Source organism: Chionomys nivalis, chromosome 22 (genome assembly GCF_950005125.1).
Source record: "Chionomys nivalis chromosome 22, mChiNiv1.1, whole genome shotgun sequence".
NCBI lineage: Eukaryota > Metazoa > Chordata > Mammalia > Rodentia > Cricetidae > Chionomys > Chionomys nivalis.
Window position 1 is genome coordinate 4,440,521 of NC_080107.1, and position 135,242 is coordinate 4,575,762.

Genomic DNA, 135,242 nt, shown 5'->3' on the forward strand with positions numbered 1-135,242 from the left:
AAAAAACAAACAGCAAAACACTGTGTTCAGGTGTCTTCCATATTGGAAGACCCAGACTTAAGATTCGGGCTCCGGAACTAAAGGCCCTTTAAGCTCCCTGCTTTCTCAAGATCAGGTCATGTCTGTGAGCATAGTTCATTGGACAGCACGCACATAACATGCTTGAGGTCTGGGGTTCAATCCCCAGCATCGATTCCCAGCTGCCTCAAATTAAGCCCCGAAGAAACGGCTGAGCTGGGCATGCTCTCTGATTGCTTCAGCTGTTGAGAAGCCTACACTGCGTGGATCACTTTGAAGATAAATGCTCCCATTGCAGAAGGCTGATAGACTCATATCTGCTCTCCATTGCAGAAGACTGATAGACTCGTATCTGCTCTCCACTGCAGAAGGCTGATTGATAGACTCATATCTCCTCTCCATTTGAAAAGCTTCCCATTTCTTAGGTTTTTATATCTTAATTTTGGTGGATATTTTGTTTCTTCCCAGTTTCAGATTCTTTCCCATTCTGTTAATAAATTAAAATCTCCCTACTGTTTCTCTTTCTCTTTTTAAGGTGTTTATTCTCTCTCTCTCTCTCTCTCTCTCTCTCTCTCTCTCTCTCTCTCTCTCTCTCTGTGTGTGTGTGTGTGTGTGTGTGTGTATACATATATGTGTGCACACATGTTTTGTTCATGGAGGCCTGAAGCTAGCATTGGCCCCACCAGTCTTAAAGCTATATATGCACTTTTGGGAATTTTTTGGTAAAAGCTGAGATTGAAACTCTGATACACTGAACCCCTCATTCCTTTTCATAAAAAGTTTCTACATCAGAAGTCAGCCAGTTTTTTTTATAAGTAGAGTAAATATTCTAGGCTTTGTAGCTCTAATACCATCACACAACCTCATCCCATTTCTCTTCCCTCTCTCCCCTTCCTCCTGCCTCATCCCTATCTTTTTCCTCACTTCATATTCTTCCCTTCTTTTTTTTTTATTAAAGTCAATTACAAAGCTAATCCCATTCTTATCTTGGTGGGGTATGTGTCTAGAAAGTCTGGTTATGTGACATATTGGATCAAGGAGCATATCGGGCTACATCAAGACAAAAACCCGGTGCCCTGTGAGACAGGCAAGGAGAGAGGACTTGCTTAGCTCCCAGGATCCGCTTGGCTTGAGTTACACATGGACCTATTTCCTAACAAAGCTCTTAGCAACTTTGGACCCCAACCTGCACATCCTTCTCCAAAGCCATCCATCCCAGATGGGGATAACCTAACCTGCGTCACAGACCACACACTGAGCACCCCTGACCGACCCTCATCACATGCACTGCTGGATTTGATGGTTACAAAGGGCTGAACATGGTTGGTCTTTTGTGAATATTATTAGATAGATAACATTCACAAAAACGTTTGCAGGCGTTCATTCTTATTTCCTGATTGATATCTGATTAATTCCCAGATTACCTTGCTAGTTGATTCAGTTGAAATGAAGGCTGTTGTAGAAGTCTACAGAGCTACAGATTCCCTAAATATTCTTGTCTTTCTCAGAGCAGACAAATGGGGAGGGCATTAATTCTTAATTCGTACTAAAAGCGAGCATGAATTATAGAGGAGAAGCATTATGGTTTTATGGTGCCTATGGCCCTGTCTACCCTGGGGACACGTGGCTGCTCTGCACTTGTGTAGTGGTCACAGCAGATCCTGTAACACCATTCAGGAGCCAAGCGCACATGTCTTAGGTGATGTCTTGTAGCAGAAAGACTTTAATTCTCAGTCACTGGCAGCTGCTAGCAATTAACACTGACATGCCCTCACCTCTAGTCATAAAGATACTGATGAAATGGTAAAATAATAATGAAGAACATTTTAAGAGTCTAAAGAGTGCTTGAAACACTGCTGGCCCACAGTGAACAGAAATTAATATTAATTGGTATTTTTTCAGACACTTCTATTTTGTTGTTTTGAATGGAAGACCCAAGCAATAAATTCTTTATCTACTCCTGACATATGGTCCCACACTCAGTTTTGGGCTTGTCATTTATCTGCTTTGTGATCTTGTCCAAGCTTTTTCTTCTCATTTAAAAATGGAGATAGTAAGAATATTTCTCTTTTAGGGTTACTGGAACAATTAAATGTAAGGTGCTGAGAATGTTATGTGACATGAAGGGAAACATTGAAACAACAGGATTTGTGAAAGAACGAACATTCCAGAGGCTTCCACTTCCCATAGCGTCAGATGATGTTTGTGATTTCAAGAATATAGCCAGGATTTAACTTAATAACAATATTCTAAAAGCCACATGATGTGGAGGGGGATTGTTCCCTGAAAAGTAAGTGTAAGACAGTCATTCTAAACTCAAGATTGGATTATCAATATCTCAAAGCATACCAAAAGCATATGTGATATAGATGAAAATGATATGGATGGGTTGGGAGTAAGATACAGGTTGATGCACATGTGCAAATAGATGAGTAGAGATGGAAATGTTGATTGATTACCAGTTGGTGTATCATGCAGACAATCTAATTATACATTTAAAAATGTAATGCACAATTGAAGAGATAGATAGTAACATGAAACAAAAATAGCAGAGGTCTTTATAATTCCTTAATGGCTTGTTAAATAATATATGTTATTGGTGATCCAAGTGCCCAAGAAGCAACAAAAATTGCAATTTTCCAAACTATAACAACAAAAGCAAAAGCAAGGCAGCTGAATTGGTGGGTACAGTGGTACATGCCTGTAATCCCAGATTTGGGATGCAGACACAGAGGAACATTACATGTTAAAGCTTAGCCTGATCTACATAGCTGTTACCAGGCCAGACCCTACCTCAGAAGACAAACAAAGAAACAACTACAGCAGTGGTTCTCAACCTTCCTAATGCTGCGACCCTTTAATACAGCTCCTCATGGTGTGACCCCAAATTATATAATTATTTCATTGTTACTTCATAACTGTAATTTTGCTGCTGTTATGAATCATAATTTAAATATCTGATATGCAGGATATCTGATATGTGACCCCCCAAAGAGTTCACAACCCACAGATTAAGAATGGATGAACTACAAGTATACAAACATGTGCATGCACACACACACACACAACCCACACACTTATACCAGTTGACTCTCATTTCCCATGTTCTCCATTAGCCAACAAGGAAGCAGAAGGTCCTTTATGATGGGGAAGGCGCCATGTAAAAGAAGCATATACATTGTGAATATTAAGAAGACAGTCTAGAAGCCAAATGAGTCAATGCTGTAATCAGAATCTTCAAACCCAGCAGAGATAATGTGTTGTCACAAACATCCATAGAGCACCAGACACCCTCACGTGGGGTAGTCTGGGGCAGTGGGCAGAACACTGCCAGAGGCAGCATGTGTCAGGGGCCAGCAGAGGGAAACGTGAGCCTTGCCTCCCTCAGTTGATTCATGCCATTCTTCTCTGGGCAACTTCAACCCAGAAGATTGAAAATAATTGGAAAGTATTTATTAACAAATAAGTACCTCTGTTCCTTACTTAATGGAGAACAGGTTGTTTCTTTTCTTTCTTTAAAAACATTTTATTTTTATTTCACCATTGCGAACCATTTCACTTACCCATTGGACTTAAACATATATGTACATAAATATAATACAGGGACACATTCTGTTTGCCAGTAGAGCGCATATAAAGTTAACATCATAGAAACAAAGAAGTTGACTTTGTTCACTGTGTTTTCTGTCAAATACTATGATAAATTACTTATGCATATATAGTTTGGGGTAATTTAATGGCAATGCCTAATTTTTAAAATTTCTCCTGTGTATTCAATAAAATATTAAAGATTCATTTATTTATTATCTATTTCCAAAGTGAACTCCAATTTTAACAAGCAGTCTTAAGCTGACATACAAAAGCAATATTTAGTGGAACAATTCCTATTTTAATCTCATCGACCTTCATGCCTTCATGTCTCATGTTTTTGACCATATTTGATTCTCAAAATCAAATAAGGAGCCTTATAAGTGTTTCAAACACTTGACAAACGCAATAACCAAGTAGCAAATTTAAACTAAGAAATCTATGACCCATTAGGGCCAAAGAAGAAAGCAGATGGCAACATATGGTAACATAATCAGTAAGATTAGGGAATCCCATCCACGGAAACCAGACTGCAGGCCCACTGAAATGAGAAACCTGAGTGTCTGTGTGATGTCCTAGAAAATGTTTTTCGAAACAATAAGGAAGGAAGAAAAGACGACCATTTCGAACAACCGAATTCTTCAGCCATTCTCCAGCTCCGGTTGTTTGGAGTTCCCACGGTCTTGTTGGTGTCGTCCATGTACAGAAAGCCATACCTTTGTGCTTTTTGAGCAATATGGCATCTTGAAATACAAACTGTTAGAGAATTAAGTGAAAATTATTATGTCTTAAGACCTGGGCAGAGTAGGACTAAAAGAGATGTTGTTTGAAACAATCTTCATGTTTATTTTGTAATTTATAATATATTATCTTTATTACATATCGGCACAAAGTCACAATATTCTACTTTTGAGATAGTGGGTTTTTTTAAGTAATTTTATTTTATGTGCATTGGTGTGAGGGTGTCAGATCCTCTGGAACTAGAGTTACAGAGAGTTAGTTGTGAGCTGTCCTCTGGGTGCTGAGAATTGAAACTGGGTTCTCTGGAAGAGCAGTCAGTGTTCTTAACCAATGAGCCATCTCTCCAGCTCTAGAGAGAGTGGCTTATTTTCAAGAATAAATTTTGAAATGTGTGTGGGTGTTAGTGTATTACTCTGTGTGTGTGTGTGTGTGTGTGTGTGTGTGGCGGGGGGGGGGGGGGTGATACCCATGGATACACGTGCAGAAGCCAGAAGATCATCTCAGGTGTTTTCCTCTGTGGCATCAATTTTACTGCTTTGAGACTGGGATTTTCACTGAACTAGAAGCCCACCACTTACTCTAGGTTAGATGGCCATCCACTTTTGAGAATCACTTGCCTCTGTTCCCCAGTGCTGAAATTTCAGATATATACAGCATGCTTGACTTTTATCTTGCAGGGTGGGGTTTGAACTCAGGTGCCCATGATTGCAGAGCAAGGACTATTGCCCACTGACCCATCTCTCCAGCCTTCTGAAAATAGAAAATACTTTAAAAATGAAACGCTAAGCAAAACATGGTGTGGTACCCACATTTAATATCAGCACTACACGGAGGCAGGAGGATCTCAATGAATTCGAAACCAGCTTGGTCTATGCAATGAGTTCCAGGCCAACTGAGGCTATGTAGTAAGACCCTGTGTCAAAAGCAAAAAGGAGATAAAGAGGAAGAAGAGGAGGAAGGAGAACAGGAGAAAAAAAAGAGAGTTAAAGGAGAAAGATGAAGAGGAGAACAAGGAGGAGACCGGGGAAGAAGGACCTGCCCAGCTAATTGAAGGACCTGCCCAGCTAATTGAAGGTTGCTTTACAGGTCTGGTTTTGCACAGATCACCTTAGTTTAACTCAATGCTGAATAATTCAAGAACTAAGAATCTTTTCCCCACCCTAGCCACATGAGGAAAATCATCTTGTGTTTTATCCTTGGGACGGGAGAGCTTTAGTTGAGTCAGTGTAGAGGCCCCGTTGTGGGTCCTAAGGAAGCAGGCTTTTCTGTCCTTACATCTCTGACAGTCTCACACGTGGATCATAGCTTATGGGAAGACTTGTGGAACTGAGTTCACTTGAGGTCACTCCTTATCTCTGGAGTTGAGTCTGTATCTACAAAGCGAGTCTTACCTTTTATACACATGTAATGGGCTTACTAACTGAGAAACGTTAAGCCACCTTACTAATTGTAAACGGAACCAATATTAACTAGCATAGTTCACTGGCTATATTTACAATAAAGGCAATAGTATCCCTTTTCACTGTTACAGCCCCAAGCGCTTAATCATGTAAACTTCCAAGAGATCTGTGGAACTGAACTGAATCAAGGCCAGTGGAATTTGAAAAAGCAACAAGGGGATAAATAAACACAGAGGAATTTGAAACAGAAACAAAGGGATTGTCTTTGAAAGCCTTCCCCGTTATAAGAGAAGTCTCAGTTTTCACAAGTAGAATTAAAATAATTCAGTTAAAATGTATCCAAATTCTCACTTCTAGTTTTTGAGGGAAGTCAGGGAGAAGAGCTGGACAAATAATTCAGCACAATATAAACTATTTCTGAAAAACATGTCCACACTATATATAAAATATCAAAAGCTCCAGAAGGCCATCCCGTTTGTTGTTGACGTGGGGAGGGGCTGAGGTGCTGGCCCTGTGGTTTTGTGTTGTACTTTTCCAAGCTCAGGCAGGAGCAGAGCTTTGACAAGCTTCTGGTTGTTATCAACTTGCTTTTTGCACCTGGAGGAGGAAAAGAAAATACCCCAGAACACAGTGGAAGCATTCCAGAGAACTTAATACCACACTGCATAAATCTTTGTAAAAGAAAAAACCTGGTACGCGACCCTTTACAGCAACAGTTCACACGCTAGGCAGAGTAAATTGTCGAGGCCGGGTTTGCAGCTGAGTCGTTTTCCTGGAGAAAGTTCCGGATGAGAAAACAGAAACAAACAAAAGCAAGCAAACAAACAAAAAACAGAAACAGATTGCAGTCTTGTAGGTCTTTTCCTAGGACAAATTTTCAAAGACAGAATACAAGGTGACAGCATTTATGTCATTACAGATCTAGTTCCAGGACAGGCAGAGCTATTACACAGAGAAACCATGTCTCAAAATACCAAAATAAATAAATGAATAAATAAATTTTAAAAAGGGAAAAGAAAAAAGAAGAAATCCAATTAAAAACAATTCCTTTCTGAAACAGCTTCCTACCAAGGTCTGTCTCGTGTGGACACTGTTCTGGCACCCAGCTGAGGGTTCCCCCCTCTTCGTGGTCCCACTGCACTCTTTACTTGAACCTGATGCTAAGGAAGCCCCCAATGCTACCGTCGCCATCCTGGGCATTCCACTGCTTCGCAGAAACCAGCCTGGGTACCGTCTGTGCTGATTTGCCCCCAAGTGCTTTCTTTTCTGACATTTTTTAAAAAAATATATTTGATAGAAAGTTCTATGCTCAGCTTTTCCCATCTTTTACACGAAGATGCAAACCAGAACTCAGTAATGTTTTCTAATTCTAAACTTCCCAGGGCCTTGAAACTGGCCTTCTCCAGTAATCAGACTGAAGACCACCTAATTTGTCATCTTAGAAGCTTCACCCAGCCACTGATGGAAGCAGAAACCATAGGTCGAGCTACTGGAGACCAGCGAGAGAGAGAGAGAGAGAGAGAGAGGGAGAGAGAGAGAGAGAGAGAGAGAGAGAGAGAGAGAGAGAGAGAGAGAGAGAGAGAGACAACCGACCTGAGCTAGTGGTCCCTCGCTGACTCTGACCTGACCGCACAGGCCCAAGCCCTCTGGGTGTGGGTACAGTTGTGAGACTCAGAGAGCCTGGGGGCCGCGGGCAGTGGGACCAGGATCTATTCCCAGTGCTTGAACTGGCATCTAAGGGCATGTTCTTTTTGGAGGGATACCTTGCTCAGCCTAGGTGTGGGAGCTGGCCTTGGTCTTGCCTGGAAGTGAGGAGTCATGGGAAGCCTTACTGTTTCTGAGGAGTGGATGGGAGGGGGGTGAGGGGAAGTGGAGTGGGAGAAGGAAAGGGAGTAGGAATGGGGATAGCTATAAAAATGAGAAAAGATTGTATTTAAAAAGTTCTCAATAAAAAGGAAAAATAATTAAATATTAAAATTAATAAGAAAGAAAAAACTTCCCAGTGGTGTTACCTCTGGAATACAAAGGCAAATTCATGTGTCCAAGCATTCTGAAGTTTCTTTCTTTCCCCCCTCCCTCCCTCTCTCCCTCCCTCCCTCTCCCCCCTCCTTCCCTCCCTCTCTCCCTCCCTCTCCCCCTTCCTCCTTCCTTCCCTCCCCCTTCCTTCCTTCTTCTGATCTTTCTGTCTTTGTAAGTTAACACCTGTTCCCAAAAGCCATGTGCTGAATGCCCCTACTGCTCTGATATTTGTGAGGATTCTGATATCACAGTAGAACTCACCATGTTCATCCCTCAGATTAGTTCTCAACATTAAACGTCAGAGAAAGGAAGAAAATGTGGTCTTATTTGAAGAGTACGACTTAAAGATAAAGATGAATCCAATATCATTTAAATTATCTTACGATTTGTTCTTCAGGCTTCAAGAATCCGCCTTCAGACACTTTCCTTTCTTTAATGTACTTGTGCAATCTCTAGATCGAATCTCTGTCGTCCATGTAAAACCAGACAGCTAAATGCAGCGGGGAAGTGGCCAAGTCCACGTTTGCACGACAAAGCAAATGTCAGAAAGAAGATACAGGGGCAAATGGCAGCCTCTTTCTGAATGTGTTTATTCACTGATGTAGATTATTTCACTGCGGTCGCTTCCTGTTAGAGGGTTGAAAGCTCTATCCCCATAGCTCTCCAGTTATGAGGACATTTGCAGAATTCAGTCCCTTCATTATTTATGGTGCCATTTCCATCTAAGCAGAGAGGGAGTGGGAAGATTGTAAGAGCAGGAGGGAGGGTGGGCAGGGAGCTGCTGTAAGCAAAGTAGCCTCAGAAAATAAAAGGAGCTGAGGGAGTGGACCTGGAGGAAACAGAGAAGGAGAGGATGAACATAGTCAAGAAGTGTCGTTTGAAATTCCCCGAGTTAATAAAATATAGTAAAGGAAATTTTCCCTTAGCCTTTTTTTTCCCTTTTTTCGTTTTATTGAAAATAGACTCTCTTCTCATACAATACATCCTGATTAGGCTTTCCCCTTCTTTCTCTCCTCCCAGTTCTTCCCCTCCCCCCCTCCCCTCCCCTCCTCTCCCCTCTGACCTACTCCCTTTCTTTCTCTCATTAGAATAGAACAGGCCTCTAAGAGATGACAACCAAACATGACAACATAAAATATAGTAAGATGAAGCAAAAACAATCATATCAAAGTTGGACAAGGCAACCAAACAGGAGGAAAAGAGTCCAGCGAGCAGACACAGGAATCAGAGACCCACCCTTTCTCACATAGCAAGCAAAAAGCTCTCACAGATACAAAGAGAACCTGACGCAGAATCATGTAGGTGCTCTGCTGGCTGTCCCAGCTTCTGAGTTCATAAGAGACTTTCTTAGCTGATGCAGAGGGCTGTGTTCTCCTGGGGTCCTCCATCCCCTTTGGCTCTTACAGTTCTTTTGCCTCCTCTTCCTTGGGGCTCCCTGAGTTCTGAGGGAAAGGATTTAGTAGAGACATCCCATCTGAACTCTCTTTTGTTTATATTTAGTTATTCAGGCTGCATACCATTCTGAAACATAATCATATAATTTCTTTAAGATATTTTCCATTTCAGCAAAATATTTATTAATGAATAAACATGATGACTTTGAAAAATTTTTCTTTGGGGATCGGTGACTTATAAAAATGAAAAAGACGATTTCTTCTTGTATCCACTTTACTCCACATTGTATAATGGCATAAACACTTCCATAGAAGCAGACCTGCCTTTCCTAGTATTCATTTTGTATAACGGCATAAACACTTCCATAGAAGCAGACCTGCCTTTCCTAGTATTCATTTCACACTTCAACTTTGCTTTTACATGCAGACGAGAAGTGCATAAGGTATGTGGCTTTTTTATGACTTAATAAATCTATATTGCAATTCGATAGACTCTGAGATACTTACACTTAAGTTGCTTGTTACGACAATATCCAAAGCAAATGCTTATTAAAGTTACTCAGTTATATGCTATGTCTTATGTTTGTGATTTGGAGTCATACTACAAACATTGAATGTATTTTTAAGAGGACTTGAAATATATATTTCACTTTAAATTTCTCCATCCTAAACAATATCCACTTAAAAATAATAGATGTGAATATTTTCTACATATTTTGATCCTATGCATAAAACAAACATAATTTGATCATGGCTAGCCTAAAGCCATTTACTCCATAATGTAGAAAACATGGGAAATTCAAAGTGAAATTATGAAAATTTGTTTAGGAATACAAATTAGTTTAGAATTCTGTTTTGGAGTACAATTCCTTAACTCAAACCACAAATTTATGATCCATTACTGAGGTCTGTGACTTAGATGTTTGATATATGACATTCTTTGCCCATTTAGATACTTTCTGGATCCTTTGTAACTGGTAACAGCACCCACTTGGCTAATCTAGGCATTCCATAGATCTTCCATCACTCAAGTCTCAAGAACAATGTACGTTCAAAATGATTGTACTTATTTTGCAAATGGAGATTGAATCAGAATCTAAGTCAGCATGACTCAAAACCTACCTACTAACCATAATATCATCTTATGAATGAGGTTGGGCATAAGGGAGTACTAGGCAGAAACTTTCTTTGCCTATTCAACCAAACTAAAGCCACACGATCTCCTTGAGGATACCAAAAACAACAGTAAGAAAAATAGCTTTCATTGTAGACTACAATTGTTTGAAAAGGAAATAGAAAACGCATTATCTTGTCTCTGGTTTCCTTCAAATCTCTGAGAATGCCACTTGTTTCCCAAGGAAACCTTAAGTTTAAGCTGCTATTGATTTGTTTTAAAGTGGACAGAAAAACAGAAGGAGACAGCATTCCCAAGGAGAACTGCCTTACCTGCTCTAAGAAGGGAGAGTGAAAGGAAGTGATTCAGACCTCATGCTGCTTGGCTCCAAAGCTGAGGATGCAGAATCAGCTGGAGCTTTGGATCCTTCTTGTTTGTCTTTGAGAGTGTGTGTGAGTGTGTGTGTGTGTGTGTGTGTGTGTGTGGTGCTTTTATAAAAGTCTCTAGTCAACTAAAAAGAAAGGGTGGTTTTTGTTAGTACAGCAAGGAGTCTCAAACCCTCTCAATGGGTGTCACTGATGTTTTGAAACATAAATAGCTCAAAAGCATTTACAAGAAATATGAACCTTAATGATGTTTTCAGTAGAGAGAAACTTAGGAAGACAAATAGTCATGGAAGGTGTTAAAAAAAACTCTAAAGGTCTGGGAAAAAATTGATTTAGTGACAGTAGAGAGAAGAGAAGGAGGAGGCAGAAAGGAAGGGAAAGAGAATGGGGAAGGGAAGGGGAGGGAAGGGGAGGGGAGGGAGGTGAAAGGGAGGAAAGGGGTAAGGAAGCAAAAGGAGGGGAGGGAAGTGAAGGGAAGAGAAGGGTAGGAAAGGGGAGGGAAAGGTTAACTAGGGAAAAGGAGCAGAGGGGAGGGGAGGGAAGGGAAAGGAAAGGAAGGGACGGGAAAGGAAGGGGAGGGGAAGGGAGGGGAGGGGAGGGGAGAGGAGGGAAGGGAAACAGGACAGAGGACAGAATGGAAGTAGAATAGTACTCATAGTCTTCGGATGTCTCTCACTGAGTGAAACTGTTATTTTCACTGCATTTATTAATACTTTCACATAGCTCTCTTAATTACTAGATTATAAAATTTATATTCAAACGAAAACTCATTTTATCCCTTTGGATTTGTATTTAAGATTTTTAGTAAACTGTGCATTTTATTTTTCTATTTTTCTTAATTTTCCCTTAATAATATTTTATGGTTATTTAGGGTGCGTGTGTGTGTGTGTGTCCCCATCCATCCCACACACCAAGGTGTGTGTGTTTGTGAAAGGACAATACGTCTCACAAAGTGAGAGACAGTTGGTTCTCTCCTCCTGCCACGTAGATTTCAGGGCTCTGCCACCGAGGCTGGCAGCTGGCAGCAGGTGATCTTACCCCTGCCCTAGGCCACCAGTGCTCCTTTCAATGGTTTTCAAGACATCGTCTGTACATTCATGAAACATTTGAACCTCATTAAAACCAACAGTGTAGAAACAAAACTATCTATCCTCACTAAATTGTGCGTTCATATATCATAAATAATTAAAATTGGGCGAAGGTCAGAACTCTGAGTGAAAGCCACGCTTACAGATGCCCATGGTCTTCCAAAAGCCCGCAGTATTCCAGCTCCAGAGAAGAAACGAGTTTTCCTCTACCTTCATAACTTCCAAAAGAGTAATATCCTAGAAAAGAACTCAGTTAAAAATAGCTGTTAGCAATCATGTGACAACAACCAATGAAAAGGGGCCACAAATCTGACAGGGAGGGAGGACTGGTGTATGGGAGGCTCAGAGAGAGGAGAGGGGAGGGGGAGATGGTGTAACAATCATCTAGAAAGTAACAGAAGAAAGCTAAAACTCCACAAAAAGCAGTTGTCGAATTAATGGGCGAGTCCTCGGCTGAATTGATGAGACTTTCTTTTTATTCTGTCATAGAGGGGAATAATAAAACACTGAGGATTTATTAAAATGCAATATGACTGAGGGCATAGCCTAGTGGGGGAATATTTGCATATACAAAGCCCTGGCTCCATTCTCAGCACCGAGGAAAGTAAAAGAGACAAGCAAATCCCCCAGACAAACAAAACCCAATGCATAACAGATGCCTTAACTTCACATTGTTAAAAAGGAGAGCACAGAAGAGATCAGCCATATTTTATTAGAAATTTAGCATTTCCTTCCCCATGATTAGATGATGCAGAGAAGCCAACATTGCACAGCTTAGAGAATGAAGAGACATTTGTTTCTTTAAGTAACCATTAATGCACTGCGGGAGGAGGAACGTTTCATATCTGGTGTGCTGTTCTGAATCAAGATAACTGGCATCTACCTATCTTTGTCTTCTGATCTATACACACAAGCATGCTAAAGGCAGGTATTAACTCAGAAGCTTCCACAGACATTCCTCTTCCATTAAGCCCCACTCACATTCATTCCAAGTGCATTTGATATTTATTTTGTACTCTTTGAGTAAAACTCTCTACATTGACTTTTGAAAGTAAATCATATTAGCAGGCCAGTAGGAGTTCAGCTTTGGTAGTAACAAAGTGAGAACACACACACGGTAGTAGATTCCCAGGTATTGTTAGTTTAAAAGAAAAATTGTTGTACAATAAGTGCCTGTTCTTTGCTGCACGTGGTACACAACAATCCGTACTAGGTTTCTCAGTTCAGTCAAGGAGTCTTCTGGGGGATCGTAACTGCTGTGGGTGTGGAGATGAGGCAGAAGAACCTGCGGGAGGCGGGGCTTGGGAGTACCATAGGCTATTCAGAAGAACTTTCAGTCCAGCTAACCCCAAGGAGTCCTCTTGCTTCCGGGGAGGGGGGGTAATTAGTGGTCCCACTTATCTTCTCTTTCGCTTGCACTTTCTTCTTCTTCAGGGAATGCTGATCCATTCTGGCCTTTCAGATGCTTAACCCCTGAAATTATATAAATTGTGCAAAATTCAAGTGAATTTTATTTCTGGTAGATCCACTGCTGAAAGAGTTAATGAAAATGTGAATGGAAAACTTTTCATTGTGTGTGTTTTTTTCTCCGAGAATCTCAACCACGTGGCCTATATAAATCTTTTCATTCACTGAGCAGTAAAAATACACCCAGACGAATTTCCATTAGAGACAGGGTATCTTTAATAATTACATCTTCTCCATTAAGGATTGCATCACAGACTATTAAAACCCTGTTGACCAAAGATCTGCTCAGAGGCCCTTATTATAATTCTGATGCATCATTTAGTGAAAATATTGCTTTTGGCATCACCAAACTCAATTACAAGGAAGGCCTTTCAAAGTCATAATACCAAAAGGGATGTGAGCCATTTCTGTAATGTATAAACAGAAAAGTAACAGTCACGACATTGTTACCCATATGCTTGGGCCCACAATGTACCCACTGGCTTGTGGAATTCTCTTATTCAAAATTTTTCAATGAGAATGCCTTCAGAGCAGAGGAACGTATAGGTATACCTTTGCCTATAGCTGCAATGAGAATGCCTTCAGAGCAGAGGAACGTATAGGTGTACCTTTGCCTATAGCTGCAATGAGAATGCCTTCAGAGCAGAGGAACGTATAGGTATACCTTTGCCTATAGCTGCAACTCAGATGGCCTGGCTTTTCTTTGCCTGATGGGCTTCAATTTTCACAGGGTTTTATTTCCATTTTCCACAGTAATTCTGCTGTAAGTGTGCTCTACCACCCCCCCCCCCAGGCTAATTTAAGCCTCTAAGCTTTTCTTGTTCTGTAGCCAACGCCAACAATCTTTCTCCTCCTCACACATCTGGTCATCTTCTTCTCACCCTTCAGGTATCAGCTTGTCTCTCCTGAAGGATAGCACAACCCCATGTGGAGTTAGAAAATGGCTTCTCATATCGACCTGCTGCTCTTGATCCCTCTGTGTCTGTTCCTTATAGAGCTTTGCCTCATCGTTCTCAATAGACAGAACTTGCTGATGTCAGAGAATGTCATTTCATTTTGGAATCCCAGTTAGAATGTCTACCCAGTAGTAAGAGTTCATTAATAAATAGTCTAATCCAATTGATTGAACTAATGCAAAAACAGTTTAGCATGTATCCTGCCAATTTCACAATAATTTAACTTCAGATTTCTTCTGTTATCCCAAATCTTAAGTACAATATTAGAAGATTACCACTATATCCACATTTAACCTGCAGGTTTATCTTCAAGATAACTTGCATGCATTTTTATATTTTAGAAAACTGTTTTATGAGATTTTCCTAAGAATTATGAAAAGCGTTCAAGTTAGAATTGAAAAATAAAAGTAAGGCTTGGCTCATGTTTTCAGTAAAACCAAGACTCAAGAAATAAGTGAGTTTGTATGCCTTACTACCCCCCAGGCTTAGTGTACAATTTGGCAAGAAATGATATCTGGACTTGGTGCATTATCTTGCAACAATATTTGAGCAGGTTTACTAATATTTAAATATTTCAATATGCCTTTGCAGATCACTCACAACTTCGGTTGACACAAGTCTGTAGGGAGAAACTTATTATTAGAAACTGAAAATCACCTCATGTTGCAATAAGCTACATAGAAAGGAGGGCTAATTGCTGAGGGGAAGAAAGGGAGCACACTGAATCCAAGCAGACTTTCTGTGGGAGTTTCTCACACAGAGCTTACAAAGCCTCAGAAGTCCGTGATGTAAACACCTGGTTGGGGGTGTTGAGATTCTGAGAACACAAGTGTTTGGCTGTCCACTTTAAGGTGCTAAGGTGACTTCTAGCACATCCTAGTGTGTGCATTGGGTGTGTAAAACACAGGGTGCCACTGTCAAGGCATCTCAGTCGTATTTCAACATTAACTTTTAAGACTCCAGTCCACACTCTCTGGCCATTCTCTAAGACAGGTCTTACGTTTACAGTACCAATACTGCCCTGTGCAGAAGGCTCTTCGTGTCCTTTTGACATTGTTTGGTTCATGCTGCCACCCAGCACTCATTTTCCTGAGCAGAGGTTGACGGTCCCTCCCCAAGTGTGCTGAAGTCCCATTGTCTCCAGCATGCTTTCCATTCAACTACAAGGTAATGAAATTGTGTTTGAAAATTTAAATGAGGAATGTCAATGCTAATTTGGGTAAATGTAGGAACAATAGAAAGAAAAATGCCAACATACTTATACATTAGCCAATCTATCCCCACATTTGAGTACATACCCGTTTCTATCCTGATTTCAATTCTATTTCTTTTTATAATAAAAGTCACCATAAATTTATATGAAATACACATTTTTTTAAAAAATAAAACCACTCTGAAATGAAATATTTTCAAGGGAAAAGCTTTGATGAGGCAGAGCTGGTAACACATTACCACAGGTTTGTCCTGTAGAACACCACAAATTCTCTAGTTTCTAAAGCAGTTTTCCCTAAAGCCTTCTTTCAGTTGAAGAATGTATAGTTGATTAATTTCTGTCATGAAACCCTTTTGAGCCACTATTTTTCCTTTTCCCATCAGCAATATTTATTTGGTTATAGGTCCAATGATATTGAAATACAGTCTATTGATATATATTTTATATCTTTCTCTACACAGTTTTAATTCATGCTTCATATCATAATTTTCTTTAAATACGTATTCAATACTTGAGCAACCCCATAGATAGAGAATAAGCTATTCTGGAGGTGTTGTTGCAATTCCAAGACTCCATCCTGACAGATGAATGAGGAAAGCATGTCCCTGTACAGTCTATGATGACTCACATCTCCATCAGAACCCAGTACAGATGTGGACTCGGCCATTACTGCACACAGGCAGGAGACAAAGGAACCCCAGAAAGCACAATGGAGAAGCCTTTTCCACAACAACGTGAACACACAGAAAAGGGGTCATACAGAAGGCCAGGCTGTATAGCATGCATCTGTAAAATTATGAAGAAAATGGAGTTGAAGGTAGACAAAGTCAACTGAGTCAAATAAGAAAACAGAAGGAAAGAAAGGAAGAGAGGAAGAGAGAGAGAGAGAGAGAGAGAGAGAGAGAGAGAGAGAGAGAGAGAGAGAGAGAGAGAGACAACACCCACAGGCAGAGCACTGTGTGTGTGCTCCCTCTTTACTCTGTAAAGCAGGTGGTTTGGCAGGCAGAGACAGGAACTGCCGGTTTATCCTCAGTATGGTCTACATAATGAGTTCCAGGCTAGCTAAGGACACATAGCAAGATGACCTCTCTCTCTCTCTCTCTCTTTCTCTCTCTCTCTCTCTCTCTCTCTCTCTCTCTCACACACACACACACACACACAATTATGAAGCCACTTTAGTTGTTTGTAACTAAGTGACAAGTTTCCACGTGACACTATGGGAGCTTCTGTGGCCAGGGGCTGGGCGTGTGGTTTTATGTGTCATGGCTCCAATGAGAGTCAGCAGCAGCTTAGGAAAGAGACTTTGCCTCTCACTTGAAGGCTGTATGCATCAGAAGAACAATTCTATAGGAACTGTACATGAAAACAGAAAGTTTGGGATACAGAAAATTAAGAAAAGATGACAGAGACTCCGACGTCATGAAAATGTGGAGGAAAGATGGAAGTGGACCTGTGTGGCTCCTGTGAGCATAAATAGCGCCTGGGACCGACAAGGAGGGAAGGAAGGAGTGGGTTGTGTTTGACACCAGAATGGTAGTTCCCAAATCTCCTGCTTGTGCAGCAAGAAATATGCATGATTTTTGTCTATTTACTTGTTTTGTTTTTTGAGCCAGAGCATCACATTATGTGTAGTCCAAGCTGGTCTGGAACTTATTGTGTAGCCCAAGACGACTTCGAGCTCATGGAATTTTTCTACCTTGATCTCCTGAAGAATGCTGAGCTTGCAGACTTGAGCTACCATGCTTGGCTCAAATACATGTTTTTAAAACAAAATCACAAATTCACTGGGCAAATGTAAAATTAGATTCTCTTTTTTAGGTAAAAGCACATTCTTTAGTTCTTAGCAATCACTCTGAAGTCCTAAGGGAATCTGTGGGTGTATTGTGGAACACCCATCGCCCCCATAGAAGTCTATTTTTTTAAAAAATCGTATTTGTGCCTTTTCTAGGAAAAATCCCCCACAATATATATTCAGCAGATCTTGGCCAGGTCTCTTATCTCTAAATAATTATAAATATGAATATTAACCAATAAAATCCCTCCAGCTTAAAAAAGAAAGTGAAGTTTCCTTTTGTGTTCACTGAGACACTGTTGAACGACCATGGCACAAACTTTAGGCCTTTGCTCTTGCTGGGAGCTTTTTGCCTGGGTAACTAGACTGTTTTCCTCCACTGCCAATGATTTTTATAAAGTGAGAACCATAAAGAACATACGATGACTCAACATCATGGGTTCCTTTTCCCCATCAAACTGGGTTTGAATGTAACCTATCCCATTCTGTTGGTTTTAGTGGAATCAAGAAGATGTTGAGTTTACGCTAACATGTAGACACTCTTTAAACATAACCCTAGGTCACAAATAGTGATGAAGTAAAAGGAAAGAGGAAGCTTTCTGTCTGTTGTATACAAAACTTTGGACTGGTCTCTAGACATGAAAAATGTGGTCATTTAATCTTCATAGGCAGAACCAAGCGGCTTGATTTAAATATAATAAGCCTCATCTGGGAAAGAGACAAAACTAGAGATCAGACAGGAAGGGGGATTAGAAGTGATGATGTGCACATGATTTAATTAAGTGGAAAAGTATTACAGATGAGTATAACAAGCCATGCTGATTAGTATAACAGTGCTCCAACCTGAGGAATAGCAATTTAGACAGCCATTTATAGAGCAATAAGCTTGATGTCGGTGCTAACACTACTTGCAAAATATGTTGAACAATCCTTAGTTTTCTGAAAGCCTGCTGTGTACAAATGAATGATTTCTGTGGTCTTAGCAAGACCACCTACTAATGGTTCATCTTATTTAAAATGTATTGTTAGATAAAGTCCATTTAATCTCTAATGTGGCACTCAGAATGGCCTCTCAATAAAAACCATTTTTTAGATTAGAAATGTGTTTTGCATTTTCTAATATGCTTTCATATATTCAATATTATGTAATACTTTACCATTCACTTACAATAGGCATATATTAATATACTAAATCACAGCGATCAAGTGATATATTGATATTCCCCCAAAAGGAATATGCATCATGCCTTAGACAAACCACAAATCTGTACTTTCCTACTTTATTTGAAGTAAACTTGGTGTAGGTGACACAGTCCACCACTGCTTTAGTACAGTGAAAGTGACATAGTCAACCTCCGCTCTAATACAATGAACACTCCACAGCATGAACTCCTGGTCAGTGCATGACCATGTTTCTTAATTCTCCATCACTTACGAACACACTTCTCTGCATAATAAATGTGGAAAATGGTTCTCCATGCCACATGGGGTCAGGGACACAGTTATATATTTGTGCATACTTTTATGACCCTCTTAGAATCATATATATGTATATATATATATAGTGAGGATTCTGCTATCCAATCTAGAGAGAAAACCACTTGATAGGCCAAAAGTATTTTGTGCCTTCCATAGTTTAATTCTCATCTGATACCCTTTTTCCTCTGAAGCTAATGGATTACCCCATAAATTTTATTTTATTTTATTTTATTTATTTATTTATTTATTTATTTATTTATTTATTTATTTTGGTTTTTTGAGACAGGGTTTCTCTGTGGCTTTGGAGCCTGTCCTGGAACTAGCTCTGTAGACCAGGCTGGTCTCGAACTCACAGAGATCCGCCTGCCTCTGCTTCCCGAGTGCTGGGATTAAAGGCGTGCGCCACCATCGCCCGGCTCACCCCATGAATTTTAAAGTAGACATAATTTTTAAGCTTACATATAATGGTGCTGAAAAGTATCAGGCAATTTTACTTGAGAAAGAGACAAAATAGCTTTGATTGACCGCAATAAGATGCCTACAATTAAAGCAGAATGAATCGCTGAGCAGTGGCAGTTAGCCTCCAAAGCCTTCTAAACAAAACAGAAAAACAACTTCATTAGAGCCACAAATGCAATGGTGTTCAGGGGAGGACTTCTAGTGCTGGCAGTGTAGAGGTTTTATCTTCCAGGCAAGGCGCTTTCTACTGGGGCGATGTTTACCACAGCTTCCTATCAATGGGTCCTCCAGCTGAGTCAGATAACCAATCTCTGAATGAAGCTTGCTCAGAGAGTCCTTTGGTAACCTCAACTCAAGGAGGGAAGGCACTGAGTAGTTTAGATGTCTTCATTTGATTTAATTCATTTTCCAATTTTGAATTAATAATTTTTCATTCTGGTGTTAAAAACCAGCCATTGGTGTACTTTTTACTGAATATTAATATTCCAAGTTCAGCTGACTCAGACACCATGGAGAAGGAACATTTTGAGAACCTGTCTATTTGAGAGGGTTTTCTTTTTTAAATCTGGAATTTGTCAATGTGGTGAGATCTCTAGAATGAGAAAGTAAATATGATCTGACTCAATGCTTACTGTAAATCTATAGAAACCAAGATTTATGACATTGTTGAAAACTAGCACATCCAAATGTGGAACAGAAAAGAGTCTATGTACGTAGAATCAACTACCTTTGACAAAGGGAGAAAAGGCAAAAAATGCAGCAAAGATAGTTTCTCCATCAGATCACCCAGAAAAATTCAACATTCATATGCAAAATATCCCAAACTTAATATGAAATACAAATTTTAAAAGTTCTAGAAAATCACACAGGAACAAATATTCAGTCTGGCAATGACTTTAGACACAACAGCAGAGACATGGTCTCAGAGGAAATCTGGATAATCTGGTCTTTTTTACAATTAGGAAATTCTGCTTTGTAAATCCAAAGTCCAGGAAAACAAGACAAGCTACAGACTGTGCAAAAAGGAACTCTGAAGATGACACACGCCCAAGGCGTCCTTGCTGATAAAATGAGTAGCTTTCGTTTTACTTTCATTGAAACCCTTTCCTATTTGGGGTATGGACAGATTTAAATGAAGTTTTTGTTTTGTTTTGTTTTGTTTTTTTAATGAGTAAGCTTGTTTCCAATTAATTTAATTTTGCTCAACTAATTATCTACATATAGAACACGATAGATTATCTGGTCTGTATGTAGTTTATTCATCTTGGGCTACCACCTAATCTCAGTTCACCAATCCAGACCTTCTCTGCACTTCTATTTGGTGGCAAGGAACCTTCAAAAAGCAAGAAAAAGAAGGAAAGAGAGAGAGACTCATAAAGCTGTAACAAGAAATAATACATTCTCTATTTTTATTATTGCCTTGATCACTAAGCACAATTAATCTCATTGTATATATGGCTTTTTCCAGAGAAGCGACGTAAATGAATCTAAGCGTTTTGGTCACCTCCGCAATTCTTCCATTACTTAGAACTCTTTCATTGGAAAGCTAATGCTGATGGAGTGACTCAGTGTCTTCCCAGTTCTCTCCATATCCCGAGGCTGTTTTCCTCCTCCTCCTCCTCCTCCTCCTCCTCCTCCTCCTCCTCCTCCTCCTCCTCCTTCTCTCTCTCTCTCTCTCTCTCTCTCTCTCTCTCTCTCTCTCCCTCTCTCCCCCCCCCCCCTCTCTCTCTCTCTCTCTCTCTCACTCTCTGGCTGCTTCAGCTCAATTGATCTCTCATTCTCCAGGCTGCTGACCCCCAGGAAACTTCTGAATGAGCAGATTGTTGTGTTTTTGGCTTCTGTTTGACCAATGGATCCACAGGTCAGGCAGCTGCTTGGCTGACCTGTCTCTCCTGCCAGATTTACAGCTGTTCCCAGGCAGGCTTGCTCCCTGACTGCCCTCTCAATAACAGGAATTCACTGTTCTTACCACAGGGCTCCCTGACCCACTTGCCCCTCTGGTTTGCTGCCCATCGTTGGCCTGGTTTCTCACTGACCTCCATCCAGAAAAGCACAGCCCTCCTTCCTTTCAGAAAGATCTTAAACTAGCTCCCATGAGCTAGTGCCTTTATTTTATTTTTTGTAAGATTTAAGCATATTTGATACAGAGGAACATTCATTACTCAAGTTTTCTGAAGAACAGTAGGTTTACACTGACTATATGATGACAAAAATTAACACAGTCTTTGCTTAAAAGATAGTTTCCCATTTTTCAATGGTAGTAACTAGAAAAGACAGTGTTCACTCAACTCATTTACTTGTACTTCCAAAACTATTATCTTTTATTTGGGATTGATTTTTCAATCATTTATTCATCCATTTAGATCTTTTGACAGTCTTATATAGGCTGGCCTCCAACTTACTATGTAGGTTAGGATGACCGTGGCCTCTTGACCCTTACTCTACCTCTTAAGTGCTGGGATGATAGGTATGGACCAATATACCCAGCAGGTTTTTTTTTTTTTTTTTTTTTTTTTTTTGTAATAGCAAAATTGGAACCATTCCCCACCTCACAAGCATTATCCTAATAAATTTGTAGTTTTAAAATAAATATCTTTGAATTCCAAACTACTTATGGAAAAGAAGACTGTGTTCCTTTCAGTGTAGATGTGCTACTCTGCTGGGAAAAGTTTAGCATCACCCATAGGTGGTTTGGAAAATCTCAGATGATATCAAGAATACTGGCGTCTTTTCAAAGCACAGGCAGCATTTCACTCAAACTCCAGCTGGAAGAAGAGGTCTCCTCTAGCAAGTTTGTCAGTTGTTGCTCCCTAGGTGACCCAGGTCATTACACTTCACTCCTCACACTTACTGTGCGCCTAATCCATTGGCCTCAGTTTGGAAATTTAGTCTTAGTTTGCTATGCGTGGAGGATGACCTTGAACTCTGTTCTTCCTCCTCCTGAGCCTACCTGCCAAGGGCTGCAGGGAGAGGCTGTCGCTGCCATGAGGAGCTGTGAGATACTGGGGACATATCCAAGTTGGTAGAGCGCTTGCTGAACATGCACAAAGTCAAAGCCTATGACTCACCAACATCCACTGCCTGGCTCTTCTGCTGTCTTGCTCTGACCACTGGGTGTGTCCTTGTCTTTCCCAGTAACCTTGCTGAAGCACTTCACCATGACAGAATACTGAATTATAGGGATAAGATGTCACTTGTTTTTGATTTAAGGAGAGAGCCAAGGACTAGTGACGAGGTTAAATTGGCAAACAAAGACGAGAGAGAGGTGGGGGGGGCAGGGGCAGGCTTTGAGACTTTCTCCTGAGGCTCAGCTTTTTTTCTCTAGCGGTTTTATTTCCTTTAATAACACAAAAAAGTGTGTAATTTTTAATACATTTCACTTTGGCCTAAGCTACTTTTGTTAGGTTGTTGACATGTGAAACCCAAAGCATCTAATACTTTCCCGTTAGTTTCTATATTCATTGGAGTCTCCTTTTGAGGTGGAAAGGGAAAAGGAAAGGCAAAGTTTGTTTGTGTGTGTGTGTGTTTGTGTGTGTATGTGTGTTTGTATGTGTGTATTTGTGTGTCTACAAAGATGGAGGCCACAGGACAACTTCTACCTAATGAGGCATTGACCTTGATTTTGAGACAAGGTCTCTTGCTTGGCCTGGAAATCCTCTATTTGATTTCGCTGTCTTGCCTCACCAAGCCTCAGAGAGTCACCCGTCTGCACCTCTCCAGCACTGGGATACGACTGTGTGACATCATACCAAACTTTTTGCATAAGTTCAGGTCCTCATTCTTATGTAGCAAACTTTTACCAACTAAGAGGTCTCTCCAGCCCATGAAATATTTTGTTTTCTTCTTTATATCCAGCTTTGAATAAAACTTTATTTTGAGATAGAAAGCAAAGATATAAATGGCTGTATAATAAATCAAAATATCTGCCAACTCACATTGAAACTTTTAACTTGTGACCAAAAGTAAAGTATCAGTTTGGTGTAAAAGTAATCATGTGTTTGCTATTGTTGAAATTTGTTTGATAGTTGAAGGAATTCTTAATAAATGAGTACGTTATGCATCATTTATTGTGGATGTCTCACTTTATTTCTTGCTAATGATTTGTTGGGGTTTATTTTCTACTATGGAAATTGTGTTAGACAAGAAGCAAATTTGAGCAATTTTATTATTTGAGTATATAAGGGGTCATAAAGCAGGAAAGATAGCTCCCTTAGTTGATAACTCATTTGACCCCCAAACTGATGAACAGCATACAGTGTGGTGGCAGGTCAGTAGGTATTGCCAAGGGGATGAGAACTTGGAGAATGAGGATTGTGATGGCTAGCTACTATAAGTTGACAATGACCAGTTGAGAGCAATTGTCAAAGCTGATCCTCTTACAGCTAGCTACCTGAGAAGTTTGCAAAGGATGCACTACAGAACTTTAAATGGTCAGAGGACGTTTGAAGCAACCTGAAAAGGTGGAAAAGCTCAAAAAAAGAGCATCCATTCACAGGTTGACTAATTTTTTTTTAAAAAAAGTATTGTTTTGGATTGTTATCCTCTCTCAGTCAATGGAACAAACCATTTCCTGATAAGACTGTGCCATGCCACGAGTTGACTGTATATGACAACAAGTGAGGACTCACTCAGTGGCTGAATGAAGAAGTTACACAGCCACACCTACAACAGCGTGTTTGTGGGGAGGGGGGTCTAGAGGGTTGTGAGTCATTTTGTGGACTCAGGACCTCTGGAAGAGCAGTCAGTGCTCTTAACCACTGATCCACCTCTCCAGGCTTTCCAAATGTCACTGGCTACAGGGATGGAGCTCCCACCACAGATCAGTGATGGTTCTTACAGAAAATCCCCGTGGCAGATAACAAACATCTGCGACTTCAGTTTTAGGGGATCTAACACTGTCATCTGGCCTCCATGGGCACTGCACACGCACAGAAGAACACGCTTACATGAACACAAAACCCTCATATGCATAAAAGTAAACAAATCTTTACAAAACAAACCATAACCAACTTGATGTAAAAGTGAGGCTTAGCCTTAAGCCAGGCTTACTTCAATCTGCCCCTGGGTAGCCAATTTTCATGGAAAAATAAGGGCTGATTTGGAAATTTCATTTTTTTCCTTTTTTAATTTTATTTTTATTTTGTTTATTTTTTGAGACAGTGCCTCACGTGTCCCAGGCTAGCATCAAATTAGGTATATAGCTGAGGATGATCTTGAACTTCTGATCCTCTTGCGTCTCCCCCTAGTAATGATATTATAGGCATATGCCACCATGCCTGGTCTATGCCACGCTTGAGACTGAACCCTGAATGCATACATGCTTGGCAGGCGTTCCACCAGTTAACTGAGATTTTACATTGTCATTTATGGTTAGCATTATCCAATTTAAATCAGGTTTCCTTCTTTCTTTTATCTAATTATAGAAATTTTTTTTAAAGTTTGTCAAAGCAAAAATCTATTATCAATTCATGTATAGTATAACCCTGTAAACTCTGAGGGCTATGGCTGGAGACATGGCGGCTGCAGAAGAATAAATTAATTAATTGCTCAAGGCCCCTCAGCAAGTGAACCCACAGTTCCTGAATCCTAATTCATTTTCTCAGTCATGACAGCATCCATGTCCTTAGGGCCAGAATCCCATTCTAGTCACAAGTTACTTCTAGGTGATTGTATCTGTCCTTTCTGGTCTATATCATGATTAATAAACCTTTTGGTAACTTTTCTTTTCTGAAGAGTACGAATTCCTTTCTGAGACCCCGGAAGAAAGGGTCAGATAACAACAGTGTTAGACTAGGTATCCAGAAAGTCCTTGAAAGACCCAGATGGTTCAGAATCTTAACACTTCACACTGCCTTCCATCATAGCTGATGGCCTCACGCTCTCTGACTTTGTGTGGATCACTTGTTACTTAGGGGGAAAAAACAGGCATTTTCTAGGATAGTACTAATTTAAAATACTAAGAAATATTTTCCCATAAGTAGGGAAATGTCTCAGGAATTCCAACATCTCTTGAACTATTTCCTCTCCAAGATTGTTACAAAATTGCAAATGTTCCTAATCCTTATTTTTTCTTCTCCTAGAAAACATGGTCACCGATGGATCATGGGGAGACAGAGTACATATGTTTATAAACTGATTACTGGAATCATTCTTTTCCCCCACAAAGTTATTTTTGGGAGATTATTGTGCTCTCTGTTATTTTTAGATCTTTATTTTTAAGTCAATACTTTCTATGTAAATGGCAGTGTCCCAATGGTGTGTGTTGGGACAAAACAGCTTGTACCTTTTTGTTACATACCACATGCTGCTGTAAGAAGCTACATCCATCATATCTGAAAAAAACTCCAATGGTTTCCTCAAATGAGAACGAGAGGATCTGCTTTCTGCTTCCATTCTTCGATAAAACTCCACGTAGTTATGTCCCCAGTGTGTGCACGGTGTTTGAAAACCAATTTGCATTTCCAAGTGTAGAGATTCTACAATGGAGGGGACTGTGTTCGTGTTATCTGATACAACGCAAAGCTTTCAAAAGCAAAGACCCACATTTGGTATTATATTGTTCTCAGGGGAGTCAGTCTTTTTAATCCCCTGCATGCTGGAGCTCTGGGGACCCTGCTATCAACTAGTATCTGGTATTCAAAAAAAGTGTTAGAATACCATGTATTGTAATCTAATATTAAGCAATATTATGGATGTCAAGAAAAAGTACGCTTTTCCTGAGAGGAGAGAAGGGGAGGAAAAAGTAGAAATAGAGCTGTGTCTGAGAGGAGAAAAGATGAAGGAAGCTCTGGTTTGATAATGTGGGAGGTACAAGTGACCTTGAAATGGAAGACGGCTCAAGGGCTTTATGAATTTGCTTAGGGGCACTTGATACCAAACCTCAATTTGAGCTATGATTTTGTCAGTAATGTCTGCACTGCTCCCTTACATTAGTGCACAGTGATTGGTCACAGAACACAAAGAGGAAAAAGGAGACAGGAACATAAGCTGGGTTTGTGATGGCTATTTTGGAGAACACCACAGTGCCTCTCAACACATTGTGATCTAGGAACACAGCCCAAACTCCAGCAAGGCTGTGCTTGTTTCTGTGACCAAACACATTTCTAGTGGGAGGCACTCAAACAGTAACAATCTCATCAGGCATCCCTGTTTCCAGGGAAAAGAGTAAAGCCGGTCCTTCAAAGTCCTAGTAACAAAGCAACGTTTTATTCCCACGTCAGCACACTACGAGCCAATACATGTTGTAGGGCAGATTCTTAAGTCACTTGTTCTATGTCTGAGGGTTCATACCATTATGTTTCTATGCTTGACGTCTGAGCACGAAATGTTACATAGTGAATGAACCTCTTCAGAAATGAGGCGTTCCGAGGGGTATTGATTGGAGACAGAAAGAGCGGTTTCCTGAAAGAGGCTTTATACTAGGATCATTCAAACACTAACTATTCTTGGAGTGCAGTTAGGCAGGCCCCCTTGGAAGGCCTCATTTAAGAATCTGCCCTACAACATGTATTGGCTCGTAGTGTGCTGACGTGGGAATGAAACGTTGCTTTGTTACTAGGACTTTGAAGGACGGGCTTTACTCTTTTCCTTGGAAACAGGGAGGCCTGATGAGATTGTTACTGGAGGTGCTGGGGAGGCCTCAACTCAAATACAGGGATACTTCGTGAGTCAAGTATTTCACAAGAAAATCCATCATGCTTTCCAAGTTGAACCTATCATTTTGTGTTAAATCTAATGATCAATAATGGCAGCTACTTAAATATAAAATACTACATACTGTAAAGAAATCAAGGCATTCTTTAAGTGAAGCTGTGACTTCCCACAAACGTCCATTGATCTATGTCGTGAATAAGGAACTTTCAGTATATTTAGAGTCTCTCTTTGCTCACTTTTCTTTGCAGTTCAACTATTTCTATTTTGTGTAAAAAATTAAGACATTTGGTAGGCTAGGAATAGAGTCTGGTGGTACAGTGCCTGTCTAGAAGGTGTGAGGCCATGCATGAAGTCAGCCAAGAGTAAGTTACATATTTCATTTCAATCTAACAAGTAATTGTTGAATGGCACTATGTATGCTAGGAGCTTGAAATTTAAGAATGAACAAAGATGACAATCTCTTCCTTGTGAAATTCCCAAAGCCTTGGTGAGCACTTGGATCTAGACGGTGAGCAGCCGTTCTGGAAAATGAAAGGGTGCCGAGAATGAGAGTGGAAAAGTAGAGGAAAGAGAAAACCACGTAACTCACACGGGGCCACACAACCCTTTCACCCGTGCTATTAAGCCAAGAGGAAGTGGAAGAGAGTAGGGGCAACTAGAGTGTGACAGCCGCCTGGAGGGTGTCCACACACCTCTAACTTCTGTCATCCCTTCTGTCTAGAACTAAACTCTATTCTATTCTATCTTTCCTCTGTTTATGAAATAGACTCAAGTATCTTCTAGCCTAAAGACAGGAAGGCAAACAGAAACTCAGAAAGTTTCCTTTAAGGTTACATATTTTAAGTTTGATTTTTTTTTAAAAGAAGAAGAAGAAGAAGAAGAAGAAGAAGAAGAAGAAGAAGAAGAAGAAGAAGAAGAAGAAGAAGAAGAAGAAGAAGAAGAAGAAGAAGAAGAAGTTACCACCACTACCTCCACCCTCTTATCTCTTCTAACTCAACCCCCATATATTTCAGCGTGGCTCCGCCCCTTGCCAAGCCCTACCCACACCCTACTGCCTACGCCTACTGTCACCAAAGCCCTGGGTTTTCTTTAGTCGCACCTTGTGATCATTTAACACTCTTTCCTGACAGTACAACTGCTCTTGTCTTCTGAGATATACTTGTCCAGGCGGTTTTCCCATATACGCTTTCCCTGAGTTACCTATGCAGCTGTTGAATGGAAGAATCCTCCCAAGTGCAAATCACCACTTCTTTTCGGTTGGAAAAGTGCCCTTGACCAGTACAGAAACTATAAACTCAACATGTCAGAAACTATACACTCCTTCACTCCCTTTTAATCCTGGTAGCGGTTAGCTGCTTTCAGCATTTCTGGGAAAAGAAGATAGAACTTTGGAGAACTTCCCCTGCCCTCGGAAGCAGGATGTCTATTTTTAATTGGAAATCCAAAAGGTTTTATATTTTAAATAATGCTTTGTCTCCTCATTCTATACTGTGCATGTATGGACAGAGACTTTTTATTTTAATATTTTAGATGGAAGGATCAGATGTTTGGGGAAACATATAAACTTATTAGCTATCCTCTGAAAATACTTGACTTTGAACTGGCATGGTATTTAAATTTATTCTTAAGGAAATTAAGATTATAGTGTCATTGATGGAAGATTGTATCTGGAATGTTTTATTTAGATGTCCTGACTAACTTTTCAAATAAGAGTCAGCATAAATATTAAGCTCAGTATTTAAGGAGACTGAGCTTATCAGTTCATCAGAGGCTTCAAATGCTCAACTCAGAAAGTTTCAACAGAAAGAAATCTCATCTGGTCTCCATCTGCCATAAATAGAAAATGTCATCCAACTTACTACTTGTTTCAGGTTGGGAAAACATTCCTTACCAATTAACTTCTCAAAGCCTTGTTTTAAAAGAGAATATTGAACTACGTAAGTCTAGCTTTCTCCTTCAAAATTTATAGCTTGAGAGAATTGTTTAACAGGAATTTGACATAATATTAGGTAGAAAAATGAATTTGGGCTCCAAACTTCTACCCAATCATAAACAGCATCCATTTTCATACCAATTCATTTTTATTAGATAGATTTGTTAAGTTTACATGGATAAGAATGTCCTAATCAAATGTATGGCACGTATACTTAGGGAAATTAATCCATATCTTCTTAAGAGACTATTTATATTTGAAATGAGTTGCCTTTGGCTAGGCTTTCAAATAAAAACTAGGTTCAAATATATAATTTATGAATATGTGAATGTGAAAAGAGAATACATTAAAACCCTGTAAAATTGTAATATATTTAAATGAATAAAAATTACTGTGTTGGGAGATAATGCTAGAGCAGAATTAAAACATAGAAGACTTTGGACCCAGAGAATAAAATCATTAAATCTAATTTTCAGAAATTGACCTGCACTCTTATTCATTGTATTAATAAAGAAGTGGGTGGCTAAGGCAGAATACAACAGGTTAATTAACAAGGTGGAGAAGATTATCAACAGTAAAGGAAGATCGGTGTGTATCTACCATTTCTTCTCTGCATATTTATAAGTTCACAGAGCTTGCTTTGCACAGTGTAATGCAATCTAGCTACCAAATTCAAATGTGGAAAGTCTAAATAGGAGGGAAAATGCTCCTTGGGGTAGTTAATCTTGATTGTCAGTTTCAGAGGAGTTGGGCACATTAGGAGGTAAACCTCCAAGGTACGCCTGTCCTGTTGGAGTGTTTCCAAAGAGTTTGAAACACCCTGAATCCTGAACTAGGGAGCACTTGTGAATGGGCTTAAGTCTCTGGCAGAATAAAAAGAAAGGAAGGGAGAAATCAAGAAATTCAACTGATCCCCAGCCTTTTCTCTTAGCTTCCTGGTTAGAGAAACAACGTGATGAGCCCTGTTGGTCCTGCCTCCTACCTGACCCCTAATGACAGACTTTCTCCTTTAGGACTGTGAGTCAAAGCAAACCTTCCTTCCTTCCTAAGCTGCTTTTGTCAGGTATTCATCATCCCACTGAGTAAAGTAACAAGTGCCTTCAAGCGCAACTTGGATGCTAATGAAATACACAAGGCATTTTTCTTTAAAGGTGGAAAATGTAAGGATTTCCCACAAAGTCGCTGGCTTCTGCTTACTTGGAAATGCGAACATCTGGCAAAGTGTGCCTAGACTTAAACTGGTTTGAAATTCCAAGTGGTAGATGTGGGGACAGCTGAAACCACAAGTAACAGTTAATCTGCTCCTCCGACCAGGCTTTCCAAGCTCCTGCTTCAAGGGGTGGTCTGTAAGGATTCCACTCGCTAGCTACCTACAGCTTCAAACTGGAATTTACTAGCAATAGCACTTTCTGGAGCAGTCTTTCAGTTGTTCTTGGGTTGAGACAATCCAAACAGCTGGGATCTATTTCGGTCCTTTCTGGCTCCAGCTGGACTTGCCTTTGAAAGATTCGTCTTCAGAGTAAGGTTCTGAGTGTGATCGCAGAATTCAGTTTACAAAATCAAGACAGAAATGGTGGTCTGAGTCTGACCCGACTGTGTAAATAAAAAGAAATCCAGCTGTTTCTGCGTTCTTCTCCTCCAGCATACGAGACTATTAGAGTCTCCTGAAAGGATCCGGGGGTCTAGTTCCTTTGGAGTTTTATTAAGACAGTATAAATGGATTTGGACAAGGCATGTTTTGTCTACTAAGAGAAAAGTAATGTGATTCACCCAGGCCAGGCATGTTTACAGCAGGCTTTCTGCATATAACCCTATTAGCAAATTTGTTTATCTTGGTCCTGATTACATTAAACCAAACACAGGTCTGAAGCAAGAATGCCTTCCTAGGTAGTAGAGGAAAAAAAAAAAAAAAAAAAAAAAACAGCCAGCGCCACTGGGATACTCATGCTGCTTCCCGGGGCCAAGGAAATCAGGAGATAAAAAAGCTGCCTGAATCAGCTGTGCCAAGTTGTCATGACATACTTCCCCTGGTTAGCTCACAGTCTGTTTTCATCACCTTGACTGCTGTCTGTGAACTCTGATGTACAAGTTGACAAACTCCAAACTCCATGGGCCTGCTGTGGATGAACACCAACAGCCTCGGAATTGACGCAAGAGTTGCCCGTATAGCAATTATTTTATCTTTGGAAATTTAAATGAAGACTGGTGCTCTACAGTAGATTTCCTGAGCACATTTTCTGAGTGTCTGCTTTTAATGCTCAAGGCACCAGGGTAGAAATTTACTGTCAGGAAAGTCTCTGAGCAGGAAACGGTAAGATGCATGCCCTTTCGATTTGCTCTCCTGGCGAACTCTGAGGAGGAAGGCTGCAAGCAGTTGCCTACAAGACCACTTACAACATTTAAAATCGATCGCAGCATGCCTGTCTGCAGTTAGTGAATATATACCTAGGCCTTAAATTTTTCAAAACAAAAAGCTTTTAAAAATCCCACGAAAGTTAAAATAGAAGACTACTGCAAACTACAACATAACCCTTATTTTCAACAGGCCATCTCATGGCAGATGGATGACTGCGCACCTTAGGGATGGTGCCACGTTTGGACCAGGCCATTTTCATAGCATCACTTGCTACACCAGATGACAAACATCTTTTACTCTATGGCTGTCCTCCACAAGAGCTCACTAACAATTATTACCTTTGTGTGGCTTATAAAGTCTTTAAAGGCTATATGCAAAGTAGCCTAAAAAGCTACACAGTCATCAAAATTAAACCTGTAAAATTCTGACCAACGAAGTAAAACATATAGTACTGAAAACTACAGATGTGTGTTCACAGGTATATAAGTCACAATGGATAAACCCACATTTAACCTTACCTTCCTTTAGTACCCACTGAGTGTTAGTCAGATTTGCTTACTATTTCGTAGAGCTTAGAGATACTCAGAATCCATTCACTGCTTTAACAGATATTTTATTGTATGTATGCATATGTGGAGGTATTCATGTGTGTATATGCATGTTCAATGTGTGTGGGCAAGTGTGAGTTTGCCAATAAAAGATGAGAGGGACATCGAGTATCTTCCTCTAAGCTCTCCAGGTTATTTACTGAGCCAGGGTGTCTCATGGAACCTGCACCTTGCTTGTTGGGCTACTCTGGATAACCAGTTTTCTCTGGGTATGTCCTGCCTCTCTATACCAGGTTTACACACAAGTAGGCAAGTGGCCACACCCTAGCATTTACATGGGTGTTGGGGATCTGAACTCTGGTCGAAACGCTTGCACAACACTCATTTTGCCCTCTGAGCCATCTCCTCAGCTCATCTCAGCTGCTATTTTGGAGGACATACTCTGTGCAAGGAATTTGTCTAGGACATACAAACAAACAAACAAACAAACAAAAAAAAAAACCCTAGCTTATGAAATTTATTCCAGCAGGGAGTCTAAATAATAAAGATCTAGCATGAGCTATCACTGAAGAAAAAAATACACTAGAGAAATGAAAGTGTTTGGGGGGAAATGTGAAGCAGGGGATACGTCTCAAGAGTTTACTCTGAATTAGGATGGGCTTGAAATCTTCATCACAGAGGTGATGATGCCGAGCTGGTATATATCTCAGTTGGTAGAGTGCATGACTTATCTACATGAGGCCCTGAGTTTGTAGCATGTCATAAAGCTAAGCTTCGTGGTACATGCCAGTAATCCAAGAAGTTGGAGGTATAGACAGGATCAGACATTTAAGATCATCTGCAGCTTTGTGGCAAGTTCAAGGATATCCTAGACCACATGGGGTATTGTCCTCCCAAAACAGGGGCTGCATCTGATAAAAGCATTAAAAGAACTGGAGGTTGGGGGTGTCACGTAGATATTGAGGAAAGAAAAGATAAAGGTAGGACAGATAGTACAGAGGCCCCAAGGCCTCTGTTTTTAAGAAATAGCAAGGAAGCCACTATGCTTCAGAGTAAGCTAGTGAGAGAAGATAAGAAAGGGAATCGTACTCATGTCCTGGGTTTTACAGGCTTTCAAAGGAGCACATGGTGACTCAGTTGGTGATTCCAGTGAAAACATGAACAGCTCAAACACCAGTGGTAACTGTAGGGGTTGGGTGAAGTGGTTGAGGAGATGGCCAATGGGACACCTTAGTAGTCAGATAGAGTGACAGTGAACTCAGAAAGACCACTGCTTTTCTCCTAGCAGGATGGACCTGACATTAGCTGAGGGAAAGAAAACTTCATGACAGGTGTGGTTTGTGGGATTTGTTTGTCTAACTTTTATAACAATAGGTTTGATAGAGAACAGAGGATGGTGTCTGTTAGAGACCCATTCAGTTTAAGATGCCTGTGAGATACACAAGTGACTCTCTTGGAATCCCTTGGAAATCTGATATGAGTATATGGAATTTCAGTGAGAGACATTTGGCTTCATGTGTGAACCATGATATTTGAAATCTCTGGATTAAAGGCTCCTGGCAAAGGCATCAGTGTAGACTGAGGATTCAGGCTAATCCACGGATCAAACCAACATCTGGAGGTCTGAACAGCAAGGAGATGGAAGGGAAAACTCACCAAGAGTGGTGCCAAGAGGGAGCCAAGGAAGGAAAGGTTCTCATGAAAGAGGAAGAAATAAATCATGTCAATACCAACTGAATAAGAACAAAACTGATAAACCCCACAAAATTTAGTTAAGTATGGAAACAATCAGAAAAAAATATTAATAGTATGATTAAAGATAAAAAGACCCTTCTCAATAAGCTACCTCAGTTAGTAAAGCATTACTGTGGGACAATGGTCTTGTACCCCATAAAGATTTGTCACTTGTATTAGTTTAAATAAAACACTGATTGGCCAGTAGCCAGGCAGGAAGTACAGGCAGGGTGACTAGAATAGGAGAATTTAGGAATGAGGAAAGGTTCAGTCTGGAATTGTCACCCAGATGCAGAGGAAGCAAGATGAGACTGCTTCACTGATAAAAGGTACCAAGCTATGTGGCTAACACAGATAAGAATTATGGGTTAATTTAAAATGTAAGAGGAAAGTTAATAAGAAGCCTGAGCTAATAGGCCAACCAATTTATAATTAATGTCGGCCTTTGAGTGTTTCTTTGGAACTGAACAGAGCTGCAGGACTGGGTGTGACAGAAACCTCTGTCAACAAACTGCCAACCAAGCATGAGAGTCTTAATCTCTGTGTGGGTCATGGATTTGAGCCTCACATTTGGTGCTAAAATGTACCAGGCTTTCTTCTTTTGGGCCATCAACCACTTCCCAAATTATGACACTGAGACTTATTTATTAGTTTTGAATGTTTATGCTAGCTTAGGCGTGTTTCTAAGTAGAACTTTTAACTTAAATTATCCCATTTCTTTTTATCTACCTTTTGCCTCAGGGCTTATTCCCTTTCTTACTCCTTTGTATCTTACTTTCACTGTTTCTCTACGTCTACTGGCTGGTGTCTGCCCGACTTCCTGCCTTGGGTGTGTCCCTCCATGTCTCCTTTCTTCCCTCAAGTTTATTCTTCTCCTGTTCTTGAGCCCAGATTTCTCCTCCTATTTATTCTCTCTGACTGCTAGCCTCACCTGGCCTTTTTCTGTCTACCTTTTGGTCGTTCTGGTGCTTTATTAGACTAATAAGTTGCCTTAGGCAGGTAAAGTGAAACAGACACCACACATCTTCACATAGATAAACACACATCCTTACACAGTGAAATAAATCCAGCATAAACAAAAGTAACACATTTTGCTCAGTAACCTTCCACAGCAGTCTTCTCAGTCAGCCTCACTGAAGCTGCTACCTGACAATTCCACAAATACAAACTTCAGTTCATATTTACCTCATAGTCTCTGTCTTTCTCTGGCTTGTGCATTAATGTTAAAACCAATGTTTATTCCAAAAGTATCAATAATAGTGATATATTATTGACTTAGTGCTGACTCTTTTTTACCTGAATAGTAAAAGGAAGACATTCTTTATATAATTTTAATACCATAAATTTCCAATATTATTGAAGAACATTATCATTCCTTTTATAGCCAGAAAAATGTAGAAAAACATACTCCTTAAAGAAATTCCATCCTTCACAGACTATTTCAGTCACAGAAGGGGTCTTACACAGAATTACTGTATTGATAAGTGAATTTGAGTTCATGTGACCTCGTGGGTACCTGTTGCGTGTGTTTTTTGGTATAGTGTATACATAAAGACTTGCCGATCCTTCAGTTTCTATCTTGATTGAAAACAGTGTCTCACACCAGTAACTATTATGAACATTTTTACTCTATTTCCTTCACAAAACTAATTTCACATAGCAGAGAAGAATAGTGATAAACTTATATTTTTCCCTTAATATTTCATGGTACTCAATGAATATCTCATTCTATGTTTATGACAGATTAAAAATGAAATCTAGTAGCAAGAGATAACACATTTTTCACTTTCTCAAGAAAGTTGCAGCAAGTCACATTTCGATGACAGGGTCTCACAAACTCATAAAGAAAAGGAAAAGGAAAATCTTAGGGGCAAAGATCTCCAGACAAAAGCTTGCTGACAAGCCTGACATCCTGAGATCAATGCCCACAGCCTGCGTTGGAAGGAGAAACTGACTCCCCAGAGTTGTTTCTGACCTCCACACTAATGCCACTGTATGTGTACTTATATGTGTGCTCCATGCACACGCACACACACACACACACACACACACCACTGTATGTGTACTTACATGTGTGCTCCCATGCACATACACACACACACCACTGTATGTGTACTTACATGTGTGCTCCTATGCACACACACACACACCACTGTATGTGTACTTACCTGTGTGCCCCATGCACACGCACATACACACACACCACTGTATGTGTACTTACATGTGTGCTCCCATGCACGCACACACACACACACACCACTGTATGTGTACTTACATGTGTGCTCCCATGCACACACACACACACCACTGTATGTGTACTTATATGTGTGCTCGCATGCACACACCACACACACACGCGTGTGCGCACACACACACACACCACTAAAACATAAAATGTTTAAACATATACATTCAAGGACTGCTTGATTTTTATTTGTCAGTTATGAATGAGACTTAGCTTTATTGTGTGTTGAGAACCACTAATATGATTTTTTAGAAATATCAGCTTCTATTTGCCTGTATTTAAAAGTATCAACAGTTTTCTTGACTTATGATAGCTCTCTTTTTTACAGATTTCACAAGGTTGTTTGCTTGCTTTCCACGATGCCACTTACGTTTGGATTTCAGGATTATTTTATTTCATTGTTTCCTATGGCACCTTTTGATTTTTCCCTTTATAAAATCTTACCTAGCTTTTCAATTATATTTTAAATATATTTCATAAATATAGGTACACTCCCAAATGCAACTGTATGCACATTACTTTTTAGATTGATATAATTTGAACATTTTCAGTCCACAATTTGTCTGAACTTATAGGGTCTTGTTGTTGTTTGCTTATCTTTGTGTGTGCTATGTATGTATGTATTATGTATGTATGTGCATGTGTACTTATCAATACATTTTCATTTAACCAGAACCCTAAAATATCCTGGAAAGCAAAGAAGAACAAACATGCCTGCCATGTGATCAGCTTTCTTCTCTGTCCTTTGCCTGCATTAAACACTCCCCTCCCTTGAGGCATGTTGTGGAGTCAAGTACTCGCTGGAAATAAATGACAAACATCTCAACTTCCACAAGCATAGTGGGGGTTGTCATACAGTCAGAGCAGACAGTAGCCGCAGGCAGAAGGAGCATACACAGCAAATTCGTAAGGGATTGTTCAGTGTGAGAAGCTAGAGGCAATGGAAGACAAGGCATTGCCCACTTTGTCTAGGGTGAATTACATCAGAATTTAATTATCTCGTAGAAGAAAGCATTGTTGGCACCCAGATGCATTCTTTTTTATAAACTTCAGGATGTGGCTGAAGAGTAAAGTTTCATAAAACACTGGCAAGTGTTTCAGGAGAAGAATCGCAGCTACCTGTGTACCCACTGCTCCAGGGCTCTTCTTCAGACCCCGCTGCTCTCATGGAAGGCAGTGTGCGTTTCCGTGTGTGGGGACAGGTGTGCCTTACAGAAATCTTGCAAAAACACACGTGTGTGGAAATGTTAATTTCCCTTTAATCGCTTGTTTCCTCTGTGCCTCACACCAAGACACTATTAATGTTTGAAAAGTATGAACATCACGTTTTTTCTTCACAATTTTTTTTTGTACTTTCATAACATGACAAAAATTCCAGAGATTCTTAGTATTACAAACGCTTGGATCTCTGTTCTAGATTCTTAGTCCCAAATCAGGTTCCCTTGAAACCAGCCATTCTCTGGCCTTCTCCCAAGGCATCCATGAATTCTCAGGGTATGTTAGGAACTGGTGGTCACAGATAAGTATATTCAGTCTTCATGTGTTAACTTTGTCCAACCAGGCATTGTGCTCCTCCACGGGGGCTACCAACTTGATGGAGTGCTCACCCCAGCAGCTGCACCCTTGCTCCGTAAGACATCAACTGTGGTCCTTCTGTCCCCGAGGGAGAGGGGGTCTGGGACTACCCAGAAAGAATGCCTTTTCTCCTCGTACGCTACAGTTGATTAGAGAAGTTCTCTGCTAATAATGCTGAGGCCTTCAATACTTGACAGAGCTTTTTGCTATGTGGACACTAGAGGGTGCTACAGCCAGAAATAATGCATTTCTTCCATTTTCTCAATGGCAGTTAATAGTTCAAACCAAATTCTGTACTCAGATGGTCACAGTCTTGCTAAAAATCCAACAGGATCTATAAATATACTTAAAATGAAATGAACCATCAAAAATCATAAGCCAAATAGATTCTCAGAGTATTTCTGCCAATATGGTCCTTGAATTCTGTAATAACTAACAGCAGTATTTTAAGGATGCAGCGCAGTGCAGAAGCGGCCTGCGCATGGCTCCTCACTTCACTCTGTGAGAACCCTATGGACAGAGACAACTGAAATTTAAAGACGACATAAATCAACCCCCCCCATCTCTTTTCTACAATAGAGGCAGTCTATGTGCAAACTCAGTAAATAGTTAGCTTGTTATATATTCATAGCATATGTTCATCTATAATACACTCATGCTACCTCCACTCACCCTTGGGAAGACTTTCCTTTCCTCTTCTGTCTTCCAGTGGAATATAGTCAACATTTTCATCAAATCATGGGAATTATAATAAATCATCCGAATTAAAAGAAACATATTTTACCCATTTTCTGCTATAACTCATGGTGTGTGTGTGTTTTATAGGTCAGCTGGGTGAATGTTGAGAGAGGCCTAAGCTGGGACAATATAAAGGATATAACATAACAGGAAGGTACACTCAGGGTACCCTCTAAAGATCAGTCGGATGTGACAGATGGATACTGTCAGGCAGGATCACTCAAGTCTTGCTTGGGTTGAACAACAAACAGAGCAGTTAAAATGATGCTGAGGGTTTGGATCTGAGCAAAGAGAGAACAGTGGTGGCATTCACAAAAACCAGCCATTTGTTTACGGGAATGAAAATGAAATCTTTTTAGACGGCCCGAGTTTGAGCCCAGCCAGCCCTTAAGAAGTTCTATTGAGCCAACATGTCTGCACACACTGAGGGCGAACATGGGGCTCCTATCCCTAACAATCAGGACTTAATATGTGGATATAGGAAATTAGTCATAAACAGAATAAGAAAATCTGCGATGGGGCTGGAGAGGTGCCTCAGGGGTTAAGGGTGTATATTTCTCTTCCAGAGGATTAAGTTCAATTCCTAGCATCCGTGTCATGGGGCTCACAGTCACCTACAACTCCAGCTCCAGGGTTCACCTGCAGATACCACACCTATGTGCCATACACACATATATGCATGTAATTAAGAACAGAGTAAATCTTAGGAAAAATGACCCCAAATTATAGCATTTTTAAGATGAAGATTTGTAGTTTCTGCGTCAGAGAGATGGGAGAGAGAATGTTTCAGGTGAATTTACCTGTTTCTTAGGCCAGTCTTGAATTCATAAATAGAAGAGATCCACCTCAGCTTCCCACATTGTTGGGGCTATCAGCATGCAATCCCAGCATCCCACTGTACATGCAATTCGCATGGAATTCTGCTAAATGAGTTATCCAGTGTCCTAGATCCAACAACTGGCATCTCATAGAAGAGGAATTCCCTCAGAGACTCGGAAGTGTCCACAGGCATGCGAATAAAGATGCAGGGACTAGGTTAAAGCTCAAAGAGCAGATGGAGTCACGTCAGAAAATACCGGGCCATGGAAACTGGAAGCTGGAAGAAGCAGGGAAGAATTTCCCATGGGCTGGTGGGGGTAGCACGATCCCAACCCCTTGATTTCAGATTTCAAACCTCTCGAGGTCTAAGAGAATAAACTTGTCTTTTAAGTCATGAATATTTGACAATTCTTAATGCAGTCCAAGGAAGCTCATAGAAAGTATTGTTTTTTTGTTGATGTAACTTACAGACCAAGACAGTGAAACCAGACAGGGCAACAACTGCATTCTCAAGGTCAGAGAGATAAATGAGGCTAGAACTCAGATACCAATTTTCCATCTTCAGGGATCAGGTTTACCTACCCTCCACTGACACTGTCTCTATGACATCTTTTTTATTACCTGATAATAAAAAGTGAATTAACCTGTGTATGGGGAACTCAGAAGCACAGTGTCACCTGGATGCAAATTGTCCCTCTAAACATATGCAGCATCAGGGTCAAACCACTTCCCTAGCTAGCCATCTGATAATAAAACTACTGTGTACTAGCTTGAAAAAAAACCCAATATGATAAAATCAACATTTGCTATCTAAGTAGTAACAGAGAACTAACAGAGACATGGGTTTATTTGTAATAATTTATAATGTCTACCCACATTATCTTAATCCTGCTCCTCAGAATAAACCATATCTTCTTTTATGGCCGCATGTAATGATCTGAGACTTCACCATTCTTTAGGAGGGGTTTACTATATTTTGGATCATTTAAAAATTTTTGAGATTTATTTATTTTTATTTTATGCGATGGGTTTTTTATCTGCATGTATGTGTGTGCAACACATATATGAAGTGCCCACAGAACCCAGAAGAAGGTGTTGTGTCCCTTGGAACTGGAGTTAGAGAAGGATTGAAAATGTCACAGGAGTGCTAAAAATCAAACCCAGGAACTCTGTGCTCTTAACCACTGAGCCATCTTTCTAGCACCCTACACCTCAGAAAATTCCTTTACATCAAAACTAGTTTTTTGATTGTATAACTATGGTAGTCTATTATGGAATATTACTTTAATTATATAAAGATGTGTTACATTTGTTTATGCTGCATTGGTTTAATAATGTAAAGATGGGTTGCTTTGCCTGCCTAGGGAAACTGATTGGTCCAATTAAAAAACTGAATAGCCAATAGCTAAGTAATAAAGGGATAGGAGGAACTGGCAGGCAGAGAGAGAATAAGTGGGAGGAGCAATCTAGGCTTGAAAGAGAACAAGAGGAGACGAGAAGGGAGAAATGGAAGGAGATGCGCAGGACCAGCCAGCCAGGCAGACATCAGCCAGACAGACATGGAATAGGACGTACAGAATAAAGGAAAGGTGGAAAACCCCAGGGAAGAATGTAGATGAAGAGAAACAGTTTAAATTAAGTTATAAGAGCTAGTAGGACCAGCATAAGATAAGGCAGAGGATTCATAACTAATAATAAGTCTCTGTGTCATAATTTGGGAGATGGTTGGTGACCCAAAAGAAATCCTGCTACAGTAGCCATATACTCACTTTTTGAAAGTATGAATGACCACATTGCATGGCCATGCAGAATGTTTAGAGGGGAAATTAATTCTTCGTCTGAATCTTTGTTAATCTTCTTAGGAATTGCATTAAGTCAAGTTCGTGGGCACCAGCTGCTTGCCAGGTGTGCACTATTTTGTTTAACATGTTATTTTATTTAAACTTCATAATGTTCTTTTAAGCTATAATCTCCTAGTTATAGAAATGAATGAGAAACTGGGGAAACAGGTAGCTTGGTGATCACACACATTGGAACTATCAAGGCTCCCGTTTCTTCTACTCTAGGCCTCTTTTGTGCCCTCCCCAAATGGAGGCTGCCATCAGCATCTTAGAGAAGAGATGGGAGGGTTTACTCAGTTTGAAAGAGACGGTGCCAGGCTTACATCTTTTGGGTGCCACCTCTTGGTAGTGTACTACCTCCTGAGAACAATGCCATGGTATGCGACGGTTGAGAGTTTCTCGGGGGTAGAAATCTTATGGAGAAGTTCCCTTTGGTTAAGGTTATCCAGAAAAAAATACCTGCCTACCATTTGTAAAACCGGTTGTGTTTTGTTTTACTATACAAAACAATATCCAGTTGGCATACATATGTGTTGAACAGTTAAAGACACAGAAATTGTGTGTTTCTCAATTTAGGAACAATAAAAATAGGAACTCCTTATGTTGGTTATTCATTAGTATAAGCCTGTTTTGTATTGAAAAGGACACATTTTTCTCTGAATCACAAGCACTGCTTTCTGCATGAATTTTTGAAACGTTATGAACCAGCAGAGGGCGCTCCTCTCACAAGTTGCTCATTCTCTTTCACATACTGTTACCAGAACTGTGCAAAACCCTTCAGGCCTCCCTGCCAGTGGAGAAAACACCAAGTCAAGGCTCCTTGTTCCTGGAGTGTTTGTATAAGGGATCAAAACATTCCTGGGCGATCTGTTGGCAAATTCCCAGAGGTGGAGAGGAACAGTATTTATCCAACACATGCTGGAATAGCTCCAAGGGATCTGTTCCAGTCTACTGAGTGATCACACAATTATGTGAAAAAATATATATATTTATCTCAGAGATCAGAAGGGATTAAAATGCCTGTCTAGAAAACTAAGGATACTGATAGAAAAGCAAAGAAGACTTTTAGTCTGGCCTTATAAGTAAAACTTCAGACCTGCGGACATTAGACAATTACTCCATATTAACTAAATAAAAGCAAAGCTTTTGGAGTTGACAATGAAGCTCTGCTTTTTTAAAATATTGAGTATGTAGAATAAATATATTCATTTAAATATGGAAATAGAATATATTTATTCATTGATATATGTAATTCAATATATTGATAACTAAAAGTAATGCTTGTTAAAATCGAAACCTTCCGAGCTTTCTCCTTGACGTCATTAAGCTGAGAACATGTATCCTTAATTTTTAAAAGTCGGTTAAGTACTTGAAATCTTATAATACTAAAAAACAGATGGCTTGGGGCTGTGAAGATAAAACAGCTGATAGAATGATTGTCACACAGGTGTAATAATCTGAGCTTGATCCCAAAACACACATAAAAAATGCCAGGAGTGGTGGAACACAGGTGTAATTCCAATTTGAAGCGGGGAGGTCTGGATTCCTCGGCCAGCCAGTCTAGTTTAGTAAATGAGCTCCAGGCCAATGAGAGATTTTGTCTTCAAAAGCAAGGTACACACAGACCTGCAGGAACACATACTTAGGTAAGTAGACACACACACCCGTGTGTGCACAGTGCAATGTAGCATAATGTCTAAACTACCTAAAAGTTGAAGAAACATTCCCGGGGTTTTGGACTTCTTTGCTGTCAGCAGTCATGAAGGAGAATCTCAGCTCTTACACTGAGTGTTTGGACTTCTTCCAGTTTTACTTCAAATTAGAAGATTTTCTTCAGTTTGCATTACATCTAAGACACAAAGCTCATGTGTCATGATGGACAGAAACACTCCAGCTGCGGGGCCTTCCTGGTTGAGGTGCCTGGTACCCTCCAACCTGGGGAACACTAAGCTGCTTTTGCCAGGCATTTGGTCATGGCAATGAGAAAAATAACTAATACCAAGTAATTATAGAAGAGTAATTAATTCATAACTAAATGGCCCTCTATCTTCCATCTTTTAAGAAAACCTAAAAGAAAATATTTATTGTTTTCACAATTTTTAGCATTGGTAACACACACACACACACACACACATATATATATATATATATATGTATACATGTATGTATATAGACGAATTTTCCCAAATAGGCTAAGAATCTTTGCCCAGTGAGTCTGTCTCCCACACTTCTCCATGCTAGTATTTACAGGTGTGTTATTTAAAACCCAATCGAGTTGCCTAATAACAGGGGGATAATGGGATGTTGAAGAAAATATCATAAGCAAGATGCTACAGGCACACAGAATTGTGAAAGATCAATAGAGAAGTATTTTGAAAGAAGTGATCTCACAGGTGCTAATTAATTTATTGTGTAGAGGGGCAATTACCTCAGGGAATAATGGCAGGATTAGAAGATGTGAGTTGACCTCATTATACATCAGGACCCAAAGCAAGAAAGAGAATCTTTGTTGGAAATTGCAGACCCAAGCTTTCTCCCTCCCAATCCCTTGTCATGATTTCTATATATTGTGTCTTCAATAGCATCAAAGGCTTTGATCTGCACTATTGTGATTTTGAGGAGGAGAGCAAGTTGAGCCTTGCTCCATAGTCAAAGCTAATCTTGGGAGGTGTAAATAGGCGAGGAGAAAGGAAGGAACAAAGGAAGAGGGGAGGGAGGAAGGCAATAAGGAGAGAGGAGATAGGAAGCAGACAGAAGGGGAAGATATTTGCTATCTCATTTTTTTCCCAGATCAAAATCCATGATTTATAGAAATATTTAGAGATATTGGGAACTTTCTCAAAAGATTCATACCAGTTCCTACAATGGTAGGATAAATCTGTGCAAGTCAAATATCAATAAAATAAATAATATAAATTTAAAACTTAAACTAGTCTAAAAATAAAGTATATTTTAAACTAAGTTACAAAGTGTTGCGACTGGTTTTATCTATTCAAAAACCCATTTTAAGGCCTATTTTAAGAAAATGTAAGTAGTCACTATCATCCTGTAGTAGTGTTCAATTCATGAAATATACTTACTTTTCTAAGACTAGAAACTGAAGCAGAACTCAGCATTAATTTGTTACTGAATGAGCCTACAGACGGAAACTTCTTGACTATCTGGAGCCGGGTACTCAGAATGCGGTGTTTCTCAGGCCTAATAGATAACAGCAATTTAAAAGTCGGTGGCATGCTATTCCAAAATCATATGGGGAGTAATTATTGCTATGCTCACTGTGTTCCAGGATAGCCATAAGAAAACAGCAAAGTGGCTGTGTGTGGAAATAAAACACCTACGGTGTTGTAATTTGGCTGGAGATCTCACCACTCAAAGGAAAAGGCATCAAATGCCTAAGGCTAATCCTTCAGGTTTATTAAACACGCTGAACTTCACCCTAAGGATTCGAAGTGCCCATTCTTTACATTTCAAAGCGTTTAAGGGAAACTTCTGTATATAAGGAGTAAAGAAAAACTAAGGAAAAATTGGTATGTAGGCCCATTGAGTTTTTATCATGCCCATATTGTCTCTAGCCGGTGTATAAACAGAATTGTGACTGCTTTTTCTTGCCATTTCTCATCTTTACCCAGGGTTTGCTGTAAAAGATCAAGAGAAGGCTGTAAACCTTCAGAAATACAGAAATAACTCAAGGAAGAGATGGAGAGATGACTCAGAAGTTAAGAGTGCTTCTTGCTTTCTTAGGGAACCAAAGTTTAGTCTCAGCATCCATGTGGGGAAGCTAATACACACACACACACAGACACACACACAGACACACACACAAACACACACAGATATACACCCATACACACATATATACACACAGACAAATAAAATAAAATCCTTTTTAATAAAAGGATTGCAGGGACAAGAGAGCTATCTCTTAGTAGGATGTTGGACCACATATTGAGTTTAAAAGTTTGCAAAGAAACAAAAGGTGAATCTTTAGCTCTCTCAGTATTTAAATTTATTGCTTTTGAAAAACATAGTGAATATAATATAGTGGATGCTTTCAGTAAGTCTGGGCCAGAGTTTGGATCACAGTTGTTCTCCTCAATGACATCATGCTTCTGAGTGTTTCCTCATGGCACCAGCTCTTACAGCTGGCCTGTTCACTTCCTGGTTCTTTGCCCCCCCACACTACCAGAACCAGGAGAACCAATAATCTGCCAAAATGAATATAAGGACTGAGAAACAGCTTCACATCCAGAAAGAAAAAGACAACAACCTTCTGACACTTTCAAAGGCCTCTGCATATTCTAGCTCCTGCTGAATTTAAAAATGAACAGTCTTTGGGGTGTTACCTTGAGGGAATGCTGTTGAAAGCCAATGAAAACATTTAAGCTTGAATTTTTTCATAAGGTAGAACAGTGACACTCCAAAGAGGTGTGTGTCACATGATCCAGTGAAAAGAGGATTGGCATATTTACCAAGGGCACGAAAGTGCAGTGCAGCCCTCACTGGTAATCAGAGCAGCAAGAAGTCCATGTAGAATACGAATTAATGTAAACTTTGATGTTTATTGTCCGTGTTTGTGCTGCAGCCTATTTCCCTGAGACCGTGCCTTGAACACCTCACTTCTACTTGACATTTTACCTCTTAGCGAAGGAATCACAACTGGAAACTTACTCAAAATCTGACAGATAGTGTTTACCACTGGTCATTCACCCAGTCCAGAACTCTGCAGAGTTCCAGTGTAAGAAATACCATCCGGATCATCAGCGATACTGATGTCCATATTGCCATTCAGTGTTCCCTTCAGAACAAATGGCCTGCTCAGTGTGGCCACATCCGGCATGTAGGTTTGGCCAAGAGGATCCGCTGAGAGAGGAATTAATGAAACTGCTCATAAAATTATCTTCCAGATCAGCCTGGGTTTTGAAGTTCAGACAAGAATGTTACAGTTTTAAGAGGGACATGTTTAGACAATTTTACAGAGCAGCGCATGTTTGCAAAGAATGTAATCCTATTCTAAATTCACGCCACTAAGAACCAGTCCCTCACAACTGATTATGATGGTTTTCTATCATAACACACTTTGACTTGGATTTCCATGAATGTATTTGGAAGATAGCGTCATGAGCAGTTCAACTCCTCATAAGTCACAGCTATCCTTTAGAAAACAAATAGCTCTGTCTGTCAATAACCCTTCCACAGGCGACAGTGATGGGGACAAGCAGACAAACTGAGGCAGTTATCATAATCAAAGGTAGTCTGATGGAAAGAACAATTATCTTTTGTGAATCAGTTCCTATGTCCTTCTCCCCACCCCCTTATTTTCAATCACTGGGAGACTAGGTAACATAATAATCGTAAAAGTCAATTTGAGAGCTGGGGAGATGGCTCGGCCTATAAAGCCATGCAAACAGGAGATCCTAAATTCAATACACAGGTAAAATGCCGCCAGGACAGCCTTGTGCTCCTGTCATCCCAGCACTGGGGAAGGAAAGATGGATTCCCGAAGCTCATTAGCATGCCAGCTAGCCAACTCGATGAACTTCAGTTTCCGTGGGAAACCCTGTCGCAAAAAAAGGAGGTGGAGACATTCGATAATGAAAACACACACACTCACACATACATAAACACACACACAAACACACACGCACACGCACTCACACATACATATATGTTATCTGAAAGTGTATTAATGTGAAATCTACATAGGGTGTGTCTGTATGAGAGAAAGGTGAAAGCGCAGAAGGATTCGAATGGACGCAGGATGGAGGCCGAGGTCCAAAAGGAGTTGGGGGAAGAACAAGATGAGGGAACGGAGGAAAGTATGGCGAATGTTGCATGGTGTTATATGTTTCTCTACCACGTAGGATCTGTCCTTCGACTGACATCTGTTGGCATGAGAGCACAAGGGGAGGCACTTGGGGAGGAGCAGACACAAAGGACTGTAAGGTGGCGGGGGGGGGGGGGCATGCACAAAGTACAGCCATATCCATGTCTACAACGCTACAGTGAAACCCATTATTTTCTGTTCTCAGAAAACAGTTTTTAATAGAACATGCCATTGTCTCAGAATACAGCACAGTTCCTTGGAAGACCCTCAGCAGCTCACAGTGTTTGGAGAAGATTCTTTCACATTCTGTCTGTGCAGTTCTGTCAAATCAGCTGCCTGGAATCTCCCCTCCCTCCTCTCTTTCGAGTCCTGTGTCTCCTGTGAAGCCTCCCTTGGATGTGCAGGCAGAGCTAGAGACTTCCTCCTCAACCTTCTACTGCTGCTATCCAAATCCATCCCGTAATTAGCTTCCATACAGCTCATGGTTTCATCTGACATTTTTTTTTTTTTTTTACTGTAGGCAGAGATGATGTTTAGCTCATCCCAACTCCAGAGCTTAATCTGTGACCTGGCAGACAGAAGGCATTTTATAAATGTTGGCAGTGTGAGGGAGTAATTGAGTCAATGAATAAAACACACACAAGAAATTGATAGTTGTTTTCTTCAATATGGACAAAATTAAGCCGTTATTATAATTTCTAAATCAGAAAGGTTACTTACCTACAGATCGAGCATTTATTATGTGCTCTTGAGATTCGAATGGAAACAGAACACACCTGCCCTGGTTCCTGTCCTGAAGGGGTCAGTTTAGCTCATGGGGAATCACAGGTACCACATGGAGGCGTGTGCAGAATTCACCACCAATCTCAAAGGATTTAGAATGGGATCGAGGAGAAACTTTCTACAGAAGTGAGGCTGGGGTACAAAGCACGGAGAACAACAGCCTGGTATATTTTCACAGGACTAAGTGTAGCTCAACATAGCCGCAGTGGGAGTGAGAGGGTGAACAGGAAAATAAAAGGGGGGGGGTGAGTTGGTCTGTGATTCTTTCTTTGTAATGTCTTTATGTGGTTTGTGTTTCAGGGTAATTGTAGCCTTATAAAAGGAGTTTGGCAATGTTCCTTCTGTTCTTATTGTGTGGAACAATTTGAGAAGTATTGGTATTAGTTCTTCGAAAATCTTGTATAACTCTGAGCTGAAACCATCTGGTCCTGGGCTGTTTTATGGTTGGGGGATTTTGATGACTCTTTCTATTTCTTTAGCAGTTATAGGTCTATTTAATTTGCTTATCTGGTCTTGATTTATTACACAGCCAAAAAAATAATGACATCTTGAAATATGAAGGCAAATAGATGGATCTATATAACATCATTTTGAGTGAGGTAACCCAGACCCAGAAAGACATTATCATATGTACTCACTCATAAGTGACTTTTAGACATAAAATGAAGAAAACAGCCTAAAATCCACAATCCCAGAGAACCAAGACAACAATGAGGACCCTAAGAGAGACATGCATGAATCTAATCTACATGGGTAGTAGAAAAAGACAAGATCTCCCGAGTAAATTGGGAGCATGGGGACCTTGGGAGAGGGTTGGACAGGAGGGGAGAGGCAGGGACGGGAGGAGAGAAAAATGTAGAGCTCAATAACTGATTATGCATGAAAAAAAAAAAAGAAAAGAGAGGGGGGCTGTGGCAGACAGAAAGGCTAGTCAGGTAAGAAAGCACAAGATTTACTTAAGGTCCTTCCTCAGAAATACCCAGAGGAATGAGAAGAAGACTAAGGTTTGTGTGGCCAGCATTCTAGGGGAATTGTGCCTTGGAGAGAGGTTAGTTTGAGGACAGTGCTGTTATTGTAGGAGGATCTACAGCATATTTGCATTTTAAAACTAAATTTGTGTTTTAAACTAATCACAGAGATTATTTTTTTTAAGAAAACCTGAAAAATTTGTAGCAACCAGAATGAAAAGATCATATAAGAAGATTCCCATTAAGAAAGTTTGGAGGACCAATGTTCAAGTTTTAGAACCCACCTGGCAGTGCACTAACACCTGTGATTCCCAGTCCAGGGGACACAGTGCCCTCTTCTGGCTTCTGTAGGCACTGCACGCTTGTGATGCAGACATTCTGGTGAGCAAAGCACCCACACGCATACATTGTAAATAAATAATTTCAAAATCCCCTGAAGTTACAAGGTTGCAGGATCTTAGGCTATTCATTGGAGTAATCAGAATAAATCTAAAAATTGGAAATAAAAAAAAAAAAAAAACCCTAAGAAGCCCAAGCCCGGGAAGGGGATGAGCTATGCTAATAGTCCACATCCTTGACATCATGGGGGACAATGTCTCTTTATCTTCTGAGCTTTCTTCCCAAAATCCATTACCCCAGTCTCATCATGAGAAAATCAGCATAAAAACCCAAAATGTTTGTCCTAGAAAAAGAGTCAACCAATGTTTTCAAAAGTTTCAAGGCTATCACACCAAGAAAAGTCTGACAAACTGTGAAGTCACAGATGAGAAAAACACAGGGAGATAACAACTGCACACAGTGTGGTCTGCATGCGGCCTCACCCCTGAATGGATTGCAGGAAGAGAACGAAAATGTTGAACAACACAGTGCAAGTACAAAGACAGCATCTGTATCGGTTTATGGTGTGTAATAAATGTTATACATAAGACTTAGCAGAGATGACAGGTGTACAGTTTATGGAAACAGATGTGCTAACTGCCCAGTATTTCTGTGATTCTACTTCAAAATATATAATTTGTGTTTTTAGTGTGTGACTTCAGGCGGAGAGTGCTCTGGCTGAAAAGCAGTGTTAATAAGAAAGGCAGATAGGAACCAGAACTTTCCAAAGGGATCCAAAGCATGACGATTTCCCCATTGGCTAAAAGGTGACTGTCTATTTAAACCTATTAGTGGCAGCCGCTTGGATGGTAACAAAAACAGCTGGGATGGTCACAAAGATGGATCCCAGATGGTTCAATTGACTTCATTTAGTCCTCCTCTGACTTTGTTTCATCTCTTTAACTTTTTGTTCTCTAGAGTCGCCCTCTTCTGAAGTTCCTTGGATTTTAGGCATGACAGGATCGACAGATGTCTTCATAGCAAAGGATTGTAACTACCCCTAATAACAGTGAGCCTTGCTGGACAGACACACCATGGTGAGCTCACATGGCACAGGAGTATACCTCCTGGAATCCCTGCCCAGTGAAGGGGTGGCAGCTAAAGCGCTTTCCCAGAACCATCTTCACAGCTGGAAGCGGGCTAACAATCAATCAGCCTCTGGGCTGCTGGGGTCAGCTTTGCAAACTCCACCATCTTCTGTCTCCTTTACTGTCCTTTCTGTGAAATCTCAAGGCTCCTTCTAATCCCCCAGAGTCTGGCTCAGGCTCCCTGACCCGCTTTCCCTCTTCTTCAGGATATGCCATGCCCATTAAATGGTGTCCTCACTTTCAAGTGCTTCAAGAGGCATCATGAAGTTGACTAAAGTACTTATCCCAATTTCCAATTTTGAGGTTTAATTCATCTCCCCATTCCTTAATCCTCTTAAGTTAGTAGTCTATGTTGATGCCGTATGACAAGAGGTCCATGTTTGTTCCTTTATTTTGCTCCACTCTCTCTCAGTGTTGACCTTAGAAAGAGAGAAGGGCATCTACTCGATGTCTGAGCAGGGCACATTCTTAGTTCCCCAACCTGAACCCACCCTGCGTTTTCAGATATGAAGGAAGATAAACTTAAATCTAGAGGGAATAATTGGAGAGTGGTGGAGGAAGTGGCTGTGGAAAGAGAGAGATTTGTGTATATTTACAATGTGCCTTCTTACCTAGAAACCGTGCATTGAACAAGTGAACCCTACCCTGCATAGTAAATAAACTAAACTGGCACACACACACACACACACACACACACACACCCCTCGAAAACAAAACAAACAAAAATCTTGCAACAAACAAAACAACAGTGAAAATAAAAACCTCCAAGATTTAGAACAACAGATATAATGAGTACCTGCAGAGGAGCTGCAGGAAGCCGGAAATGCTCTAAAGCAGTGGTTCTCACCGAGGGTCACAATACCTCGGGGTCACATATGAGATGTTTACACGACAATTCATAACAGTAGCAAAGCTATGAAGTAGCAATAAAAATGTTGTGGTGGGGGGCGGGTCACCATAACACAAGGAGCTGTATTAAAGGGTCGTGACATCAGGAAAGTTGAGAACCAGAGTTCTCAGGAGACAGACAGGGTAGAAACGCTCTAGTAAGCAGCTCCAATGCCCCTTCCCTCTGTTTTTGCCTCCGTTTCTGTACAGTACTTAGTAAAGGCAGGAGAGTGTGGAGCTGACTGATTCCTTCCGGGACTGCTTCCTTCCGAGAACTTCCTGAGACACAGTCACAGTACAATCCCTGTTAATCTACCTGCACTGTCTTTGAGCTGTGTGTCCATAGTGCACTCAGCCCCGTGACAAGACACATTTACTGTATCTTTGTGTCTGCATCCAAATTCACCATAGCCAAAACCTCGCTCTTCCACTTTCTGGAAACTGTCTGATTGCACTGTTAGTTCGCTTGGGAAAGCGGGACATGGCATCTGTGAGGAGCCGCTGGGTGAAATGAAGCCATGACCATACTGTGTTGAAAGGGAACCAGAATGCCAAAGAATATTTTCTAAGTTTGCCTGTAGCTGAGCTGAATAAAATTATAGTCTCGCTTACAAGATGCGGTGAAGCCATGCTTTGTAAAATCAGGTACCCTTAAAGCTGACTTCATTCCCCTTGGCAAGGGCAGATCTGCAGCAGGTTTCATCCTTTTCCCAGCCATGGCTATGCTTTCTGCATTTTCACATTGCTGAACTCCGAAGGCCTTGATGGAAATGGGCGTGGCTGCACCTCATTCTCCATCGAGGGTCCAAATAATGACTTAAAACGGACCCATTTACGATAGGTTTATTTTAAGCATTTTCCGCTCATGTTCTGCTTGCTTCCCGATGATCTCCATGGCGTCAACGATAGAAGACTCAAAAATTGACCCTGAGTTTCTGAAGGTGGCTCAGCTCACAAACGGAGATGTCAAGCTAGAGACCCTGATGAGTTGTCCCTCAAAATCCATGTTCTTTCATGTTAGTTCCCCTGAAATCAGTGTGACAAGCAACTCCCCACAGATAAGAAGGACCGTCCTTCAGTAATATCCCACCCCCCGCCCCAGTCTGAGGCCCCTCCTTAGAACTGGTTTAGCCTTTCTATTAGGCCATTCGATTTCTACACTGAGTTCTTCTGTATGTTCATTTGTTGCTCTATTTATCAGAGGAGGCTAAATTAAAAATTTATGAATGCAGCTGTCTTTGGAAAAATTAAAAATAAGAGGTTGGAGTGAAAACCTTCTACATCTGAAGATCGACCTGACCCTTTAGCTCAGAAGAGCGCTCACAGGGCACTGAAGCAACTAAAATTTTCCTTCACAAGAAATCCGAGAGAAGATGTTTGTGAAGTAAAGGAAACAAACGGCTTGCTGTACATTAAGAATAGAAATATAATACTAATGGGCTCTGCACACTAAGTGGGTTTCCTATCTGCTCCTTTGTTTAATGTTCAGGTTCCATTGAAATCAATAGCACTTACTTTGCAGTAAATCACATTTGAATTCCAGTAGAACACACACACACATACACACACACAAACACATGCACACACACAGCGGGGAAATGAGTCAGCCATTTTCAGTGCCAGGATTCAAATTCACTTTGCTTTCCTGAAAACAAGACTCAAGCAATCCAACAATAATTTAATCGACTGTTCTGTAAACTGCAGGCTGACAACCACACAAATAAACCCCAGGAGAGTTCACAGGGACCTCCAGCCATCCGCTGTCATTTTTATGATAATTTTTAGAACTTTCTACTTATTTAATTATAAGGCACTAGATTATAGTGCGAGGGAAAAGTCAGTGTTTTTAATGAAAATGTCAACGTCTGTCATTTTGAAGTACAATATGTATCTTAAATATATGGTTGATCTGTATATTATAAAAAGTGTGGTGAGCACAGGACATCTGAAGTGCCTCAACCTGTCAAAGATGAGAGCCTCCGAGGACCTCGGATGCGAAGGGAGAGCCTTCTGTTTTGTCTGGTGGATAATTGCTAAATCATGGCAGCCAAAGCGAGCGTGAACCTGAGGGAGACCCAAGTGCTTCGGGGCACTCTCTTTTTCTGTCTGCGTTTTGTTCTGTTTGACAGAATTGTAATGGATTTGTATTAAAATATGAAAGAGAAATTTATTTTCTCTGTAGATGGCACACCATTGAGATCACTGAAATCATAACGGATGGTAGAATCAGAAGACAAACAGCCCAGCTCTAGACGTAGAAAATCCTATTGAGATGACAATGCTGAAGCAAAAAAAGACTTATAGTTTAACAGCAAGAAATGATTGGAGAATATGAAAATCAGTAGAAATGGAGGTGAAGAAACCTTAGATTCATAGTCAGTTTGCTATCTGTCAACAATGCATATGGGTGCCAGCAAAATCTAATTCAATGTTGCTTGCATGAAGAATTAAGTTTTGAGGGAGGAAGAATATTTCAGGCACAATTGCCTCCTAGTTTTTGTTGTTGTTTTGTTTGCTTGTTTGTTTGCTCGTTTCACAACTGTTAATTGCCTCTGTGGGTGCCTTACACCCCCAGCAAGTCATTTTACTCTCACTTTTCGCACTGTGCACTGTTCCCCTGCAATCCAAAGAACTTCCCATTTGGGACAACTGCATTAATGTCTTTACCATCTCAACAACACTCCCTTTGTTCAGCCATCCGTCTTATGATTAAAGCTACTCCCTTTACTCAAAATAGACCATATGTTACCATTGGTTCAGTTGGTCTTCAGACACCCATTTCCAGCTCTTAGGAACAGATAGATGGAGGAAATCATTTAGAATTGCCCCTCTCTTCTGCCATAAGCTGAAAACTAACAGAGATATTCACGAAGAAACTTGTATCAATACCCAGATCCCTTCACAAAAGCATGGCTGTGGTCCCTTCAGGCTTTACCTCGTTATTGTAAATGGTGGTTGTTGAAGAACAGTCTCTGGGCTCCACAGTGTAGTGGAACTAGCGTCCTTAAATGCTAGAATCCCACATTCTTAAGATATTTGGGAGCTAAAAATAATGAGCACCACAGCCCCTTAGGCCTCGGAGTTTAAGATTTTCCTTTCAAAATAATATAGTTATTCTCTGAGGACTTGAGGACTACTTTATTTAGCTTAAGCTATCCCAAAATAAAACAGAGGAAAGAATTGGGCAATTACACATTTATCTTTCATTGTTGCCCATTCATGCCAAAACTGAAATGTCTTGAAGAATACAAATCAGTTACAACGAAAAAAATATCTTTAAAATGCCACACTAATCTTTAGACAAGGATGCCTAGGAATTTCAGCAGTTGCTTTGGGATAAACTGCAATGCAGACAATGCATCATGTACTCATCCTTGTACAAATAGACGTGCCCTTTTATAATTGCATGGGACTGAGATTTGCTGAGAGTAGCTATGGATCCATTTCTATCCCGCCTCCCCCAAAAGAGGAGAAAAAGTGGGAGCTCTCACTCCTGGTTTTGACTGCTAAGCTTCCCTGCTGGCTTCTGGGGCACTGAGTCAGAGCTGGAGGGCTCTGGGTGATGAACCCAGAGCCAACAGCCAGGGAGCCAAGCTGGGAGGCAAGATACTGCCCTGGACAGACGCTGCTTGTGTCAGGAACATTTGTGTGTGAAAAAGAAAAGAAGCCTTTCTTGGAACTAGTAGTAGTCAAAATACTGATACACTTAGATGTTACTTGGCAGTTCTATGCTGAAGAGAAATCCTGGGGAAACGCCAACATCTAAGCTAGCATTCTCTGCTGTGATTGGGCAGCTGGCAAGAGCTCCACAAATTGATGCTAGGTGGGGTTCAGCAGAGTGGCTCCTGACACGAGGCAGCGAGGCAACCCTTGGCATTCCATTTCCACCTAGCTCAAACTTCTCTGTTTTCCTTGAGTTGGGGGGAGGGGACAACAAAATAAAAAACAAACCAACCAAACCCCAAACTCCTGATAGTCATGTACCAACCAGCAAGCATAACTAGAGACTATGGAAAAATTAACAGAAAAGATACAAAGAAAGGTGAAAGAAAAAAATCTTTGTCATTATTTTGAAAATTTGTTTTCCCATTCTAAGATTCTGGGACTCCACTGTCATCAGATCCTCAACTGCCTGCCTCACCCATAACGGAACAATGCTTCTGAGATGTAAACGCCTTCCTCATCACAGCGCTGAGATGAGCACGCAATCTACAGAACGGTCGACGGGACAAACAGCTCGCCAGCCCTGACAGCCACCGTTCACGACACCCCAAAACGGTACCTGAACAGTACCTTTCATGGCGGGCGGCGTGTACACACTCTGCTTCCTTTGCTTAGGGGATGCGTTCTGCGACTGCGGACAAAGGAAAAGAAAGCATTAGGTATTCGCCAAAAGTACATTGCTGTCGACGTGTGAGGAGGATAACGCACAATGTATCTCAAAGGGCTTTCTGATGCCTCCCTGTCAGGAAGTAGAGCTCTGATCAGTTATAGACATGCTCAGGGGCACCACAGACCTCCAGGACCCAAAGCTCTGTTTTATCTTAAAATTCTCACGCTTTTATATTTTCATTGTTAACATTAGTTTAACAGTACTGTATGTAATTTTATTGTACTTATCATTTTTCATTTGTTGGATTGTTAGTCCACTGTGTGTGGATATGTCTGGATGTGCAGATACCATGACGCATGTGCTGAGGTCAGAGGACAGTTTGCATCTCTCCTTTCACGGCTGCATACGAGTGATCAAACTTGGGGTGTCAGACTCGGTGGTCAGTGCCACGGCCTTCACGTATTAAGCCATCTTGACTGTCCTCCGATTAGTTTATTTTAAGGAAATAAAAGAATATTAATTTAATTGCAGGAAAAACATTGTATACAAAGTGTACTTCAAAGAGTATGCCAGTGGTATGTATAGACATAAACATACACTGTGTGTGTATGTGTGTGTGTATGTGTTTGTGTGTGTGTGTATATGTGTGTGTGTGTGTTCTGCCTCTGTAGTTAATGAGAGTTCCAAACGGAAAATTTGAGTTCTTTATTCATAAAAGAAATTCCAAACCTTCTTGAATTCCCACTTTCAGTCTAAGCCTTGCTTTTACTCAGAATGAAAATGTCAAGGCGATACCTTCTGTTTGTCCAAGAGGTAAGTCCTTTCTTACCAAAACTGCTACATTGAACTGTTGCCTAAATACCCCAGATCAGGATAAGGTTACTAAGAGTTTCACATTTTAAAAATGATAGAAACAAGAATATGCCTCATGGTCAAAACCAGCATCCTTTAATCACAAGAAATCATCTATATATTAAAGATATTATTTATTATTATTATTTATATAGTTCATTCACCAATCAGATTGTGTCCTCATAGCTTTTTAAACAATGTATATTTATTGATACACTATAAAAATACAATGTAGTATTTATTTATATTTTTACAATAATATTTATTGAAAGGATAGAATTGTAGTATGACTTAGCATGCACAAAGCATCATGTTTGCTAATCACGTCACAAAACATAGTTGTGTATGTTGATAATTCTAGTCCCAGCAAGGAGGGATAAGGAGCATCAAAAGGTCAAGGCCAGGTACTACCATCCAGTGACACTGAAGCTACATGAGATTTGAAAATATTTTTAAAAATGATATTAACTTATATTTTAATGGGATGAAGGAAAGGTTCCTAATTAATGATTTCTAGTGTCTGCAGTGATCTTTGTTGGGAAAACCATAAGTATAAACAGTTATAAGATATATTTGAGGGCTGGTTTTATGCTTTCCATGTATATAATAAAAATGCAAGGCATAGAGTTCGAAAGAAAGCAGAAATGATTTTGTAAAGTTTTAACTTGAATTGAGGCACATTTATGCAAATTAAATTGTCCTCAAAATCTCATCCTGGTGTTATTGGTCACTGATTCAAAATACATCTATCAAAGAGTGAAGGTAAGAAAACGGAAACAAACACTGGCCAAATCCTTAGCAAATGAACAAGCTGTCCAAGAGGTTGCTTTTCTCCTTATACTGAGGATCAAACCCCGGGTCTCACACGGGCACACTTTCCACCAAGTCATGTCCCAGCCCAGCATATTCTGTAACAGGGTTCTCTGGTACCAGTCTACATGAGTGTTGACTGGGTGGGTGATTGATGATTCTGGGGGACCGTTCTTGCTTCAGTCATATCAGACTGATCTTGACGAGCAGCTACTACCACTGGGATTCCTTGTATCTTTTTCCATATACACATTCTAAGATGCATAGAAAGTTTAGTAAGGTAACGACAAAGCACAGTGAAGCCTACTTTACATAAGTGCTCAGTTTTCAAAGTATTTTTGCCTTTACTGTCTCAGCAAATTATTCAAATTGGCACTCTAACATGTGTTAGTTAAATCCACATAAAACCTGAGAGGGCTTGGAAAGAAATTCTAGACACTAAAATACAAAGTTTAACCACATTTTTTCCCGGATGGGTTCTACTTGCTGGCGACATGCCACAGCTACTTTAATAGAGGTCTTCCTAATTCAGTGGCAGCAAAACAAACAAACAAACAAACAACAACAACAAAAAAACCTGCTTCTTCTTCTTCTTCTTTTTTTTTTTAAAAAAAAAAAAAAGCAGTGGCTTCTTGGTTCACCAGCACAAATGGCTCTAAGTCTGCCAGGAGGTCCAATGCAGAGCATTTAAATGGGGTTTGGCAGAGTGCTACAAATTGCTTAATGGCAACATAGACCCACTATGTGCCTAAAAATGGGACAATATACATGACTCTCAGGGGCAGCGAATATATCTCCACCATTTGGACCGGGCGGAGCAAGTAGGCAGGGTGTGTTGACCCTAGCCACACCGGCTTAGCATTTTAAGAAGCAGTGCTGGTCAGAAAAGAATTACAGATACCCAATAAAAACAGATTCAAATGAAAAAAGACCTTTAAGTGGATCACAGTGTTGGATAAATATATGTAGGCTGTGGAGAGAGAAGAAAAAAGAATATATAGAGTTATAAAAAGAACTAAATCGTTTTTAAAAAAATAAAACAAAGTCTTTAAAGCGAGAGTACAATAGTAATAGAGTAAAGGAAAAAAAGAAAAACAAGCAACGTAAAGATGTAAAATACAAAGAGAGTCTGTATTATGTATATTATTGTGTTTTCTTTGAATTTCTTGACTGTGAAGAAACTAACTACAGAGAGACATTTCATTGTACAGACTGCTAAACTAAACCAACATATATACACTAAAGGTATCTTGATTTCAGAATCTGAGTCTAAGGATATGTTGCTTTGGAAAAGAGGTTCTTCCTGTGTTTCCACAGAGGATGAAAACCTGTTCTTTTAGGAAAAGCAACCTGAATACTTTCTGTATCACAGTGATATTTATTTATGTCAACTGCTTATGTTATTGGTGTATTATCAACCACACAGTTAACATTAATGTAGATTGGCACCCACAAACTGTGTTCCAAATAATATCCTGGGCTGGGCATGTAGTTCTGTGGAGAATATGCCTGTGTGTGGAGAGCCTACTTCTGATTCTCAGAATAAGGAGAAAAGAAAAATAAAACAAAAACATAGTGATATCACAGTTATGTTTTGACACATTGATACAAAATATAGGAAAACTTACTTCTTGAGTGTTGGTCACCCTCTTCTCATCGATTTCTGAAAGAGAAGTTGATATAACTCATTAGAAATGTAGTGATCCTCCTTATAATGCTAACAATTTTAAAGGCATAGATAGAAAAAATTTTAAACAATTGACATATGCTTATATAACAGCTGTGAGATAGAGTTGAGAAGGACAGAAAGACAAAGGGGCTGTTTCCTTCTGAAAGGAATGAAAAGCTTAAGGAAACACATGGGAAGGCCCTGTACTTGACAACCAGGATTGCCTGCCTTCAGCATCCTGAAAGGAACACCAGGAAAACAGCTCAGCCATGAGTGATGTCATCGGCCCCCCAGTGTCAAGGCATAAGCATCCTTCTGTATTAATGGGATTTCCTGCCTTTATCAATAACTTTTGTTATTGCTGCTCAAGGGTTTTAGAGTTTGTCACTGGCAAGCCCTGCTTCACTGTTAGGGTAATCTCTGTGACTCCTAAGAGGGCAGCAACCTCCCTTCCATGAACCTATGTACAGAGCCAGTGGCTGCCAAATCTTTCTTATGATGGTGCTCAGTGCCTTCTCACAGGCTGTATAGAGGGTATGGAAGAAGAGGTACTCATGTCTACCACTTTGTTAGAGCCCGTGGGAATATGGGCCTACACCACTTCACAAAAGCCCTTTTGGGGCTGAGAATTTTTCTTTTCTCCTCATTTTGTTTGGTTTCTGTCTCTTGGCTTTTTGATCTGATGAGCCTTTCCTATTTCTTAAGTTAGTCCCCAAATCAAAAGACTAATTCAATGGTCCAAAACTTAATGATGAATTTATCTCTGAATATTAGTAACTTAAGTAGCTGAATACAAAATCAACTCACAGAAATCAGTAGCCTTCTTGTACACAAATGACAAATGGGCTGAGAAAGAAATCAGGAAACAACACCTTTTACAATGACTTTAAATATGTAAAATATCTTGGGGTAACTCTAACGAAGCAAGTGAGAGACTTGCATGATTAAAAATTTTAAAATATTGAAGAAAAAATTGAATAAAATATCAGAAGATGGAAAAATATCCCCTGTTCATGAATTGGTAGGATTAATATAGTAAAAATAGCCATCCTACCAAAAGCACTCTACATATTCAATATAGGCACAGATATAGCAGAATGTTCCATGTGGTTACTCAGAGCTAGTCATTGGTAGCAAACAGGTTTCTTCCTAGGCATGAGTATGTATTTTCTATGCACATTTACAGAACCTTTGGAAAATAAAATACTAGAAAACTTCGGGGTATCAGTGTGTAAATTTTTGCTATCAAATTTTCACTAAATACCACAAGTAGCAAAGCCAGCACAGTGATCAGCTATAATGCTAAATCACCACAGCAACCAACAGTGGGTTTATTCACTATAGCCTTTTAATATTTAAGCTAGTTTCCAACCTAATATTTTAAGATTTGAATGAACTCTAATCATTCACTTTGCACAGTTTTACTCTCTCACAAGATATACTAAAAGAGTGTCTTTCCAATAAGAACAATATTCATTCTATAATTAGTTGAAGAAAAATCATTATTGCTTTCATTGTGTTACATTGACAAAAATTCATTTTGTTACAGAAGCGAAGATGGAGAAAACTCAGTCATTTATCCCCGTCCTGAAAATAAAGAATGAAATTTAAGTAAGCTTCAAATAAAAGTGACTCAGACGGAGGCAGAGATGTCCAAAAACATGTCACAGTTTCCTGAAATCCACTGATAATTTGTTTTCCTTACTGGGTTGTTATTGGTTTGGGAACAATAATCTTTTCTGCATCCTAACACCCTATATAAACCCACAGTGCATGCTCATAAGGCACATTTACAAGGAGAACAAATGTAAACACAATGTTCTTAATAATTTGTACCATAGAAGTTGTCACCAGTGAGGGATGCCCATAAAAGCACATTCAAGCCTCACCAGCTCTCGACAGCATCAAAATGTCATTTATAGTGACCACATGTTCTCTCCCAGGCTACAAACTGTAATCCCCATGGCCAACTTCGGCAGGCAGTTTGCAAGAATGCTGGAGCCCCAATAAAATATGAGATGAGATCCTTGTATTCAAATACTATCGAACTTTTTCAGTAACCAGAAAAATAATACCACTTTTGGGTACAACTGAAAAAAATCAATTTGTTAATTGACGAGGAGTTTTCTGGCTGAGTATTCCTAATTAACAACTACAATGTTTGAGGACGAGAGCTGCTCAGAGCACGTGATGCTCCGTTACGAGAATGGGAGCTCACATCCTAGCACTCACGTCAGGCCTCATAAATTCCTGTAAACAGAGACTGCGTGGTCATTTCCCAGCTGCCCAGATCTGAACAATCACACAGAAACTATAGTAATTACAACACTGTTTGACCAATGACTTGGGTATATTTCTAGCTAACTCTTATATCTTGAGTTAACTCACTTCTATTAATCTGTGTATCACCACAAGGCTATGACCTACCAGTAAGGTTCTGGTGACTATCTCCTTCAGCAGCTACATGGCGTTTCTTTGACTCTATCTACTCTCTCTAGATATCTCTTCTAGTCTGGCTATATTCTGCCCTATCACAGGCCAAAGCAGCTTTATTCATTAACCAGTAAGAGCAACACATATACGGAAGCACATCCCACACCATCTCCTCCTTTCTGTCTAAATAACATGTAAGGTTTTTTAACTTTAATATAGTAAAATTACATATACAAAACAGTTATCAAGCAAGAATTATTGTTACATTATTTAGTCCATTTACTATTTGGCAAATTAAGGAAAATACTCTATCATCCATCCTATCCTTTGAGCTCAAAGTTTTATATCTATTTTATTTCTTATCATAGCTAAGGAAAACAATAATTATAACTATCTATCCTTCAAATTCATCAGCAACTCTAGAAGGACATGATATTACCTAAGTAAATAGGAAGTGCATTAAAAGCAAATTCCAAAACTCTAGAATTGACAGAGACATCTCATTGCCTAGAGAGTCACGCAAAGTTCTTCTGTAATGTTGGGGCATACATATAGGCCCATAGTATCTAGCAGACTTTTCCATGAAGCAGGAAATTTGAAAGACTCATTTGTCTATATTGGCAGTTTATCAGTCACTTTCTTCTGTGTCTTACATATCTGACAGACTCTTTCATGAAGTAAGAACCCTGAAGAGCTGTTCTGACTTTTGGAAAGTTCAGCAGTCATTTTTATGTGGGTCCTACATGTTCAGTTCATACAGCATACCATCAAGCAGTCCTGGTAACAACAGTTTCTTGCCCAAATGGCTAGACTTATCACCTTGAAGGCAAATTTCATAACAAGTTTCTTCAATGCCCGTCAACATCTGGAAGTAGATTGGTTCTGCCTAAAGAAGACATGTCTCATTGTCGATAAAAGTTTTTAAAAGATTTTAAATGCCATATTCTGTAGGTCTTTGAAGTGTTGAAGATTATCTATCCAGCTGAAATATATTTCTGTTTATCTAGAAATTCATAACAAACATGATGAATGGCAATAGCTAGGCAGGAGAGAGAAATAGGCAGGACTGGCAGGCAGAGAGAATAAATAGGGGGAGAAATTTAGTCAAGAGAGTGAGGAGCAAGAAAAGGAGGAGAAGAGGACTCTAGGGGCCAGCCACCCAGGCACAGCCAGTTACTGAGTAAGAAGGAAAGAAAGATATATAGAATAAAGGTAAAAAGCCCAGAGGCAAAATGTAGTTAAAGATAAATCAGATAATTTAAATTAGAAAAGCTGGATAGAAACAAGCCAAGCTAATGCTGGGCATTCATAAATAAGAAGAGGTCTCTGTGTATTTATTCAGGAGCTGGGTGGCAGGCCTCCAAAACATTTTTTTAAAAAGCTACAAGTAAAGGCATATTTGATATATTCTTTCATAGAACTAGCCTCATGAACGAACTAAAGCCGAAGAAACGAATGATTTATTCAGGGCATCGCTTGCAGAACAGCAATAGCTTATAAATAGAAGGCTCTGATGGAGATTCAATTTCTTAGCTGAAACTCAAAAGATGCAGGCATCTGATGCATTTAGATAAACAGGGTCACTTGAGCCTTTACTTTAAGCAGCTGTTTTGGAAATGCAACAGGAAAAGTCAGTTCAGACAAAATGGGAGAACTTCAAGCAAAAACACTATTGTAAAAACATACTCTGGCCGGGCGGTGGTGGCGCACGCCTTTAATCCCAGCACTCGGGAGGCAGAGACAGGCGGATCTCTGTGAGTTCGAGACCAGCCTGGTCTACAAGAGCTAGTTCCAGGACAGGCTCCAAAACCACAGAGAAACCCTGTTTCGAAAAAAACCAAAAAAAAAAAAAAAAAAAAAACATACTCTGAAGACTTGCCTGTTCAAAGGGAAGAACCATGATAGGCTAAACATAAAAATAAATGATTGAAACAATAAAACCATGGCCAGAAAGGAGTCAAACAGCTCTAGGGACATATAGATAGATGATAGATAGATAGATAGATAGATAGATAGATAGATAGATAGATAGATAGATAGATAGACAGATAGACAGATAGACAGACAGACAGACAGACAGACAGACAGACAGATAGATAGATAGATAGATAGATAATAGATAGGTAGATGATAGATGGTAGATGGATAGATAGATAGATAGATAGATAGATAGATAGATAGATAGATAGATAATAGATAGATAGATAGATAGATAGATAGATAGATAGATAGATACACATAATGGAATAAGCAGGTGAGGGACTGGGTCCAGAAGGCTTTGGAATCCAGAAGAACGCAGAAGCAACTGAAATTTTCAGTCTATCTGTAAAATAACTGACTCCCTGTGAGAAAGAAACAAAAGCTAGACTTGCTGCCTGGATTCAGGAGTGCACAGTTATTACTTATTTTAGAGAAAGACACCCAGGGCAAGACAGCCAGCAGAGCACAAGCTACAGTGGATGACTCCCGAGGAGCTGAAACAGAAAGAACACTTCTAATGGACGGCCCCATTTCCTTTCCTCGAGAAGCAAAACGCCTGCTTGATATGAAGACATGTCGCCGTGCTCGACTGGCACCACGCTGTAGACTGGCTACACTGATGTGACATTAAGAGTCAGGTGGCATGAGACAGAGGATGCCATGGCAAATCATCCCCCAGAGAGAGGGGATTCACTGAAAGAGGACCGAACCGCATACAAACACCACAAGCATGTGTGTGATCACAGGGTCAACAGATCAAAGTGACAGCCACTGGTCAGGGCATCCCTTGCTGTTATCAGAGCATAACTCACGATAAGGATAGTATTTTCTCCCGTTTGTTGGATCACGTCTCATAAGTCTATGCTTTAAAATGAAGCCTACAAAAGAGATAAATGAGTTCCTGAGATGAGGGGAATTCAGTGGAAATAAGAGCTAAGCTTTTTATTTAAACTGCTAACGTTTCTGGGAAACACTGTGCCACTTAATAACTTTGACTTCTGCCAAATCTATCATGAAGATCGTAAATTTATAGGAGATGATTTACAGTTGTCTCAAAAACATATGAACATTTATGATACTTATTATTGTTATGTCAATATAAAAAAGGGGTTATAAAAATTCAGCGACAAATCTCCACTAAATCTAGAATATCACATTTACATGTTTGTAACCCAAACCAAATGGTTTGAACGCCTTTATATCATGGTAATAGATTTGGGAATTGTCACTAGCTATCTCGAAGCATGTCTGCTCCTGTGAGCAGGTAATATTTAGAGTCAATATACACTGTGCAAGTGTCTCCTTAGACAAGAATTCTACAACTTTAATAACAAAGCTTGAACTAAATGATACAAGTTATGTAGGTTTACAAAGAATGAAGATAATAAATTCTGTTGTTGCTTGTTTTCATTCTTTACTCTTTGGGGACTGGTTACCGGGTCCCAAATAAATATACACAGAGAGGCTTATTATTTCTTATGAATTCCTGGCCTTAGCGTGGCTTGTTTCTAGTCAGCTTTTCTTAACATAAATTATCCCATCTATAATTTGTCTCTGGGCTTTCACCTTTCTCTGTTTTTGTATTTCTTTTCTTTCCTTCTTACTCCTTGGCTGCCTATGTTGCTGGGTGCCTGCACCTTCTTTTCCTGTTTTCTTGATCTCTCTCCTCCCAGATTTCTCCTATATATTCTCTCTGCCCGGTCTATTCTTTCTCCTGCCTTGCTATTGGCCATTCAGCTCTTTATTAGACCAATAAGGTGTTTTAGACAGGCTCAGTAACACAGCTTCACAGAGTTAAACAACTGCAACATAAAGGAATGAAACATATCTTTGAATCATTAAACAAATATTCCACAACAAAAACAAATCTTAAAATAATATTCCACAAGAATTTTCTTGCTTGATTATTTTTATGTTTGTCAGTGGCGATTCTTCTATTGTTATACTGTTCAGCTATGTGTGTACTCTATAGTATATATGTGCTGTTTGGTTTGATATATATCGTGTATATAGTTGTGTGTGTGAATTGATAAAATTTCCCAAACATTTTACCTATCCACAAAAATCTGCACTTGTCCTCTAGAGTTGCCCTGAGCTGCAGACAGTTTTTCTTCTGCCTACAGCAGTGATTCTCAAACTTCTTAACGCTGTGTTCCTTTAATACAGCTCCTCATATCATGGTGGACTATGATGATAAAATTATTTTTATTGCTACTTTGTAGCTGTAGTTTTGCTGCTGCTATAAATCATAATGTAAATCCTGAGAAACAGGATATTTGATATGGGATGCAAGGGGTGCAGCCCACAGGTTGAGAACCACTGTTGCAGACCTTGGAGAGGGCACAGATTTAACAGGAATGCTACAGAAGCATCAGGACCTGAGTTTAGATCCCCACTACCCAGGCAAGGGTGTCAGGCACAGCAAAGCATCTCTGTCACCCAGCACTGGGGAAGCAGAGACAAGCAGATCCCAAGAACTCACTACACAGCCAAGTTCACTGAGAAAGTCTGTCTCACAAAAGAAGGCAGAGGGCAACAGAGAAGACACACACACACACACACACACACACACACACACTCTGGGGTGTGCTATCTGTACTCGGTCTGGATCACAGGATAGTTAATAGTCACCCTCTAAGCTAGTTTCTCTCTGAGTGAGATGATGGGAACAGGTTCCTGAACTATTTCTGATTAGAAAAGCGTACTGTAAACTCTTTTACATATCTCTAGTAAGAACGCTGAGAACATTTTTCAGTTTTATGTCCCTGCCTTCTGTCTAGGAAATGGGGCTACCAAGCCAGCAGCGAGCTTGGATGTGACCCTAAATCCCCAGCATATTTTCACTGCTTTCACTTATCTTTTTGATCTTTGCCAGCATATTTTTTTTTATTTTATACAAGACTAGCAGTTCAGAAAAGTAATTTGGGGTCTTTTATTTTCTTTTGGTGCCCTGAAGGAGACCAATGCTATGTTTGACAGTCTCTAAAGGAATTTACCATCGGACCACTAGAAGCAATTGTGGAATCCAAATTGTTGCCTTTTACACGATTCTATATTTCTTTTCTTATATTTGAAGGTGAGACGTCCTTCTAAAAGATCTTAGGGATACATCTAGCACTTAGGCGAACAATTAACCTGTACAACTAAACAATACACAGAGGATCCACGAAAGGCAGGAACCCCACAGACCTACGAGTCCAACACCATGAGCCTCCTGCACTAATTAGGAGTTAACCACGTGCAAAGGAGGGTCAGGCAGTGCTGCATTGCTGGGTGCACCTGATGCCTTGAGATTCATCGTCTCCTTGTGGTTTTAGTATCCTGGTTTAGCATAAGTGTGTTTATCACGCTGGGAAAATCTGCCCTGTATTTCTTCTTACGTGTGGTAAAGGACTGAACTGACTGTTGCACACTTCATAGCAAGGCTGGGCGGAGTGGGGCTATGCTCTATGGTGAAGGCTCTCATGCTGGCTTCCCCAGTTCTCCATTTCCCTATGCTAGCCTTGGTTATTAGCCCTTTGACTAGAAACTAGCCACATTGTGCTGGAGACCTGTTATTTGGGACATCAAATTGAAGCACTAGGGAGTGGTCTCTTCTGTGTTCTTCTCTATGTGCTCAGATTTTTTTTTTTTTTGTCACAACTAGGTCCAAATTGAAACCACCAGAGCAATGAATTTATGTTCACTGGGAAGGGAGATGTGGAGAAATTAACCCTAACTCAGGCCTGCTTGACCAAGAGTCACTTAACTGTATTTTCTTTTCAGCATCTTTCCCAGTTTTCCAATTTTTTAATTGAAAATAATCTCATCACCAAATTGATTTTTCTCCAGGGCCCTCTATAAAATATCTCATTTTAGGGGCTATCCAATAAAACCTGGGTACATTGCATGGATTGTCTCTGCCAACAGAGAAGAAAATGGCAAAGAAACCCCAAGATGGACGATGTAGCACGCTCAACCACTCCTGTCCTATGACTCACATTTATTACTGCTCACAGTTCCTAGTTTCTGCGGCTGCTTTCCAAAGCAAGGACAGGTGCAGGAGAGGCCGACGAGGCCGAGCTCCTGAGTCCCCCAGAGCATCTTTCATGAGTCTTCCTGACTTTCAGGAGTTCAGCTTCTCTCGCTAGGTATGAGCTGTCCTTGCACACTCTTGTTTCTTAAGGACCTCAAAGCAGCTATTCTCCATCGCAACAGGCTTCATTTCCAATTGCTGACAATGTGGGGTTTCGTTGGTTTGTTTCTTTGTTTGTTTTGTTTTGTGATTGTTGCTGTTTGGGGCAAGTTTGAGTTTCTTGCATTTCTTCAAGGAAAGTAGTTTCATTTGAATAGTTTAAGCAGCAACAAGATATGGTTCTATAAAGAGAGAAAAAAACTATTTTGGAAAGAATCACACAGGGAATTGATGATAAAATAAAGATTTGTACATTAGTTTTATAGGCCAACTTAAAGATAAATCTCTGATGTTCTAGGAAATGTAGAAAAATCAATGAGGTAGCTATTAATAAGCATTCAACATCTTCCAATAATGTGTTTTGTGCCATTTTTGCTGTGCTTTCCGCTAAATAGTTGTAATTTGAGTAACTTTGGATTTAGACATTTTGAATCATTACCATTTTATCTACATTTAACCTAAAATAGCAAATTATTTTTTCTTTAGTTTTTATAATTTTTTAAAAAAAAATACATTCTTGTCTTATTTCACATACCAATCTTAGTTCCCAACGTCCCATACTCCCCACCTTCCCCCACCCCACCCCATCCACTTCTCAGAGCTGGTAAGGCTTCCAAATGGGGTCAACCAACTGTAGCACATCACTCTGACACAGGACCAAGGTTCCCCCCCCATATCTAGGCTGAGTAAAGTATCTATCCAAAGACAATGGACTCCAAAAGGCCAAGAACTAGAAATAAATCCTCTTCCCACTGTCGGCAGCTCCACAGACTTCCCCAGCCACACAGCTGTCACCCACAGTCAGAGGGCCTAGTTTGTTCCTATGCAGGTTCCCCTGCTGTCAGTCCGGAGTCAGTGAGCTCCCATTAGCTCAGGTCAGCTGTTTCAGTGGGTATCCCCATCATGGTCTTGACTCTTTTGCCCATATTATCTCTCCTCCCTCTCTTCAATGAGACTTTGTGGGCTCAGCCCAGTGCTTAGCTGTAGATCCTTACATCTGCTTCTATCAGTTTCTGGATGAAGGTTCTATGATGACAATTAAGGTAGTCACCAATCTGATTACAGGGGAAGGCTAGTTCAAGCACCCTCTCCACTATTGCTTAGGGTCTTAACTGGGGTCATGACGTAGATTCCTGGGAATTTCTCTAGTGTCAGGTTTCTTGCTAGCCCCACAATGACTCCCTCAATCAAAATCTCTTTCCTTGCTCTCCCTCTCTGATCATTCCCCAACTCGACTATCCCATTCCCTCAAGTTCTCCTCCACACTTCCCCTCTCCCCTCCTCTTCCCCTTCTGCCCTCCCTTCTCCACCCACCCCCCATGCTCCCAATTTTGTCAGGAGATCTTTTCTATTTTGACTTTCCATGGGGATCTATATATGTCTTTTTTTTTTCAGTGTTCACATTGTTATTTCGCTTCTCTAGGGTCGTGAATTATTGGCTCGTTATCCTTGCTTTACAGTTAGTATCCACTTATGAGTGAGTATATACCATGTTCATCTTTCTGGATCTGGGTTACCTCACTCAGGCTGTTTTTTTTGTTTTGTTTTGTTTTGTTTTGTTTTTTAATAGTTCCATCCATTTGTATGCAAATTTCAAGATGTCATTTTTTTTTTACTACTGAGTAGTACTCCATTGTGTAAATGTATCACATTTTTTAAATCCATTTTTTAGTTGAGTGGCATCTAGGTTATTCTTTGGGGTTTGCTGGTATGAGGCTGTTGCCTGTCTTTGGAGTGCAGTTAGCTTCCTTGGGTTGAAGTTTCCTTTCTAGTACTTTCTGTAGGGCTGGATTTGTGGATGGGTTTAAATCTGTCGTTTAAATCTGGTTTTGTCATGGAAAATATTGTTTTCTCCATGAATGTTGATTGAAAGCTTTGCTGACTATAGATATCTGTGCCTGCATCCATGGTCTCTTAGTGTCTGCAGCACATCTGTCCAGAACCTTCTGGATTTCATGGTTTCCATTGAGAAGTCAGGTGTAATTCTGATAGGTCTGCCTTTATATGTTACTTGACCGTTTTCCTTTGTAGCTCTTAATAGTCTTTCTTTATTTTGTATGTTTTGCATTTTAATTATTATATGGCGAGGGGACTTTTTTTTTTGGTCCAGTCTATTTGATGGTCTGTAAACTTCTTGTACCTTCATAGGAATATCCTTCTTTAGGTTGAAAAAGTTTTCTTCTATGTTTTTGTGGAGTATATTTTCTGTGCCTTTGAGTTGGAGTTCTCCTTCTTCTATCCCTGTTATTCTTAGGTTTGGTCTTTTCATGGTGTCAGTGATTTCCTGGATGCTTTGTGTTAAGAATTTGTTGAACTCAATGTTTCCTTTGACTGATGAATCTATTTTCTCTACAGTATCTTCAATGCCTGATATTCTAGCTTTATGGGGAAGATGCAGGGCAGAGTGTTCAAAGTCTCAGCTGTTTAGGATGAGGGATTTTAAAGAACTAATGTATAAGCAGAGAAGTGGTAGCCCACACCTCTAATTCCAGCACTCACTCTGGAGGCAGAAGCAGGTGGATCTCTGAGTTCAAGGCCAGCCTGTTCTACATAGTGAGTTCCAGGACAGCCAGGGTTACACGGAGAAACCCTGCCTAGAAAAAAACAAAAATAAACATGCACACACAAACAAATAAAAAACTAAAGTAAGACACAGGACCATGGTTAATATTATTATACTGGTAATCTGACAAAAAAAGAGTAATTTTTTTTCAGTGCTCTTCCAAATAGAGAGACAGAGACAGAGACAGAGAAAGGAAGTAAGAAGGGAGTAGGAAGGAATGAAGGAGGGAAGGAAAGAAGGATGCAGGAGAAAACCATCATCAGATTTCTCCTGAGTGGACACTGAGCTGGAGAAGTCATCCAGTTGGGATGGAAAGGCAGCATTCAGGCCATCGGTGATGATCATTGAATCAGGCTGGAGAAGCATTTAGGAGAAAGAGTGGCCAACCTTTGCACACTAAGTGGATGGTGGGGCTGCAGGTACCAGCAACAAAAGACAAGGGCTTAAAGATCATACTTTAAAGATCAAAACCAGCGGCTGGCTCAGATTTTGAGCGTTCATGAAATTATTGGTTTTGAGGTGACTGCTGATTATATAAAAGTGGAGGAAATCTAGAAATAACCGTGCTTATTAGTGAAAGTCCAGTTGAAGACACAGATCTAGGAGTAGCCAGGTCAATAAGGCTATAAAAAGATTTCTATCTTTCTAGACAGAAAAACAGGGTTTGATGGAAATCCTGCCTGGTAACCACAAAGTTAAGGAAGAAACTGCAAAAGATTGGTCCATAAAGAGACAACAGAGTAGCCACGAGGAATACTGGAAACTTCACTGATGACCTAGCATTTCCCAGAGTACCCCTGAAGCTGTCTTGGGTCAGCCACTCTCTTTTTGAATATGTGGTACACGCACAAAGCATTTATTTGGCATCTGATGTCTACACAGACCATTTAGGTACCGTATCTTGGCTTGTAAGTCATAAGAAATATAGGCCCTATCGAGACATTTGCTCTTAACATTTTTCCTCTTTTTGTGCTTAATGGTCACAGGAATGATACTGTAGCATATTAATCAACATTTTAGCTTATTTTCTTGTTTACTTTGTGGTTCAGCACATAATAGCCCTGCTTCAGATCTTTGAAGCGAGTTTGGCGGAAGGTCAAGGGTGTCATGAGACTTCTTGGAAGTCAGTTCTTACTAAGTACAGTGCTAGTGGTTTGAGAAAATAATTTAAGAACAGATGGACCGAATTTACTGCCACACACACGAATCCGAACATGAAGTGGTTGACCAAACACACTTCGCATTCCTCCAAATATAACTCTATGAATACTCAATTGAAAGCAAAATGCTGAGTGCTGTGTTCTGCTTTTCCAGCACTTGGCCACTATCCCTAAACCTTTTTTTCCCCTAATTTTTCTATTCATTGTTTAGAATTTCCTAAATACTTTTAAGGTCAAAAAGGATGAATGTTTTAATATCAATATTTTTATTTTCATTTCTTAAAGATTATTTATTGTAGCTCACATCTTTCATTCCTCCCCAAATTGTTATCGTGGCTAAAATAAATAGTTGCAAAAACAAAAAACAAACAAACAAACAAAAAAAAAAAAAACCTCTGATTTACCTCCAGTTAGAGGGATGTGTCTCCCCCTTTTTTTCTTTACCTAACACATTTGGTGTCCTCAGTGTTGTTGAGGTGGCTTGTCACTCCGCTTGTTTGATGCCCTATCTTAAAAGCTAGTATGAACAGAAAGGTCTCAGAAGAAAAAACAAAAAGTCACACCCATTTTAAAGATTCTGCAAAGTTGATTGGCTGAGCAGAACTCCGGATTGTAGAGTCAGGATGTTACAGATCCAGAACAAAATAATATAGGCATTTCTTTAATCCTGTTAATAGCTATTCTCTGTGCAGATGCACTGTTCTCTGCCTGCTCTAACACCCCGCACTAGTGTGTGAAACCTGATCTTACAGATCTAGTTTCCACCAATGAAAAGGCTCAGAGCTTCACCCTACAGCATCTGAAACCTAGAGCAGAGATTTCCTACCGTGCTGCAATCCATCTACATGATGACCGCCCCCCCCCCCATTTTAAAAATGCCTTTATTTGTGGCTCCCTCCTTCTGTGTAACTAGAGAAGCTTTGTGAAACTGTTTCCAAAATAAAATGTGGCATTTGGGGCAATTTGAATAAACCATGTTTCTGAGAAGTAATCACTCAAATTTGACTCAAGAATGAAGTATCTTTTTTCTTTCTTTCTTCCTTTTCTTTTTTTCCTCTTGAGGTGAGAGCTATTCCGCACTGATACTGTTAAGAACTGAGTACATTCCAGACCAAGGCACAGGCACTATAATTCTGTTATTGAAGCAAGATAATCCATGCACTTATTCATGGCAACCCCTCAAATCTTTCCTTGCCTTAAAAACAAAATGCAGGTGGGGCAGATGCTCCTGGAGCAGCTTGCAGACAGCAGAAGACGGGCGCCAACAGACCCAACAGACAAGAACTTCAAGCACCTGTCCTTCAGGCAGACGCCAGTGGAGTGGTCCTCACCCTCCATTTCTCCGGCTGGATAGCTCTGATAAGACATCCTGTCTTTCTCGTGGTATCTTCACGCAATAAGGCCTTCAGTCCACACCAATGAAATTGCTACAGTGTCTTTCCCATCTCAGCCTTGCTCTCTCCTGTTTTCCAGAATTACATCCCAAATAAATCACTTTCATACAAGTCCTTTTCTCCAACTCACCAGTCCAGAGGATTCAAAGCTAAGAGTTGATACTAAAGATTTGATCTGTAACCTAGAATAGTATATGTTTCAATTTCATGAAACTAATATCTACAACTACTCAATTCTATCTTTCATTGAGGTTCCACAAAATTGTTGATAATTAATATTTTTTATTCTAGTTCTACAAATCCTTTTCAGTGGATATGACTAGTTTGTCCAAATATCATAGGTGAACATGAGCATAGCTGCTGAGTGCTAGGTGCTCATAGGTGCTGAATACTAGGCAGATCCGGTGCTGCTGCTGGGTAGAAGACAAGGATTCACATGCCTAGGAGAGGAAACGGCAGTCATGACTTAGACTACCAGAAGTTCATAACTGGGAACTATGGACTGGAAACACATTAAAAACCACACATCCTATCAAAAGGGCACAGGTGAGTACCCTGCCAACTAAATCCTAAGTACCATGAAACTGCCACATACAGATTAACCTTAATCAGATATTCTCAGGAAATAGGGTCAAATGTGGAGATATACAGATCCCGGGAGGCTGGCCGGTTAGTATTAACACCTGGGAAAACATGTCTGGTCAGCTCACAGTACTCTGCCACCCAGGTGAGGTATATGGCTCTGTTGCCACCCAGGAAGAGTGAGTCAGAAGCCATTTCACATTCAGCTAGAACAACCAACTCTTCCTTTAAGTCCCTGGGATTAACTCTTACCTGTATGCATTCAGCCTTAGGCAGTTAAACACACGACTTTATGTTCTTCCCTTACATAGTTATCGTCTAGGCTTTCAGCTTATGTCAATAGGTGCCGAGTTTTTGCTTTGCTTCTGAGTTGGTCTAAATAGCCTTCCACCTACAATTTATCCTGTGTCTAAGATGTGCTGGGGTAAAGCTGGCACAGAATTCTGGGAGTGACTGACCAATGACTACTGGTCCAACTTGAGATCCACACCACAGATAGCCCATGCCTGACACTACCTGAGTGGCCAGGAACCAGAGACTGGATAGCTCAGAGAACTAAAACAGAACCAAACACTGCTGGCCAAAAGAAGAAAAAAAAATTTTAAAAATGTCAATCAAATGATTCCTAGTGCTATTATGCTACACCACAGACCAGAGCCCAGCATAATCGTCATCAGAGAGGCTTCATCCAGAAACTGACAGGAGCAGATACAAAGACCCCCGATCAAACACTAGGCGCAGCTAAGGAAACCTGTGGAAGAAGGGGAGGAAGAATGTAGGAGTCAGAGTGGTCAGGAACATCCAGAGAACACAGTCTACACAATCAACTCACCAGGCCTCTTAGGGACTCACGAGACTGAAGCATCAATCAGGGAGCCTGTACAGGTCTAACCTAGGTCCTCTGCATTATGCTATGGTTGTGTAGCTTGGCGTTCGTTTGGGACTCCTAAAAGTGGGAGATGGAGGCCACTTCTGACTCTTTTGCCTCTTTTAGGACCTTTCTCTGACTACTGGGTTGACTTGTCCGGTTGTGATATGAGGTTTGAGACTAGTCTTCTTGTAACTTGTCATGCTACATTTGGGTGACCTGCTGTTTTTTTAAGGAAAGCAGAGACGTGGATCTGAGGGAAAGAAAAAGTGGGGGTGGGGAAAGGAGGTGGAGAAGAAAGGTCAGGGAAACTGGTTGGGATGAAATATATGAGAGAAGAAAAATAAACTTTTAAAAGTACCTAAAAAAATCTAGAGAAGAAAATATTGAGAAAAGAACACACTAGTAAGGTGATTACCATGGACTCCTACTGATCCTCTGGTGTGGTTAGGAACTTGTGAACTGCAGAATGCATTCTAATCAGGATTATCTTCTTTCTTTCTTTCTTTCTTCCTTTCTTTCTTCCTTTCTTTCTTTCTTTCTTTCTTTCTTTCTTTCTTTCATTCATTCTTTCTTTGTCTTGTTTTGTTTTCAAGAGAGGGTTACTCTGTGTAGCTTTGGTGCCTGTCCTGGAACTCTGTAGATCAGGCTGGCCTCGAACTCACAGAGATCTACCTGCTTCCCGAGTGCTGGGATTAAAGAAAGGTGTGCACCACCACTGCCCAGCAAAATTGCTTTCTATTTTAATGTTACAGTCCTTGTATGTGGTTGCCTCTCTCATCCCTAAGTGGGAAAATAGATCAAAGGCATAATAAAATGAGTATATTATAGATTCCTACAATGGAACCATTCTGTACTTGGAAACAAACTAAACTCTCTTCCCCCTAGGGGATTTAGAATTGGCAGTAAGAATGCCAGGAAGTAGTTTTTGCAGAAAAAAATTACATAATTCCTTACAGCATTTTTTTTTAATACTGAGGTACTTATATGACTAACTAGAAGTTTATTCTTTGAAAAAAAAAGTTACTAACGTTACCAAGGGTTGCTGAAATGAAAAAGAATTTTTACCTAAGCACTTAAATATAAAATCTAGCCTTGTACAGTAACAACCATTTTATCATTCAAGCATGCATTCATTTATACAATAAACTTTATAGGCCTAGTGGGAAGAAAAGAGGTGGTGCAATTCCAGAGTCACAGCAGACAGATGTGGACACAGGCATACAGCCTCTCTCTATCCCTTTGCATAGAAACAAGACTGGATGCCAGACTCTGTGCTTGGTAATAGGAATTTAAGACCAATTCAGGCATAGTCTGTTTCTTCAGACAATTATATGCAGTATGAGAAACAGTCTAACCAGTGAGCTTACATTCCAGTCCTCACATGTGGAAGCAGCTATAGTAAGTGCATGAATGCTTCTAATTTTGGTGACCTAAAAATTCTCATTTTCTTTAGTAATAAAGCTAGCAAGTTGGAAGAATTATAACTTTTCCTGTTTTGAAAAGTTTGAGCACACTACGCTCTGCCTCTGGGCATCTAGATATACTTGAATGCTACACATTTGTTGCCATCATTGGAGGATGTGTGCCTTTCTTAAATTCCCCACTTGAAGACTCTCCTTTTAGTCCATCGGAATTAGCTTATATTGCCCATAATTCAAATATGAATGGTCAACCAGACCTACATTGTCCTCAAAAGGGCATCCATATGTGATGTCAGCTCAAAGTACTCAACACTTTGTCTCATCCACTTCTGCTTTCCAGTCTCAATAACCATTTCAGTTCCTCAAAAGCAGCATCCTGCTTCCTACTCAAGGATCATCTCTGCATAAATCTCCCCCCTTGCTGCCTTGGAGCTTTACATATTAACTGCATTAAAGCCCCCCTTTGACGTTCAGACTAGGTCACATCTGTCTTGTGACATAGCCTATCAGCAACTGTGAACCCTTTGTGGAATCTATTGTGACTACAGTAAACTAATCATTTTGTTTATCATCTGCATCTTAGCTTCTTTTCCTATTGCTGTGACAAAAACCATGAACAAGGCAGCTTCTAAAATAAAGCATTTAACTGGGGCTCATGGTTCCCAGGGGTAGAGTCCATGATCATGACGGCAGAAAGCATGGCACTGGAGCAGTAGCTGAGAGTCTACATGCTGATACAGCAATGAGGCAGAGAAAGACTAACTGGGGATGGCTGGACTTCTCAAACCTCATGCCGGACCCCAGTGACACACCTCCTCTGACAAGGCCACACCTCCTCCTAATCCTTCTTAAATAGTTCCACCAACTATAAAACAGGCAACTGAATTCTGAAGAAGGTTGTTTCGGAAGAGCATAAGATTATATGATGCCTAGAGTGCTCAAGAGAAGCTTTGATTTTAAAATAAAAGGCCTACAAAACATGGCTAGAAAGGATAGAACTTTAGTGTAAAGTGTAGATACTTTATTCAACCCTCCATACAATGCTAACCCTTGTAACAGGAACTGCTTTATCAACACTTTTATGGAGACCACTGCTTTGTGCAACTGTTAATGGTCAACTCAATTGGTAAGGATGCTCTTGAGTCAGAATACATAGCTAGGCAGCCAACTTCTGAACCCACCAAGTATACATATTAACTATATACTGTCTCACGCAAAGTAGAGACACTGAATATAGTGGTAATCAACTTACTTCAGAAGGAATTTTGGTAGAGCCCTTCTGTGTACCACAAACTGTTGTAGATCACTGAATGAGACTGACAAAAATTTGTCTACTCACAGGTTTTTAAATTTTTCTGTATCAATGGAAACATAAAATAACAGGTAACAAAAGTTAACTATAAGCTATACTCTGCAGTAACAGACCACACTGGTGAAAGGAACCAGCCCAGTGAGTAAGCTTATAAATGTATATAGGGTGATCACGGTGGAACCCTGGGAGATTGACATTTGACCAGCAGCTTGAAAGAGCTTAAGAGATGATCATGATAGCATCCTGGGAAAAAAAAATATGTCAGTTGATGTTCAGCAGCAGTTAAACCAGTATGTTATTGTCTCTTGACATAAGAGTTGCTCAGATAAACGAGACATCTAGGAAGGATTTTGAGCTGAACTATGAAGATTTTAGGACAGTTTTCATACATATCTCCAATGACAGATCAGGGATACATTACTGACCCCAAAGATTTAAGTGCACACCAATAATGTGTGTTCAGTCAATGGGGAAAAAGAACTCTCAAATTTTAAACTGACAGCCAAAGGGGCTCCTCAGGTAAGGAAGACAAACTGTCTACGGTTACCTCCAGTCCCTCAGTCTGAGATACATCACAGTATGCAGTATGGACAAAATATGATATGACAGGATTCTTACTGTATAGCCTTCCTAATTCAATAATCTTTTAAGCTGAAAGACTGATATATTTAGCTAAAAGGTGAAGTTATTCGTGGTGGCTCATAAAAGCATGTTACCAGATCTTCATTGTAAGAGGACAATGTGTCTTGTCAAAGAACCGGTTTCATGTTGCAGGAAGCATAAAGTATGATTATTTTACAATAAAAGGAGAGATCTTGCTGTAACATGAATTATTTCTAAGCAAGTGTGGCTAATCTTTGTATTTCTGCACTAATGTTTTGATTAATTCTTTAAAATTATATTTGAAAGCCGGGCGATGATGGCGCACGCCTTTAATCCCAGCACTCGGGAGGCAGAGGCAAGCGGATCTCTGTGAGTTCGAGACCAGCCTGGTCTACAGAGCTAGTTCCAGGACAGGCTCCAAAGCCACAGAGAAACCCTGTCTCGAAAAACCAAAAAAAAAAAAAAAAAAAAAAAAAAATTATATTTGAAACTGTGTTCCTATACTATGCTGTATGATTCCTTCTGAGTATAACTAAAGCTGTGTAAATATTTTCTGATTTTATAATTTATTTTTTCGCCTTAATGTTTCTGGTCTGATTATTAAGCAACTTAAAGACTTTCTTCCACAGAAAAATAATCTAAGCTTGCTAAAAATCAACACACCCCAATTACAATGAAGAAAGAGTGTGGATGTACTGTAGGGCATGTTACCCTGAGTGTTATTCTTTGTAGAATGCATAAGTAAGAAAAGAGGAATGTACTCCTGTGACAGGAAGTTCTAGGTATTGAAGCCAGGACCCACACAGGCAAGTGTTTCACCACCTTATATACCATGGCTCCAGCCCTGGTTGTCTTCCACAGAATAGATATTTATAATACTTAAAAGATTTTCAATATTAAAATATACTCAGTTTCCTTCATTTAGTGGGAGAAAGATAATGAGAAAAATTTTAGAAGTTGGTAAAGTTCAAATAGTTCTTCACCAGAAGTCACAGCATTTTAAGGATTAACAAACTTCTAACAAAAAATAGCAGAGAACATGGCCTTAATAAATAATATTTTGAGTGTAAGTTTTATCAGTTGACTCTGCTTTCAAAAACCTGTACATCTTGTTTTGCTTTGATTCCTGTATTTCAGGATTGACATTCTCTTGTGAAATGCAGCTGTGTGGATGGAGAGACGATCACGAATGTATCCTGCTTCCCTCATACTATCTTTCTGCTTTAATTAAGTTGACTGGTTTCATTTCATCACAGAACTTGCAGAAAGCCTCAGAGAAATTCTATTAGAAATTCCTTCATGCTTAAGGATACTCGTATTTTGATATAAGAAAAGAGCATGCTTCACAGAGATCACAATCTTTTTAACTCCATTGATCTATGGCCCAACCATCCACTATAATTATCTATTATCAGAAGGAGAAACTTGCTTTTGCTAGTGCATCTGAAGAACTATTATTGAATTTAAATTATACAGTGTTAAACCTATATTATTAAACCTATAACAATAATTTAGTTATTATAACTTATAATTGTTAATATAACTAATTATAATGATAATTTCATGAACACATTTTTACTAAATCATTAGATACTATTCTAATCCCCTGCCTTTTTCTCATTATTTGTATTATATTTTAAGGCATATTTCATTTTCTTTCTCCCTCCCTCCCTCCCTCCCTCCCTCCCTCCCTCCCTCTCTCTCTCTCTCTCTCTCTCAGAGTAGGATCAGGTCAATAATCCTTCTGTGGAATTGCCTTTTTCTATTTCAGTCTGACTTATCCCTCCTATTAGCCCTAATCTTCCCAAAGTCTTCTATCATGCCATCAATTTTACTTTTAGCTGACCCAGTTTGCTTCCATCTGTTTGAAATGCATCTCTCAGTTCTCTAATGTTTTCCCTCCGTCTGTGGGCTCCCCCATTACTCCTCTCTTCTCTTTTCACCTATGTGACTGCGATACTGTGTTTCTAAGTGTTTAGGTATCGTTTAGCCTGATAAAGCTATTTCTCTATTCCATGCACCATTACTTGCTTCTTTGTTTGTTTTCAGTAAGGCTGCACTGTAATTTTTATTTCTCGGTAACATATTCACAAAGTCGACACGGCGTTTTTCTATTTTAATAGGACAAGCACTGGATCACTCATCATTATACCCTCATTATCCTGACTTATTTACCTTCTTGCCCAGTTACAATTAAAAACAAGATATTTTTGTAGCTACCTCTGCATAACTTTAGCAGTTGAAGAATGAGAAAGAAGAGTTAAATGGTCTTCACTCTAGAATTTCAGCATATTATCAGTTCCCTACATTAGGGCCCATGGCCCATACTGACAACATGTTTTGCTCATAGGGAAAACTCATGTGTTCTTCCCACTGAGTCGAGGGCCTGCTTAGGAAGATCTCTAATGGTCTCTCAGTATTTCCTGAGGGCACAGTGCAGAGACTACAGCCCAGACTTTCTGATGTCTCACTTCTCCTCCAAGATGTCTACTGACTTTTTCTTAATAGAATTCTCTCCACAGTGGCTGTTTTAAATAAAAGTTTACAGGATTGTGCTGTATTACTTAGAAGTACAGATATGGAGTTGGAATGAGTAACTGATTTGGGAGTGAATCACCTATTTCCAGCCGTGTGACTTTTCAAAGTTTCTGAAATGTTTCTCTAGTCGTGATTGTGCTGCTGCCTTTATAACACAATGTTCTTGACGGCCTCACCGGCTTTAACGTGATGGCAACAACTGAGCAAGGAGAATTTCCTACACCAGACTCAGAGCCTTCCTGTCTGTGCCTCTGACGCTCCCCACCGCCAGCCCCACTGCCAGCCCTGCCGCCCAGCCCTGCACAGCGGTTAGCCTGTGCTCTTCTGAGTTTAATTTAATGTAAATTGGCTTAAGTGTGAAGACAGCCTTAACTTAAATATGTTCCTCAGTTTGTTTTCTGCAGCCCGTGGAGAAGAGTTCTTTAATTAAATTATTTGTTTAATATAAATAATAGCACCAATTAACTAAATAATTATGTTCAACACTGCTTAAGAAAACAGTTTCAAACAAGAGTGTAAGAAGCACCCACCTGTAAGTTCTTCATTAACAGGCCCTGTTAGGGTGTGTCTTGCTGTCTAATTCTTTGTTAACTTAAGGTTTTTAACTGTGATTTCTGCTCTGCTTGCTGTTTCTTACTGAGATAATTACTGAGCATTTGCAGTATAATGGCAGTAGCTCTCCAGTCTGTGGTGACTGTCCCTTTGTTTATAATAGGCATTGCTTTGGCTGGGACAGGGTAAGTGGCCCCGTGAGAGTTTTGAGAACTTACCGACTGCCTCTTTACCTGACTTCCTTCAGCTCATTAGATCCCTTTTCTCTGGCATTTCTTACTTTAAAGAGTAGTTTTTAAAGGGGGCAGAAATGGCCAACATCTTTCTTACAGTTTCTAAAATCTTAAGGGAACAAAAATTTGTTCAATAAACAAGATTTGATGACATGAACCATGTCACTAGATTCTTACCCTTCCTTGGTAGAAACCTCCACTCTGTGCACACCATCCACTGCCTGCAGGATGGAGGACTCTTTCCACATCTGCAAGTGCTGTGTGTCTGGAGTCTACCTGAATTGTAGCAGAAGCATTCCACACCGCCTCATAGTTTCCCATTACAGACTTTGAATTTTGACCGTAACAATATAATTCATAATATACTAAAATATCTGACATTGTAACTTCAAGTCATGTATCCTCATGAACATATTTGTTCTAATATAAAGTATATACTTTAAATTGTTACAAAATTGCTATAAAGCAACTTTAAAAATGTGTTTGTTTTGCCTTTCCAGACCTACTGTTGGATTCTCTTGAGCCATTTCTGACAGATACTTGACTTTCACCATTAGAAAATTAAGAGACTGTGCTGATTTTATTAGAACAAAATATGTACTGCTGTGCCATGTGATTGTCAAAATAAAAGTAAAGTTCCATTATGGTTATGATACAAATGTATTCAGGAGGCTAATTTAAAATTTTAATTTCAAAACTATCTCGTACTTATAAATTTTGGACAGCATTCAAGTTAGTGTTAGAACATCCTTAAAAGTTTTTAAAAGTTTTAAAAGCAATTAAATTATAAATTTTCATTCACAAAACTCTAAATTAAATTTGTTTCATAAACCTGTATGATAAGAACTTTAAGACTTTGAAGAAAGAAATTGAAGAAATCAGAAAATGGAAAGATCTCCATGCTCATGGGTCGATAGGACTAACATAGTAAAAACGATAATCTTACCAAAAGCAATCTACAGATTCAATACAATCCCCATTAAAATTACAACACAATTCTTCACAGACCACGAAAGAATAATACTCAACTTCATACGGAGAAACAAAAACCCAGGATAGTTAAAACAACGCTGTACAATAAAACTACTTCTGGAGGTATCACCATCTCTGACTTCAAACTCTACTACAGAGATAAAGTAATAAAATCGCCTTGGCGTTGAAGTAAAAACCAGACATGTGGACCAAGAGAATTGAATCGAAGACCCAGACATAAATCCACACACCTAGGAACACTTGACTTTTGACAAAGTAGTCAAAATTATACAACTGAAAAAAAGAAAACATCTTCAACGTATGGTGCTAGTCTAGCTGGATGTGGGCATGTAGAAGAAGGCAAAGATTAATATCTATCATTCTGTGCAAAACTCAAGTCCAAGTGGATCAAAGACCTCAACATGAATCCAGTTACCCTGAACCTGATAGAAGAAGAAGTAGAAAGTAGCCTTGAACACATTGGTACAGGAGACCACTTTCTAAATAAAACACCAGTAGCACAAACACTGATCGACAATTAATAAATGGTACCTCCTGAAACTGAAAAGCTTCTGTAAGGTAAAGGACACTATTAATAGGACAAGACAACAGCCTAGAGAATGGGAAAAGATCTTCACCAACCACACATCTGGCCAGGGTTGATCTTCAAAATATACAACTCAAAAAACTAGACATCAAAAATACAAAATATCTCAATTAAAAATGGTGTACAGATTTAAACAGAATTCTCAACAGAAGAATCTCAAATGATCAAGATACATATAAAGAATTGTTCAACATCCTTAGCCATCAGGAACATGCAAATCAAAACAACTCTGAGATACCATCTTACACCTATCAGAATGGCTAAGATAAGAAACACTAATGACAGTTTATGTTGGAGAGGATATAGAGTAAGGGGAGCACTCCTCCATTGCTGGTGAAAGTGCAAACTGGTACAGCCACTTTGAAAATTGATATGGTTGTTTCGCAGAATTTTGAGAATCAGTCTACCTCAAGACCCAACTGTACTAATCTCAGGAATATACCCAAAGGATGCTCAAACATACCACAAGGACACTTGCTCAACTATATTCATGGCAGCATTATTTTTAATGGCCAGAACTTGGAAACAACCAAAATGCTTCTCAGTCAAAGAATGGATGAAGAAAACGATGTGATATATTTACACAATGGAGTCTTACTCGGCTGCAAAAAAAAAAAAAAAAAAAAAGACATCATGAAACTTGCAGTCAAATGAATGGAGCTAGAACAAATCATTCTAAGTAAGTAATCAAGACTCAGAAAGACAAACATGGTACGTACTTACTCATAAGTAGATATTAGGTATAATGTGAAGGAAAACCAGGCTACAAATCACAGCCCTAGAAAGGCTAGGTAACAAGGAGTGCCCAAACAGGGACGCATAGATTTCCCTGGAAAAGAGAAATAGAAGGTATCTCCTGGGTAAACTGGGGTTAGGGGGAGTGAGAGCATGGGAACATGAGGGATCAGGTGGAGCAGGTTGAGGGTGGGATGGAGGGGGAGCAATGAAAGAGATGTCTTGATAGAGGTAGGGGATATTTCAGCTCTAGGAAGAAACCTGGTGCCGTGGAAAATCCCAGGAATCCACAAGAACATCCCCAGCTAAGACTCCTAGCAATAGTGGAGAAGTGCCTGAACTGGCCATCTACTGTAATCGGACTGGTGACTACCCTAGTTGTCAGAGAGTCGTTATCACATAACTGATGGAAGTGGATGCAGAGATCCATAGGCAAGCACTGGCTGAGCTCCTGGAGTCCTGTCAAAGAGGGGGAGGAAGGATTGTACTACTGGGGGGGAGCAAGGTCATGGCAGAGGAACCCACAGAGACAGCGGACCTGAGCACATGGCAGCTCAAGGACTCTGGACCAAGAACTAGGGAGCCTGCATGGGACCAACCTAGGTCCCCTGTATGTGGGTGACAGTTGTGTCTGTTTGTGGGGCCCCTAGCAGTGGGATCAGGATCTGTCCCTGGCACTTGAGCTGGCTTTTGGGAACCCATTTCCCATGCTGGGTTGCCTTGCCCAGCCTTGATGCAGGGGGAGGAGCTTGATTCTGCCTCAACTTAATGGGCCATGCTTTGTTGATGCCCATCAGAGATCCTGCCTCCTTCTGAATGGACAAGGGTAGAGGAGCAAATGGGGAGGGAGTAGATGTGAGGCAGGGCAGCAAGAGGAGAGGAAGGAGGGGAAACTGTTGCCAGGATGCAAAAGAAATGAAACAATTTAATAAAAAAGTAAAAAGAAAAGCATGTTTCATAAAGTCTTTGTTTCTCAATAGCTGGAGGCATTTTAGGAGAGGCACAGTCAACAAACACTGAGTGCTTCTCCTCCATGTGTAGAGCAAACTTATCCTCAAAATCTCCTTGATACATTATAGCAGTGGTTCTCAAGCTTCCCAATGCTGTGATGTTTTAATACAACTCCTCATGTTGTGGCAATCCTCAAACATAAAATTACCTCATTGCTACTTCATAACTGTAATTTTCCTACGATTACAAATTGTCATGTAAATATCTGATATTCGGGGTATCTGATATGTGACGACCCACAGGTTGAGAACCACTGGGCTATGGCAAACTCATCTTCACGAGCAATTGTAAAGCAGCTGATCTACATTCCAGAATGGTAAATAGCAGGAGGGTGGCAGATGGTACCAATACTGTATCAGTCCGGTGTCTGCCAGCAAGGAAATTCAATTAGACCTCTACAAATAAATTTTTCTTTAAGATAAAAATTAAAGTCAACCTATGTTCTGTGTACTTCACAGCACCGTGGAAAAACATAAATGTGATAATGTATGTCAAAGCTTGAATTCAGTTCGCAAACTTGACACCTTATAAGCTTCAGTAATAGACTTTGCAAAACAAATATATAAATTACCAAAGTAATTGCAATAAGTTGAATACACAAAAACATACAGATGTTTATATTATAATATGAGATAATCTTTTGAATTTGTAGAGATGTGGAGTACAGAAGGTCAACTCTAAAGAGGTAGCTAATATGATTTATCGTGCTAATCCGATAGTGTTGGGAATAAATGAAATCTGTAACCCAAGAAAGCATCATTTGGGAAGGGTTGAGGTACAGAGGCCTAAGCTCACAATTCTGAGGGAGAAAAGTCACACAACCTGTGAGAAAAAAGAAGGAAGGGAATCACAAAAGCCAGAGATGGCAAGAATTCCTAGAAAGGAATTCCCAACATTTCCAATAGAAGTTAAGGGAACAAGACAAAGGAGCATAGACAAGGACAAATGCAGCTGGATAAGGTGACCACAGAGATTAGTAAGAACCAAACTGACATGGCTGCAGTGACTCTAAAACAAGGTCAGACCAACCTTTGTGAAACCGAGTCATAAACAGCCGAGATGAAAACAGTAGCATATGGTAGTGGGTGCTGAAGGTCGGGACACCAGGTCTCTCACCAGAAGATATGAAAAGGCAGAAGGCAGAGAGGAGAAGGGGAAGTATCAGAGTAGGTACAGAGATGGCGCTGTTAATGGAAAGAGAAAAAATGAATTGAAGACCAAGGGAGGAGCTCTATGCGCATCAGGAGCACAGCACGAGGATTCAGAGAAAGCATCCCCAGGGGACAACATTTTCTACCTTCTTTTTGTTGTTATTTTTTCATCATTCGTTATTGCTTTTAGGTCCATCATGGTCAAGAACAATCCTCATGTGGTCATCACAGAAAGGAAGAGATACTAAGTGCATGGGTTGTCCAGTGTTCCTCAGCTTTTATCCCCCTCCCTATGACTTCCCAATGCAGAAATTATAAACATACCCAGCATTTCCCTCCTATTTAAGAGTCTTCTCCCTTCTGATTCTATGCAATGATATTATGAAAATGAAAATGTGTTCTCTGTTTACCTTCCTACCAAGAGTCACACTGTAAATATTTACGAGTGTTTTAGACAATTTTCCAAATCAAACATTGAAATAATGCATCTTAAATATGCCTCTGTCGAAGTGGGCATGCAAATTTGTCCTTACATTGCCTATGATCTCATGCTTTCATTTGAAAAATACTGTGTTTCTAATGAGGCTCCAGTATTAGTTATCAGATAGCTGACTTGTTTAAGCCAGTTGCCGATGCTTATATTTTCAAGGAAACATGTCTTCAGTGTGTCACTTCTTTAGAACACTTGATGTCCTCCAACTGATGTCACAGAGGTGGATTTAGAAATCACTATTTTATTGAGGATCAGCAAATTAGCCAGTAAATCTGACTAAAGTTCCAGTATTCCCACTTAACTTGTTTTTCTGAATTTATAAAACCATAAGAGCTTATTTCAAAAGTGTCTTAATGAAAACCTGGAAACAACCTAAATTCCCCTTGACTGAAGAATGTACAAAGAAAATGTGGTACATTTACACAATGGAGTATTACACAGCAGAAAAAAATGATATATTGAAATTTGAAGGGAAATTGATGGATTTAGAAAACATCATATTGAGTGAAGTAACCCAGACCCAGAAAGACAAATATCATATGTACTCACGCATAAGTGACTTTTAGACATAAAGCAAAGAAAAACCAGCCTATAATTCACAGCCCCAGAGAACCTAAACAACAGAGAGGCTTCTAAGAGAGACATACATGGATCTAATCTACATGAAAAGTCGAAAAAAATCAAGATCTCCTGAGTAAACTGGGAGTATGGGAGAGGGCAGAAGGGGAGAGGGGCAGAAGGGAGGGGGACAGAGAAAAAATATAGCTCAATAAAAGCAATAAAGAATTACAAAAAAAGAAAACCGAGTGTCACTTAAAAATTCTGGCTGAATAGCATGATGAAAGCATTACAGTCTCAGGAGGGGCAGAACTGCTAGACTAGCTTTCATTTTTTCCCTTCAGATGTGAAGAGAGAAGACACAGAAAAAGAAGTTTCCTTAAAAAGGTCTGTTTGATATTTCCCATTATGTTGTGTTCCTTTTATAATCACCCAACAGAAAACAGAAGCACAAATCATGAAGACTCATATTCTAAGCAATGTTAGTATATACAGTCACACAGACTTACAGGTTAGTAATATCAGCTCAATTTGGAAAACAAAATAGTAATAGTCTATTATCCACATAAAGTTAAGAGCTTGAATGTATGAATAAATCATTTGGCAAATCCCCAGAATTCTCAGTGATTCATGCTATAGGTCACTCAGCCATGTATTTCTATGTTTCTTTCATGGTATATATTTCTGTTGAAAAAGAGGTTAAAAATCCACAGCAACCTGTGACAAGCTACATTTTCCAATGCATCTGTAGTCAAACATTACTAAAATCATTTGCTCAGTATTATCCCTCATTTTGTGTATTTTTATATTAAAATATTTTTACCATTTAAAAGCAAAAAAAAAAAATTCTGGCTGAAGAACACGGGACTTATAAGTGGGTGGATCCAAGTTCATTTCCAGGGCTACCTCTTGTGTGCTCTGCCACTAGGTACCATATGCCAATGAGGATCACTGCTTACAGTCCCTGAATCCATTTTCCCAGGAGAAATCAGATGAAAGCTCTCCAACGGAAAACTTAGGTGCTTTGCCACATGATCAATAAGTTTGCCAGTAGTTTGAGGCCCATCTAAAGCATTAAAACCAAAAAGAGTCAGTTTTGCCTAAATTGCATGCTACCTGTGGGCCATCTGGAGACTCGGGTCCTGAAACACATCATAGCTAAGATAATCATTAATTCTATGCAATGGTAATATGGAAATCAAAATGTGTACTCTGACACCCACAGGTGCCTGCATGGAACGGTAAGGCTGTGCCCAGTGGAGCAGCAAGAACAGCAGAAAGCGGTCCATGTGTGATACGGTTTTCAATGTGTCCTATAAACACTTCATGAGAGACAGCTGGTCACATGGTATAGAGGGTTGATCCTACCAAGGAATGGCTAGCACACAGAGGGATGAGACACAGATGTGCTTGCATTTAAAAAGTAAAAAGACTTGTTTTCACTGTGTGTGTGCATGTGTGTATGTGTGCATGTGTGTGCGTGCGTGCATGCATGCGTGTGTATGTGTGTGTGTGTGTGTGCAATGTGAGTACAGAGCCCGAGGAAGCCAGGACAGGTCATCAGATGTCCTGGACTAGAACTACCTGACTGGGGTGTGCTGGGAACCAAACCTGTATCCTCTCCAAAAGCAGTAGCAAGTGCTCTACCCACTGAGAACATCTCCCTAGCCCCACAAACCCAAAAGTCTACCCTCAAGTTTAATTCACCAACACCCATTCTGGAATTGTGTGGTTGGGAAAATGTTTACTTTACCTTGTTACTATTTTTATTGTGTGTGGTTTATTTTATTCAGCACTGGTGATCCAACCCAGAGCCTTGGACATATTAGGCAAACCTTGCGCGGAGCTCTGTCCTCTAAGTTCTCTGGTTCACCATATGAGACAAAAGCAAGTAGAAATTAGTATACAATTCAAGTATATTTTTTTAATTTGATCACATAATTCATTTCTTTGTGTGCATTCATGTGTGTGTGTGTGTATAATAGCATGCCAAAGAACAAATGTAGTTAGAGGTCAACTTGCAGGAATTGGTCTTCTCCTTCTACCACATGAGTCTCTGGGATTGAACTCAGTTTGTCGGGCCTGTTAGCAAATTTATTTACCCACTGAGCCATCTTCCAGGCACATTCAGTATAGATTTTTTTAATTAGACTACATGAAATTCACAGTGAATTGGGGGGAAAAGTTCCTCTGACAAAGAGATCCAATAATATGGAAACAGTGGCTAAACAATGGTTAGATGGCTAATGGAATAGACGTCCAAATACAAGTATCGGCTTCAACACATACGTACATATTCATATACAGTGATTACATGAATTATATTCATATATCTGATCCTAATGAGACCGTCTTATTCAGTTTGTTGATTTGTGGTTAAACTGACACTCAGTAAGTATACAAATTAATTGCTGCTGGAGATGCTCTTGACCCAAATGGAATGCCTGCCTTTAGTGGAAGTTATAAAACCTGTTGACGTTTCAGGAACTTGGCAAAGACTTCAAGGATGGCTCACATGCCTCAGGGATGGGTAAACTATTTGCTATCAGGTATTTGTGATGACGAAGAATTATTCCCCTTGGATCCTGGATGAAAGCAACATTAAAACATTAGCTCTGTAGCTGGGAACTAGGCTATGAATCATACAGACTTCATATTTTAGTGCCTCGCTTATAAAGGCAACATGGAACTTGTTGTCTAGCAGATGTCTTGCCACTGGTAGCTCGTTACTGGCGGATGAGGACAGGTGGCCCTGTAACTGGGAACACTGTCAGAAACAAGGACAAAGGAGGTGCATTGTCTGACTAAATGATACCCGTGGCTTACAACTGTGAGAAACAACCAATCAGTTCCCCTTCCAAACTTATATATAATTGTCTCAATAAGAATTCCAGCTCAACTGGCATGCATATATATATATATATATATATATATATATATATATATATATATATGATGAAAAGGAAAAACAAACAAACTATTTTGCTAGATAATAATAATAATCAACCTTTGTTATCTTGGCCCTATAAGTTATATTTTGTGAGTGTGCCACATGCTATTACTAGGTACATACTTTTTCTAAGATTAAGGTAGGAGAGGCCAAGAACAAGAGAATGACAAAATAGATAGTATAAGATGACTACACTAGAAAAAATAAAAATGGTGATATGGCTAACATACATGTTATGAAAAGCATATGTCTGTGGTGTGAAGGTTGATACTGACTGCAAACTTGGATGAGATATAGCAACTAGGAAGCAGGCTCCTGGGGAATACCTGTGAATGATTGTCTAGGTTAAGTTAACCTTGGCCAACATCAGTGATGGATTATCAGGGTTAGGTTAACTGAGGTGGGAAGACCCAGCATTCCTTGGGCTGGGGTCCCAGCATCATAAAAAGTAGAAAGCTGGCTAAGAACCAGCGATCACTGCTCTCTGCTGCCTGACTGAAGAGAGGATGGGACCAGCTGTTCACACTCCTCTTAAAACACTTTCCCAGCCTGTACTCCCAAAACAGGAGCCAAAATCCACCTTCTCTCAACCAGGTTTTGTTGGGAATTTTGTTGAAATAGTGAGACAAATCGCTACTGCCAATGCATGAGTACAGTAAAGTCCCTATTATAAAATGCAACAGCATCCTTCTTTTGACTTAGAAATCTCCTAAACTACCAGAGCTCACTTAAATACTTGGGATAAGCACAGGCAATTTAAACTCACTTTTCTATGAGAGGCAGTGAGCTATCTGGCAATAAAGACACTTATTACATAAGGCTGGTACCCAAGTTCAGTCTTCAGAAGCCATGTAAAATGGATGCAGAAAACTGACTCCACAAGCTTGTCATGTGACCTTCATATGTGTGCTCAGGCACGCTCATCCCCACACACATATCATAAACAAACACACACACACTAATAATAAACAAACAAATAAGTAATGAAGACACTATAAAACTCATCAGAAAAAGGACTAAAAATAATTGCTTCCGTTGGGGTTTGCAAATGATCAGCTGTATTGAACTTAGGTCGTGCAATTAGGTCTAACCATCCCCAGAGCTTTCATCAGCTGTGCAAGAAAGAATAACACCCCATACTCCAGAAAGTCAGCAGCCCATCAGTGACTCAGACATCAGCAGATGGGAGTAGCTAATCTTACTTGCTTGGCTAGTGATATATGCCTGATTACAGTTCTCTTAATGATTAAGAGGTCTAATTGTTTCAGGTAATTATATTGAGCCTCTAATAGATACATTGCCAACATTATCTATGTCATAATTACTAAGCAAATATCCCTTTTAGAAATAAGTATGTTGAGCTTACTCTTAAAAGGATCTAGTAAATTGGGTTTTAATACCTTTAATACCTGTGACTCTATTATTGAGGCATTACTGCTAGGAATGTTATTAATATTTTACAGGGAATTAAAATGAGAACTATCTTATCCTCAACGGCTAGAGTATTGTGTTGCTTCTGATTGCACCATCCCACCCATTCCTCCCCAGATACTCAAGGTCTACAACATTAATTCAATCTTATTGTCACTCCCCTCTTTCCATTCAATAAATAATCAATTAGACCAATGTTCCAACTATGCAGACTTTCTCATTTCTATCCAGTGTGTGTGTGTGTGTGTGTGCGCGAGAGAGAGACAGACAGACAGACAGACAGACAGACAGAGAAACAGAATGAGACACACAGAGAAACAGAGACAGAGAAATGGGGGGAAGGGAGGTAGGGTACCTACGTTCATATGTAGGTACACCCAGCCAATGGAGCCCAAATGTCTATGCCAGATGTCTTCCTCATTCACCCTTCATTTTAATTTTTGAGGCAGATTCTCTCATCGAACCTGGAGCTCATTGACTCAACAAGGTTGGCTGTCCAATGAACTACAAGGACCTTCATGTTTCTGCCTCGTGCCACTGCGCCCCCAGCCTAGCCAGTTTGGATAACAGATGCATGCCCCTCGACCTGGCATTTGCATGAAGGAGATTTCAACCTAGGTAACCATGCTTTCATAATAAGCATGTTGTCAGTTGAACTATCTTTTAAATCCCCTCATATATTCTTTATCTGCATCTACAGAAACACTTTTAAAATAAAGTTTCATCATTTTGTTTTCCTTCATCAAATATTCACCAAACTCATTAATAAGAGATATCAAAGCCAGTGCCTACCTCAAACATGGGGAATGTTGTTCATTATTACATAGTAATTATTGTCAATAGAACAAAAGTTTAGTACCTTCTGTAGAATTTAGGCTTAGAAAATTGCTTGTGTTATGTTTTGTTTTATTGTCAGCTTCTTAGAGAAATGATTTGGAGTAGGCAACCATACTGTATTTTTTTTTCCAGATTACTGTATGTCACGGTCTGAAATCATTTGTCTAAGGAAGTAGTTTTCTTATAAAGAATTCAACTACTATTTTTCAGCTTTCTCATGATGCAAAAATACTGAGCTATAGTTCTAAGGACAACGAAGAAATTCCAGACTCTTGCTGCCATGCAGAAAACAATTCAAATTAAATCTGAAACAATTTTCTTGATAGAAAGCAGGTCGTACTATGTATGGGAAAAGAATTACAGAAAGAATGTCAAACTAATTTAGGATCAAGAAAATGGAACAGATGCCCACAATGAAGTCATTACTATGCCATATAACAGCAGTATGCCTGCATTAATAGGCATGTGAATAATTGCACAGCTATCAGGAATATGTGGGGCCTAATCTTATCAGACTCATTCAAAGAATTACACAACAGCTGGAATTCTATTAAAGGAAGCTATGTATTTGTGTGTTTGCCAACAATTCATGGATCCAGAATTAGTTCCTTCTGCAGTTTTTGTGCACTAAAGAGTGAACCAAAAAGACTCACTGTGAGATCCACTCTAAAATAATTTCTCACACAACCATTAAGATATATTTCCATAAGAATCTTACCTGAAAGCCAATCAAATGGACTACTTGGCAAAGTTGTGTAATTGTAAATGCTTTTGGTTTGAAACAGATGTATTGGGTTTTCAGTATTAACTTCCAAGTTGTTACCAATGTTCTGATAAGTTATGGGGGTGGGCTGGAATAGTTTAGAAGAATTACTGAATTAAATGTTTATTTTATAATTCAAGTTTCATGAGCAGTTCCTGTGTGCCTCATCATAACTAATTAAAAGCTGGAATGGGTAACTGATGGGACATAAACCAGAGCTGTGGCAGCTGAATTATGACAGTAGTCACCACAGTCAATCACCGCTGATGTGATTATGTCTTCCAGAGCTTCACAAAACCATAGCAGAGAAGGAAGAACCAGTCTGGGATCTGCAGGTGTCAAACTTTCTAGCCGCTGTGGTCCACACAGCTTTCTAGAGAAAGGGGGTTTGCTCTGAGTCTTAAGGCAAGAATAGTAGAGTGGGAAAAGAAGGTGATTTTAATATATGCACAGGTCATTACTACTCCGCCTACACAAAATCCAAAGGAAAAATCATTGCCTTCCTGTTTATAATGTTTAAGCCAATACAATGATTTTTTTTAAAATGTCTTTAGATATGTAGGTTCCAAACAGATGAGTAACTATCAAGATTCCACCCTAAGAAGGGATAATGAACAGAATTTAATTCTTTGTTTATCTGACTGTGGGGATTTTATCACATAGTGAAATGTCCATTGTTAATAATCTTTAAGACCTCATTTTATTAATAGTCACAAAGTAAAGGTATAAAAATCCTACTTCAAAATAAATTCCCATTAAAATAAATAAGTACAGTCTTGAAACACAATATGAACGAATTTCATGCAGCCAAGGTACAATGGGGAATTTACTACTAGTGATTGCAGGAGATGACAAATAAAATAACAAGAGTCTTTGGATGTTGCATATTTATGTAAGGGAAAATGCTATGGTAGGAGCTATGACCTTGACGCGAGGTCTCTGTTTACTCTTCAGATGTGCTAACTTTCCAGCTCTCCGGCCTTCAATAGCTCACCGTGGCACTGTCGTCTCTTGAGTGGAGTCAGAGCCCTCAGAGCTGTTGAGGGGAAGGATTACAAGACAAGAAGCTTTGCAAGCCATAAAACCGACAGCAAGAGACATCCCTAGGAGAGCTTTTAAATTCACCTTTGAACGTAGGCATTTTTCTTTGTAAACTATCTTGCTTGTATCTTGTCCTTTATGTCCTAAATGTACTTCAAACTATAGTCTTCATGTGCTCCTTATTCCGCAGCTGTCTCTATAAAGAGTGCAGCTGGCATTCAGTTTGAATCAATGGCTTCGACTGTGGACCCAGACTGAAAGTATTTCCAGCCAGCTCTAGGCTCCAGGGCCCTTTCTGGGCTGAGTGAAACAGGAGCTCTGGGATCGTTACCAAGTGAAATTACCTGAGGTAGAGTCTGAGATGAGCCACTTTAGCCCCGTCATTTGTGCAGTTCTCCTTCACTGAAATGTGATGGTCACAGGGTCGCTGGCTATTTTATTTTATTTCTTGAAAACCCTTAATCACCAAGGGCAAGTGGGTAATGGTTAGAGTCGATAATGGAGAAAGAACAAATAGTCTAAGTGTGCATTAGGAAGCACAGCCAGCCCCAGCCTGTCCCTCCTGGACCTGATGTCGGTGTACATACTGAAATTTATTTTCAGTAGCAATTGCTATGTGGAAAATGATCAGACTTCTTATATTCTTCCAACACCCAAAATGGAAAAGAAAATAAAGTAGAATATTAAGCATAATTGAACATATTTATTTTTTCCTCCTTTTTTGTTTTTTTTCTTTAAAATCATGTCTCAGCTTTAACATAATTGTCAACAATTTATGTAACAAAGACTCTATAGACTAGGGAAGAAATGACTGACTCATTTAATAGTCAAAATTAGGACGACGTGCAGGTGCTGATGGAATACGTCAGCTTTTCATGAGCAGTTCCTGTGTGCCTTATCATAGCTAATTAAAAGTCAGGATGGTAACTGATGGGACATAAATCAGAGCTGTGGCAGCCGAATTATGACAGTAGTCGCCACAGTCAATCACCGCTTATGTAATTATGTCTTCCAGAGCCCCACGGAGCAGAAGGAAGGAGCCGAAGAACCGTAGTGTTACTTTGAAGCTTCTCATTGATTCCAGCTTTGAAGCCAGAGGCATGACTACCGTAGTGTGTGCTTCAAGGAAGTGAAAGACTGAGGACCGCTTTCAGGAGGCCTGAACTTTCTATATATTGTTATAATTATGTTCACCAATCAAGAAAACGGGAATATGAGACTAAAATGAGATACATAATTCTAAAATAGTACTGATACACAAAGAACACGACTTATTTTTAAATTCTCTTTTTACATTTTTCCATCATTGTGTATGTGGTATATGTGGGGTTTTGGGGTATGCATGTGTGGTGCATGTTTATGTTGGCACAGTAGCCTTGGCATGATGTGCATAGGCCAAAAGAAGATGTCAGATGTCCTACCTGCCATGCATACTCTGATTTGTTCCCTTGGTTTGGGGACAGTCCTGCAATCTCAGTACTTGCGAACCTGACCCTGAAGTTAGGCTGGTAACCAGCAAGCCCCGAGGATCCTTCTGTCTCCAACTCTCACAGTGCTGGGGTTGCAGAAGCATGCAAACCTACACCTGGTTTTGCATGGGGGTGCTGAGGATTCATTGAGTAAATAGTTGGTAGCATGAGTAACTGAGTTTGGATCCCCAGAACCCCACATAAAACCACTATTCTTGGAGGGTAGGAGGTAGAGACAGGGCTCAGTGGCCCATCTAATAAATGGGTGAACTTCAACTTTTGAGACCCTGACTCTAACAATATGGTAGAAAATGAATGACAAAAACACCTATATTACTGAGGGTAATTATTTTAAAACTGGGTTTCATTTTAACTGTCTGAATTCTTCTCTTTTGTATAGTCAATAAATACATACATACATACATACATACATACACACACACATATAGTCTTCTCGTTTATTTTTGAGACTTTATTTTAATTACAACATTTCTCTCTTCTCTTTCCTTTCTCCAAGCCCTCACATATGCAAGCAAGGCAATACACATTCATATGTGGAGAATAAGATTCTGAAAACTACTTCCCGTAGTGATAAGAAATTGCTACCAGAGAATAGAGAAAATAGAAAATGCTAATTTCCTGTTTTATCTCCAACCGTAATTTCTTTTAGTATTATTGCTAAGTCTATTGTAATCATATTAAATCATATTTTCAATACATTGCCCTTGGAAGATTTGGGCAATTTCATTTCAAGTTAGCATTGTTCATCCCTCACTGTTCCTGATTCAACTTATTCTGAATAATATAAAGTCTCATACAGCTATGTAAATGATATGGAGAAAGCTTTCAGATATAGATATAGCATTCTAGAGTATGCTGAGATCCCCTGAATGTTAGGGAAGATCTGGAGGGACAATGCATAAACTGGGAGGAATCAGTGAAGTCATCACACTTTGGACACAGCTGTGGGACTGGCTTTCACTGGTCACTTCCTGAGCCCTTGCAGAATACTTCTCCAAGATCTCAAAAGAACGTGTGTTGGCTAGACTATTTGTGTCCCAGGAGCTATAACAGCAACTTTAATACGAGACTGACTATAAAGGAAGGCAACTTGTAGTGACTCTAACATTTGTTTCTCTTTCAGTTCCCTTGTAGGTTGGTCTAATTTAAAAGACTCGAAAGGACCTTACATTCTTGAGGTAAACTACAGTTCTAATCTCAACCTAAAATAAAGGAAAGTAAAAAATAAAATTCTTCAGGTTTAGCTCATGCTATTCTCTGCTGCTAAACTGTGGCTGGAGTTTCTTTGTTCGCCTCTCTAAAATTCCTATGTAAAAACAGATGAAAAGTCATAAAAATCTCAAGCCTTGAAGGCTTGTTTCTGAACAATCTCCCCACAAAGATGTTGAAAGTCATACTTTTCAATAAACTTCCCAGCTTGGCTAGATCCCAACCTCACGTCAACCCCCCAGGCCCTGTCACCATCACAGTCCACTAGTTCTATAATTTGGTGAATGTGACCATCAACTTGAGGCAATTTAAATGATCTGTTAGCAATTTACGTCTTAAGTTTCCAACCAAAAAAAGCCCAGGACCAGAAGGTTTCAGCTCAGAATTCTACAAGATTTTCAAAGAAGAACTAATACCAATACTCCTCAAATTGTTCCACAAAATTGAAGCAAAAGGAACATTGCCAAACTCTTTTTTATGAGGCTACAATTACCCTGATACCCAAATCACATAAAGACATTACTAAAAAAGAGAATTATAGACCAATCTCATTCATGAACATTGATGCAAAAATACTAAATAAAATACTGACAAATTGAATCCAAGAACACATCAGAACCATCATCCACCATGATCAAGTCGGTTTCATTCCAGAGATTCAGGGATGGTTCAACATACAAAAATCTGTCAACGTAAACTTGAATCTGAATGTGAAATTCTAAGTATACTGGAACCTGACAATGGTGTCATTCATGCCTATAACTAGACAAACACAAAACTGGCTGTCTAAACCGGGCGGTGGTGGTGCACACCTTTAATCCCAGCACCCGGGAGGCAGAGGCAGGCAGATCTCTGTGTTTTTGGAGCCTGTCCTGGAACTAGCTCTTGTAGACCAGGCTGGTCTCGAACTCACAGAGAAACCCTGTCTCGAAAAACCAAAAAAAAAAAAAAAAAAAAAAACAAACAAAAAAAAAGGCTGTCTATTTATTTAATTGACTCACGCCAGCATTTCTTTAAATGACCACCTACAATACTTAGTAAAATACACTGGTATTGAAGGAAGTTAAGTGTTTTAAAGCTTCCTTCTCAGAAAGATGAGTAGGTTCCTTGTAGTAACCCAGCAAGCTAGCTTCCATCGGAGATTCATACTCTATTTCAGCCTTTGCTCCTACCTCTGCCCATTTGCATCATCAAAGTAATGGTTACTATGAGCTGAGCACCTCTTCTGAGAACCATAGACTATTTGCAACTTAAAAACCCAGTCCTAAGAAGTTCCGATGGTAGACATTCCTGTACCAAGGTGAAATATATTGTAGTTTTTGCATGCATGCATTCTTTGGCCCTGTATTGCCTCCTTCACTATCAAAATGAGTAATGTCAAATTGTGATAATGTCTCATGTAAGTTTCCCCATGAGCATATGATGGGGACATGTCTATTTTTCCACCTAGAGAGTAACGTGTTCTCTAAAATGTGGAAATGGTTTGTAACAAATTTGAGGATTTTCAGAGGGCATGCAAATTTACTAGCTTATCAGCATTTAACATCTACTCTACAAGTGATTTAGAATGAATGATAAATTTTAGTTTCAGGCTCATCTTTAAACATTTAAAATTAGAAGACTAAAAGAAATCAAACATACGCTTACCAGAAAAACGGATATAACAAATAAATGCTTCTATTCCATAGCCAGAATTTATTTTATCACAGTTTCAGCAATTTTGGCTTTTATTCTTGTAACTATTTTTTTCCACCCAAACACACTCACCTCTGTTATCTAGACTACATGTCCTTGGAGGATTTGGGACTAGAGACTGACTGATGAATATTTACTGAATTCAGTATATAGTATAAGTCCATGACAGCTCCTATAGTGGGTGGGAGGAAGGTGTTAAAATAACATGACAAATAACAGACCCAATTGGACAGGTGGATTTTTGAAATGTGAGTCTTGTCCTGCAGTTTAAATAGAAGAAACTGGTGGAAATGATGGGGAATGATTTATACAATTGAGTCAGTCAGGCTGGAGAAATGGCTCAGTGGTGAAGAGCACTGACTGCTTTTCTAAAGGATCTGGGTTCAGTTCTGAGCATCCACATGACAGCTTACAACGGTCTGCAATTCCAAGATCTGACATCATCACACAGACATACATGCAGGGAAAGCAGCCATCATAGAAAATAAAAATAGAGTAACAAAAAGAATATATTAAAGAAGATGGAGTTTGGTATACTCTTTGGCTACATCATGAGTTTGAGGACAGACTGGGCTATTTGTGATCCAGTCTCAAAGGAAAGGAATGAGTCAGTCTAGACTAATTCTTAAAATGTTGGCTTAGAGGAATCACTTTAAGGGATCAAAGAAAAAATGCTGCCACACTATAGGCAATGGTGATATATGAAAGGAAGTCAGAACAAATGGAATTAAATTACAACGAGCCAGGAGAGGATTTCAGAGATGTCTCTAAAGAGTTTTTTTATAATTAACACTTGATTCCCTTTCTTCATTCTATTAAAATACATAGTTCATTTAGGGTCAAACAAAAATTTGCTAGAAATATGATTATTGCTTCTAACCATTTTGATATTGTTATAGACAACAGTAGACAACTTACTTAAAAAACAGTTCTTAAGAACTCAAATTCTATTCTGTGTGACTTGTATTTGCCAACAAAGACACAAAGGCAATACTGCAATATGGTGTATATAACAGTTCTACAGCTGTGTACATGTCTGGTAGAATTTGAGGCACTGGACTTTTCTTCCACAGGAGATACTATGGCTGCCTAAGAGGACTCAAAACAGCAGTTATTCTTTACTAGCGACTAGCGACCACAACAACTCAAGCTTCCTCCGCAGTGACCAGTGAAGGAGCACTGGCAATCTGACAAAGCTGAAACTCAAGCCAGGTCTACTCCAAGGTCAGGTATCTTTATGACATGTAGTTTCTTTTACAGGTGTTTTCATCTGCTTCAAGCCGCAAGCAGAAAAACAGACACCAGAACAGAGATATCAATCCAGCCAATAGTGTTCCTATCATATTTCACTAATTATATTTTAAACTTCCTGTAAAAGATAAATGTGTGTGCTATCCAAAATCAGTAAAAACCAGCATTCTGTCAAAATAAAGTTGAAATATTTCTTTTTATTATGTATAACTTCATTTTATTTTGTTTGAATATTATATTCATCTGAACGCTTACACTGTAATATACCCGGCGTTCCTAGGAGTCGGAATTTGCCTTTGACTCAGCCTTTACATTTGAGTGCACAATTTGGTTCTGCAGGCTGAATAGTGACGAAAATGGAAGTCAATTAACTGCATGCCGGATGATCCTTAAATCAACTTACATTTGTCTTTAAATCTTTCCACATGGTGTGACACCCAGTAGTGCATAAAAATAAATGCTGAAGAAAAAAGAAAAACATGGACTTTTCTGACATTTCCTTAGGAATTAGTATCAGATAACTCTTGAGCGGTCTTCAAACATCGAATTTGGGCTCTTCACTGGAGTCCATAGTGATATGGCAAAGTTATTTCTGAGCAATCAGTGGAGATTATGGATCAGGATAAAATCGCATTGCCGAAGAAGGTAAGAAAATTTAGAACAAAAGCTACCGTGTATGCCTTGGAGATAACTGTGTTTGAACACAGTCGGCATGAGGTCCTTGGAGATGAATGTCACCTCTGAATCAGGTATTAGATCTTATTCAAATAGCTAAGTTCCTAGGAAAATCCTCATTGCCTCACTGGGGCACCCACTCATGGTGTTGTCTTTTGACTACACCGTCATTCATTTTGAAGAAACAGCAGGATTGCCATGAAAAGGTTCATTCGTGTGACTCGTAACACAGAAAATAACGACATACTTTCAGTTGATGCTGTGAAGTTTTCCGTTCATTCTGAACACGGAGGCTCATGAGAAATCATTCAGAATTCCTAGGAGTTTTTTGTGTTTGGATGACAGCATGTTTTCTAGCTAAGGATTCTATGTATGGAGCTTTTTAAAGTCTCAGTACAGAAACAATCTAAATGCCCCTCGACTGAAGAATGGATAAGGGAAATGTGGTACATTTACACAATGGAGTACTACACAGCAGAATTAAAAAAACAACATCTTGAATTTTGCAGGCAAATGGATGGTGCTAGAAAACATCATTTTGAGAGAGGTAACCCAGACCCCGAAAGATAATTATCATATTACTCACTCATAAGTGGTTTTTAAACATAAAGCAAAGAAAAACTAGCTTACAATTCACAATCCCAGAGAACCTAGACAACAATGAGGACACAAAGAGCAACTTACATAGATCTAATCTACATGGGAAGTAGAAAAAGACAAGATCTGAGTAAATTGGGAGCATGGGGACCATGGGAGAGGGTTGAAAGGGAGGGGAGCAGAGGAAAAGGTAGAGCTCAATAAAAATCAATAATAATAATGGTGCACGCCTTTAATCCCAGCACTTGGGAGGCAGAGGCAGGCGGATCTCTGTGAGTTCGAGACCAGCCTGGTCTACAAGAGCTAGTTCCAGGACAGGCTCCAAAACCACAGAGAAACCCTGTCTCGAAAAACCAATAGTAATAATAATAATAATAATAATAATAATAATAATGAAAATCTCATTACGTAACTTAGTTTCAGAGCCATAAAACATGTGTCCTGTTTGCAAGTCACCTTCTGTGGTATAGAGAGTGCCACTGGCTTTCTTTGAAGTTTGCAGATATCTCAACTTACCCTCAAGACTGAAAGGAGCTGGCGTGACTGTGAACACGGCAGCTCAAGAGTTCCATATTAACTAATGTTTAGGACCCCAAGGCAGACGATGATATCTTTTCATGTTAATTCCTATTTCTAAAATTACTTGGGGGGTGTAAAACAGTCAAGAGAAAGCCAACTTCCCTCAAATTTGGCTTGGTAGTAAATTCAATAATAAATACCCTTCCAAATCATCTTACGCTGTACTTCCAGTCAGGGTTTCAGATGTAGAATAAGCTTTTGGGGTCTTGGGTCCTTACCTAAACCTGCACTTAGCTTCAGACTGCTTATAGTTCAATCATGTTTAATAGGCCCCAGGCCCATTAAATATAATTGTAACCATCAGCCTGTGCTTAACAGTAAGTGGAAAAGAATGGATGCCGCAGACCTTAATATTCACGAAGCCTGGTCTAGACTGGCTTTCTACTGGAAGACCATGTCCAGCTCTGGGCTCAAAATGCAGAGATTGAGGAGAATCTGGAAAGAATTCACTAAAGCCCTTAGTGGTTCAGGGAAATGGATTTTGGATGCAGGAAATAACAATAAGGAATTGTTTTATATATTTAAATAGGTGAAAGCAACTTGTACTGAAAAGAATAAGTGAAGATTTATTGTCAGTTAGAGAAATTACATCCAACTTTGGCATAAGAAACTATTTTTTTAACCTCTAAAATTATTAGACTTAAATCTGAAATCCAGATATAATTGTGTAGTTTTCTCTGAGGTGCATAAAGTGGAGCCCGTCTCAGGGAGCTGACATGATTTATGTCCTTCTGTAATGGGACGTGAAGCTAGAAGCATTTTCTCGGTTTCTGTTTTCCTGACTCTCAAATTCTAATTCTGTCTATTGATCACTTTTCTGTTGCTGTGAGGAGAGATTCATTTTCATCCAGAGCTTTAACATGATTGCCCCACCTTCTTGTTTTGAGCCTCTGTTAGGGTAAGACATTATAGTAAGGACTTGTCATTGCCCCTTACCCCTGCTTCCTTCCAGAAGACCCCACTTTCAAAATATTCCACCATATCTCAGCGGTGCCACGGGCTAATGGTCAAGATTTGAGTATGTTAGGCCATTAGGGACATTTAACATCCAGATCATAACATTCCCATAGCCAAAAATTTAAACAGTCTTATGTCTGTTTAAAGGCAAGAAATGTTCAAGAAAAATCCACATACGAGATGGAATAAATTTAAAAAGCCAGCTGTCAATCATTTCCACGTTAAGATGCTTTGTGTGTGGATCCAGATAAGGCTACAAGGACCGTACCAGCTGACCGCAGATTACAGAAAAGTAAACGCTAACTGCTTTTGCTGTAAGAACAGATAGTGAGACCCTAAGATACAACTTCAGAGAGACTGGTGAGCTTGAACAGAAGAGGAACAGAAACTACAGAAAGAGGAGCACTTTTTTCCAAACAGAGTCTCTGGCCTGAAATGACAGGGAAAGGCAACATTTGTCCTTGATGATTCCCTAAGCCCAGATCTTATGCTTCTGGTATCTTGTTACTACCTCCTGACTGGTCAGAGTTCTTTCTGAAGGCAAGCACTTTGGATTCTTCCTTTTCTGCAATAAAGACACATTTACTATGAGCCTGTCTTATTCCTGAGATTTTGAGTTATTTGCTGATCAATGTCAAAGGGTAATATAGCCTTAATAGCTGTGTGCCTGTTTCATAGAGTTTCTACTGGGGGCAAGTCTAGCCTTAATAGCTGTGTGCCTATTTCATGGAGTTTCTCTGGGGGGCAAGTCTAGCTTATTTGTTATGGAAGAACTGAAGGTATAGTGTGCTGCCCTGGCGATTAGAACATCACATGCAAAGCAGGGAGCAAAGGCAACAACTGGGCCAACACCCAGTTAAAATATCATAGTCTCTACTCCTCCATTCTGACAAAGGTCGGTATGAAGAATGAACATGTATGCGGGAATCTAAAATTAAGCTATTTTTAAAAATACTCTTTCATAATTTACTAATTGTGCTAATACCTAAAATGGTAAATAATAATAGCAACAGAAAACTTAATCCTCGTTGCAAGTCAATAACGTCACATTGTTAAAAGTTTTGTTCTGGTCTTAAAAGCAACTTTTTCTTACTATAACCCAGGTTGGCCAGGTACACCTTACATAGCTAAAGACAGCAGTAACTTGAGGCAATCCTATCTCAGCCACTTAAGTGCTAGGATTTCCACACCCAGATAAGATAGCTATAGCTAATAAAGAATTTAACTTTCTTTGATTTATTTATTTATTTACCATAAGGAAACCTTTTAAGAGATTTGAATCTTAAGCAGTACTAATGGTATATGATCTATGACTCTCCAAAGATTTCATGGGCTGTTTCAGTAAATTGAGAATGGTTAAGTCCCTCCCCCGATCGCCAGTATTTAAAGTTGCACCATTCCTTGTTTGCTAAAGATCATTGTGCTTGAGGGCCAGAAGAAGCTGCTGCTTTGCAAAGGTAGAAGCTCTTAGGAAATGCTTTGCAAGTAGCCAGATATGTATAACTAAGAATTGTTGCATAAGATAGAAATTCTTAGGGAAGATGTGAGCATTAAACTTGTGTGCTTGTTGTAATAAATCTTAAGTATGCGTACAAACTATAAGTTCTAGAATAGATCAGTTAACAGTGATCATTAATATTTGTTTTGCAGTTTTTAAAGTACATCCATGTTAAGTCATCTGGCCATTAAAAGAGCTCGTGGAGTAGAAGAAATGGGCATTATCATATCTGTGTGTAAATGGGCATTATCATATCTGTCTAATACATGATAAAATAAAGCTTGGAGATGTCCTTACCCAATTTTATAAAACTAATAAAGACCAGTAGTCAAGTTTGCTTGCATTTCATCATCTGTCTGGGGAATCTGACTTTAGGTTCTTTCCTCAGTACATACAGATATTGGATTATATCAATTCTACTAGGAAAAGTCTTAGATCTAGGGCTTTTGTTGCAGAATCTATCACCCACTCTAAACATGGTTCACATACACGCTGATGCCAGTACTACACACAGCCAGGCTTTCCACAAAGAAGCATGAAGATACAGGTAGATAACGTCTCCAAGATGACACAGCTCCGAGTAAGAATCTGCTCACAGCTGGTTTCTCTCCATTGGCACTCACAACCACAAAGAGGGCAAGGCCAACAAGGGAGATAGGGAATTGCTGGTTGGAACATCTCCTAAGAGCAAGCTTACTAGGTCAGAACAAAGTCCTCCCCTGAGATAGCAAATACCGTTCTTCATCTGCTGAAGTAAGCACTCCAGACTAAGTCACATAAATGCTGGTCTTGCCCTCTTGTAGGAACTGAACGAGTCTGTTCTGTGCAAGGGAAAACCAATGCTCATGGCAAATGTCAGGCTATAGGGAAAGTGTGAGTTCTGGGGTCAGAACTGCCTGAGTTTGTCTTTGAGGCTCGCCATTTCTAGTGGAATAATGTTACAAAAGCAACTTCACCTCTCTCACATCTCCTATTATGTAAAATGGTTCCTAATTAGCGTTCAAGACTTATCAGTTGTTGTGCAGGGTTTTAAATGAGAGCTATAAAGGCCAGTAGCATGACCTTACTATGTATAGATGGTAAGAACAGCTAAAGAATTCCGAGAGCTAATCTCTAGTGGTTCAAAGGATACTTATGAGCCAAGCTGGACATTATTCTATTAGGAGGCAAATCCCAGGGTATTATGAAAATGTTCGCTATTATGAGTAAGGTATGGATTAAAAATTGCTGTAATATCACTTAAACATTGAAAAGATTTAGTCATTGAATTTACAAACATGTAAATTTGTAAGCTATAAACATGCCCATACACATCATTTGAACCTCTTATTCACCTACATGTAAGTTACCACTCACTAACTAAGGTGATATATCTGAAGATGATTTTAAGATGCCGTGCATTCAGTGGCTAAGGACCGAATTAATAATGCTTTGTTCTCAGTGGAAACAACTTTCTTGTTTTCGTTGAGCTGCTAATTTCCCAGCATGTAGGCACAATAATAAATATTCTATGAGAATTTTTCTTTGCTTTTCTGTGTTTCTCTAATTAGGAAGATTCCAGAAAAGTCAAGGATTAATTTAATGTGCCATTCCTAGAGCAAATCATTCAGGACTTATGAACAGACATACTTTCCAATATTCAGACTCACTTAGGCTTCCCTTGTTTACAGCAACAATCAAACAAAAGAACAAGCGAACAACCGCAGCAACAACAACAACAACAACAAAAACCAACCTTTCCCAGTCTGCTTATATTTCCAGGGGCTGCCAATAAATATCAGAGGAAAGTCACTCTGTGCAGTAAGAGAACTTTCTGCTTGTGTATCGCAGATCATAGCCCTTTATCAAAACTAATAAAGCGGTTTTACTTTTTACAGGAAATGGAAACTAAAACCTCTACAAATGGATGCAAGCATCCAGAATGGCTCTCAAATGGGCCGTGCTGAAAAGTGCTGAAAACTGATCCGGCTGCTTGTCAATTGCATCATTCAGAGATGACATCAGCAGCAAGGCTGCAGCCAATGCTGGCATGTCACCCTTCCCGTACCACAAATAAAATCACACTCTGCAAAAATATAATCACTTCCAAGGCTGCAACTTGAACCTTGAAACCTAATTAAGCAACTTTTTATCAGCTCTATTGATAAGACCTGGACCAGGTTCCATATAAACTCACAGCAACCAATGCTGATAAAACATGTTGTTACCAGTGTATCATTCTAGAAGAAAGGTAGGCTGATGATTGAGACAGTACTTACAATATTTATTTCTGATTTTGTTTATGATCCCTTTTATCTAACTGCAACCCTAAGCTGGAACTTATCACCAGGGCCATGCCCTTTGGTCCTCTTTAGTCCTGTTCCATCTCATCAATAGTAAAGACATGGCGCCTCTTTACCTGGGGGATTATGTTCATTGAGTATCACAAGGGATGCTGGTGTGGGTCTTCTTTTCCTGATCTGTGAACAAAGGCACAGCTGATGTCAGTGTGAGAATCAGAACCTTCTCTTCATTGATTTTACAGCATGCAAGCCTACATGCCCTCCTCTTTTCCCAGTACACGTGAAGGAACTTCTAGAAAGAATACAGCATACACTCACTATATATTTTAGAGCATAGTAAGCAAGCCAGAACTGCCAGATATTACTGACACCTTTTTTGACCAAAAAGTTACATTTTCAAAGGAAAAAAATAATAATAGTTGTATATCATAAAACAATGCAACTGAGATTAATATATTGTAAAGTACAGAGATGACTTACTATTTAAGTGACTGGTAAAGCCCCATGACAAGGGCAATGACATCATGATCCCTTGCTCTTATCTAAATGAGGCAAAAGAAACTCAGAAGCCTCAAATTTCTCTTACGTGCTATAATTAAATTGACAATGTAAGTTTTAGATTTCAATTTGTCTGATTAACTTTCTACTTTCTAACTTAATATTTAGATCAAATTGGCAGGTCAACCAAATATAAGAATCTCATAAGAATGTGTGTTTTAATTCCTTGAGGCAGTGCTAATTGGAATCAGTGGGTTAGAAAGAATAAAAGGGAGAGAATACGAAAGCAAGAGGGCGTGTGAGTGGGTGTTAAAGAAACGAGAGGGGAGAGCTGAGGTAGATATGGCTAAGATATATCATATATCGTGTGATATTGTAGATAAGTAAGTAAAAGTTACTAAAAAAGTGTAGAAGAAAAAAAGGGACTATACATACTCAATTGAAACTAAGATCGGGCGGATTTACCACCTTGTTATAGGAATCACAGGAACATAGTCTGACTCTCTTGCTTCAGGTAGTCTTTATTCATGCAGTGTGAGCTCATCGTTAAATTCCCAGAATACTTGTCAGTAGAATAAAGGAGAAAGGATACAAATGGTGTTGTTCAAGATGGAAGCCATGTTCAGTTCAGTAAACAGATCTGCCCCAGGTTATGTGTATCTGGTCTGAATCTGGGTGGGTCTATTGTGGAGGCATCATATAAAGTAAGACTCCCAGTACATAGTGTAAGACTTTGTACCAACTATTTGGGAGGGGATTCAGGGGTCCTCTGGGTTCTAAGTGACTAAAGAATTAGACTGGCATTCCCATTATTTTCTTTGCTCTCCCCGCCAGTCTCCACACTTGCTTCTTTGCACAGAATATCTTTTAAGTGGGTCCATTGCACCCAGCGTCTAAGTAAACATGAACATGATACCAAAGTCAGACATAAAAAAGGACCCTAGGAAAAAGTAATAGAGCATTTTCATACCCATGGCTCATATATAACGCACAACTATGGCTAGGGATACACAATAAAAACTCATAAAAATGCAGCCTAAAATATTAAATTAGTCTAGGATTTACTACTTTAATTTCTACATTATTTCTTATTTTCTAAGTAACAAAAATAAAAGAGTGCTAATTTTTTGCAATGTTTTCAAAGTTTCTCTAAATGTTGAAACTGTTACTTTAAGAAGAAAAGCCAGGACATTGCTTCAGACCAGAATGTCTAACACATGGATGTTTATTTTATATAGAATGAAGTGATGCTAAAATCTTAGCCAGTCATTCCCCAGCACAACCCAAACATAAGTACAAAAGCAGACCCACTTCCTCACTCTGAAAGTCACAAAATCAGCAAATGCAGAAAGCAGAGACCCTTTCACCTAGTAAGAACATATGCCCTTCCTGCCCATCATCCTGGAAGGGCTCCGGGTCCACTCCCCCTTACCTGTTCTGCTGCCTCTGGAGCGATCTGACTCTGGAATAAAGGCACAGCAAATTGTATCTTTTTGGGGCTGTTGGGCTCCATGTTAGCGATGAGAATAAGACAGAGCGGTGAGCACTCACAAAGACAAACCCAAGTGGTGTCCGGAGTGTTCCTGAGGCACGCTTCACCTAGCCCCACACACGGTGCTTTGCAATAAATCTCTGTAATTCCAGCCTGCACAAGTGAAGATGTCGAGGTTTGAGCAACTCCTTTCTTCAGTATCCAGTGATGCCTGCCTTGCCTGATTCCCCACCAATCTTCTGAATCCTCTCAACACAATTGGGAAAGGAAGAATAAGCTAATTGTGTCCCTGCTCACTAATACACATGCCAAGCTTTCACTCAGCGGCTAATTGAAATTGCAGTGCTAGCCTTGAAGGCCCCGCTGCCCTGGGATTTAAAAGAGAGGCTCTATCCACTGTACATTACTAACCGGCCACTCAAAAGTGCAGCCTAAGCTCCCTGGAGCATTGCAGGGATGGGTCATCCATTATTGATTAACATAAAGCAGGAAGTTTTTAGAGCTGGGGGCAGGGCCTGGCTCTAGAATCATGTCATTTCTTTGTAGCAACTTACGAGTCTGACACCTTTGCTACTTCACACTCGACAACCACAACGATGAATGGCTATCAACAGTAAACCACAGCCAGTAAAATCAGCTATATTTGTGCGTCAAGATCTGGTTAGGCTAGCTCTGCCCCAGGGCTGAGCAGATCTTAGTTCAAGTTCCACTGCTAATAAGCGCTGTGGCCTGGATGAAATCCCAGCATATGTCTGGGCCCCCACACTTTCAGTGGGAAAATGGGCGGGAGGGAGTTAGATTAGATGACCTTTAAGGTCCCATTCTGTTCTAACATACCGTAATCAGAGTTCATGGTTTAAATTTGAGTAGAGAGCACTGGGCAGCTAAATTTAGCAAACAGCTTGAAAGTCGCTGCTATTTCAGCGGCCTTTATTTTGTTTCTGAAGGAGCCAGTTACATCCTCTTTCTTGGAAGAATCCAGAAATGAGTGGAAAACATTAGTGAAAAGCCAGTCATGTCTGAGACCGTGGCTTGTTGTCAATTATGGGGCTGCATGCAAAGATGAAGATATGAGGAAAAGTCTAAAAAGGATCACTTTCAGAAAGATGATGCGTCAAGTGACTATGGTCACAGAAGACACTGACTTGGTCATCTCAGTAATTCAGTAATATCAAACAGTAGGCAGCCATATCACCAGAACCAGTTCGGCTTCACAGAATTCACTCTTTTCTGTTTATTTTTTTCCTCTGTTTTGCTTTTGTTGTTGTTGTTTGTTTTTCGAGACGGGGTTTTTCTGTGAAAACAGTCCCGGTTGACCTGGAACTCACTGTGTAGACCACACTGATCTCGACCTCACAGAGATCCATCTGCCTCTGCCTCCCGAGTGCTGGGATTAAAGGTGTGCGCCACCACTGCTGGGCAAGCCACTGCTTACTGAAGGAAGCCTGGAAACGAGCCGGCCTCAATGGAAAGAGGAACTTCAGTTCTTCTCTGTTTGGAAGGTGTGATTTGGTGACTTCGACCTTTAAGAATGTATAAAATTGTAGGTATTTACAAGTGAAGTTTCCTTTATTTTGAAGGTCTGTTTTCTTTCTTTCTTTCTTTTTTTGGAAACCAAAACATTTATTTTATGACAGATTGAAATCCTCAAGATGAACTGGATGCTTCACCAGCTGCCCTCTTGGGTTTAGGGGCTGTCCCTTCACGGAATCCATGTCTGAATCTTCGGTAGACAGTTTCTAGGGGCCTCATCCACCCAGTCCCGGTAGTGTTTCGTCTCTTAGCCTTGGCACTCCAGTTATACTTTCTCTTGCGCTTGGCAGGGTAGCCGCATTTGCCACAGGTAGATTCTGAAGGTGGTAGGCCTTAGAGCCACAGCGGCGGCACAACGCGTGCGGCTTGTTGCAGCGCCTTCAGAAGGATGACGTTCCTTTCGTCATCTTGCTTCTGCCGCCGAGGCCAAAGAGACCGGAAGAGAAAGCACTTCCGCTACTTCCTGTGGATAAGCTTCCGCCCCGGCGAACTCTGAAGGTCTGTTTTCTAAAACAGAAACACATATCAATGATTTAATCATACAGCTGTTCTGTAAAGTGTATAAAAAGTAGTATGCATTATTCAAGTCGTTTCCTATATGCGCTAGAGGAGAAGCAAATGGTGATACTGATGGGAAAATAATTTTAAAGGGGAAAAATGCTGACAGCAAGAAATCTTGTAAAGGATTCATCTCTCAGAGGCGAAAGGAAATTCACCATTCAAAAGAGCCTATGGCAGAAGTTACAGAAGACCGTAGAAGGAAACCTTTGTAGATCAATACCGTTACCGAAGTCACCTCTCTGAGTATCACTTTAGAGCCTGTGGAAAAGCAGACAGCCTTTTTAGTGAGGAATGAGTCCAGAACTTGGTTGGCAATCATCGAGAACTTGTACTTGGCAGCCCCAAACCCGCACCTTTACTGCCACTTACCAAGATGAACAACGCAGCCCATGAGAGAACTTTTTTTCTGTGAAGTTCAGATGAACACAGTCCTAAGAGGAGATGCTCATAGCATCAGGCTCTCGCCACTCTGTAGCAGATAGCAATTATATGTTTACTAGATTGTTCAAAGTGCTCAAGGATACATGTTTTTAGCATGACGTATTAAGAAATCTCTTCCTACTGGAAAATTTAATGCCAATAAGAGGAACAGATGATTAAGTGAAATTCTATGTGTGTATTATAGGATGAAGACCAGAAAGTGTGCATGCATGCTCATATGTATATGAGCAGACAGTGTGTGTGTGTGTGTATGTATGTACAAATGTGTACACATATGTGCCCATATGCATATGGGACACAGGATGGCACTGGGTGTCTTCCTTAACCACAATCCACTTTATATTTGAGGCAGTCTCCCATGTGAGCCTGGACTGGTATGCTCCAGATAGTCTAACTAGCCAGCCTGTTCCAAGGATTCCCGTCTTTGCACCCCACAGTCTGAGAGCACAGGCCCGCACTACACTCATAAAGACACATGGGAGATAGAGATCTAAACTCTTGTCCTCGGGATTGTTCATCAAGTGCTTTACCTTGAAGAGCCATCTCCTCGGGTTTAATGCCCCTTTTAATTAATAGTTTGACCAGAGATAGTACCTACAGAAACTTCCTGAACCTTTCATGATTTTTCTTCTTCATCAGTGTGACCAGCTTCTGGGTGCTTGTCAGGATTCAGTAGTGTGGCCTCGCTTTTAGGAAAATGATATAGATTTGTTTCCACCCAAACAGGGGCTGTTGGGGCACAGGAAAAGGAGTCCAACAATCTCTGCTGTGAACAGAGAGCACAGTGTACCTCCACTTAGCACAATAGCTACCTGTCTGTCTCTTAATTATTTAACAACTTGAAAACCTCTTCACACAGCAATTCAACACACTTACGGTCAGGCTTTATGCTGTGGCCTTAGAGGAGAGGCTGTGCTAAAAGTCTCATATGAAATCCTTTTAAAGCTAAATTGTTAGTTTTGTAGACATGCCTAAGCAGGTATAAGATCTTAGAATTGGGCTTTAGCACCAATATGGGGACTTCTAATAGCCTGTAACTCCAGTTCCTGAGGGCCCAATGCCCCCTTCAAGCCTCTGAGAGAACTGCAGGCTTGTGATGCACAGATGCACATGTAGGCAAAACACCCGTACATATAAAATAAAAATAAATAAATGTTTATAGCTAAATTGTTAACCTAAGAATCATATAATCTTAACTAAATCTAAAGCAATTGAAAAATAAACACTATGTCATTTACCCTCACAAACCAGAGTCTCTGATGATATGAAATGGTTAGGTATACATTCATTTGTTGAGATAATAATGATGATGATAATGACAATAGCAATGGCTACCCTTGTGCGGTTGGTTCTTTATCTGTGTAGTATTCTGCGTGCTATTCCTGTATTAACACTGGCAATGTCCACTCACAGTTTGTCCTGTTGCCATCTATGCCTCTCACTTCGAATGAGAACATTGTGAAGCAAAGCGTGTAGGTGATCTGCTTAAATTCTCCCAGTTAGTGAGTGGCAGATCCGTTTCCAACCCAGGCACTGGCTTTTTATCACAAAGCTGCAGCTATTCTAAGGCACAGGCCATTGGAACAGTTGTTGGAAACCCCCAGAATCTCCGCAGCCAGCTTGCATTCTAATTCATAAATTCCATGGCGTGTGAGCTAAGAGAAGAAAGCGGCATGATTGCAGGATATTGATCGTCATGACAATCATTTAGAGAGTTGGGCACTGGGCTCCAAGCTGGCTTGGAAGTAAATTTTATTCTTTCTCTTTTAAAATAGAGACAAATTCTATGAATAGATATATGAAAAATGTCTAATATAATAAAAGACCTATATTGTCTTTTCCAAGTAACTATTACTATGCACACAAACAGAAAATGAAACACGGGTCTTACTCACTTTACTTCGTGTTATCCTATCCTATTTTCTCTGGTTCTTTAAGATCCTCATACTAGCTATATTACCAGTCCTTACATGCCCTCACCTCTTGCTGGAAGGTGTCGTAGCCTGCCTGCTTTATTTGTATCAAATTCGATTTATCCTCTAATTCTACCTCCTTAGAAAGGGCTCTTCAGAATCACAAAATGAAAGGAACCCCTCAGTTTACTTTCTCTCCTAGTATCTAATTGTGTCCATTTTATGTCTAATTTATGTTATTGTACGCTTTTTCCCCTCATATTATAAATCCTACGTTTAAATATAAACACAATCAAGATGTCGTTTTCCTCATTACATAAGATCAGTTAGGCTCCACATTTATTATAACGTAGGTAAATATAAAAGATTTCAATAAAATAAATTTCCCCAAAGACTTCAGTCCTTATTTTAAGTACTGGGTTACCTCACTCAAAATGATGTCTTCTAGATATACCCATTTGCCTGCAAATTTCGAGATGTCATTATTTTTTTCTGTTGTGTAGTACTCTATTGTGTAAATGTACCACATTTTCCTTATCCACGAAGGGCATTTGGGTTGTTTCCAGGTTATGGCTATGACAAACAATGCTGCTATGAACATAGCTGAGCACACATCCTTGTGGTATAATGTGCATCCTTTGGTTATATACCCAAAAGTGGTACTGCTGGGTCTCGAGATAGGTTGCTTCCTAATTCTTCTACTCAGAAGATATTCTGAAAATATCACCATACATCAGCTAGCAACTTTGACAAGCTGAGCCATATGATAGTAACCCCAATAAAAAAAGACTTCAAATACCAAGCCTTATTAAGTTGTTCTCTGTCTCAGATATATTTTAAAAAATCTATAGTAGACAAAACATCATAGGAAAAATGAAAAGGACAGTAATTAATGTCCCAGCTAATATACTATCTCCAGATCAGTTTCTCAAAGAATTCCCTCAAATCCCTGTACCTCCTTTATTCCACGTAAGACTTCTGACTCATTGTTTGTGGAAGCACAGTTTTGTAATCCATTTAAAGTCAGGTCCCGCTTATGCCGTATGACAGATGGCTGGCACAATATGACAGCCATCAAACTTTTGAGAGGCTTTTAAGCCCTTTCATTAATTTTTGCAGGTATCAGTAAAAGCATTTCTGGATCTATCTTCAGACAAGAATGTTTTAAATGATTTAAGAAGACAGAAAAGCACTGCACTCCTAATAAGGTGAAGAATGTTTCTAAAAATATATTTCACATTTTAGTGTATGTGTGTGTACAAATTTTTTGTATTTTTATACTTTTTAATTTTTGAAATTATAATTACATTGCTTTCTCCCTTCAGTTTCATCCCTCAAAACCCAACGATGCACATCCTCTTGCTCTCTCTCAAATTTGTGGCCTTTCTTCAATTGCTGAAATTATGTGTGTATGTGTGTATATGTGTGTGTGTATATGTGTGTGTATATATGTGTGTGTGTATATGTGTGTGTATATATGTGTGTGTATATGTGTGTGTATATATGTGTGTGTATATATGTGTGTGTATATATATGTATATATATTGAGAAAATTATGGATTTACAAATAAATTATTTGTATATTCCTAAATACAACTCACTTAATTTATAGGTTACCTGTATGTCTTTTAAAATTATCATTATTAAGCATTTTTCTATGTGGCTCAGTTCATTTACTTCCACATCTGCTTTGTGCAGGATAGATCCTCCCTCTTGTAACTGTATTTAAACCAATGAGTCCTTTTATGATGACAAAACCAAACCAAAAGTCAAGACTCTGGAAAAGCCACAAGCTTGGTGCTGAGAGGGTGATAATAAAGGGAGGAAACAGATGACTGTCTAGAATGCATGATATACTTGCATGGAATTTTTTTTTTTTTTTTTTTTTTTTTGGTTTTTCGAGACAGGGTTTCTCTGTGGTTTTGGAGCCTGTCCTGGAACTAGCTCTCGTAGACCAGGCTGGTCTCGAACTCACAGAGATCCGCCTGCCTCTGCCTCCCAAGTGCTGGGATTAAAGGCGTGCGCCACCACCGCCCGGCCTTGCATGGAATTGTTAAAGAACTAACTTCATTAGCAAATAGGAACATTGCCAGTAATGAATACGTATCATTTGGTTCCATAAAATAATTTTTCAAGTATATTTCAAAAATTTTTTTGTTATAAAATGTTGAATGGTTAAAACATGGCTGCAACTTTTTGCTTCATGTTGCCATTCAGCAGTTTCTGGCTCCGAGTAAGTGCTGCAAAAAGCTATGGTTGGCTATGTGTCTGTGTTTCCATACGCCAGGTAGGTTTGTTCACATCTACAAATGAGCTTAAGTAACGGAATGCTAACAAGTAGAATAATTTACTGATTAGGATGACTCATCAGCAAATGTCTTCCTGGTAAAGACATGAAACCTGTATTGGATATCTGAGGATGTTTGCCTGTTTCTCGTCCAGTTGGCTTATCATGACTCTGGTCTGGCCGATAAGCCAAGATCACACTTCCCAGCAACCTGCTATCAGGATCCCTAGTAGCATCCCATAATGTCTGCCATGATATTTTAAAATATTCATTCCTTTATGATTTTTTCCATCCACCTAATTTTAAAATGTGCAAATTAACATATGACTCATTGTACCCTTATGTAATATATGCATGAGGCTCTTGGACGCAAAGACAACTTCTCAATGTAGAAACAGCAGGAAACTTGTAACAGGTGAGAATGTGCTGAGCCTTCGTCTCCAGGAGTGAGTCACGAGGCTAAAGAGCTGGGAGGTGCAGGTGCCTAAGAAAACACAATTAGGAAATCAGCAGACACTCTCCCCTGGTGCTTTGGAGAAAATGAAGATAAAATTTTGTTTTGTAGGTGCATCTCAGATCATGCACCCCTCATCCACTACTGAACTCTGTTTTGAATAACTCAAGGAATTTCACAATTCTGTAACACTGAGACATTTGTTTGGAGAATCCAATATCGCTCCTCTCAAGCAATTCACCACGTGCCTCTCCTTTTAGGTCTGGGTTCAGGTGTTCCTTCTTCTAAACTGCAGTCTCAGAATTCCCCAACTGGTTTGTCAGGCTGTCTTCTAAACGTTCCCTGCACTTTTCCCCATAAATGTTTCTGTTTGTTTTGTTTTGCTTTTCCCAGTTGAAAAATAATTTGGGGGCAGGAGCTATAACTTAGTCAATAAAACTCTTGGCTCATGAGTGTAAGGACCTGAGTCTGCATGCTCAGGACCTGCAGAAAAACCTGGACCCAGCGCTGCACACTAGCGACCCCAGTGTTGGTGAGATGGGAGGCAGAGGAAGGTGGATCCCTGGAATTCAAGGGCTGAGCCAGTCTAGAAGATTCGGTGACGTTAAAGGCCAGAGACAGACCAAATCTCAAACCAAAGAAAGAACAAAACCCACGGTCTTCTCACTTCTTCATTCATATGCATACATGTACACACATGTACTACATACATATGTGCACCCCACACATGAACATACGCACATTAAAGTAATTATAATACTTAATGTAGCTGATGGATACGCTTTGATGTCTACATCTACCCTCAAGCACACAGGACGCATAGCATGTCCTTGTCCTGATACTACTCAGTCATCAGCCATAGCAAAGCCACCCCTTGCTGTGTACATACCATTGTTTCAATAGGATACCTATTTGTCTTGGATTTATCCTGTCAACCAAAATTCAGCCTTTAGCAAGCTTTTTAGAAATGACTCATAGCTATTAAACTTTCTAAGATGCTGTGGATCTGAAATGTCTTTTCACCCTTCTATATGAGTTAACTCAATTGACTAAACTACCATAAATTCCAGACTTTTCTTTCAAAACCTTGATAATTCTCTATTGTTAGAGAACATCCTAGGATACCAATTTTATTTCAGTGGAAGCTGTCATGAAAGGTCTGATCTTTCTTCTTGAGTAACGATCAGTATATTTTCCCTTAACGTTCTCAAGTTACATTAGGGTGTGTAGATGTGGGTGGAAGTTTTCTATTTCTGCCTCTCAAAGTTTGGGTTTCCCCAATATTTTAGATGACTCATTTTATCCTGAATGTTTTTCAGTAACCTTGTGGTTTGAGATTGTTATTTATATTTATAACTGGTATCCTCATCAAGAGATATCATTAGACTAGATCTCATCAGATCAAATGAAGCCCTCTTCTAGCCAGTGAATATAAACTATGAATATCGAGGCTGTCCTTGGGTATTTGGGGAAAGGGTCAGTTCAAAGAGACTTTCCATAAAAATAATTTTGTTGAGGGGCTGGGTCCCAGACCTGTTCGCTATTGTACATTGCTTGTTAAACCAACCCATTCCAAAGCTGTCCAAGCTCGTCCTGAAGATATGGGGACCAGTGATTCCCCTTTATTTCCTCTTTGTTGTTCCATGACAGCTCAGGCTCTATATCTTGTTTCTCCAGACCCTGCCCACACAAGGGACTCTCCAAGGGAAAGGAAACTCCCCTTGTATATTAAACAATCCTAGGGAGACCCTGATGCTGCCCACTGTGACCGAAATGGGTCTCAAATAAAGGTCCAGAGAGTCACCCAGGGGCCCTTCTACTCTGTGCTTTGATCATTGTGATTCTGCTGGTTTCCACAGCTTCCTTGGGAAATGCTGGTTTGACACCATACCACCTTCTACAAGTCTCTCTTTTCTGACTTCTCCAAAAAGATGGTTCTATCTTCTACTTACCTTCGATTAATCCATCAAAGATTCTGATCTGCTGAGTTCTTTGTTATCACATATAATTTAGATATATATGGTGAATATGTACTTAGCATATATATATATATATTATGGCATTTATATCAAGTGCTAAAATATTTTATCATCTCAACAATAGGACAAAGAGAAGCCTAGCATTATCTTGTTCTTAATTTTCATGATTTTATATCAGTGTACATTAAAAGGATGATTCTGTGAGTGTCCCCATGAGAACACAGTAGTTCTGTAAGTACCTACTGCCTGACTCAGATAATGGAGAGAATGGAAAAATAAACACAAAAATAAAAACAATCAAAAAGAAGGGCTCATAGAAAAGAGTTTGAGTTTTCTATTAGGGGAAAACATCTATGGAAACACTGCAGGAGAGAGACAGGGATTCTGAACTTTTGGAGCAAATGATGGATATGGAAGCTGAAGATCTTTCTGGATGGCATCAAGGTTCATCCTGATGCCTTGCTGAGCCCCGGTTCTCCTACTTATGGGAGAGAAAGTGTTCAACAAGATTGCCAGGCTGTTTTTCATTTTAGTTACTGTGATTCTAAACTAGAAACTGGAAATTGATAGACCTCCACATAGACCATGAGTGGTTTGTGCTTGTCCTAAAATGAGTGAGGCTAGGGCTAGGTAAATTTTAAAACGTGGTTGTTCTTTATATTCTTTTCTGTAATTTCTGAGTAGCTCTGTTTCTACATTCTTTTCTCCTATAATCCTTAGTTCTTTTTCTTTTTTTTAATATTTATTTATTTATTACGTATACAATATCCTGTCTGTGTGTATGCCTGCAGGCCAGAAGAGGGCACCAGATCTCATTACAGATGGTTGTGAGCCATCATGTGGTTGCTGGGAATTGAACTCAGGACCTTTGGAAGAGCAGGCAGTGCTCTTAACCACTGAGCTATCTCTCCAGCCCCCCTTAGTTCTTTTTCTTTCGATCAGCATCCCCCCAATGACTTACTTTATTGCTGTGTCTGTAAATCTCTGGTAAAATATTAACTGATAAGATGGAGTCAGTAGATTAAAAAAAAATCCCTGGGCAAATGCCTTCCATTAATTATGTACAGCTTTGGGGGACAATGCTCATCTTTTATTTTTCAAGAGACTTTTTTCTTTATTAGAAGAAAAGTTAGGCAAAAAAAATCATGTGGTTGAACAAATCTACAATCAAAAACCTAAACCTTTTAGATTTTTGAAACCTCAAATGATGGCTTCTAATTTTAGAACATGACCACCTAAATTAAAAACATAATAAACTGGCTACCATGGAACCAAAAAACGCTTTTAAAAAGATAAAAGTCATACTAGTTAAATAATATTTTATATAATAGTTTGAAAGGACAAACACACTTTTCAACTCCTTAAATTACAGTTCATTGAATAACAGTCTGTTCTTTCCTGTCTGTTATTAGGGGTATAGAAAATTATATCTATTTTTGAAATTCTATATTTAACCTAAAACGTGGTGTCTATCCCTCCCAGTTGACACAAAATGATTTGATGGAGGAGTTACTTTCATTTAATAAAGAAACTGCCTTGGCCCATTTATAGGCCAGCCCTTAGGTGGGTGGAGTAAACAGACAGAATGCTGGGAGAAAGAAGCCGAGTGAGGGAGTCGCCATGATTCTCCCTCTCCAGACAGACGCAGGTTAAGATCTTCCCTGGTAAGCCAGCTCATGGTGCTACATGGAATATTAGAAATGGGTTAGATCAATATGTAAGAGCTAGCCAATAAGAGGCTGGAACTAATGGGCCAGGCAGTGATTAAAAGAATACAGTTTCCATGTAATTATTTCGGGGCATAAGGTAGCCATGCAGGCGACTGGGTGCCGGGGACGCAGCCCCGCCGCTCATTATTACAACAATGATTCATTCCTATTATTTATATTCATACGAATTAAAATATTTCCACATACTCTTTTCAGCGTTTCCCCAGTCTTAAATTGGGACTAGAAAGTGCTGTAGTAAGATTATCATGATCTGGCTGTAATATTTGTGACCACACTGAGAGTCAGGATGGAGAGCTGCTCTTGCTCACTGGGTGAGCACGCCCCACTGTGTCTGTATCCTTCTCAAGGCTCCGTGTTCAGTAGATGAGATTGTGTTTCCACAATAGAAGAATATTCTTTGGCCAATGGCATATGAATAGCTGTACCTCACTCCCATCCCATGCAAAAGCTCGAAAAGAGCTCTCAGGACTAGCTTACCAATAAAATTTCTAACGAAAAATATGTAATTCTATTGTAATAGTGTGTACAGCACTGAAGTGTGAGCTGCACAGAACTCATGATGACAGAGAAACAAAAAGATCCACGTGACTTAAAAAATAAAAATCAAATTTGTCAGTCGAGTAAATAAAAATTTTTAGCAGTTCCTTTTTTTTGCATGTGGGAATTATATGTCAGCCTTTCTCGAAATGAGAATTCTCAGTCTAAGGGAAGTTTCTACCAAAAGTGTTCTGACGAATTCACATGCAGCTTAAGAAACAAACCTTATAATTACAAACACGGAATAATTAAGCATATCAAATACTGAAATTTGACACGGCTAGTAAAAGCTAAAAATGCTACCATTCTTTTAGGAAATTATAAGGCATCTATTCAACACCTGTATGACCAACTCTCCTGCTGGGTGTTTACCCACGCCCCTGGTCCTACTATTCCCAAAAGAAATTTATAACAGTATTGCTCAGCACGGCACAAACTGGAAACAGGACAAATACTTATCGGCAATAAACTTGTGAGACAACTATGAAAGAATATTCCAGAGCAAGTAAAAAGCAAGCCTTATTCCTAAACATCATAGCAAGAAGAACATACATTGTCTTAGTTATGTTCTGTTGCTGTGAAGAGACTCCATGACCAAGGCAACTCTTATAAAGGAAAACGTTTTATTGAGGGCCTGTTTATAGTTTCAGAGGGTTAGTCCATGAACATCGTGGCTGGAAGCTGACAAAGCCCTGGAGCAGCAGCTGGGAGCTTTATATCCTGATCCGCAGGCACAGAGAGAGACTGGGCCTGGTGTGGGCTTTTGAAACCTCTAAGCTCATACCCAGTGACACACCTCCTCCAACAAGGTCCCACCAACTCCTGCAAGGTCACACCTCCTCTAACCCCACCCAGTCCTGCAAGGTCACACCTTCTAGTTCTTCTCCAATAGCCCACCGACTGGTGACTAAGCTTTCAAATATAGGAGTCACCGCTGTGGCATATGCAGGCAGTGCTCCATCCACAAAAGCCCCGTGTCCGCCCCATCCAGTTCACACCTGTCGTCTTTAAGAATTGTGCTTAGCTTATTGCATCTGTTTAGCCACGTGTGTTCACAGCTGGACGTGAAAGGAACGTGTGCCCTTCACACTGCAAGATTCAGGCAGCAGCACCTGACTGGCTGGGAGAGCTATTAGCCTAATGCTTTCTCTCAGGACATATAAATGCAAATGCTTTGGCCTCTGCATTGCTCCCTGTAAGTTCCAGCTGAGGCTGGAACTTGACCTCCAATGTGTCCTCTGCTTAGTTTTTTGTTTTTGTTTTTTTCCTCTCTTGCCCAGTTCAGCTCACTCTCATTATGGCTGGCTGTCTTGTAGTTTCTATTGCTTATAAAGGAAAGACCTCAACCGGGGCTGGCTTACAGTTCTGAGGTTTATTCCACTGTCCTCATGGTGGGAAGCATGACAGCGTGCAGGCAGACGTGGTGCTGGGAAGGTAGCTGCATCTGGGTCCCTATAGAACAGGAAGAGGGTGCCACACTGAGCCTGGCTTGAGCATCTGAGACCTCAAAGCCCACCACCAGTGACACACAACAGCCCTACTCCAACAAGGCCACACCTCTCAATACTGCTGCTCCCTATGAGCCTATGGAGGCCCATTTTCTTTCAAACCGTCACACTGGCTATTCCTACAAATATTTCCTTAGGAAATCTCTTGTTCAGGGGTTCTCCAAGTTGTCCTCTCTGAGAATCAGAGCCAAAGAGGCAATTATAAAACGAGTCTTCTCCCTTTCCCTTCAAAGTACTTCACTGACTTTTTCTCCTCATCTCTCTTCCTAGGCTTGGGCCTTCAAAGGCTTTGCACTAATTGGGTGCATTGTCCAGGAGGCCTAACTCAGGAACCACTTAAGAGTTCTTTGTACTCTAGTCGATGTGCTGGAGAGGTGGGAACAATCACCCCTGGAGACCTACAGCCACCAGGAAGGAGAATACTGGCTGGAGAGAGTCGGGGAGAAGGTGGTGTTCAGAACACAAAGCTTTGACTGGAAAAGGGGAGATGAGTTGGGCATGAGAGACACAAATATAAGGGCAGTTTTCCAGATGTGAGTCACCTGGGCAGAAGAGTTTTAAAAAGACTCAGAATGAGAAGTATTGTGCCCAAAATACAATTCAACTTGATGAATTCCATTTAGAAGCAACACTGAAGTGACTAATATTCATCAATTCTCTGTATGGACAGTGAAGTGAATATGTTATGATTTAATATATCAAAGGACTGGCAATCATGCTTAAGTGGTTGAGAACAGGGCCATTTCTACATCTTCTTGATGAAGCCCAGATGGCTTTATGCACTGAGCACTTGCTTGATGAGCATTTAGCCAGCTGAAAAGCGTGTTGATGCTACTTATTCCAATTCAGAGAGCTGATAGGTTTTCCTTTATCTCTTTGTTTTTCCCTCAAAATCTATTTTAAGGTTTAACAATATGAACAGCTGGTATCATGGTTTTAGAAATAATTACAGAGTATGTGAATAAACATAAAATTATGTAATATTTCACATGGAAATTTCAAAAATAATATACTTCAACTCTATACCTCACAATTTCAATTTACTTGTGGTGTCTAACATATTCTTAAATTGACATTTTACATGATAAATATTATATGATTCATTTAATTCAAGTGACTAGTAACCAAAATTAGCCAAAGAAACTGTAATGCAAAGAAAGATGAAGAAAACCAGAAAAATGTATAAACACAAAAGCATGCACGGACTGGATGAGACAGGAACACTACAACATATCAAGAATGCTAATCTGAGCATGATACAACTAGAGATCATTTTCTTTCTCTCTCTCTCTCTCTCTCTCTCTCTCTCTCTCTGTGTGTGTGTGTGTTTGTGTTTGCGTGTGAATGTGTGAGCCTGTGTGTATATATGTGCCTGTGTGTCACATATATGTGTGAGTTTGGAATATGCATGTATGGTATATGTGAACATATGTGTGAGTGCATCATAGATCTGTATGTCCACTTGTTCATGGATGCCAGAGGGAATTGGGTTTTCTGTTCTAACACAGGCAGAATCTGGTATTGAACTGGAGCTAGGCTGATGTCTAGCAAGCCACAGAGTCTTCTTGTCTCTGGTTCACACAGTGCTGGGGTTACAGACGCATGCCCAGCTGCACCTGACTTTTATGCAGGTGCTGGGATCAGAATCGAGGTCCTCATGGTGGCATCTAACCTCCCAAGACGTCTCTCCAAGCCCATCGTCTTCTTAGTACCCAGAAACTGTGTTACTTATGAACAGCTTGTGTATAAGATCATCCTTCTCACTCAATTTTCTATTAACTGATGGCCTCAAGAGTAAATGTCATATGAGCTGGACTCAGAAAGATCACAACGTCTTGAAGGACTTAGGTGGAATGATGTATTTTGGGCCTTTCAATTTATCATACATTGCCTAGAAAACACTGCAATTGGGAGCCTTGCAGATGTAAACAGAACTTCTTTTGTTGGAGTTGTGAGGTTGGACAGTCACTTTTCTGATATCTTAGATTGACAAATGTAGGTAGAGAAGGGATAAGCACATTTAAACACACATGTGACATTTATGTGACAGAAAGGAAATCATATTTGTGAAGGACACTTTTAAGTAATTTCTCTGGGACCCTCAACTCCTGGCTGTAATTGTCAATCAATTCGAAGTATGCTATAGGGGAAAGAAATATGGAGGACATTTCAGAGAAAGGCACAGCTGATAGAAACAGGGTTCTTGCTAAAGGAGTATTCGGATATCAGGTTCCCATCACAGTGAAAGGTACCAGCTGCCACTTCGGGGGACGGTTTCCTGTGAGTCACACCTTATACTTTCTCATTGATGAGTGTTTTGTAAACACAAAGCCTCAATAACATCTGCATTATTTTTATGTTGTTGTATAAATGGACTAATAATCCAGCAAAGGACTCAGGAAGTTGACAGTCCCCTAGGCCGAGGTTGACTTCCCATCAGCACCCCTGCCCAAGATAGCCTGGACTCAGATTTGAGAATTGCCCAGCACCCGCCCTTGCATGTTAGACTCATGCCTCTAACTCTTTGAGAATGGTTACAGAGGCACAGCCCCAGGGTAGAAGTCATATGTAGGTGTACAGATGAATCTGTAGATAGAGATGAAAAGATCCCATAGAAGAGGTCTACAAACAGGCGGGCTACAGTGAACTGGTGAAGAGCAGAGAAGCCAGGACCTCGCCCCCCATCTTGGAGCTATGACTTTGTTTACATGTCTGAGAATATAACATCATGGGAAATCCTCCTGGCGTTTAAAAAATGGGGAATGTTTGGACTTTATAAAAAAAAAAGATCATATCATCTGTGATGTTTCTTAACTCTTGATTAGATGACAGTTGTTCCCTGCCCCTCTTGGTTTCTCCTTAAGGTTTAAGTATATTTTTCCACGTCCAGAGACCAGATGAGCTGCCTAGCCTATTTGTAGTTGTGTTCCAGGACCACAGTATTTGGCATGGTACCTGGCATGTCACACTTTCCCAGGAAAGCTGAACCCACAGTGCGGCTGGGCCGTCAGGCTGGGTGGAGGGTACCTATGAACACTGGGCACAGTGTAGGAATTTCAGCTACATGGGGTGACCTTGGGTGGTGACGTTTGAAGAAACGTTAAAGGACGTCCTTAAAGAAGTCATTCCCCTTATAGACACCAGCTCCCATAAGAATGAATGGCTGCTGTGCTCCTTAAGTTCAGTTACTACTGTGTTCTTACCATGGTAGAAGAACGGGTATTGTCCCCACTGAGGCCCACAGGGAAACGTTCGAGGACCAGCTCCAGATTTACAAATCCTCTAAAGTTCGCTTCTTCTCTGTCACTCTTCCTCACTCACTGCCTACGGATTATTCTCCAAACTGCACAACATTAAGGATAGCAATATGAATATTGTTGTAGACATTCGGTTGGCAGTGGTTGCCTAGCATGCACTAAGCACCCTGTTCCTTCTCTAGCTCCGGATAAAAACAGGCACAGCAGCAGTGTTACATACTGAGCTGGAGACCAATCTGGGCAGCATGAGACACCCGTGGCAAAACAAACACACACACACAAAAAAAAATCAAGCAATACAATAAAACAGACTTCTGTTTTATCCAAATCACACCAAAAATAGAGTTTATACATCCTGCAACTGAATGTGAGATAGTCAGACTTATGATGAGAAACAAAGATGCCAGGTAGAGGAGATAACGGTTTAAATGAGTCTGCAAAAAGTTACATGAGTAGAGAGCATTGCCTCGCAGGCGCTGATTTCCCGTGGACCTCGTTCTCACACGCTAGCTCTGAGCAGGATGCATTTAGAAGAGCAGAAGGGTTTTGTTGATGTCATTTACGATCAGTGATTGGTTAGTCCTCTGGGCCTTACAGAGGTTTCTAACCAAGCTTCGGTGATGCGACAATGTACAACTTCAGACAGAAGCTGAAGGCTTGCTGCAGAGCCGAAGTCAACTTAGGGGAGAAGTGAAGAACTTCGTTACGATGGAAAACAAAGGAGGCCGTCTTTACCGAGAGGCTGGTTTATGTAGGACATGGAGGATTGGAAACAACTGGGCGTCTCCTACAGGTGGGGGCTGGGGCCAAACGACATCAGATCGCCATCGTTGAGTCAGAAGATGGTGGCAAGGGCTGCCCAGCTCAAAGCGAGGATCATGATGTCCTCCTGTTATTCTTGTCGCTGATTCACCAGGACGGTCTCTGACCTTTTCCACAGTGACTGCACGGGGCCTCCCACGGCCCTCTTGCTGATCTCCAAACTTGGAGAAATGGAAGCGACAGACCTGCCTAACTATGCCAGGGGCAACACTGGGAGGAGATTAACCAGGGCACCAGGGCGGCCAGCATCAGAGCAGGAGTTCGGGTTCAGCCACAGTGATGACTGACACTCTGGAGTGACACAAAACCTCTTTTCTAAAAAGCTATTATTTTTAGTGAGTACTGAATGCCAGGCCTGCCCCAGGCTTAGGGGATGGGGAAGGGCTCTGTGGAAGAGGAGTCAGGAAGAGGTGACTCACTCCCTCCCCCACTCTCATCCCCACCCCTATCATGACACACTGAGGTGGGGGGGTTTGGTTGCTAAGAACAACCGGAAACTTTGGGGGACTTTGGAATCAGAAATGTGGAAACAATTCACTTTCTTTGCTGCCCTCAATTTGGTCTTTTTAAAACGCTGGTTGGAATGCTTGCTCTCTGAGCCCTAATGTTCTGATTTCAACACCGTGTGAAGTTCACTTCAAAGTCAGCTGAAGCTGCAGCAACAGAAATAGACCTAGGAGTATAAACACTATGTTATCCAGCAAAAAAACAAAGATGACAGACTGCACGCTTTAAAATAAGCTCACTCCCTGTGGTTTTTAATTCTCAATTATAACCTTGAACTTTATGAGTATTGATTTCCTAGGATAAGAAAACCTATAAGTGCTTTCCTAACTATCTTTCTATTCATTTTAAATAAGGTCATTAAAACCTCTCTCCTTCTCCTTATCCCTCATCTCCCGCTATATATATCCTTCTCCGTTCCCATATCTCTCTGCTCTCTCCATATATAGACAGATAGAGATAGATATAGATAGATAGATAGATAGATAGATAGATAGATAGATAGATAGAGATAGCTTTTCTTTGTCCAACTAAATTTTGGATACACAAAAAGTTAAGCACAATGTGTTCTGAGTATTTAAAAAAAAAATAAGATAGCTTGCTTTCCCTAAAGTGCCCAAAAGGTTTGTGAAGTACTTCAAACACTGAAGCTGAGTTTTCCTGACACCATAAGACAGGGACAGAGACACAGTGTTTCTTATTTGCTTAAGGTCATAGTGTAACTGAGTCCAAGGCTAGAGGTTCAACTCAGGGTGATTTTGAGCAATGGATTAGATCAGGCCACCCAACTCAGGAATTGGCAAGGGTAAAAGGAAGGAAAGGAATTTAACCAACAGGTAAACACTGGGAAGAGAGACAAGATCAAACATCTGAGCACATCTTCAGGACCCTGCCCTGATCCTTGGATTTCAACAGGGGAAGAGGTAGGCAGGGCATCCTGAATGTGCAGAAGTACAAAGCAGCTTCAGACTCTGGCCAGGCTGCTCATCACCCAGGCCACATCCAAGGTAACTCTGGAGAAAACGCTATGGCCTGAAGGGATGGTGGGATTCCCATGAGCTGACCGCTTATGCCTTAATATCAGTCTCCATTTCTGTGCTAGGGTAATCACTTCCATGTAGTGGGCCCGTCTCTACCCTGAAGTGATCTGTTGGGGCAAAGTGCTTGGAATCTAAGGTGACTGCAGTTTTATAACAACAACAGGAGACTTCAGAAGATCTGGAACACAGCATAGTAAAAGCTGTCAGTAAAATACTCGCCTGACTTTACCTCTGTGCTGTCTGCTGTAATGGGAGATGAGATAAATTAGGCCTGCCTTGAACGATAAGCGTGCCTACAGACAGAGTTCAGCAGGAATCTGAGCCATATTAGGACAAAGTGGCCAGGCTAGATGAGGGGAGAAACGACAACCATAGGCGTTTTTGGCTCGGGATTTTTGTTGTCGGTTTGGTTAATTTGGTTCATATTTTGTTTTAATAATAAAATGTATACTTTGGTAATTTTATAAATGTATGTAATGTATTCTGATTGCTCTCACTGCTGCCCTATCTTATCCCCCTTCCACATGTCGGTATGCCCTCTTTCGTTTTTGGAGACAAGCTTTCACTGTGCCCAGGCTGGCGTTTACTCCTAGTGTCCATCTTTGCTTCAGTCTCCCAGGTGCTGGGATTACTGGTGGGCACCACCATGACCAACAGGTCTAGTGCTTTCAAGCAAAGGAAATTTCTAAACTGAAGTCATATATTTATAATTTGTCTTCATCTATCCTTTCCTGCAGGACTGTAATTCCCTGCTCTGCAGACAAGGAAACTGAAATTTGGAATCCTGTGTTCCTACGACAGCAGTGGATTTGAAACTAGATCTAACTAGTTTCTCCAAAGCTCTTCCAAGTTTCCCCTTATGTGGGTGTGATTCTAGCAGATACTCGTGACTTTTCACAATGCATAGAGAGGATCTCACCATCTTTCCTCAGAGAGCAGGCAGTCATCGTAAAGAAGGACAAAGAAAAGAACAATGCTAAATCTATCGTTCTTTTGCCCTTGTGTTTCCCCATGGACCGCATACCATCCCTTCCCAGCCTTTACTTTACATAAATTAGACCGCCACAATTCCTGCAATGGACACTCTGTTGAGACCAGGCTGTGCCTGCTTGGAGTCACTTCACACCATTTAAAACAGCGGGTCTCTCGGTTGTGCCTTTCCCTAGGGACTCCATTGTATAAGCAACATTTGAATCGTTGTAAATACAAATACAGAGACAGGATGACTCCGTGTCTTTCTGTGGATATAAACATTACCACTTGTTCAGCGCCATGCATTAGGCACAGACCAATAAATAAATTATTCCTAAAACTGCAAAACTATACCACCCTATCAGCTTGCGGTGATTGGGACCGCATAAACAAATGAGCATATTAAAATCCTATCAGGACAAGCAGGCCCAAGAGCTTGTCAGCTAACAAGACCAAGGGAAATGTGAAACCCATCTCACTTGAAACCCGTCAGGAAGAGGACACCTAACAAACACGGTGATGGAGAGAGACTGGAGATCTGTTGCCTGACCATCTGGTGTGGTGCATGTCAAGGGACTCATCGGCAGAAAATTTAGGACTGTCTCAGCCCGACTCAAGCTTGCTTCAGCTCTGCTCCATCTGCACTGCTGATGCTGGCTACTCAGATTACTGTGAGCAACCCATTCATCTGTCTGGACCTGGTCCTGCCCTTCGACTTTATGACCTCCACAGTCTCCAGCCTGGTTTTTGCTTCTGCGGCTCAGCCCAGGGATACTGAAGCTCAAGCCTGTGACCCTTCGCATCTCCAGTGACTCTCCAGTAGGGTTTGTTATCTAACCCCAGCTGAGACTTTTGATATTTCTATCAGCACTTCTGTCTCTGCCCCCTGTAAGGCTTTTTGTACCCCTTGAATGCCACAGATATGTCTGTCCGCATGTCTGACATAGTGAGCTCATGACACCCTCTCAGCCCCAAAAGTCCATTTCTTATGCTACCTCCATTTCATGAAAACTATCTGTATACCTACATCTGGTAAAAGTTTTCCTACTTCAAATTCTCATGTTCTTTGTAGGCTGCCAGGGTAAAGAGCAGGGTACCGAGCAGGCGTGTTCCAGACATGTCTCCTGTCCTTGTTCTTCTGATGTTTGCTAATGAGAGCCTGGAAAACACCCTCTATGAGGCTCAGGGTCTTCAATTACAGGGTAGGGAACAGCGCTTCTACTAATACCTACCTTGCGGAGCTGTTAAAAGGGACTGCATAATTCCTTGGCCATTGGCGACATAGAAACAATGATGTATTATTTCTAACTCTTAAAATGCTTAACTCTTTTATGGACCCATGACCTTTTTAGTCTTTGGTAATGTTCTGGCATGAGCCTCCTAGTCTATTTTAATAGCTATAAAGCTGGAGTCTAGTTCCATAAAGAAAACAGCATCCAGTCTCAAAGGTAGTGTCAAGGTTTTCCTGCTCTCTGTATGAAGGAGCAGAACAGAGTGAAGAAAAGCCATGGCTGGTTAGTTCAGCAGCCTCTACCTCTGCCTCCATCTGCACTGCACAGACCACGGCCCAGGCCTCTGCAGCGGGCTACATCACCAGTGATGGTGCCTCACTTCTCCAGAGCTGCAGACACATTTCTGACTCTGTTGACTTCTGTTGGAATTGAGTCCTGTGGCGTTCAGAGAGCAGAACAACAATCATCGTTCCCTAGATTGCTCCAACCATCAGCCCAACAACATAAGTCTGAGCTAAAGAAATGTCAGCCAGGGCTCTTGTCTTCCTACTGGAGTGAAGAAACGATAAGGAATTAAACATAAAATAATATAAAAACATTTTCCTCCATGGGCCTTTAGGACTAAATGTCTGACTGACATTCTCTTGGTTTCACCAAAGAGAATTCCTTCCCTAGCGCAGGGTGCCTAAAACAAGAACAAGTGAAATAACAGGAAGATTCCACCCCAACTCAACGCTGGGTCTTTGGAGAACTACGAAGGTAAATATAGTATGCTTCTTAGGAAGAAAACCATTTCAGACCCAGAAGAATGACTGGTTATCGAAGCAGTGGGGAGCCACCTGCCCAGAACTTGCACAGGGAGGCCAACCCACAGCCACGATCCCCATACATGTCCTTCTGAGGCTTGGGAAACACAAACAGGGACGGCTCGTTCGTTTATGGGTTTACATAAACAAGGCTGACAGAGAAAAAGATGAGCTGCTGATATTTTTCCACTTCGTCTTGTGAACACGTCACTCTGGAAATTATCACCCAGGCTCAGGTCTTGGGGATTGCCATAACAAGATTGTTTTACAAGGAATGCAGCTCAGCTGGTACGGGGTGAGATACTTTAGCCACCGCAAAAGCACCCTGCGCTGGGGAAGGAATTCTTTACCCAGAGCCTGACACACTCCCAAATATGTAGCGGCAGCAGCGACTCCCACCCCCACCGGCCAACCTATAGGGAGGGAGTGTAGAGATCGTTAGACTACAACACAGCCTTCTCACAGTGAACCTCAGTACAATGAATATCGGAAGTCACACTAGATGATATCGATCACCGTTCAGATATGGTGGTTCTGCCAAAACTTAGTTTGGCTTAGTCACATTTGATAAAATATTCACTTCCTACGTCATTCTCCACCATCCGTGAACTGTTTCTATTGAGACACAACACTGCCATTTCCCTGTTCTGAGACTTATGGCTGAAGGTGCAGTGTTTCAAGAATTCCATGTTTTGTAAAACAATCTAGTCACCATGTTCTCTGTAGAGTGTGGGGAAGAGTCAGTCATAAGTGACTGGCTTAATTCTATAACCTCGGCCATCCAGTGGCTTTTCCTTTCTTTGTTTGATATCACTTCACTTGTCTTTTTGCTCAAGGCCAGAAGTTCTTCAAAAAGTCTTTGTGATTTCTCCTGTATCATTTGATTATCAACACCATTAGACAAAAGTTAAATCCACAAAGCAGCCCTTCTCTATGACTTTTTTCCCCATTGCTATGTGGGTCTCGGAGAATCCATTATTTCACAGAAACAACTGTGGGTGGGTGGGGCTTTAAATGTCCTTACAGAAACCTGGCTGTTTGAAATGGCTTATGAAACACTCCTTTTAACTCTTCTGAGACATTAGCGAAAGATCCCAAGGAGTCAAACTGGGTTTTATCTTTTCAGAGCTCCTTATTTCTTTTAGTAACTTTAATGAGAATCTGGTATATATGACTCAGTTTCATTTTAAAGCAGGTGCCTTCTAGTCTTATTTAAAGGGTCTTTTCAGTTTGTTTCTTGCTCTTTATATTTCACTGAGAAAAAAAAACAAACAGGAAAAATGGTCCATTTCTCCTTTCTAAAGAAATTCGAGATTATAATTACACTGTTTTCCTCTTTGCTTTCTCCCCTCCAAACCTGGCCATACAGCACTCCGTGCTCGCTTTCAAATCGATGACCTCATTTTCATTAAACCTTTTTACATGCATATACACACATATATGCACATATATCTAAATACAACTCCTCTGGTCTGTATAATGTTATTTGCGTGTTTTGTCTGAAGAACTGGCAGTTTGGTATTGGGTAACCTATTGATGTACTCCTCCATGGGAGATACTATTTCCCCCATTCTCAGCATTTCTTAGTTGCCTGTATTTCTTTGTGCAGGCTTGAGGTCTTGTGGTCTTTCCCTGTCCACTTTGGCATGCCTACTGCTGTCGTACATATTCAGGGCTGTCATGTGGTAAGACTTCATTGGTGTAGCTTCTGACATTATTAGGAGACAGTCTCATAGCAAACTCCTTGAGCCTCTGGCCCTTACCAACTTTCTGCCTCTTTGGAGATGTCCCCTAACGTTCAGATGCTGGATACTTACCAACTTTCTGCCTCTTTGGAGATGTCCCCTAACGTTCAGATCCTGGATACTTATCAACTTTCTGCCTCTTTGGAGATGTCCCCTAACGTTTAGATGCTGGATACTTACCAACTTTCTGCTTCTTTGGAAATGCCCCCTAATGTTTAGATGCTGGATACTTACCAACTTTCTGCTTCTTTGGAGATGTCCCCTAACGTTCAGATGCGGGATACTTGTAGATGTATCCACTGGCATTGAGCTCCACAACTCTGTATTTTGATTGGTGTGGTATTCTGTAGCGGCCTCCATCGGCTTCAAAGAGAAGTTTCTGTGGTGAGGGGTGAGAGCTATGTTTATGCTGAAGATTTGGAGCTAGTCGTCTCTGATGAGAGAGATACCGGATGTCTGTCTTTCTGGATCTAGCTTGCCCCATGCCCTATCTTTTCTAGATCTCATGTTTTGTACTTCACCTGGAAATCTTAACCAGATTGCTGACTTTAACAGGCAGATCTCCTTTCCGCTGTATTGTCTCCAGCACCGATGAGGGCAGACTCCACGCTGTTACCAAACGAGCCATTCCTTTCATCTGCTTTACAGTGATGTCTTCTTCCCTTTCCTGTGAGCCTTTATCATGCCCCCTTGAAGCCATTTAGATTTCCACTAACTCTACATGAGAACTTTTCAGCTTCCAGTAACGTCAGCCAAAAGCCAATGCCAGTGGTTTTGGTTGTGGCAGTATCTCATTGCTGGTTACAAAATTGTAGCTGGTATCAACTACAAGACACATAAACTATCTCCAAAGTTAGTGACCAAAACAACAGTCATTCATACACCTACATTTTGGCAGGGGTTAGCAGTAACTGGCCTCATAGCCATGTGGGCCACCTTCAGATGGGACTCCACTGGAAGCTGGAGAGTATACTCAGGATAATGGACTCCCGGGATTAGCCATTTGGTGCTGTCTATTACACGGGAGTTCATTTAGAGCTAGAAGCCAGGGGCTTCTGTTCTCCATGGCTCATTTTTTCTAGGTTTGTCTTCCTTCCAGGACAGTAGGTGAGATGCAGGCCAAGCATCTAATGAGAATCACATGCAAGTGCATGGCATTAGCCTGCCATAGTCTAGACGGTACCATGCTCTCATGTGCACTCTCTCCTGTTGTAGATACACAAACAGTCACAGGTGAAAGAGATAGAAACCCCAGCCCCATTAAAAACAAATTATTTGTGTGGGTGCCAACAAATGCAGAAGAGGGCACTCATCACCTGGAACTGGAGGTGCAAGTGGGTTGTGAGCCATCTAGTGTGGGCGCTGCAAACTGAAGCTAGTCTCCTGGAGATGGAGCATATGCTCTCAAGCACTGAGCAATCTCTCCAGCCCTAAACTCCAGCTCTTAATGAAAGACTAGCTAAGATTCAGAAGAGTAATCGGGGCAGGGCTTACTGTTGGTCTCATCTTCAGAAGATCATCTGCTATAGAAAGGGGAAAAAAAGACTATATAAGAACATTGATTATATATATATATATATACACAAAAAATATCATATATATTAAGGGGTACCATGTAATATTTCAATGCAATAATGCTTACATTATACAGTGTTTAAGTCAGATTAGATATATATATCTCCTACCATTTGCTTATGTTAAAATATTTAAAATTAAATTGCTTATTTTTTAATATATAGTGCATCACTCTAGCCCCATGGTTCTCAGCTTTCCTAATGCTTGTGACCCTTTAGTGCAGCTCCTCATGTCATGGTGACCCCAAACCATAAAGTTATTTTTGCTGCCATGTTTTAACTGTAATGTTGGCACTGTTCAGTGTTTTCTGATGGTCTTTTGTGATCACAACCCACAGGTTGAGAGCCATTGCTCTAGTGTGTCTCAGCTTTCTCACGCTAGTGTGATTGTAACTTAGGGTTCATGTATGACTGCTCCTTATCCCTGCCTCTTGCCCTTTTTTTCTTCAGTACTGGAGATGCAGAGCCTTGCGGACGCCAGGTAAGTGCTCAGACATTCTATCCACTTCTGCCTCTCTCCTTTCCTGGTCTCTAGTAGGCACCAGTATCAGTTCTATGAGATCAACGTATTTTCTTTGTAGATTTCAAATGAGTGAGATCAAGACATATTTATATAAAAGCTTCTGATAGTCAGAACCTAAGATAGTCTAGCAACCTAAGAAAATCAACCAGAAACCACTTAACTTTCCTTTAACAGAAGCACTTACTGTGTGGGAAGGGAGGGGTTACTTAGCATTGTATCAGAATGTTTTGGAGATGCTTAAATGATGCTGAAATAAGAAATCAGGAAGTTGGCAGTGCCTCCTGCCTCTGAAATGTGCCTCCTCTTTCCATGGTCTGTAAGAGATTTCAAGGTCATGAAATATGGCTGTCCACACTTCCTGATTCTGTCTCTTAGGTAGACAAGTTACGGTTAAAAGTCACTCTGTTAGCAACATTCTGGCTGGATCTGCACATTTCCTTCTTCCAGAGATACTGCCTAGTTTAAAGGAGCGTTTTCATAAACTGTGGTCTGAATTGTTTACAAAATCTAGCAGGAGAATATTCATTCCATTAGGACTTGATGTTTTTTCAGAACTATATCAAGTTGAAAATCAGTTGGCTACCAAATACCAACTAGAATCTAATGTTCTGAACCTCTCACAAAGCAATTATAATGTACTCTGAATTGAAGACCTTTTGCTTGCATTATTTGTGCTGACAGTAAATCAGCTCATTTAATTTGGAGTTCACGGTAATAGTAAAGAATAAACTGGGGGTGGAAAGATGACTCAGTTGGTAAAGCATTTGCTGCCCGAGTATGGAGACCTAAGTTTGATTCCTCACATCAATGTAGAAGCCAGGTGACCTGCCCTGTGTATGTAATCTCAGAACTCGGAAGACTGGTGGGTCCCTGGTCTTCACTATTCAGCCAGGTTAGCTGACTCTACAAGCTCCAGGTTCAGTGAGAGACACTATCTCAAAACCCAGGGTGGACAGTGACTGAAGACACTCAGTGTTGACTGCTGACCTCCAATGCACATTGTATATGTACATAACCACCACATAATACGTACATACACACAGACATACACACACACTGTCTTAATTTGTTTCATTTTTTTTTTAAGTTTTTAAAAACACATATTCCACCACTTCAATTTTTGCAAAAATTTTATTTATTTAAACACCAAGTTTTGTGTGGTAGACCAGGCTGGCCTGGGCCTCATGTCACAGGTTCACCTGGATCTTGTGACAGACCTCCTGCCTTAGCTTTTCAAGTGATGAAATTACCGGCATGAGTCACCTCACTCAATCAAGACTTTGAAAGCTGTTTTCTGTAGTTTATATTTCCTAAGAGTATTCTTCTATTATAAAATTATGAAATAAGTACCAGTGATGCCTATGTATACCCTATTCCAGCCTCCATGGGCACCTACCGTATAGGCTGCACCCATACATGTATACTAACACACAGAGACACTAAAAGGATTTAAAGAAAATTTTACTAGTAGGTCTTTTAATTCAATTTTTTACTGGCTGTGGAAGAATGGTTGAATAACTCTAATAAGAGATGAAATTTTAGACTAGAAAATAATAAAAAATACATTGAATGTTCATCATTTATAGAATTTTATGATCTTGAAAAATAGGAAACCAGAGCTAGGTGGTGGTGGCTCATGTCTTAAATCCCAGCACTCAGGAGGCCGAAGCAGGGGATCTCTATGAGCTCAAAGCCTGCTTGGTCTACAAAAGAACGGCCAGAGCTGTCGCACAGAGAAGAGGACATCAATTTGTGCCTAACACTGCATCCATTCTGAGATTCAGCCAAGGAGGATTTGAATTAGTTGATGAGAATGAGGACACGTGGTAGAGGACAAAAGTGACACCTGCATTGCTGCTTTACACCCAGGGAGATGGCACTTAGAGCAGCAATGGTCCAGTCTCACCAGGGACTCGGAAGAAAAAGCTGAGCTCTGAGCGATGCACAACAAAAGAAGGGCTCTCCTCCTCCATACATCATGCCATAATGACATGCAGTTAGAACCCCAGTGGAAATGTACTGTTTGTCTTCACATGGAAAGATGTGAGGCTTCTCATTATTAATACCATCTCAACTTGCCCTCACATGTAGAGGGCTGAATAAACATTACTTCTATTTGGATGCCTGCATTTTTGCATATATTAATAGATAATAATGGTATAATTTCTGACCAAATATAAATCTAGGGATTCACAACTGAGGTTTAAGTAATGGCCCTAATTATTCTAATGGTGCCCACACACATTGTAATATATATTTGTGTAACCAGAGACTGTGCGTTGATTTCCCGGCTGCCCAGACCTGAATAATCACACAGAAACTATATTAATTACAACACTGCTTGGCCTATTAGCTCAGGCTTCTTATTAAGTAACTCTTACATCTTAAATTAACCCATTTCTATTAATCTATGTATTACCTCAAGGCTATGGCCTACCGGTAAGTTTCTGGCATCTCTCTAACTCCCATCTACTCTCTCTAAATAGCTCTTCCAGCCTGGCTATATTCTGCCTTGCCATAGGCCAAAGGAGCTTTATTCATTAACCAATAAGAGCAACACATATACAGAAGGACTTCCCACATCATGTTTATGAATCTAATTTAGAATATTCTTTATAATACTTAAAGGTGTTTTTTTTTTAAAATAAAATCTTTGGGCTACAGAAATGATAGAAGGAAGCATACATAAATCATCTATATATGGATTTACTAAACAATGACTCAAGAACACGAGTAACAAACTATGGTGTTTATCATAGATGGCCTTGCTTTTATCCGCCAATCCCTTCCTAAAAAGGAAAGGTACAGCATCTTCTCTGATCTGTAGCGCTGCCTGTTGTTGGTGTATCATTCAGTGGCTACAAACTTCAGGAATCATCTCGGGGCTGTCTTCTGTGATTGCCTTTGTAGGGCTCTTGGCACAGTATACTGAGCTATGAACAGTGTGCATCTTCAGAAACACTGCTCCCCAGGCACATGGTAACTTAAACTCGATGTTGGTGTGCTAGATAAACTTTCGCTGATGATCCTTTTGAACAGTGTAACCTTCACATTCTCCACTTCTCTGTCTTTAGTCTGGAAACTTCA

General features: G+C 40.1%; 1 protein-coding gene across 2 annotated transcripts; it reads right to left on the minus strand.

Moving 5' to 3' along the window:
- Positions 1 to 12,087: 12,087 nt before the first annotated feature.
- Positions 12,088 to 107,344, minus strand: Ppp1r1c (protein phosphatase 1 regulatory inhibitor subunit 1C). 2 transcript variants are annotated; one of them, XM_057755546.1, is made up of 6 exons: positions 107,292 to 107,344; positions 106,678 to 106,890; positions 104,864 to 104,924; positions 58,109 to 58,143; positions 54,779 to 54,839; positions 12,088 to 13,221 (listed from the first exon to the last, which is right to left on the minus strand). In XM_057755546.1, exons 2-6 carry the CDS (start codon positions 106,756 to 106,758, stop codon positions 13,133 to 13,135), a joined length of 327 nt encoding a protein of 108 aa, XP_057611529.1. In that variant the 5' UTR covers positions 106,759 to 106,890; positions 107,292 to 107,344; the 3' UTR covers positions 12,088 to 13,132. The 2 variants fall into 2 exon arrangements, with proteins under 2 accessions (XP_057611529.1, XP_057611528.1); XM_057755545.1 differs by lacking the exon at positions 107,292 to 107,344 and having other exon boundaries at positions 106,678 to 106,958.
- Positions 107,345 to 135,242: the final 27,898 nt, after the last annotated feature.

Coding starts and splice junctions, on each gene's coding strand:
- Ppp1r1c (XM_057755546.1), bottom strand. CDS start 106,758: ATGGAGCCCAACAGCCCCAAAAAGATACAATTTGCTGTGCCTTTATTC. Junction 104,925..106,677: donor CTCCAGAGGCAGCAGAACAG/GTAAGGGGGAGT, acceptor CTTTGTTCACAG/ATCAGGAAAAGAAGACCCAC. Junction 58,144..104,863: donor CAATGAACATAATCCCCCAG/GTAAAGAGGCGC, acceptor CTTCTCTTTCAG/AAATCGATGAGAAGAGGGTG.